This window comes from Hippoglossus hippoglossus, chromosome 22 (genome assembly GCF_009819705.1).
Source record: "Hippoglossus hippoglossus isolate fHipHip1 chromosome 22, fHipHip1.pri, whole genome shotgun sequence".
Taxonomy (NCBI): domain Eukaryota; kingdom Metazoa; phylum Chordata; class Actinopteri; order Pleuronectiformes; family Pleuronectidae; genus Hippoglossus; species Hippoglossus hippoglossus.
Genome location: NC_047172.1, coordinates 1582468 through 1726646, shown reverse-complemented (window position 1 = coordinate 1726646; position 144179 = coordinate 1582468). Strand labels below are relative to the sequence as shown.

General features: G+C 45.6%; 3 protein-coding genes across 5 annotated transcripts in view; 1 reads left to right on the top strand and 2 right to left on the bottom strand.

Annotated features, from left to right (window-relative positions):
• Nucleotides 1-38718, bottom strand: part of syne2b (spectrin repeat containing, nuclear envelope 2b) — an 88209-nt gene extending 49491 nt beyond the window's left edge. For all 3 annotated transcript variants that reach the window (XM_034577395.1, XM_034577396.1, XM_034577397.1), the window contains exons 1-44: nt 38547-38718; nt 32134-32260; nt 26223-26284; nt 23831-23926; nt 23665-23742; nt 23485-23577; nt 23101-23303; nt 22337-22536; nt 20421-20521; nt 19392-19484; nt 17904-18017; nt 17547-17684; nt 16857-17021; nt 16501-16613; nt 15948-16116; nt 15513-15609; nt 15192-15391; nt 14774-14938; nt 13975-14115; nt 13778-13879; nt 13488-13661; nt 12934-13092; nt 11188-12837; nt 8461-11007; nt 7877-8011; nt 6846-7039; nt 6518-6587; nt 6223-6323; nt 6017-6137; nt 5641-5940; nt 4444-5039; nt 4200-4355; nt 3847-3997; nt 3549-3707; nt 3196-3363; nt 3010-3111; nt 2719-2919; nt 2425-2632; nt 2199-2311; nt 1883-2085; nt 1678-1785; nt 885-1164; nt 436-765; nt 1-327 (exon numbers count right to left, since the gene is read on the bottom strand). The exon at nt 1-327 is cut by the window's left edge and continues 3 nt beyond it. In XM_034577395.1, the coding sequence (XP_034433286.1) occupies nt 1-327; nt 436-765; nt 885-1164; nt 1678-1785; nt 1883-2085; nt 2199-2311; nt 2425-2632; nt 2719-2919; nt 3010-3111; nt 3196-3363; nt 3549-3707; nt 3847-3997; nt 4200-4355; nt 4444-5039; nt 5641-5940; nt 6017-6137; nt 6223-6323; nt 6518-6587; nt 6846-7039; nt 7877-8011; nt 8461-11007; nt 11188-12837; nt 12934-13092; nt 13488-13661; nt 13778-13879; nt 13975-14115; nt 14774-14938; nt 15192-15391; nt 15513-15609; nt 15948-16116; nt 16501-16613; nt 16857-17021; nt 17547-17684; nt 17904-18017; nt 19392-19484; nt 20421-20521; nt 22337-22536; nt 23101-23303; nt 23485-23577; nt 23665-23742; nt 23831-23926; nt 26223-26284; nt 32134-32221 (10971 nt within the window). In that variant the 5' untranslated portion in view covers nt 32222-32260; nt 38547-38718. The remainder of the gene's footprint in view (nt 328-435; nt 766-884; nt 1165-1677; nt 1786-1882; nt 2086-2198; nt 2312-2424; nt 2633-2718; nt 2920-3009; nt 3112-3195; nt 3364-3548; nt 3708-3846; nt 3998-4199; nt 4356-4443; nt 5040-5640; nt 5941-6016; nt 6138-6222; nt 6324-6517; nt 6588-6845; nt 7040-7876; nt 8012-8460; nt 11008-11187; nt 12838-12933; nt 13093-13487; nt 13662-13777; nt 13880-13974; nt 14116-14773; nt 14939-15191; nt 15392-15512; nt 15610-15947; nt 16117-16500; nt 16614-16856; nt 17022-17546; nt 17685-17903; nt 18018-19391; nt 19485-20420; nt 20522-22336; nt 22537-23100; nt 23304-23484; nt 23578-23664; nt 23743-23830; nt 23927-26222; nt 26285-32133; nt 32261-38546) is intronic.
• Nucleotides 38719-42224: 3506 nt separating this feature from the next.
• Nucleotides 42225-45884, top strand: gphb5 (glycoprotein hormone subunit beta 5). Its single transcript, XM_034577535.1, has 3 exons — nt 42225-42518; nt 43309-43504; nt 45496-45884. The coding sequence occupies exons 1-3, from the start codon at nt 42496-42498 to the stop codon at nt 45685-45687; spliced, it is 411 nt and encodes a 136-aa protein (XP_034433426.1). The 5' UTR covers nt 42225-42495; the 3' UTR covers nt 45688-45884.
• A 12999-nt stretch (nt 45885-58883) lies between these two features.
• Nucleotides 58884-136176, bottom strand: kcnh5b (potassium voltage-gated channel, subfamily H (eag-related), member 5b). Its single transcript, XM_034577415.1, is given in 15 exon segments — nt 58884-60503; nt 78443-78639; nt 86662-86854; nt 88045-88104; nt 88415-88614; nt 111460-111731; nt 112428-112585; nt 119593-119985; nt 121531-121646; nt 128399-128527; nt 130470-130576; nt 131264-131283; nt 131285-131332; nt 131334-131389; nt 135959-136176. Coding segments are annotated over 15 exon segments (3111 nt in total). The 5' UTR covers nt 136032-136176; the 3' UTR covers nt 58884-59414.
• Nucleotides 136177-144179: the final 8003 nt, after the last annotated feature.

The window sequence follows — 144179 nt, the reverse complement described above, 5'->3', positions numbered from 1 at the left end:
TGAAACCTGTAACCTCTGCTCACACTGCATGTGACCACCGAGGGACAACAGCTTCTGCTTCTGCTCCTTCATCCAGGTCTGGGTGTCTTCACTTTGGGTTTTGAAAGAATCGAACTCTCTGTCGGACGCAGCTTCGGTCTCCGCCTTATGGAGAGCCTCCTCTCCGGCCTTCATCACTTTCCTCCACTGCTCCTCCCCGTGTCTGACTGCGTCCTGAACCTCTCGTCTCCTGCTGTCATCCATCGCCTGGTTGTCACACAGTCTCTGACCCTGCTGCTTCAGATCGTGGAGCTTTGACTCTCCCTCAGGTTTGGAGTTGAGAGTAGCCTGAAAACAACACACGTCTCTTTAGGTGAGCACGCCAGCTGGATCCTTCCTGAAGTTATAACCCACCACACTCTAAAACAAATGATCCACACACTCTTTTAAACTCACTTGTGCGATCTGCAGCTTTTCCTCGACCGGCATGTGTCCGCCGACAGACTGCAGGTTCTGTTCCTGGTCTCTTATCCAGGACTGGACGTTTTCACTCTGGGTTTTGAAAGCTCTCGTGTCTTTGTCCAACAGAGCTTGGGCTTCCATCTTGGTGAGAGCCTCCTCTGCCGTCTGCAGGGCGGCCGTCCACTGCTCCTCTGCTTCTCTGACCGACTGGAGGACCTGTTGTTTCCTGCTCTCGTCCAGCTCCTCCTTCTCACACAGACTCTGGCTTTGTCTTCTCAGGTTGCTCATCTTAGAGTCTCCCTCGGGTTTGGAGCTCAGGATCGTCTGGTGACACCATATGAAAAATATTTGGAAACTTGATGAATCTTAACGTCTGGGTCAGTCTGGGACTTTGGGATTAAGGACCTGTTCAAATTGTTAAATCCGACTGAATCTCCACTGACCTGTGCTTTGCACTTCATCTCCTCCGTCTGGACGTCTCTGCCGGTGGAGCTGAGGGGTTGCAGAAGGTCTCTGATCCAGGTCCTGGTGCTCTCAGCCTGGGTATCGCACCTGTCGCACTCCCCCTCCAGGTCACTCTGGGCCTTGGCCTGTTTCTGCAGCCGAGCCTCCAGGTTTCTGTAGCGTTGAATCAGGTTATCGCCGTCTTTCAGGAGGGTCTCAGCTCTGACGCCTTGTCTGCGCACTGATGCTAACAGCTCACTGAGGGTCTCCGCTCTACCACTGTCACATGGAGAGAAGTATATGAGGTATACGAGACACATCGAGGGGACGGACGGCTTTCTGTGTGTTGATCTAATTGTTCAGTTTCATTAAAACCAAGATCGCGTAAAGTGTGTGTCTCAAATTCTGAATCCCAAAAGAATGGTGAGCTCATCATCTACAGATTTATCAATACTGGAGTATTTGTAGGAAAATGCAGGCTTTGTTCCTCCAATTTAAATTTAATATGTTGTTGTATTTGGTGTTTTTACTCATATTCATATTATCATATAATTTCATGATGTGCACTGTTTTATCTGTACAATGTCGTTCCTCAGGACAAACCTTTGGGATAACTTTGGGATTGTTACGTCTGACAGTTCAGATTCATAAAATTCTATTTAGTCACATCATTAAAATGTTTTAACAACTTCACTGTATGTGTGTTATGCACAGATTTGTATTGATATCAATTTGTATATCTCATTTAACTACACGTTGAAGCTGGAGATCTGATTGTATGATTAATGTCACCTCTCATCCTGAAGCTCTTTGAGAAGTCGTCTCTGTTTGTCCGACGCCACAGACTGTTTCTCTTTGGTCTGCAGCCACTCGCGGAAGCTGTCGTGCTGCTTTTGTAAACTAGAGAACAAAACAACATGTTACTCTTACACTCTTTTCACTGCAGGAGTGATTCATGTTAATGTGAACTGGGTCTGTTGAGGATCCGTGAGTTCACCTGTTCAGGTCACTGAGCAGTGACTCCATCTGCTGCTGCCTGTTGTGGCAGTGGGTTCTGAACGTTCCCACCTCCTCCTGCTGCTCCTTCATCCAGCCGCTGAGCTCAGAGAGCTGCTGGGGAGGAATCTGCTCTCTGCCTTTCTCCAGCTGAACTTTCATCTGATCCAGACGTCGCTCTGCATCCTTGGATTTTAAGAAAGCCTGATGCACACAAGAGAAACCGTGAGGAGCCATCCATCTTTATTCATCTAGAAATCAGACCTAGATCACATAGATTCATACATGTCTAAATCATCATTAAGTCGTCCACTCACGGTGAGTCTTTGCAGAGACGTCTCCACATCTGTTTTGCTCTCAGGGTTTTCGAAACACTCGTTGACACAAAGCTGCAAATCCTGGAACCATTCCTCGAAGGACTGCCTCTCATCTGAGGAAACGTTACGACCATTTACATCAAGTAAAATGTATTAAGTGCAAATTAAAACCCAAAAGGCAAATTAAGCTTCAAGAGATGAATCACAACCGATTCAAATCACAAACCTTTGAGCACTTTGAGCAGGCCCTTGTCCCGTTCCTCTCTCTTCAGGTGAATCATGTCCTTGGTGCGGGAGATGGCTTCTCTCAGTCGGCTGCAGTCCACAGACAGAGCTTCCAGCGCCTGGGGACTGGCCACACTGGAAACCAAGCCCACCTCCTTCAACACAGCCTCGGCCTGTTGCTCCTGAGTCTCCAGATCAGTAACCAGATCCTGGTGGAGACAACATATAATGAAAATACATTTCACTTCTCTGACTGACATGTTATTTAAGCTTCTGTACGTTTCTCTATGTGTACCTGTATCTGGACCTCGACGTTTGGTCCGGAAGCATCGATCTTACTCAGAGAACACTGGACGTTCTGCACAGCTGACTGACACTCGTCGATCTTCTCAGCGAGGTGTTTCTTCACAGCTATCAGCTCCTCAAAGACGTCTGTGCAGTCGGTGAACAGCTCCTTCACCTGCTCCATCCTCTTCCTCAGCTGGGTTTCCATCACCTGCAGTGAGAGGAGGAGCAGGGTTGAAACAAACACCGTAGAAAAGGACACAAACACTGTGAAATGAGATTTTGTAATGCTCTAACTCACCTGTAGTTCCAGCGGAGCCTCCTGACTCTGCAGCATCTCTTGGATCTCCACTGACTTCTTGTGGAAATGTTCAATGTTCTCCTCATTTGCTTGGATCTCATCCTGTAAATTGAAGAGTACAATAGCTGAAGGTGTCCTTCAAAATAAAAACCAGCCTTGTGAATTTCACCTCATCAAAAATCTCACCCTCATGGCAAGAACGTCTTGCTCGTTGTAGAAGGGATGGCTCGCTGCAAACAGGGCGAGCTTCGCTCCTGCCCAGTTGTCCACCTCCCCGCCGAGCATCAGCTGCTTCTCCCACAGCTCCAGTCCCACTTTGAGGTTGTCCATGCACGCGTCCGTCTTCTCTGTGACCTGAACGAGCAGCAGACAGAAAACAACAGCATTCAGTGAAGGTTGTCTGTCTGTCAGCAGGATCACACAAAATCTTTTATTTCTCATTTATTTGAGAAATCAAACATTTTAAATTGCAAACAGAAGCTAAATATCCACATGTTCCTCTCTCATTTCTCTGGAAAGCTTCATGCACAGATTCTTACGTCCAGCCAGTTGTCCATCAGAGTGTCAGCCTCGGCTTCGTACGCAGACTCGCTGCAGTCTGGGATCGTCTTCAGTTGTGACTGCAGCTGTTTGCTAACACCTCTCATCTCCTCCATACGCTCCCTGAGACCAGTCAGCTCCTCTTTGATGTCACTGAACTGGAGAAATGTACACGTGTTAATGGGAAGTTCACCTGAACGCACAGAGAACATCAGTCTCCTTGAACAATGTGTCGGCACAATGTGTCGGCAGAAAATTGAAATGTCAGATTCAGACACAGGTATCTTGTGAACTCACCTTGGTGATACTTCTCTGCAGGTTGTCTTTGCCCATGTAGGAGGCCTGATCACCGATGGTCTGCTCCACTCTCTGCAGGGTGTTGCTCAGGTGACTCCAGCAGCTCTGAAACTTCTTCAGATTCTCCAGCAGGACGGTGTAACGCTTCTTCCTGCAAGAGGAAGAAAAGACGATTAATGTCTCAGCCTCTGTTGACCACACGTCCACTGCTTTGGGCCAAGAGGAGCATCCGTCACATGCACCTTAGCTTATTAACAGTATTGTAAGAAGAGCTTTACTTTAAGAGTCAGTTTCTCCTACAAGCTTCATTAATTGTGATTTGTGTGATTTATTGCTTCTCCTGCAAAACGCACCTGTCAGAAAAACCTTTGTGAGTCTCCTTCCACTGCGTCTCCAGCTCCTGCATGAGGTGTTCTCCTCCTCCCTGTTTCTCCTGAAGTTCACGGAGGTTCTGGAGCTCGGCATGCTGGGCCTGCAGCTGGACCTCCAGATCTGACAGGGCACGAAGCCTGGGAAAGACAATATAATACATTTAAATTCTAATTACAACCATCATTGATATAACTTAAGTTGTTGCATCAGTCACACAACACACACCTGTGGTGCACCGCAGGTATGTTGGGCTCCTTCAGGCCTTGTGTTTCAATCATATCCTGCAACGTCCTCAGCTCCGCGAGCAGCGCCCTCTTCCTCAGGCCCAGGGATTTATTCTGGGTCTCCTTGACGAGCCCCTGCTGCTGAACGGCCAACCCACTGTCAGCCTCCTCCAGCCGCCTCAGCAGAGCCGTCACCATGTCCAGGCAGGAGGCCGGGACACCATCCCTGGTGACCGTCAGCCTGGCTCCCTGCAGGAGCAGATCCAGCTGAGGCGCCTTTTCTTTCAGACTGTCGATGCTCTGCCTGATCAGAGCCAGCTTGGATCGACCGTCCTGCAGTATCGTAGAATCACTGCAGGGGGCGCCTTGGACTCCGGAGATGTCTTCATCCACAGTGCGTAGTGACATGAGGAATCGGTCGAGGGCGCGGGCGGAGGCCTCACTCTTGCGAACCTGTTGTCTGAGCTGGTCAAGGCTGGTTCTGTGGGTCTCGACCTCGCGGGACAGAGGGAAACAGTCCCTGGGGTCCAGATCGCTGGACTCAGGGTCCAGACGGGACAGCTGGTCCAGCTCACTCTGGATGTTCTCATCTAGTTCCTGTTGCAAAGGGAGACAAAGTACAGAGTGAGATAAGACGACTGAAGTGTGAGATTCCTTTTTCTGCCAAAGCTGAGAATGAACTTTTGTTCTTTCCAGAAAATTCTGCTGTTGTCTATTAGCTTCAGACTTTTCCTTCCAACACTGTTCACTTCCTACAGATTTGAGAAGCAAAAAAACCTGTGTCTGCACAGTAGTGATCAGGGGGTGGAGCCGTGGGACCAACCAATCATGAGTCAATCTCAGCCTTCAATCATGTTTTCAGCCCATTTTTATATCATCAAATAACTAAATAAAAGCAAACTTAAAAAAAGTATTTAACATATACTTTGAATTTAGTTTGATCCATGTTCTATCTGCTAACATGGAGGAGGCAGGGTTTATGACCTACACTGCAGCCAGCCACCAGGGGGCGATCAAGACGCTTTGCCTTCACTTTAGGGGAGTCGTCCACTTTTAAATACGGTTTATGGTTGTAGTACGGTTTCCTTGTTCTTAGTATACACTATAAAAGTCACTTATACTTTATCGATTGATGCATTGATAACGTTTGTGTGACAGAATAAACACAAGTGAACGATATGTGTGGCGGACATCAGACCTTAATATCTTTCAGGATGTTGGTGTTGGCCAGTGTGAAGGCGCTGATGTCTTTGGGCTGCCTCAGGTACCGGTCCAGACGGTCGGTGAAGTCCACCATGTGGTTCTCTGTGGAGTCAACCTGTCTGAGGGCGGCGCCCAGCGAGCTGCCTCTCCTCTGGAGGTTACACTGTTGCGTGCGCCACTGCTCCTGCAGCTCCGCCTTCTCCTGCTCCAGACCGGTGTTTCCACCCAACTGGGAACACTGGGAGCACAGGTTTCCATACTCGGACCACAGGGACTCCGTCTCCTGCCTCAAGAACTGCGGGAAAAAGTGGATATTAGCATGTTGTGCTGACTAAAAATATAGAACAAGAACATTCAATCATGTGTTGCACCTGTATTTCCTGCAGACGTGTGTGTAAGCCCTTCAGAGAGACGGAGTCCGAGGGGATGTCCTTCAGGCTCTGTTCGTTTTTAGAAAGCTGGGCTTGTATGGTCCTCTTACAATTCTCATATCTGTCAAATTTAAAACAAGTAAAAACATCAAGCTAGACACTGAGAATCCAAATAGTATGATGTACGTTGTGTTATCAAGGCGTACCTCTCTAAAGCCTCCTTCTTGCTGACGTCCTCCTCTATGGACGTCTGCTTCTCAACCTCCCTCCTTTCCACACTGACCGTCTGCACTGTCACCTGGGAGACCTGAAAAACACGAGTAACTTGTTATCTCTTCATTCAAACTGCTTCCAGGTATAAATGTTTATAACAAGAAAATGTGAAACGCTTGTTCCTGGAACATTGGTCTGAAAACATTCACTGGAAAAAACACGATTTTAGAGGAGCTCTAATTGGGTTGAGTCTTGGGAATGTGAGGTTTCAAAGGGGGTGAGTCATACCTCAGCTGAGACTTGAGGTATCTCGTGCTCCTCTTGTGTGGTCACGTCCTCACTGAAGGCAACAGGGATCCTGTGAAGAGGAAACGAGGACGGTGATTTCTGCTTTTCCTTCAAAACATTTTAATCTCAATTGCGGAAAAGCCGCAAGTGGAAGGTGAAAGTCTGACGTTTGAAGTTTCAAGGACGTAAATGGACAAAATGTCTGTTTGTATAAAAGGCAACGTAGAAACCCACACACTCATCTTAATCTTAAAACATTCAGGTCATATTAACAATCTGCCATCACCGCCTGCTCTTCAGAAAAACATATTTGACTCTGATAACGCACCTCGGATCAGGGAGTGGTGCGTCTTGGTCTCCGCTGAACTGGTGCTGGATGGCCGCCAGCCTCTTCTCACACTCCCTCAGCTGCGTCTGGGCGAGGCGGTGAGCGTCCTCCGGGCTCAGGGTGTCGCACAACTCCTTCAGGGCCTGGAGGTGCTGCCCCGCCTGGGCAAAGCTGCCATCCACTGCAAAACAAGCCTGTTGAGAACAGGGAGCATGGTTATTACTGCTTTTACAGCCAGAGGATTAACATTCCATCCATGCACAACGTCACAATATCATTTTTTACACTGGTGCACAATCTAATCGAATCACATTTTTTATTTATATTTTTATTATGACAGCTTGACAGATGTAGTCCAATGCAAAAGCCGACCCCAACAAATTGAACTGCACAAAAAGTGAAAGAATGCTGTTTTTATTTTAATTCTTATTGTTCTCATATAACTACGAAAAAGTTTCTTGCCCACACCCAAGATACTAAATCGTGTTGTAAGTTATTCTCGACAAACGCCAACAAAAACAGCAGTCTCTTAAAGAGGAACCAGTACAAAGTCACCAAGTCTCACCGTCACGCTCCTCGGAGGCAAACAAAGAAGGAGCAGGAAAGAAAGGTTAGGCAAGTAGAGCAGGTAAGTTTGCAGAATACCTATCCACCGAATCACACCTCCACCTTAGTTCTAGTAAATCAACTACCTGGATTTCTTTGTCTAATCGGGAGCTTAAGTGCATCTCACACTGACCAGCAGCTGAGTTAAAGTCTCTCCTTGTTACTTCAAACCGTATTTGTGGCAAAAAGCCTGAGATCTCAGCTCTCACGGCCTTGGAGACATCATGAAACAAATTCAAAATAAAACATGGGACATGTTAGGACACAGTTGTCAAAACAAGGTTTTTGTACATTTAAGCTTTAAAGACATGAATGAGATCGAATATGACACATTTGTACCTTGAACAACACGAGGAAGCCTCATTGTAACTAACACATGTGAACACACACAAACATTTCACGCATTAACAGAGTGTGTGTCCCACCTCCCACTGAGATCTGACGGACTGGGTGAAGAACTCCATGTCTCTGAGCTGTGGGGGGGTACAGAAGGCCTCCATGCCCTTGGCTGCTCTCAGGAACTCCTCCAGCAACTCTGGGTCCAAGGTCTTCAGGGTCTCCTGAAGGAGAAAGGCATATCAGGCAGTTGCAAAATGGCTCCTTGCAAACTGGTCGATTTAAAATGTTATATTTTTCATTGACACATCTGATGAGAGGAATATATGCATTTATTTAAAGTTATTAAATCATCAAACTTCTCCTGTGTATTTGCAGATTTCTGTCCAACCAGCCACTGAGTTGAAAGCAACAAACGCAGCTTCCATGAACTGGGTTCATCGTTTAAACTACAGATCCTATAGACTGTATATAAAGATGGACGACATGTCTCCACTCCCACTATCCAGAAATGTAGCCAAATATCCCAGTAACCTACTTTTTCTTTTGGTCCATCCCACCCACTAACATGGAGGAGGCAGTTTTTTTTTAGTCTATGGGAGTGCTGTGTATCAGAGCAGCACTAATGAAGACCAATATAGAATCAGGAGGAAACATCAGAAATTAGATTTACCTCTTTCACTGACACTTGTTCGGCTGATATGCGTTTGTCTCTGAAGACGTTGATGGCTTCCAGGATGTGCTCCTGCAGGCAGTGCTTAGCCTCCTCAAAGCCGTTTCTGGCCAAAGCCTGGGCCTTGGCGTAAGCCTCTGTGTAAGCCTGTGGAGGTGCCTGGGCCAGCGCCGGGGGTTTGATGAGGTCAGGTGACTCCGCCTGGGACTGAGGTAGCACATTGACCTGAGAGAGCACAATGGTTTGGGACTGTTGTGTTTTGGGCTGTGGAGGAAGTGGTTGGATCTGAGGTCTGGCCTGTGGGGGTGATTGAACCTTGGAATGTGTGCTAGGTTGGGCCTTGGGTAACGGTGGTGACTGAGCCTGAAGTTGGGGCTGTGGTGGCGGCTGTGCCTGAGGTATGGGCTGTGGCATAGATTGGGACGTGAGTTGTGTTGGTGACTGGACCTTTGTTTGAGATGGTGATTGAGTTTCAGGTTGTGGTGCTGTTTGGGCCTGTGACTTGGACTGTGGAGGGGATCCATCCTTGGGGGTGGTTGGTAACTGTACTGTGGGTTGTGGTGGCAACTGGGGCTCAGGTACAGGTTGTGGCAGTGATCCAGTCTTAGGTTGGCTTTGTGAATGAACCTTCGGTTGAGTTGGTATTTGAGTCTCAGGTTGTGGTGCTGTTTGGGGCTGTGACTTGGCCTGTGGAGGGGATCCATCCTTGGGGGTGGTTGGTAACTGAACTGTGGGTTGTGGTGGCAACTGGACCTCAGGTACAGATTGTGGCAGTGATCCAGTCTTAGTTTGAGTTGTGGATTGAGCCTCTGGTTGTGGGGCTAACTGGTCAAGAGGCTTCGGCTGTGAAGGCATTTCACCTTTTGGTTGAGCTGCTGACTGAATTTTCAGCTGTGGTTGGAGCTGGGTCTGATGTTTGGGTTGTGGAGGAGGTGGCTGAGTCTGAGCTTGGGGCTTTGCTTGTACCGGTGGCTGTGTGTGAATGAGTGTTTGGGCTGAAGCCTGCAGCTTTGTTTGGACCTGGGGCTGTGAAGGAAACTGAGGATGGGTTGGATGTGGCACTTGTGATTGTTGAGGTATTTGAATTTGTGTCTGAGGATGATGCTGAGATTCAGGCTGATGCGGGACCTGTGAACATTGCTGAGAGGGAGACGGTGGATAAGGCTGGTGCTGGCGAACAGAAGTTTGCAGCTGTACTTGGCCTTGTGTCTGAACAATATTATAAGATCTCATCTGTTGTTGCATGGGACTTTGGGGCCTCATCTGGGGTTGTGTTTGAGCCAAGGCTTGGTGTTGTATTTGTGGCTGTCTTTCAGGATGAGTATATGATTGCCCCATGTGAGAATACCCAGGGGTCCTTATCTGAGGTCCTTGCTGGGGCCCAGTTTGGATCCACTGTGGTGGAACCTGAACTGTTGAATAGGCCTGAGCCTGTGAAGCTTGATCTGTTTGCTGAATGTATGATGGAGGAGTGGGATGTCTCTGCTGGTTAAAGGCTTGATTTTGTAGTTCGTGTTTGTGTGTCCACTGCTGGGATGGAGATTGTGCCTGGGGGTAACCCTGTGGAAACAACTGAGGTTGAGCCTGAGGATGCTGGACAGATATTGGAGATGAGGCTCTGACTTGAGTCCAAGCCTGAAGCTGGCCCTGCAGGATTTGTCCTGGGAGCTGGACTGGTGGTTGAGCATGTGTAGAATACTGAGTCATAGGCTGAGAATGAACCTGAGGCTGGACAACATGTTGAGTCTGGGTTTGATGTTGAGTCAAAGATTCAGCCTGACTTGGCCAGGCCATCGACTGAATATGGGTTTTACCCTGGCCATGGGTTTGAGGATGGGCCATTGACTGAGGATGAGTTTGAGGATGGGCCATGGACTGAGGATGGGCTATTGACTGAGGATGAGTTTGAGGATGGGCCAGTGACTGAGGATGGGCTTGAGGATGGGCCATGGACTGAGGATGGGGTTGAGGATGGGCCATGGACTGAGGATGGGCTTGAGGATGGGCCATGGACTGGGGATGGGCTTGAAGATGGGCCTTTGGCTGAGGATGGGCTTGAGGATGGGCCTTTGGCTGAGGATGGGTTTGAGGATGGGCCAGTGACTGAGGATGGCCTTGAGGATGGGCCAGTGACTGAGGATGAGTTTGAGGATGGGCCATGGACTGAGGATGGGGTTGAGGATGGGCCTTTGGCTGGGGATGGGGTTGAGGATGGGCCAGTGACTGAGGATGGGCTTGAGGATGGGCCAGTGACTGAGGATGAGTTTGAGGATGGGCCATGGACTGAGGATGGGCTTGAGGATGGGCCTTTGGCTGAGGATGGGGTTGAGGATGGGCCAGTGACTGAGGATGAGTTTGAGGATGGGCCAGTGACTGAGGATGAGTTTGAGGATGGGCCTTTGGCTGGGGATGAGTTTGAGGATGGGCCAGTGACTGAGGATGGGCTTGAGGATGGGCCATTGACTGAGGATGAGTTTGAGGATGGGCCAGTGACTGAGGATGGGCTTGAGGATGGGCCATGGACTGAGGATGGGGTTGAGGATGGGCCTTTGGCTGGGGATGGGCTTGAGGATGGGCCTTTGGCTGAGGATGGGGTTGAGGATGGGCCAGTGACTGAGGATGGGCTTGAGGATGGGCCAGTGACTGAGGATGGGCTTGAGGATGGGCCAGTGACTGAGGATGGGCTTGAGGATGGGCCTTTGGCTGAGGATGGGCTTGAGGATGGACCATGGACTGAGGATGGGCTTGAGGATGGGCCAGTGACTGAGGATGGACTTGAGGATGGGCCGTTGACTGGGCATGGATTTGAGCATCACGAATTGCTTGAGTGTGCATTTGAGGCTGGGCCTGTGTAGGTGGTCTAGGGGAGGGGGGCCTGACAGGGGCCCAAGACTGTGGATGAGTACGAAGTTGAACGTGGAATGGCACAGGAGGCTGCATTTGGCCCTGTACTGGAGCCTGCATAGGGGAAGCAGATCTGACTGGAGCCCATGTTTGCACTTGAGCTACAGGTGCACCATGGATACCGAACAGAGGTTCAGCTGGGATACATGTTTGGGACGGAGCCTGAGACTGAAGCTGTAGCTGTGTCTGTGTCTGTGGTTGGATCAATAACTGTGTCTTCACCGGGCCTTGGGGCGGTGGAATGACTTGTGTCTGTGACTGAACTTGGCTCATTCTGGTTTGAGACATGGTGTCTGGTGGGTGCTGGGTGTCCGTTGTAGTTTGGGACACACTTGTTGACTGTACTTGGACTATTGTCTGAGATGTAGACTGAACCATAGTTTGGGGTTGTACCTTAGATTGTGGGAGAGGTTGAGCAACAGCTACAATCTTGGATTTAGCCTTGGCATCGAAATCTGGTTGTGTCTGTTTTAAGGTAGGCTGTGGTTGTTGTGGTTGTTTTAGCTTTTCCTGTTGTTGCTGATCTTGACGTTGTTCTGGCTGCCGCTGAAAAAGAATCTGAGGTTGCGGTGCTTTCTCTTTCTGCTGTTGCTGCGACTGATTAGGAGCCTTTGCATTTGCCTCAGGTTGAGACTTGGGACTTCCTGTTTGCTGAGGAACAATTTCTACTGATGGCATTTGTTTTTCTGACTTTGGCTGTGAACCTTGAGTTTGGTCCTGAGCAGAATCCTTGTCTGGGGGTTTATGCTCCCCTGAGACTGGTTTCTGTAGCCAGGGCCGGTTCTGCATGGCCTGAGTCTTCCTGCTTTTAATCTCAGTGGCGCTTATAGGGGGCTTCTGTACATGTGGCTTCTGTACATGTGGCTGTTTGTTGGGCTCCAGCACCTGTTTGACTTGTGTTTCGACTTGTACACAAGTTACCACCTGCTGCTGAACTTGATATTGATGTTTTTCTATCTGTTCCTGCTTCTGCTGCTGTTGTTGTGTTGGCCGCTGCTCCTGCTGTTCCACTTTTTGTGTTTGCTGCTGCTTGAGTTCTTGCTGTTGAATTTCTTTTTCCTTTTGTCTGTTAAGCTCTTCATCTTGCTGCTGCTGCTGCGACATGAACCGTTGTTCCTGAGACTGCTGCTGTTTTGGCAAAACAGTCGTCGACCACGCTTCAGCTCGGCCCTCTGGCGGCGACTTTGTCCTGGTCTGCATCAAAGCTTGTGCATATGTGTATGGCATTGGAGGAGAAGTCGTCTTTACCTCTTTGTATTCCTGCACCACTATCTTTGGAATAAAGGTTTCATGAGACTGACGAGAAACTACGTTTGTCTCCGGCTGCTGGGTTGGTTGTCTGGTGTCCGACTGTCTCAGATGTTGAGGCTTATCTTTCGCCTGGATGAAGACTTTTGATGGAGGAGTTCCTTCTGGGGGGCTCCTGCTTCTGTCTCTTCTGGCTCCCAGGCTGCTCAGCATGCCAACAGCCTCCTGGAATTGAAATCACACATTGGAAAACCTGACATTGTCGTAATATTATGTTAATATTTTCTTTCACATAAATTTTCTTGCAAAAAGTCCACTGGCCTGAGACTGAGCAACAGCCGCCCGCACTCTGTCCTGCATAGCGGAGGCATGGAGGTACCGGATGGGAGAGCTCTTCTGATTGGTCATCACCACCACCTGCAGGTCCTGTTCCTCCGTCACGACCTGACCCTCCAGCTGCAGACCACGGGAAATCAGGGCCTGGAGGAACAAAAGGTTACTAACAGTTTGAATATTTTGCAAGGTACAGTTGCTAATTTTGAAAAAGATAATTTGTTTTAATATATATATTTCTTCTCTTCTTTTTCTATTTTCTTCTAACACAAGGTTCAGTTTCTTTTAAGATGGAAGTGATTTACATTATTTGTGTTTTATTTTATCTTCACTTCAAAGGGTCGTTATAAGTTCGTTCATTACCAAACCTACAAGTTCCAGTCAAGAGTTGTCTGGGTCAGTTAATTTAAATCACATGAGCATGAGTGTGTATCATTTCCTCTTGGTAGCTGCCTCATTAAAACGAACCTACATGTGTATGTCATAAAGAGGTTAGAGAAACATCAGGGTGTCTTATGAAGGACATGTCTCAGATCTCTTACCCTGGCTCTTGGGTCCTGGCCCCGCTGCTGTCGCTGTGCGGCCCTCAGCAGCTGGTAAAGCTCCCTGGCCTCCGTCTCCCAGTGCAGGAGCTCCGCCAGACGACTGTCCAGACCCGACACACTGTGCTGCAGCTCCACGCACACCTGCTCCGTCTCCAACAGGGTCTGGATCACCTGGCGACATTTCAACAAACAGACTTTTAGTCAGTACATATGTAGTTAAAGAGATTAAACAGACGTATGCTACAAAAGACACCTGAATGAAGGTGTTAGAAAGAAATCATTCATACGTCAGGTAAAGCAAACTTCAGCTTCTGTATCTGATCTGCTGGACATTCTAGGGAGGGGGCGAGAGCCTCCAGATCCACTTCTTTTAGCCTCCTCGTGATGAACTGAAGGGAAGAGAGCAAACAGTTCATTCTAGAGAGATACTGTCGTCATTCCCAGTAAACAACAGTGTGTATAAGGAGCAATGATTGGCTCCTACCTGTATTCTTTTTCTGTAGGTGCGCAAAGGGCCCGCCATCGCCTCCAGAGGCTCTTTGAGAATCAGAGTGGCTTCTCTGATCAGAGCCTGCGGGTCCTGGGTTCTGGTCTGGACGTCGGCGCTGGGCTCAGAGACGTTGTCCTATTTTAACAGAAAGAAAACCCCAAAAACTCAATAATGTGACAGACAAAATGGGATTTCTTGCTTTTACCATATTAGCCAATCGGCCGTATTTGGTGTTTTAATGTAACTTTTAATCCTTGGTCATTGTTATTGGTATTTTAATGACACTTGTCTCCCTCATAATACCACATTGTTCTAAAGGAATAGTTTCTCTGACTGAGCCATTGATGAAAGTTGTTTTAATAACTCATTGTTATGAAAAGCCATGAGGCCTCGCATTGAAAATAACCTCCACAAGAAAAGCAGAGGTGGAGCAGCACTTTCAAACTTGAGGTCACTCCCTTAAATGAACAATGGCACAATTACACCTTTAATTCCAGAGCCATGAGACATCGAGTTATCTAGATCCTGCTGTCAGTGCTCGCTAGAACAGATAAACACAGAAGAAACTAGGCCAACACAGAGAAGGAAATAGACAAACAGTGTAATATAAAGAGTGGAACACAGCACAAGCTTTATCACATATATCCTCTGCAGCACTTTCATTTTAGAGAAAAATGTATTAAGTTAATTGACAACTGACCTGAAAAGCAAGTGCGTGATTCATTCATTCGACAGCAAAACAAAGTGAGTCACTGCTTCTCACTAACCAGGTTTCCCCTGTTCGCTAACTTACAAAAGTGTTTTTCTTCACGAACTCGGCCCAGTGCATGTTGAGCCGGCGCAGCTCCTCCGCCAGACTCCTGCTGGTCTGAGGGTCTGTGGACTCGATCAGGAGGTTGCCCACCTCGTTCAAGTGGGCCTGTCGGGAGCCCCACTCGGCCATAGTTTCAGACGACACCTGGAAATCACAAATACATCAATTTCAATATCGAGGTTTGTATGAAAAGAGTGTTTTTCTCTATTTTATTTGATTTCCAAATGTGTGTCCTAAAGCAGAACGACGCTGGAGGCAGAAATAATCTCATTGGTTGAGTTGTAGTGGGTGGAGCTAGCTGTCGAACCATCTTGTTGAATAAACACAACTTTAATCAAGAGAAAACAAGGATTGGCATCACTGCACATGTTCTACGAGGTCTTTATATGCACGGTACCGCTGGTCTGTGGCCCGGGCTCAGTGCTGCAGAGCTCTGCTCAAGCCAAGCCTGCAGGGAGCTGAGGCAGTCGCTGTACGAGTCCCAGGCGGACAGGACCCGGCCCATGGTGCTCTTGACTGTGGTCACCTCCTCCAGGACCAGGGCGGTGTCCTCCTCCAGCTGCTTCACCTGCTGACTGACGTGGTTATAATCTGCAGCTGAGGAGCAGAAAGAAGAACAAACACCCAGTTAATCAAACATCCATGAACTGGTCTGATCTTCAGTGGAATCAGTCAGATCCTCCGATGAAGGATATGAGCAAAGTCACAGGAAACTCACCAAGAGCAGATTTGCTTGAATATTTCTCAGAAATCTGCTTCAGTTTATGAAGAGCTGCTTCCAACAGAGAAGTTAGCTCCTGTCTGCTTATCAGCTCCTGAGTTCAAATAAAGATTTATTCACACAAAGTAGAAACAACATTCGTGGATAATTAGGTGAAAAACTGACAGATGAACTTTATTATTCTTGGTCCAAATGATTATCATATAGTGAGTTTGTCATTTTGTTGTGGTGTCCGAATGTTTATTTTACCCTAAATATGCCTAGAAAATAAAAAGTCAGGGGATCATCAAAGTCATGTGGATCAAACCTCTGGAATCAACATCTGCATTAAACTGCATTTAATCAATTCTAACTGAAATGATGTGAAGCTCCAACATGGCTCCAGACCACGTTTTGTTTTGAAGATGCTGAATCTGAACGCTCACGACTCACATGCCATTCCTGCAGCAACACCCGGACGGCCTCCGGAGAAATGAAGGGTCTCTTCCAGACAAGGAGCTTGGTCCTGATCTGACCCAACAGATGCAGAACGGTGTGGCGGTGCTCCCGGTACTCCAGCTTGATCCCGTGGTACTTAGCAGTGACTCTCACACTGGTGAACCTGGTGAGAACATCCACGTGCAGAGGTTAAAATCATGTGTTTAGGCTTAAATACTGAAAGATGAGGAAGAAGAAAGGAGACCAACGTTTAACAAGGTGAACGTATTATTCTAGAACTTGAAATGATCAAATGTGCAAAATGAGTTTGTGGAAATGAAGCAACATATAAGCTTGTCACAACAGTATCAAGTATCTTGTGTTGTGTTAATATGTATTTTTTGTTCGTAAAATTGATTTGAGCTCGTCTAATTTATCATTGGCTGATAAAAATCTGCCTTTTACAGACATCTATCTGTATTTACACAACAATCTGCGTTTGCATCTTAGGAATCATTGCCAAAAGATGTTTAATATGTATATATATCATAACAGACAGAATCCTCACCTCCTCTTCAGCTCGTCGGTCTTGTCTGCGGGAACCATCAAGTTTCCGTACTCGTCCAGGTTCTGGAAGGACTGGAAGGTCTTGAGCTGCTGCGGCATCTCCTCCAGACAAACCTGCAGCGACATTCAGCCGTGAGATCGTTCACATCTACATGTTCATCACAGTCTACATTGTTCAACGCATTCTCTGAACAGGGAGTGAGGACGGATGCTGAACTGCAGTGGTTATTCAGCTGACTTTGTTTTTATCCTCCACAGTGAAAACCTGGCCTGAGGAACCTTGGGTTTGTTAAGTCACTCTCACTGTTTATCTCACTTCCTGAAGTCACACATTAAAGGGTTGAAGCTCATATTCACTTTGAGCAGCTCCTGTTTCTCTCGGGCTTCGTCGGCAGCGCGGCCGTGGTCCTGAGGGTCGCCCTGCTCCTCGGCCAGAGCCCCCTCCGCCTTCAGCAGCCAGCGGGCCACCGCGTCCAGGGGGGGGGGGAGACTCATGTCCAGCTCCATTCTATATTCACGAAGCTGAAAAACACAGAGAGAGAGAGAGAGAAGTGAAAATGTGTCATTCAAACTGCATACAACATACATTTATACTGTATCTATAAGAATATAATGAGAGAGAGAAACAGAGAAAGACAGACAGATGGATAGAAGGATAGATGGATGGATGGATAGATGGATAGATGGAGAGATGGAGAGATAGATAGATAGATAGATAGATAGATAGATAGATAGATAGATAGATAGACGGATAGATGGATAGATAGATAGAGAGATGGATGGATGGATGGATGGATGGATGGATGGATGGATGGATAGATGGATGGATAGAAGGATAGAATGATAGATAGATAGATAGATAGATAGATAGAAGGATGGATAGATGGATGGATAGAAGGATAGATAGATAGATGGATAGATGGATAGAAGGATAGATGGATAGATGGATGGATGGATGGATGATGGATGGATGGATGGATGATGGATGGATGGATGGATGGATAGATGGATAGATGGATAGATGGATAGATAGCGAGTGGCACTGACCTTCTCAGTGAGGGTGTCCCACGCCTCTCTCAGGGCCCGCTGCTCATCACTGAGCTTCGGGGTCCGTCTCATCGCCGTCAGCAGAGGCATGATGGGCCGGCGCTGCTCATTGAACGACACCAGAAACGTCTGAAACACCTGAGGGACGGAAAGTAACATCGTCAGCTCGACTCAAACCTGGAGTTTGTTTGTTTCGCTCTGATGCAGCTGCAGAAGGACGCCGATGTAAATCAAAGCAGCAGCATCAAAGCTCTTGATAGAGTTATGGAATGTTTTATCAGCATTTGTAATTGCACATGTATTTCACGTTGGTTATTGACAGAGTTGTGACATCATATATCTCGACAGGAGACGTACGTGGTATCTCTCTGAGTAGCTCTCGCCCTCTGTGGAGTCCCACCCCTCCAGGAGCTCGTCGTAGGCCTGAACCAACCAGCACGTCACTTCCTGTGCCTTGCGATCAGGTGTTGCCTGGCAACGCAGACAAACACAGTTATTGACTGAAGACGTGACAGCCCAAACAAAACCAAACAATGGCTGCAGTGAAACATCTGTTCTACTCTGTCCAGAGCTAAGACTCTTTATTTGGAGCTAAAATGATTTGATCAAATCTGGTTATAGTTAGAAAATGCAATAAAAACAATTAAGCAAAAATGAATTTCCACAAGGCACCGACCCCAGTCACGAGCTACGTCCCAGAAAACAACATTTCTTGTGTTTGGAGCCGGTCTGTGCAGAGCGGAGCGACACACACGAAAAGGCTGTTTCGGTAACAAAGTTGTTTTACACTCATGTTCAACCGCGACTTTTAGTCTCGTCCTACTTTCTGTCAATCCAGATTGAGGTGATGTCGACTACGTGCACATTCCGTGTAGAAGCATTAAAGGTGAAGACATTTCCTGCTGTGCCTGATCCTTTCTGTGCCGTCCACGGTGCAAACCGTGTTGCACAATCACTGCAGGATAAACAGTGAGCGTGGCTCAAAACCTCAAGTGTCTCCTGCAGCTACATAAGAACATTCTGATGTCTTGTCAGAAACCCGAGCCGACAGGTGTTTTGGTCACAGTGACGGATCCGTCAGGAGTCCTGCGACAGGCCGAACCTGCAGGAAGGATGTATCTGCACTGCCGTCGCCCCATGAGAGCTTTCTTCATGTCATGGGAGGCTCAGGGACACACCCTCCCTGTGGGTTTGGATTTCTTCCCAGACAACAGGGCAAACTAGTTCAATTGTGCATGATCGGTCCTGCTCTAATCACCATGTGATTTGAAAGTAATCTTGGCTTTCGGCAGGCGGAGCTTTTTTATTGAAGTAGCTGCCGTGCCGTCGCAATACACAACTTTCCTGGCGCTTCTTCAAGGAATTTGATTGTCACAAATAAAATCTTCAGTTTTTTGTCGGTGTGACAAAGTATCGTTGTGGCTGAATTTCACCGCGTGACGCATCAGAGCTGAGGCTGCTGGTTTCAAAACAAGCAGGCAACACGGCTCCTGAACAAAAACATTGTTATCTTGAATCATGAGGCCGTGACAGGGGGGTGTGGCACCGGCAGAGAGGAGATGCAGAAAAACATGTTGAGGAACAGATGGATCTGCTGCTTTAAACTTACTAGAAGTGTTGTTGACTTTTTATTTGTTAATTAATTAATTTCCTTTCTTTTTTTTATAGTTTTGTATCGATGTCTTTCTGTAATATAGACCAAAAAAGACAGAAATGTCAGTATTGCCAAGATATTTATGACTTCACAGTAAATTCTCTGCTGATATGAATCATCATTTATTATAACGTGACACTGGGTCTCAGAATGTGAGTAGATGGGTGAAACTTGAGGAGATGAAGCGCTACCTGTCGCAGAGGAGACGCAGAAATAGCAGGAGTGTAGTGAACAGGCAGGTTGATAGGAGAAGGAACTTTGGGAGGAGTATTCAGATATTGTGTCTGCGAGGAAAGAAGAGACAGGGAAGAGAAACCAGAGGAAACAACATGAGGCCGAGAAAATAGATCCCAAACACAAAGTCACTGTGGAGAGAGAAAGATGAAGAAGGGATGAAGGGAAAGTGTAGGAGAGAACTAAAGTAAACACAGACACAGGACTTTTAAATATTAGGTACGTTCATGATAATCATATTCAATACATCAACACTAAAGGAGCTCTCCAGGCTGCAACTCCTCTCATTATGTGTGACTCATCAGTTACAGACCTGTTTCTGACTATATTTTGGAAAAGTTGCAAAACAAAAGCAAGAGTCTAAATGTAAGTGAAAGTGCACCAGGGGGAGAAGAGCATCACAGACATCACAGACAAGGAGTCTGTTAAAAAAACAATCATTTGACTGTTCTACTGAGAAAAAACCTCCCTGCAACTAGTTTATATCTTTAAAACGACTCTTTGATAAAAAAGGATTCATGCTCCACGTGTGTGAGAGATGATGAACATGTTTAACATTTCATCTTTCACTCAAACACTGACTTTGACAACAGTGAAAATTCATCAGTCAGACTGTGTAAAGAACAAGAAACCGCTCGACAGGCCTCTAGTGTCAGAGTGGAAATCTGCTTAGAATATAAAGTATGTATAACATGTAACACGTATTATTTATAACAACTTCACAGAGAAAGAAAGTTGTGGAATCGAAGTTTTAGATGCGACTGAGGAATGTGAAAAATCGAAACCTTCCAAACAGCGAGTCCTTGTTTCCTGAGCAGAAGTGAATCACCTCCTAGTTGTTGACACTACACAGCTCGGTGGTTAAACAGCTGGAAACACAAACACTACCACCGCCTGTTGCACTGACATGAAAACTCTCTGTGAGCCTCAGATTAAACTGCTGAGCTGCTTAATGTGTGTGTAGGAAATGAAGCGGTGGCACCGACCTGCATCTCCTCCTCGGCCAGCGGCAGGTCCCTGGAGTACTGCAGGAACTGGGCCACGTAGGTCATGATGGACTTCTCATCTGGGTCTCGAACGTCCACATCTGCATCCACATCACACTCCTCCATGATCAGCCTCACACTAACATGCGCCTGTCAAAGCTGCTGACTAACGCACGAGCACGCTCCTGAAGCTGCAGAACTGGAATCTGAGGAATGGAGGTGTAACTCCTCCGTCTTTAAAGGGACGATCAAAGTCTGCTAACGAATTAACAAGCAGGGCGAAGTGGAACAGGCGAGGGTTTTATACGAGTCTGAGGCAAACACACAGCGAGGGAGTCAGCAGACTGTCAGGCCGTCATCTCACTTGCCCTCGAGCTGGCTGGGCTCGGCTCAGCTGCGCTCAGCACAAAGGATTCACATGGCACCGCATCAATTAATGCAAGAATGCCACCGAGAGCAGGCAGAGGAGTCGTGTTTTGGAAAAAGAAAAGTAGGTGCAACTGTATGAAAACGGATTGTGGGAGGACGGCATCATAACAAGTGAACCAAATACATGTGAGTTCAAATGTTTCCGCATCAACATAAACTTGATGAATTCCTCTGCAGAAAGTTAAACAAATTCTGTTTTGACACGTGTGCAACCACCAAAGAAACATTTTCACATCATGTTCATTAGAATGGTTTTGAAAACAAAGGGCTCTATTTAATATTAAAATCTAAATGCTCCCTCACTGCTGATATGAACGTGTTCTGGGTTATTATCCATATGAAGCAAAGTAAACCAGCTTTTACATGGGCCTGGTATTCTCGTTATGGACACATGGAAGAAACTAAAATATGTGTAAAGTGTAATATCCATAAAACATACAGTTTGCATTTAGTTTAAATAGAATAATAATGTTGTGATGTACACGTGCTATATTGAAATATAAGGCATGTTTTTTTATATTAGTAAAGTAATGAGATTCCGACTGTGCCACAGTTGCGTCATTCTGTAATTTGATTGTGGACAAAAATATATCTTTGAGATAAGAGGAATTTGCCTCTTTTTTTTTCGGTGCACATGTTTTCCCTCGAGACAATTTGTGAGAAAATGACCATGGTCCTGTATTTTTGATTTTCTGGGATTGTGGATGTTTATTTCACGGTTTCGGTCTCAGCTTCAGAAAGTTTCCTCCAGAGCGAATATGTACGAATCTCAAGGTGACAAGACTCGACCTAAAAACATGGAGCATCGACCTCATCACAGTTTAACAGTATTCTTTCACTCGTGTATAAAAAGTAAATCCATTTCTCTGAGTACTGATGATACTGTGTGAAATGTTTGAATTATTCTCCGCAGTGTGATATGTTATTGAACACGTTCAAAAATGTGTGCGAGTGGGAACAAGTACTAAGTCATACAGCGTTATTAATTCCAGGCCAAGAGTGATACTCCCACAATATTACAACGTGGACCTGGTGCGTTACATTTGTATGAATCCACCTTTAACAGCCTGTTGCACTAATCACACCTGCACATCCGGGTCAACACCCCCGCACTGGTGGTACGGACCAGTCAGAGAACTTTTAAAACTTTGATCATTGTCCGTTCACTAAACATCATGAATGTTGAGTGACAGAAAGACGGAGGCAACAAAGGGTCACGGCGAGAATCTCTTTTGAGGATGACGTTTGCCTTTCTTCGCGATACACAGTACTTTGTGTAGTACTTACACAAAGTTACAACAACAACAAACATGTACTTATACATATTCAGTGAGAGGCCGGACCGTGTTTGCACAAAAATGTGTCGGAAAAAAAGCCGGTGGGGTTCTGGTTCAGAAAAGTGTGACCCGACACTCTACTATTATCAGCTCCTCTGTCACATGGTTGTTTTTGAACTGGTTGATTCTAAATCGAGTCCAGTGACTCACCATCAGGCTCCAGCAGTCTGGGGATCCTCAGCTCCCTCTCTGCGACGCGGAACGCCTCCTCCAGGTTCTGCCTGTTGCTCCTGGTCCTGGCCCGGGACAGATCCACCAGGTCGGGCCGCAGAGCGTAGAGGATGGCCAGGAACACCACCCCGCTCCTCCAGCTCGACTTGAAGTCCTTCACGTTGAGTGAGCAGCCGGCTCTGAGGGAAACAAACCATTCTGTCATTAAAATAAAGGTCAATCAAAGAACTCTTTAGTGTAACTTGATCCCTTTGATGCTGGGAGATAAATTAAAGCTAAAAATACGACATGCAAACAATTATTTATTTGAGTTTATGTCAGTTGTGTGTTGTATAGCAACCCTACACAACACATTTAAACAACAGACTGTATAAATAGATGCCATCTTGCACCGATGAGGTCATTTGGAGTAGAGCTGCAGTATCGAGGTTTCGCTGATTCATTTCCGTCGACCAATCATGAGTCAGGCTCAGCTGTCAATCATTACATGGCCTCAACCAATCATCGCTCAGTCTCCTCACAGAAAACACGGAGGCCTGACTATGCATCAGTGCGATAAGAACTCTACCCCAAATAAACGTATTTAACCTGTATTTTCCCTTTTGAGTTTAGTCCATGTCCCATCCGCTAACACGGAGGAGGCAGGCGTCATGGCCTATACTGCAGCCAGCCACAAGGGGTGGGGGGGGGCCGATCCGGACACTTGTTTATTGACAGTCTGTGATTTAAATTCGACTTCTCACCTGTGACACTGCTCCCGGACCCAGAGCATCAGGGCCTTCTTGGCACTGACCCGGAAGCGGGTGTGCAGCGGCGACGCTCGGGGGGGAACCGGGCTGCTGCTGGCCGAGCGGCTCGACAGCGTGGAGCGCGAGTCCAGACTGGCCAGCGACTCCATGGAGCCCTGACGCGAGTCGAAGGAAAGGCTGCTGGCCAACTCCTCGATCTAAGAACCCCCCACATCAGCAAAACATGTAGTTATGAGATATTGATTTAAAAGATTAACCAAGGAAATGGAAATTCAACATTTCTGAGACAGAAGCTCTTTGATTCACAGTCGGAGCTTTTTAATCCGACAGGAGAGGAGAAAAAACTGAATCTACGAACCTGAAAACTACTAAACTCACGTGATACTGCAGAATGATCGTCCATATGAGGCCCAGGATGATGGACGGTCTTCCATCGATGATGTCAGGAATGTTTATGTTGACTAGTTTGATCTGGAGACAAAACAGGAAACTTTTCACACTCTCACAAAGTCTCTGTGGGACACCTCACATGTAATTTAACGAGAGTCTGTCGTGTACCGATTTCTTCTTCAGGAAGGAGAGGGCTTTCTCGATGTTGCTCCTGTGCTGAAACATTCCTCTTCCTCTCTCCCGAGTCTGTGAAACAAACCAGAAAGTGAGTCCAGGTTTCTGCCGCTGGTGGGAAACACGATGAAGACGAAGGTAGAGCGGAGGCTGGACTCACGATGCGCTGACCGCTCATCACCTCCAGCAGGTCCAGCAGTTTGGAGCCGTCGCGGAAGTCGCTGAACAGATCCAGGATCATACATGGTGGCCTCCGCTGTCACGCACGCGCGCACACACACACACACACACACACACACACACACACACACACACACACACACGTCAAACTTGGAAACCCAAACTCAAAAACCCGAAAACAAGGCGACTTGTTGGTCTCTGAGAATCTGACATTTTGGAGATGAGAAAAATCTCCAGAAAATCATGATAATAGTCGTTTTACAACATTCGTCTGAAAGGTCGTAAAATCTGTTTTGCCACCGTGGGAAAACAGATTTTCCCGGCTTCAGGAAGCTACGATGAATGACTCACGTATTCAAACAAGATATTATTCATAAATGAGATCAACTAAGTGTTATCATCCCTGTTTTAATCAGGAAGCTGTTGCAGAAACTACCTCACAAAGCTCATTAGGCTCAGAATCACATTTAACTCTTCATTTCAGGGACATTATTGCACACACGTCTTAAACGTCCAATTGATAATAGTAATAAGTTATCAAAACGCTGCGTTTACAAAAAGATGAACCGTTTTCTCCTCATTCAGTTTATTGAGCGAGTCCAACACTGAGCCCAGAGCTGGACGTCTGTGGGAGGGTGGGGGAGACGTGGGGGAGACGTGTGGGAGACGTGGGGGAGACGTGGGGGAGGGTGGGGGGCAGTGTCCGTCTGTTGCTGTCTGTCTGTCTGTGAACCTTGCTCTGCTCTGCTCTGCTATATTTAATTTCCCCAGCTCCGCCCCCTCCGGGGCCCTGACCTCCAGCGCCGGCGCTCTGCAGCTGACTCACGTTGGGTAACGGACGCTGCTTTTGCCAAAATCCTGTCCACATGGTTTCTATTTTAAACTCGAGTCCACTAATGGTGACTAAAGGTTTTATAGAGAATCACAGCTCCGATACGATTACTGTTGTTTTTCAGAAGAATTCAACTCTGTCAGCTGATCGTGAAATGAATTTATAACAAGTCACGTCTCAACACGGTGAACGGCGTCCAGGCTCTGATGCTTTTATGTTCTTCTGTTTGATTTATCATCCGAATGAACTATTTACACTGTTGAAGTAACTGAGCTGAATTATCATTCCTTGAAGTACTTTACATTTTTATGTGAAATGAAGGAAACAGCTGTAAAGGCCTGATGTTCACTTCTAATTAAAAAAGTTGCACTGATGCAGGATCCAGGACATGAGGATGTTGGGTCACATTGTATTTTTTCCTAAAGGTTTGTGCCTTATTGTTTGTGTATATTTTATGTATATGTATTTTTTGTATTTTACAAGTTTTTCTTTAACCTTTGAATAAACCAAAACAAAGACTTTCTGTCAGGAAAATGTCAATTAATATTAGTATAGGACAAATATTTATGGTCATTCCTTGATTTTGCATGTTTGTATTATACCCTTTGAGTATTATTTAAATCCTTTAAATACAAACTACTGTCTCGTTGTAAATCTTCTTATCTTTATCATCAATACCACAAATATTAGAAAACAAAAGTAATAAAAACATGTTTTGAATCACTGGGTTACTGGGCCACAGTCGGGGGGGTTACATGAGGTGAGAAGTAATTACTGATGCATTTGACACATGGAGGGAATGTGGGTGTTTGTGAGCGAAGCTGCTGAAGCATCACGTCCTCACATGTTGCTGCTCACCTGTGTTTGTTATGAAGCTGCAGCTCAGCTCAGGGAAACTGGGTCATTTCAGTCGAGATGGAGAGAATATGAAACTAACTGTGTTCTGGGATGTGAAGCTGAATGAAGCGTAGACATAAAAGTTCTTTACACTAAAAAGAATAAATATTAAAGACTGTTGAAGTTAAAGCCCCAAAGGTTGCCTGTGTACAGAAAGATGACATAACAGCGAACGAACATGGAGTCAAATCATCTTGGTCGCCCCCTGGTGGCTGGCTGCAGTCATTAAACCCACGTCTCCTCCATGTTCACAGCTGGGACACGGGCCATTTAAGTAGGCAGATTCCACGCTTCTGTCACTTCAGGTCGTTCTTATCACACTGATGTTTGTTGTGTTCATGTTGCTGATAAATTTGGTTTTAATTAGTTATTTGATGATATCAAAACGGGGCTGAAACATCTTGATTGACAGCTTGGACTGACCTGAGTGTGTGGAAGGGCGGAACATAAATAACGTCAAAGTGCAAGATGGCGTATCCAGGATATTTAAGTTTCGTTTGTGATGCGTTGTACATTTTTGTCTTTGTTTTTCATCCGGATTAGACTTGTGATATATTAGATTAGTTAGGGTTAGGGTTATGCCACATGAAGGGATTTGTCTAATCAGAGAGGTCAGAGGTCAGAGGTCAGGGACAGGACTCACCTTTGCCAGCTGAGCGTTGACCCAGTTCGTGAAGGTCCTCTTCTGAATCTGTTCTTGTTCCACTGCAGAAGAAGAACAGGAGACACAGGATGTCAGGTTTAACTTTGATTTACACATTGAAACTGTGGACGCTACGGTCATGATGCTCGCTGTGAAATATTCATACACTGAATGCAACTGCAGAGTTTCTACAATTCCCTAGATTTCTAAAACCCTTTCGATCCCTCTGGAGGTGAAACTCTCCTCTAGAGGGCGACGTGACAAGACAACCATCAAATTCAGCTTCCAGGCCGAGTTTCCACGAGTCAGAAATCCCACTGATCCGACCACACTTTGTGTCAGAGCCTCAGCAGAAGAGTTTTCACCTGTTGTGAAATATGTGAAGCATTAACAAGTCAGATAACTTTGCCCTTTAAAGGCAGGTTGTTGCACCAAGGTTCAGCAAATCACCTCCAGGTAGAATGATCACAAACAGAGACGCCTGAACAAGCCTCCGGTTCAATAATGAAAGCCAAAGAAAATAGAGCAGTTCAGCGTAAACAGAGCAGTGAGCATGAAATCGAAACCACTTATAACTACTTAGATTCACTTTTAAATAAAAATACTAGTTTTTCTGATGAAATAGATGCAGAAAGTACAAATATGTATGAAAGAGAGTTATCGTCAACATGCATCCAGACATATAAGTAGACAGAACATATACGTATGGGACTTATTAAGTACACAACACAGTCAAAAGGCACAGTTTGGGCAGTGAAGTGAATATCTTCGGTTTGTGGACAAAACTAAATATGCAATGAGGCCAACATGGAGTCCAGGAAACACAGATCAACATGTTTACTTCGATCAAACAACTAATTGATTAGTCAAGAAAATAATCGATAGTTCTGTGATGATCTGTCCATTAGTTTGTGTGTAACCTTGCTAACAAACAGACAAACGTGAAAACACAACCTCACTAATCACTACAGACACGACAGCTTTCAGCTTTCAGCTTTACAGACTGAGGCTGCAGACCGGACTCACCACTGAAGAGCTCAAGGAAGTCGTTCAGCTCAGTGACCATGTGAAGAGTCTCACATATGATCCAGTCCTCGTCGTCCATCGTCCTCACAAAGTCAACTCAACCGCCCACTGAGCATCTTAGAGATTTTTAAAGATCAATCTCGTATCACGGCTGTCAGATTCAGTCTCTAGCACTTATTTCAAGTTAATTTAGTTTTAGTCTGAAATCGTTGTTCAACCTTGTACAGTTAGAAAACTAATGATTTCTGAGTTTTTATCTGACAACAATGATAAATTGAATTACCGACCGCTCATCTTGCTCATTTCCCTCTTTACTGATTAACTACAGCAGCTGGAAGCTACTGGTCCTTCCTGGTCCGTGCTGAGCTCTGACTCCTGCGTTAACAGACCGACCGACTATTTTCTGCTGTAATGTGTTTAACAGCAGGCCTCAGTTCAGTTACAGTCTAATCTTAATCAAGCTCCTGCAATAGCATCTTAATATAATTAATCCCTGAGCTGTTTCAACACATGAACAGAAACACTGCTGATCACTGAACCAGGAAGAAATGACGAGAAACCTAAAGTTTATAAAAGTCCTTTAAGCTGAAGAAACCTGAGCTGTGACACACTTGAGGGTTTGCCAGAAGAATTATTTTAAATTTGGTCGAGGTAACCACAGAGTGTCAAAGTCCCAGAGCGTCAAAGTCCCAGAGCGTCAAAGTCCCAGAGCATTAAAGTCCCAGAGCGTCAAAGTCCCAGAGCGTCAAAGTCCCAGAGCATTAAAGTCCCAGAGCGTCAAAGTCCCAGAGCATTAAAGTCACAGAGCGTCAAAGTCACAGAGCGTCAAAGTCCCAGAGCATTAAAGTCACAGAGCGTCAAAGTCACAGAGCGTCAAAGTCACAGAGCGTCAAAGTCACAGAGCGTCAAAGTCCCAGAGCATCAAAGTCACAGAGCGTCAAAGTCCCAGAGCATTAAAGTCACAGAGCGTCAAAGTCACAGAGCGTCAAAGTCACAGAGCGTCAAAGTCACAGAGCGTCAAAGTCCCAGAGCATCAAAGTCCCAGAGCGTCAAAGTCCCAGAGCGTCAAAGTCCCAGAGCGTCAAAGTCACAGAGCTTCCACTTCAGTGTTCGTCCAGATCGTGGACATTGAATTTCTTTCCAACAACTATTAAATCATTTTCCTGAAGATCTTCTGAAACATCAGGTTCTACATGTCAAACTCTCATTCATGGTCATAGTCTGGAATTAGGTGACCACATGTTAACTGCACAGTTTCTGGACCAAACTTATTCAACATCGTGATGACACATGACGTCATGATGTCCAACATTTGCATAATGCCCACCTAGCGGCCCGTCGGACACGCCCCCTTACAGAGAGAGCGGACATTTCCTACACATACTGGAAGCTGTCGACCAATCACAACAGAGTGAGCCAGCTGGCCAATCGGAGCAGACTTAGCCTTAAAGAGACAGGAGCTAAAACCAAGTGTTTGAGACAGAGGCTGAAAAGAGGAGCTGCAGCGATGGACAGTCTGAGGAAGGTGATGTGTTTACTGAAGATTACAGCATGTACACATTTTACAGTAACAACACAAATACTATGAAATGTCGCACTGTATGAGCAAAGTGAATACAAATACAAACATAAGATAAAAACACAAAACCTAAACACAAAAGGTTTGTAAAGAGGCAATTTTAGCATTTACAGCAATAATGTGAGATTCCCACCTGACTGGGGCCTGGTTGTTATTTCCACAGTTGTTCTATGTTTTTCCATTCATTCATTTCAGTTACAGTTTCTGGATAAAGTTAAACATTTACTTTTGTGTTTTCTATTAACTTCTCGTGTCACTATGAGCTCCACAGGCAGCTTTACACAAACATGCTACAGTCGGACAGACACGTTATGACATCGATCCTCCTCCTGTCGCCTCATTCCTGAACTTTCACGCAGGGAAACACTTTGCTCCTATCAGGCCCGAACCTGCACTGGCCCTAAAAACAAACTTTCATTCACAGGAGAGAAAAGCTTGTGTTTGAGTTTTGATTTACTGATAAAACACTGACAAGCTGGAAAATCATGATTCAGCAGAACTTAATCATTACATTATTAAAGGTTATGATGAGATTCTAGATTCATACACTTGACAACAGATGTGGGGACTTTCCCTTCTTGGTGTATATAACCTATATCACTGTAAATCTGTTATACCGCAGCAGTGCACCTGGAATATCTAATACGCTGATGATTACATAATTATACACTACATTCTACACAGTACTTGTACATGTCACGACCACAGAGATAAATAAAGTAAACTCACCCGTGATGGGATCACTCATGATGACTGATACCAGCTCTGCTGCACATCAACTTAAACCACACAGCTAAACACTTCACAGACCTGGCTGCAGATCCATGACTGAAATAAGAGGTGTTCAGAAAAATTAAACTGATATGACAATAAGTTTTTCGTGTCTAAGCAGCAAACACTCCAGACTCGCAGGCTGCAGGGAAGCTGGTACGCTCAGCTGCTGGGCTCCGCCTCTCCACAGTGTGACTCACACCGGGCTGCAGGCCTGCCGAAACAAGACCTGCACCGAGCTGGTGCTGCTGCAGCCGCCCGGGTTCTTCATGCTGGAAAATGTGTCTCAATTTCTAATGTCAACAGCTTTAAAATTTGGATTTCTTATGTAATTTACTCCTCCCTGTGAGAGAAACTGGAAACAACACTAGGAAAACTGAGAGAGATGCTGAGACGCCAAGACGTGATGCTGAGGTGTGTGGCGACGCCGTGTCAACAATTATCCTGATAGAGAACTCATTGTTTGTCTTCCAGATGTTTCAACATTGCGTCGAAGGTGTTTAAGCCGTAGACGGAATATAAGTCGGACGTTTCCTCACAAAGTATCTTGTGTACGAGCGCTGCCATCTTGAGTCTGCACAGCAGGGATTGGACGACGGAGCTGTCGTGTCCAGGTCCCGCTGACACATGCGCTCGACCAATTACGAGTGAGTCTCAGCTGTCAATCGGGACTTTTCACCCCATTTTCATAGCATCAAATTACAACAATCAAGGGAAAATGAGTTTAACATGCAGTTTGGTCCATGTCCCATCTACCAACATGGAGAGGGCAGGGTTTATGACCTTTATACTGCAGCCAGCCACCAGGGGGCGTCAAGTCGTCCATCTTTATTTACAGGAAATGGTTCGGTAAGTGTCTTTTCTAATCCTGCTGATAAAAACACGGAATAAACCGACGTCTATATATAATATGAGTTATTTTGAGTCACATTCTTTCATCATTACCACTTGTTTAAAAAAACCCTCCCCAGTCCTCCTCTCTCACTCACTGGCTCGTCACGGGGGCGTTAGTCTTACATCACCCACTCTGGAAAGTGAACCAGAGGGAAATGACATAATTGGAAAAAGTCATCATAAAAGGTGCTGTGTTCTAAAAAGGAGAGAGAACTTTAATAGAAGTGAGGTAGATGAGAGGAAACAGCAGAGATCATATCTGTGAGATGATGTAGTAAGAGATGCTGCCAACTGCTCATGATACAACTATGACCATGAGAAGATGGAGGTTCAGAGATTCTGATCCACGCTGCTGGTGTCAGACTCTAACTGTGACATGACCTCAGTCATCAGATAATAAACTTTAACAATATAATCTGTAATATAATTAGAACCTTCCTGCAAACATCAAACTGTCGACACTGTGTCTGCAACAAGGAAGAAGAAAAACACCATCTAGAAACAACTTGTGTTTGAAGACCATATTTGGAGCTTTTTCTTCAGGATCACACAGGAATAGAAACCTCGTCATGACAACTTAACATTATTTGAATTATAAATGTTATTATAATTATTCATTTAATTAATTGTTTAGTCTATAAAATGTCTTTAAATCTCTGACTCAAAGGTTCTCACGTTACAAAGCTACAGAACAGAAAAGGGAAAAAAAACATTTTCAAATTTTATGACCAGAAATCATTTTTATCTTTGACTCAGAATAGATAAATAATTTTTGTAAAAACATTTCAGAAACCCTGAACTGAAACTCATGATCTTCCAGATACGGTGACGCGCTGAGGGACGTTGGTGTAAAACCAGTGTGAAATATTGAGAACTGATTATTTCCGTGGTACAGGCGGAGAGGACACAATCAGACGATCAACACAAAGCTCAGACGTCCTCTGGGAGACAGTGAGTGGTTGAGCGAGCCGCCCTCGTTATCCCCCCCCCCCCGTTTCTCTCACCCTGAGGACGGATCTTTTACTTTATGACTCATGAGTCGGAGAGAGACGCGCTTCAGTGTTAACGGATTAAAACGAGCAGGAACTTGAAGAAGAAACGAGGAAGGAGCCGTCAGCGGAGTGAGACGAGGTCGTCGAACTTCTCCCTGAGTGAGACTCTGAGGCTTAATAGTTATGACGTTACCACGGTAACGGTGATAATACACTGACACAAAGACGCGGGGGGGATTTCCTCTTACAGAACATGACCTCAGCCTTCAGGTGGAGCGGAAACAAGAAGCCTTCACATGGTTTGAAGGCTCACTGAAGTAAATCATCAAACTATAATACACAGTGACAGCAGTAATATCAGAAACTGGAGTATTCAATGCACAAAGAATAGCTGAAAATTACACATCTAGAGTAAAGGCATCAATAAAAACTAGAAGACTCAGTAGATACCTCACCTGACGGTTCTCTGGAATTCAATCAATCTGCATCAAAGTGCAGAGACTCATAAACATCAGTTCTCTAAATATGCCTGATTCTTTTTATTCATGTTAAAGAAAGTGCAAAACATTTCCTGGATCTGCTCAAAACCAATCTGGGTTCTTTCTTGTCCCATAACCTTCCACCAAGTTTCAAGAAAGTTCAGACTGACCCTGCAGGAGCATGTGGACGTTGTCGATGTCCAGGGGGATGGACCCCCTCTCCACCAGGCCATCTCCAGAGTGGAAGTCTGACGACATGTTTCCTCACCCGCAGCCTCCCGGCAGCATGGCACCAGTCTGAGGGAGAGAAAGCATCAGTGTTAATGTGACGCGGTGGAGCTGGGGGGGGGGGTGAAGACCTGTGACTCTGGTGAATAAATACACAACAACAACAATTAAAGGCTTCGAGCTGCTTATCAAGACACGTTACATGCTTCTTAGATATTTACTTTAAAACTTGAATCATTGTATTTGCTTTGAATTCAACGAGTTTGTTTTATCCTGTTCAACCTCTTCTTTATATTTAATTCTACTTTATTATTATTGCTTTTTATCGTACATGTTTTTAACAGCTTTACTGTTGAAGCACTTTGTAGTTTCTGGATGAAGAGTGGCTGTGTTTCATCTTGTTCAGTGTCGCCCCCCCCCGGGGTACGAGTAAGTGCACTGAGAAAAAAATGTGTGACATTTAAACGCCTGTCAAAACAAATCACACGGGGAGAAATAAAAATGAAGGTGCCTTTGATTTGACCAGCTCGTCTTTGTCTGTCGATCACAAACTGGACGGCTCAGGACAACAGGTGAGTCTGAAGTCTGAGGGAGGCTAAAATAAAACAAGAGCTCTGCAGCAGGTCAGAGGAAATGTCACATCAGGTCAAACAGTTTGTTTTAATGCGTCTCACTCAGATGGAATCAGACAGATTCATGTTTCATCGGCCTCCTGACGCCTGCAGCAGCATTTAACAAGGGAAGGAATGAAGTTCCAAGTTCAAGTGTAAAAGGCTTAAATAACTAAACTCTGTCAGATACAAGATAACGGCCCCGGAAGCGCTTTCTTTCAACGGCCTGCGACCTGCACGACTGGTTCTCACAACAAACAAAGCTTCCAGCTGAGCACGAAATGTTGGACAGGGGAAACGCTGGTGTCTGAGTTTCCTGAATATGTGACACAGGAACGTCAGGTGTGTTTACAGATGATATGTAAACATAGCTCAGGTTGATCACGTGTTCCCTTCAATGGGTCTTTATAAAATATTTAGATTGAAGTAATGAGGTGTAGGATTCATAGTTTCTTCAAGTATTTTGCTCTGAACCCAGCACAGCACGGACTGTTTCACACAAACCAGTAAACAAGCTTCTGAGAACTGGTTTGGTTTGATATAAATCCTCGATAGATCCCCGCTGACGAGCAGCAGACTTCAACAACTTCACAAACCATCGAACTACAGCAGCTTCATCACTATTTTTCGGTCCCCTGGAAACTTTTCCGGTGTCGTTTTCAGTATTTGCAGCGTGTGTCTGCATTTGCATGTGTTGGGACTTTTTGCATCTGTCTTTAAATGAATGAAGTTATTTTCTATTTGCAAGTGTTTTCTTAACTTCTTAGTGTTGATCTTTCTCTCTGCCTCAGTATTAAAGAGACAGGAGGTAAAACCAAGTGTTTGAGACAGAGGCTGAAAGGAGGAGCTGCAGCGAAGGACAGTCTGAGGAAAGTGATGTTTTCTGAACGTTAGCATGAAAACATTTCACAGTAATAACACTAATTAAAATGATCGACCTGGATATGAGGTTGTCTCCTTTAAAAGCTCCCAAAAAGTCTTTAAAGCCTTTTTATGAGCAGATAAACTTTAACTTGACAGGAAATGAGATATCAGAAAATATACAACTGTGAGACAAGATATGTGAATTTAAATGAATCACATTACCAGCAAACTACTTAATAAGACTAATACTAATAATGACATTAAATCAAATAGTTTGATGCATGAGGCTTTGAAACACACTGAAACACATTTGGATTCAGTTTAGATTCAGTTTAGATTCAGTTTAGATTCTTGAAGGTTACTGATGTTCAACACAATCGTCCTGCAGCAATTTCTAAATACACGAGCGACCAACTGAACCACTGCCCTCCAGTGTTAATGTGGGCACATGGATACGCACTAAAATAACACTACACTAAAAAGCATGACAGTGTGTGTGTGTGTGTGTGTGGGGGGGGGGGGGGTTGAACCACTATAGCATGGCATTCAAAATATCCCAAGGCTTCATGTCAGCTGCTGAATTAGAGCGAGGGGAGAGGGGGAGGGAGGAAGAGTCAGTGGAAGAACAACCAGGACGAAGAGCCAGGTCCAATGAGGAAGAGGAAGAGAAAAAATAAAGAATAAAATAAAAATAAACGTTTCCTCGTCTACGAATAATAAAAACAAACTCCCCAAGGTTGTTAATGTGTCTAATAAGTTAACAGGTTACAAATATACAGAGTGACTGTATCATAGTACCGTCCAATGGGAGCAGAGCAGAGGCCAATGGGTGACGTCATGGTTGATTGAATGTCGGGAAGGAAAAGTAAAAGAAACTCTCAGTGATGCATGACACGTTGTTTTTAGTGAATTTCATTTGTTGCCATCAGGTTTAGACCCACAGATGTTGAAGCTTTGTTAAAACCAAAGTGAAAAGGAAAAGGAAAGAGTGAGGAGGACGAGTCAGGCGCCACAGACGAAGAGAAGAGGAAGAAGAAATACAGCAGAAGAGACGAGGAGGGGATGAACTTCAAGGAGAAAAGAGTCCGAAAACGAAGGAGAGAAAGAAAGTTACGAATAATGATATGAAAACTGAGGCAGAGGAGACAGAAGGAAGAGGAGACAGAAGACAGAGGAGACAGAAGGTAGAGGAGACAGAAGGAAGAGGAGACAGAAGGAAGAGGAGACAGAAGACAGAGGAGACAGAAGGAAGAGAAGACAGAAGGAAGAGGAGACAGAAGGAAGAGGAGACAGAAGACAGAGGAGACAGAAGGAAGAGAAGACAGAAGGAAGAGGAGACAGAAGGAAGAGGAGACAGAAGACAGAGGAGACAGAAGGAAGAGGAGACAGAAGACAGAGGAGACAGAAGACAGAGGAGACAGAAGGAAGAGGAGACAGAAGGAAGAGGAGACAGAAGGAAGAGAAGACAGAAGGAAGAGGAGACAGAAGGAAGAGGACACAGAAGGAAGAGGAGACAGAAGACAGAGGAGACAGAAGGAAGAGGAGACAGAAGACAGAGGAGACAGAAGACAGAAGAGACAGAAGGAAGAGGAGACAGAAGGAAGAGGAGACAGAAGACAGAGGAGACAGAAGGAAGAGGAGACAGAAGGAAGAGAAGACAGAAGGAAGAGGAGACAGAAGGAAGAGGACACAGAAGGAAGAGGAGACAGAAGACAGAGGAGACAGAAGGAAGAGGAGACAGAAGACAGAGGAGACAGAAGACAGAAGAGACAGAAGGAAGAGGAGACAGAAGGAAGAGGAGACAGAAGACAGAGGAGACAGAAGGAAGAGGAGACAGAAGGAAGAGGACACAGAAGGAAGAGGAGACAGAAGACAGAGGAGACAGAAGGAAGAGAAGACAGAAGGAAGAGGAGACAGAAGACAGAGGAGACAGAAGGAAGAGGAGACAGAAGCAGGAAGCTTGTGACAGTTTCCCCGAGTGAAAGTCACGAGTCTCTCCGGTCAGCTCTAATTGTAGAAACGAGGCAGAGGGCAGTGTTGTGGAAAAAGCACAGGGAGGGGGGGGGGGGGGGGCCATCGGGAGGCGACAACACCAGCTTCAGATGCTTCTACATGTATTTCTGTGGGTATTGATTGATTATCATCTACAGCACTAACCTGTGCGCACATGAGCGGAACCCGAGTCAGAGAAGCAACGTGAGAAGATTCTCTCAATCATGACTCAAAGGTATTTCCTTATGTCCTCAAACACATTAACTATATGTTGAATATTTAGTGTCTGAGCAGGAGCAGATATCTTGAAAAGACCAAACAACCAGATTAATACAGGAAATGATAAATCTCATTTATAGTCAAGGTTAAAAGCCTGAATGGAAACAGACGCATTCTTCTGTCTGTTCTCTTCCGTCCTTCATTTCATCAAGACACTTAAAGGTCACAAGGAGGACATTTCAGTGGAACTCTTTGAAGAAAGTCTTCGGCTGCATTTGAAGACGCGATTGTCCCGATTGGGAGGCTCCTCCTACTGTGGCCAACAAATGCGTCTGTAGCGAAACAATTATGACAATTGAGTCATAAACTAAATAAAAATAATAATACTCTTCTCAGACTTCATTGTTCCAACAGCGTCCGTCCACCCTCGAGTTTGTCAACGTCTGAAGAATATATTTTCAAATGTAAAAGTACTCAACCAAACAGCGAACTACAAACTACAACTTCGACTTTAATCAACCAGAGAGCTTTGTCGTCCGTAGCTCTGTTGCTAGGTGACGGCTGTAAGGGGGGGGGGGGGGGGGGGGGGGACGGGCTGAAGACCAGACCGACTTGTTTCGGTTCGGTCAACACAGTCTGCGACGGATACAGCCAACGTCCACAGCGTGGACCGCGTCCCCCGAAGGATGCCATGTTTATTGTTGTTAGAAACTCTCAACTCTCCGCTGCCCCCTTGTGGATTTATTGCCTAACAACCGGGCCAATGTAAAGGACGCATGGAGGTGTGAGTCAGCTACACACAAACAAACAGGTGAAAACATGACCTCGGTGTATTGGAATGTGACAAACACAAGCTGGATCTGATTTGAAGTCGTGGGACAAACCCTCTAAAGAAACACCGGTGAAAACCACATCGACCACATTCCCTGCAGCGTCACGTCCGACAGCAGCAACAACAACAAGCGTCCTCCTCCCTGGCGTCGATGCCGTGACTCTCTCTGCAGCAGCCACACGTTCTCATTAGCCCTGTGAATGATTCCAGGCGGCTCTTTGTGCTCTTTGTGGGCGTCTGGGCAGTAAATCACTCGGTTGTTGCTGCACCTGTCCCAGGGAGCGTTCACAGACACACCCTGATACGCTAATAAAACAAGGTGGAGACTGAAAACACCACACAAACACAGAACTGGGACAAAGACCCCTGCACACTTTCACTGCGGTGCTTTTCACAACATGATGCACGGACATCTCCCGTCAGTTCTCACCACTGACCCTCGAAGAACAGCTGAAAATAGATCATTTTAAAGCAACGAGGGTTTTTCACATTTCTTTGGAGTGATGCATCAAATCTCAGCAGACAATGTAAACAAGGTCACTGCCACGCGGGCGTTAGTCTCAGCACCTTTCCAGTTTTTCCTGAATGGTCAGGAATCAAACCTTTGACCACATTAAGCCACCAATCAAATCAGGCCACATGACCCTGCATGTGCATCCGTGCACCAAAACAGTTTGAACATTCTCCGTCTGTATCTGCTGCCCTGACCCGGCAGAGGAGAACACGCCCCCTGGGACCAGACCATGGGTTTGCCACATGCAGCCTCACAGCCAGTGGAGGTGACTGTAGTGTACTAGTACTGACATATACTATATATACTATACTGCCGGAGCAGCAGTACAAGTACCAGCTATAGAAGGAGCAGAAATAACTTAGTGCTCCTTGTAGCCTCGGCTGTAGTTAAAGTAAAAGTAGTAAGTAGTAGACAAAGTGTTGTGGAGCTGTGAGTCCTACAGATGGAACATGTTGTGGGATAAAAAACACAAAAGTGCTAATTACTAGAATAACAATACGATAATTAATAGTATTCAAACACAGTATTCTTAGTTTCATTTCTTACTACATTTCCTCACACGTCTACTTCTTGTTCTTATCTTATCCTATACAATATTATTATTTCTCTCTCTCTCTCTATAATATGTATTTATTCACCTATTTAAACTACTACTTACTTTTACATAATGTACAAACACATCATAGATCCTTGTACAATCACTGTGCCACTGTACTTTACTGAAGTATTCTCAAATATTCCTGTCTGTAGTCAAAGGTGTTTGTTATGTACATATTCTCTGTAGTTTTATTTCATTCAACTTTTTATTTTCTATTTTATTGCCTTAATTTATCTTATCTTAACTTAACAAGAAAATGGTATGAAGCCATACAATTACACCTTTTATTTCTTAAATGTTTGTCATCATACAGATATGCATGACATCAACAACTTGTATCCACTAGTTTTATGTAACTGGAGCATTTCTTTGATAGCTGCAGTAACACAGAGCTACAAAGTGCTCAGCTGTGTTACAGCAGGAATGTCAGATTGTGTGGGTGTTGTGAGGCTGTCAGGGCCCAAAAATAGCAGCAGGGGGAACACGTGTGTACGTGTGTGTGTGTCTGTGTGTGTGTGTGTGTTGAGCTGAGCCTCATCATGAGTCCTTCAGGAGGAGCAGAGGACTTTGTAATAACACAGATACCACAGGTCTGAGAACAGTGAGGCGGAGGAAACACTACGGATGATGTGGATCCACGACTGACAAAAAAGCATTTTCACACCTGCAGACGCTTTGAGTGATTCTAAACTTTGTGGAGTGGAACAGAAGTGGATTGTACTCACATGCAGCAGAGTGGTGGAGGTGCAGCTCCAGACAACAGTGGTTTCTGCTCAGAAGAAGAAGAGAGGGTCTTGCTGTGAGCCGGTTGGAGGAGGTGAAACCTGAAGCAGTTTGACAGATCTGGAGTCTGCAGGCAGAGCTGCAGGACGACCCCGGGCCACTGTCACCGGAGAAGCCAGAGCCAAACCGGGGCCAAGCAGAGAAAAGTCACTGCATCACTAAATATAGAAACCAGTCACGGCTGAAGGCACACGCCCTCCTCCTCCAGTGTGGCACCGACTGGTGGATGTGACCCGGCTGAAGGTGCCGCTGCATCAGGTGTGACCCAACATCTAGTTCAGCTCAGTGTGGAGCGGATCCAGAACCGGAGAACATCTCTGGTTCAGGACTGAAGAGACTGAAAACCTCTGAGGGTCTTATCTCCCAAACTGGGACATACTTTGGGGTTTTTCACAGTAAAGATAAATAAATTAGAAATAAAACAGATAAGTAATATGAACTTATTTACGTTCATAGGTGGTAAGTTGTAAAGTCCTATAATTAGGAACGTTTAGGCTGACACAACATTTACTGAGGATAATTTGTGCACGTGTGTTATTTTTGTGACCCGAATTTCCCATTAAAAAATAAATATGGATCCATTTAAAAATATAATAATGATATGGATAATATAAACATAGAATATAAAATAAACTGCTAATATTTAAACATAAATAAGTTGTAAATAATGTTGTAAAGTCCTATAATTAAGAATATTTAAGCTGTAAGTGGTGAAAGTTATATTAATAAATACATTTATAAATAGTCTATGGTCAAAAGTCCACACGTGTGAACAGATTAACAGCAACGTCTCATCCAAGAAGAAGAACTCTGCTGATAAACCCCGAAGACAAGTGAAAACTAAACACACGTCAGAGCTTGAAGCAGCTGCGACACAGTTTCCCACCAGGGGGCGCCGACACTGAGGTCAGAGTTCACATGGGCTCGTTCAGCAGTTGAGGAAAAGCTGCTCGGCTCCGCGTGAATTTGAATACATGCAAAAAGTCCAACTGCATCTGTTTGTTATTCACTCACAGACACAGAACGACACCATGCTTCTAAAAGGACAACAATAAAAGAAGGACTCATTAAAGTTAGTAATGTTTAAGAACTAAGAGGTTATGAGGTCATGAACAGCAGCAGAGGAACTGTGTGTGTAGCAGCTGCCTCTCACATCAGCAACATATACAAATACTATAAAAACAAGTACTTCTACTTGTGCTATTTGTTTATTTGAGCACAAATATTCATTTCAAGCGTCTCCCGGCTTCCAGGAGGTGAAAAACAAAAACCAACAACAAACATTCAGTGGTGCATGAAATGGGAAAATGAAACAGCTGCAATGATATCATGAGACGTGACTTTATCAATGCCCCAAGTGAGCACCAGAGGTCAGCACCGCGTCGTGCTCCTGCAGACCTGAGGCCGTCTGACAGGATCCTCTGAGTCTGACGAGAACTCCTGAGCTGCTCAGTGTGGCCCCTGCTCCTCGCAGGCTCTGACCTCACAGCCCATCATGTGTGTCCAGGTCGGTCACGAAGCTGCAGCTGATCTAAAATGCTGCTGCTCCAGTTGTGTTTCAGGGCCAAGATACAAATCGGACCTGCTGCCGAATGAACCCTCAGACTCCTCAGGTGGTCTGGATCAGGTCTTTCTGTCCCCAGAGTCAAACCAGTTTGAATTCTCCACCTGAGAACTGCAGGTTCGCTGTGACTCTCAGTTCTTTTGAATCACTGCTGGACTTTCCTGTCACAGACTTGTGTTAAATCACATAATCACTTATCATACGCTGCACTGTGACTCTGCACTTCTTTTTAAATGCCTCTTTTTTTGACATTTACAATTGGTCATGATGCCTTTTATATTTTCTGTAGAGCACTTTGAATTACCTTGTTGAAATAAATACATATTTAAATAAACTTGCCTTGTACTTAAAGGAACCGGCTGTTGTGGGGCTGTGACTTTTTTATTTATTTATTTTCCTGCAACTTCCCGTTCAGATGCCTCCTGTTTTCTTATGTTATTTTAAAATACAAAGAAAAGCAAATAACTATATGAATTTACTCACGTTGCAAATATACTCAAACTGAAGTCAAGTGATGATTTAGTACTTTTATTCTTTTGATTTGTTTTGGAAAATGTGCAGATTAACAGTTTATAGCACATCATGTCTATTTTAGGCCCCATGTTAATTACAGTAATTAAATAATGTAATTAGAAATATTCACGTGTCCATAAAGAAACTAAGCACTAATGCAAAGCGATGCACTTCTCCTCTCTCACTCTTTCTGTAACGTTCGACCCCATCACTTGAGGATACTTCTTTAAAAAGTGCAAGAATGCAATAAAGTTTGAGACGTTCCAGCTGAACTTCATGTGACTGTGTGAAACTGTCAAAAGCTCAAGAAGGAGCTGAGGTGAGTTGAGTTTCTGAGATTCTGGATGTTCGTGCTGCACCGAAACCTCAGAGACACCTCGTGTGGGTTCTTACTTTAATTTGTCACCATGTGCAGACGGTTCGGGGCCTGTCGCCTTTTCAGCTTCGACTCTGCACAGCAACGAGCTCCTCGGCTCAAAGTCGGGTCGGAATCATTTTGTTCTCCAGGTTCTCACACACGTTTCCTCGCTCTCTGAGGAAATGCTCGTCAGCTGAAGTGTTAAAAATCCCCCCCCGTCACCGCCCTGATGTGAGACAGAAGCCTCAGGGCGGCAGAACACTTCTATCAGTCAGGACGGGTTAAATGAAGAAGAAGGATTTCCTCACAGAAACGAACACGAAGAGATAAAAGAATATTTCATTAATAATTAAAATCCGGATTGTGGAAATCCAGCCTTTGTGTTGGATTATAATTAACTCCATCGTAATCACTAGTGTTATCCAATTACATGCACTCTGTCATTCCACACCGTGCACATTGTTCAATAATCGCCTCTCTTCCTGTATCAGGGAGGAAGAGTGTGTGCGAGGAACCTGTCCCTGACTCATCCTCCTCAATGTTCTCTAATCTAACTTTAATTGCTTGGCCCCAACTTTCAACTTCACTTTTCAAGATTCATTTCCCCGAGCTACTTGAGAGCCGTTCTGCTCCGCCGGCTCCACGCTGCCCCCGGGCCTCCGGCGGTGGTAATTTCTTGATGAGCTGCTTACTCACCCAAATCAATTCTTTCCCCTTCTCCACGTATGTCCCCGTCTCCTTCCTCCTTCTCCTGCTGCCGTTGTCTCCAACAGTCATCCTGTCCGGTGGAGCTGTGAGACATGTCCTCGCGGCCTTTGTCGTATGGAAAAACTCACTGGCAACACAACAGAACACAACGGGACATGGGGAAAATAATGAGACAAAGTGGCAGAGCAGTGTGGAGGCTTAACGGAGCTCGGGGGTGAAGTCATTACAGTCGGCATGTGAGAACAGGAGCCGGCTGCGTCTCCTGAGCTAATTGAGCCGGGATGAGTGACAGTAGACACATGTAGGCACCGGGCTGGAGTGTGTTGTTCCCCCTCTTCCGTGCGGATGACGGAGAACAAAGGGGCAGACTCTTTTCCTCATCAGCCTAATGGAGTGGGAACAAGCTGGTGGCTGAGCTGGATGGGCAGCGACAGGCAGAAGGCCCTCAGGGAGTCAGAGGTAAGCCGGGCTGTGGTGAGCTCCTTGGCTCTTGATTGGCAGAACGCAGGGCGATAAAAGGCCCTGGTTTGTGGCGTCAGCTCCATTAGCAGGTGGTTCACGTGTGAGGGGGACGACGGGTACTGTTCATGTTAAACGCCCGCACTGCTGAAGACTTCACTGAGGAGCTGATGCTGCAGATCCACACGTTACATCTGTGAGAATAAAGCTGCTTTCATCAGGTGTGTCACCGGACGTCCATACAACACGTTGAATCCTGCAGGGACAGAGAGTGACACCCGCAGATAAGATGACGCTGCAAAGGAAGAAGTGGTGAGTAAATCCAGAAAAGTTTCCACGGACCTAATCTCACCAGAATCAGGCTCTCAGGTTCTTTCTAGTAGCAGTTCTGGAGCTTTTCATCTCATCACATGCTCGTCAGCAGCAGAATATAAATATCAAGCTGTTTAAATATCTGTGTTTCTTAGTTTACGGGTGTGATGTGATTGAAAGTGATGTGATCGAAGAACAGTTTCCTCCCACAGACCATGACTTCGATCAACTCTTAAATCAGTATGTGTCAGTAACAACATGAAGATAAGATACTGCACAGTGTGATATGATAGGATATGAAGATAAGAAAAGACACAATACAATAAAATAAAATACGATATAATAATAATAATAAAAGAAAATATTCCTGAATTTATTTGAGGTTCTGAGCTATTGTTGATCTTTTATTCCTGTTATCATTACCAGTGTTATTTATGTATTTTTGTTCCATTTGTTTTCTTGTAGTTGAGCACTTTGTACTTTGTGTTGAAAAGTGCTAACTTGTATTTCTTGCACCACGTGTCCTGGTCTGGCAGCAGTTTATTTTTTAGCCTGTCCGTGTTGCTAAGGAGAGACGTGGACCTCCTGCTCTCAGTAATGATCCTGTTGAAGCTCTGCTCCTCTCCAGTGATCAGTGAGGTCAACATGAACACGTCAGAGTCAAGGCTCCTCTAATCAAACAGCAGCAGGACTCAGAGAGAAGAGTCAGATCCAGCTGAAAAACATCTGGTGTGGAGCTGTGGTTCCTTCACACCTGAGCGTGTGTTCTGTTTGAACGTGTCTCCTCCAGGAGGCCTGAGCTGCTGCTCTGGATTCTGCTCTGGATCCCTCTCCAGCCTCACTCCCTCCACACGGTGTCAGCCGTCAACCTCCGGCGCTTCGTCGGCTGCGCAGTGAGGGAGTTCACCTTCCTGGCCAAGAAACCAGGCTGCAGGGGCATGCACATCACCACAGACGCCTGCTGGGGGCGCTGCGAGACCTGGGAGGTGAGCATGCTGGGAAATACTGTACAGGCTACTGTACACAGGAGAGTGGGGGGGGGGTGAGGAGAGGAGAGGAGAGGAGAGGAGAGGAGAGGGGAGGGGAGGAGAGGAGAGGAGAGGGGAGGAGGAGAGGAGAGGAGAGGGGAGGAGAGGGGAGGAGAGGAGAGGAGAAGAGGAAAGGAGAGGAGAGGAGAGGAGAGGAGAGGAGAGGAAGAGGGGAGGAGAGGAGAGGAGAAGAGGAAAGGAGAGGAGAGGAGAGGAGAGGAGAGGAGAGGAAGAGGGGAGGAGAGGAGAGGAGAAGAGGAAAGGAGAGGAGAGGAGAGGAGAGGAGAGGAGAGGAAGAGGGGAGGAGAGGAGAGGAGAGGAGGAGAACGAAAGATCGGCCTCATGTTTGCATCATCTGACATTAGAAGTAAAAGAAATGAGGGAGGATCAGATGCTGGTTCAACCAATCAGACGGTTGCATACACAGACAGACAGACACACAGACAGACACACAGACAGACAGACAGACAGACAGACAGACAGACAGACAGACAGACAGACAGACAGACACAGAGACAGACAGACAGACAGACAGACAGACAGACAGACACAGAGACAGACAGACAGACAGACAGACAGACACAGAGACAGACAGACACACAGACAGAGACAGACAGACAGACAGACAGACAGACAGACAGACACAGAGACAGACAGACAGACAGACAGACAGACAGACAGAGATGGACCCCAGATGTTGAAGAGAACATCTCCTCTGTGTTTACATCATCAGGATCTGCTCATCGTCATGGTGATGAGAATCTGTGTGAAGTGTAGATCTTGCGTCAGATTGGAGGGAGATGGGGGGGGGGTAGAGATTGAAGTGACAGCAGCACTTTTCTTAACAATGCCTCAAGTGCATAAAACACACAACTGGATTTCATAAGTCGCCGGATTCTGATTACAAAAAAAAAAGGAAAGAGAGAGAAGCTGTGAAATCTCCAGTTTCATCTGGTGCTTTGTGACAAGAGGAATCAGGAAGCTCATGACTCTCTGCTCTATACAGCAGTGTGTGTGTGTGTGTGTGTGTGTGTGTGTGTGTGTGTGTGTGTGTGTGTGTGTGTGTGTGTGTGTGTGTGTGTGTGTGTGTGTGTGTGTGTGTGTGTGTTACTCTGGATCTCCTCAGGGGGCAGACTCATCTTTTCGTCTGCTCCCCCCCCCCTCACACAGAGGTCGGGGACGCGGCGCAGGAAGTGGGTGTCTCGCTTCAGGACAGACACTGCGAGGGGTCAGGGATCAAACCCGTGAACTTCAGGTCACAAGGTGGCCGGGTCTAATCGCAGCTACGGCCAGTGTCAGGAGTTTTATTTTCTCACTTCCTGTTAAAATCTCGTCAAACTTTGAATTCCAAGCAGCAGCAGAATGAGATTAAATTAAATTTCCGTTCATCTTATCGGCCTCACACTTCTCATGTGTGTTGTTGAGGGTTGAACAAAGTGTGGTGTGGAATCTGGTGCGATTTGGACACATGATACGTTCAATATTAATAAAAGTTGAATAAATATGCGACTGTCAAACATCATCGGTGCAGTGTTAACATTTGGCTGTTATTTACTAATAAACACGACAGTTTGCTCATAAAAACACCACAGACGGGTATAAATAACCAATTTTACAAAAGTTTTACATTTAAAGAAAGAATATAAGATAAAAACATATAATATAAATACATGTTTTGTATATTATTGACTGAATCTCAGGTTTTTGTGTTACAGGAACAGGATTTCACATATTTTCCATATTATTTCGATCCTTAAAGAAAGATTCACTCATTCTCGGATCAGAATCATCGTATCACTCTCGTATCTCTTCAGCGTGGACGAGTCAAACGCATTAAAGATGCAGCAACATGCACGAACACGTTAAATGCATTTCCGACCTCATAAAACATTCGCAGAACCTTTTTAAAGCCTGTTTTTTTTGCTCAGCTTGTGTGTTTGTGTCTGCAGAAGCCCGTCGTGGACCCCCCCTACATCGAGTCCCATCAGCGGGTGTGCACGTACAACGAGACGCGCCTGGTCACCGTGAAGCTGCCGAACTGTCAGTCCAACGTGGACCCGTCCTACACCTACCCTGTGGCCCTGAGGTGCCACTGTGGGGTGTGTGTGACCAGCACCACCGAGTGTATCACCTTCGTCTGAACCCCCGACTCCTCCGTGTTAGCAGACGGGACATGGACCAGACCAAAGACGGGATGTTTATATGAAAGATCATTTATTTTTAATGACATACTTTGATGAATCTGTAAAATGCCGACAAACGTCAAACCACATTCTTATTCTGCAACTGGAATATGATCTATGTCTCTGAAGCTTTAGATCCATTAAGCAAATACATTTTTCTTTTTTATTCGAATTTCCAACAACACAAATCATGTCGCACAAGTTCTGAAAACAATGTTGTACTTTTTCCTTTTGAAGTGTCTTATGTCTGTCTCTTTTTAAATCTATAAAAACTTTGAAAGTGTGTGATTGCTGTAATTGCTGTAATTAATGATTGGCCTTTCAAAGAATAATCAGTGTTTGATTGGTGGCTAATGATGCAGCCGCTCGTTAGTGCTTGATTAACTGACCTGAGCTCTGAGGCCAAACGTCCTGCTGGTTCGTCATCAGTGGAAAAAGAATCGGTCTTTATTAAGAGTTGTTATTGGTTTGATTCCAGAGGAGCAGAGTTCATGTAAAGCCCGAGTGGTCGCATGTCGCAGAGGAGCTGCAGGAGTTTGAGCTCAGAGGGAAACAGACTCAGAACTCAAACCTGTACGTCTCTGATTCGATCACAGTGATTCAGCTCTGAACCGCTGCACAGATCAGATTTTAGTTATGAGTGGCTTCTGATACACACTCTCCCATTAGGGCGCGTTGTTATCAGTGTATTTTCCATGTTTTCATTATCACAAGAGGAAACTTAATCCCATATTTACTGTAAATGTTGTGATATATAAAACTATATCGACAAGAACTTTGGGAAAAGTGAAGACAAACTGTTAAAACACACGATTCTTTAAAAGTCTGCAATTTGTGTTAAATTCTGTAAAATATGAAAATGATCAGATGAATTCATCTTGTAACTGATTGATGCTGAAAAGTAAGAACATTTCAGAAAATGACCCCAAAATTGACGAGTCAGCGGACGTTTCTCTAACAATTAGGTCAACTAATGACAATAAGTGGAAAGATAATCATTGTATTGATCCATCTCTTCAGGATGCAGATCTGATATCCAGACTTCCAGAAAACCAGAGGGTCAAAGAGCAGGTTTTTTAACTGAGGTCACTTCTACATCCGAACAGTGGCGTCAGGTTTAGTGAAGTAAGAGATGACGGGTTAAAGCTAAAAGTAGAATAGTTATAATAGTTATAATCTGGATATTGGAGCAGTGTTATCACAGTAACCTGGACTCCAGGACACTGAATAACCAGGTTCCTCATGTTCCACGTCAACGTCAGATCCCAAATCATAACAGAAGTAAGACTCTTTTTTAAGTGTGTTTAAATGAACTCGGTTTAAACGATACCAAAGTGGAAGTGATATCTCTCAGTTAGGATTTTTCACACATTATTCTACGTATGAAAAGACGTGTGAGGAAACATGTGCATTAGTAGATTAAAGGTGAGAGTTAAAGGGAGTTAAAGGGAGTAAAGGGAGTTAAAGGGAGTTAAAGGGAGTTAGAAGGAGTTAAAGGGAGTTAAAGGGAGTTAAAGGGAGGTCAGCAACAAGTTTCCAAATGCCTTGAAAATCGTGGGAAACCCCGACAAAGTATAAAAACAGAAAACAACTCGACTACAACTGGAGCATAGACCGTCACGTCAGCAACACATTCATTCAGTTCAGGTTCCTCTGCTGCCAATGGCCACTTTCTAAAAACATCTGGAAACTCAAACCCAACTCTCTGTGGCCCTGAACTCGTCCAGCAGGAGTAAACAAACATCTGTCTGCGTTAGCGTCAAAGCGGCTTTCAGGCTTGAAGAGGAGGTGGAGGTGAAAAGCAGAAACAGAGGAGAGGTTATCTGAGCTGCTCTCCAGAGACCTCTGTTATCCACATCCTGACAGGAGAGGCGCAGCAGTGACCCCCCGCTGTCCTAATCGCTCCTGACATTACCACTTCCTCTCCAGGCTGCAGGGGGGGGTACCAGAGAGGGAGGAGGAGGAGATCATGACACCATCAACAGAGGTTCCTCGCCTGAGGTCAGCGTCCTCCTGAGCTCAGAGGGAGACACGGTGACTCATGTCAGACGTTCGGTTCAGGTTGAAATGATCTTTTTATGTCACAGGTTATTCAGGGGTCACATGGATTGTTTGGGAAATATTCCTGGTGCATGCTGGGAAATGATTCAACTTTCCCATCCCGTGCTCGGACTCAGAACAAAAACCTCAGATCCAGTTTTCAAACGGCTCAAAGCTCCGACACTCAGCAGACGATGTTCAATGTGTCCCTAAGAATCTTCTCGTTATTTACTTGATGTTCCAGTTGTTAGTATATTTATTTATTCATAGACAACATGGCCAGAAAACATATCATTTTGTGACCTCATCAGGTTTTTCTTAGAACAAAAGCAAAAACTGTTTGAGCATATTATCAGACCTCAGCTTGTAAAATAGCAAAATTAAAAACCTCTTATGCAGCTTTCTGGAAATTATTCGAGCACTGACATGTAATTGAGATAAAACTGAATATAACTGAAACGAATTAATTTAAAGTTCATTATAAATGAGTTTTTCTCGCAGGCTGCAGGTTCAGGTCAGCGACAACGGGCTCAGTCTCCCACTTCCTCTCCCTGACCAACTGCAGGTTGGGATCGAGGGCAGGTGAGCGGATTCCCAGTCGAGCCTGAAGGGGAACTTCCCCCCCGCTGCGTCTGAAAGGGCCCGACAGGCACCGGCTGAGGTTATGAATTATACAGCTGCTCCTGCAGGGACGTGAGGGGAAGGGGGGGTGAGAGGATGACGAAGCATCGAGAGAGAGAGGGGGGGGGGGGAGAGAGAGAGAGAGAGAGAGAGAGAGAGAGAGAGAGAGAGGGGGAGAGAGAGAGAGAGGGGGGGGGGGGGAGAGAGAGAGAGAGAGAGAGAGAGAGAGAGGGGGGGGGGGAGAGAGAGAGATGATTATCACCATTATTACCACTGGAGAGGTGACGGCTAATTGGACTCACTTTTATTTCTGCCGTGTAATCATGGGAAGGAATATTGTAAAAAGTCAAATGTGAGGTTCTGCTATACTTTAATTCTGCGTTTGCGTTCCCAGAATCCTTTTACCTTTTCTTTGTCTTATTTAAAAGAAGAGAGATGTGGCCGGACCCTTCATCAACCCTCTTCATTACTGAGGAGGATGTAACGGTTCCACCATCAATCGCAGGAGAACAACACAGAGAACGATGAGCAAATAAATAAAAGATGAAACAGACTAAAAATACATTTTGCTGCAGCGGAGTGATAAACTGGTGATTTGATAAAGGAAATAAAGGTGCAGCAGAAGAACTGAATCAATCAGAGGCACAGGGGGGGAATTAGAGTTTTTTAATATATGGCTACGACTACTTCTACACTATGTTTCCTCAGCACCCCCCCGAGCTGCTGCAGAACAGACCGCCCACTGGTTAGAGCCCATCAGCCTTAAATACCACTGACATAGAAGCGTGAGGTGGCGGGGGGGTCACAGCGCGCCCCCCCCCCCCCCCCCACCACCACCTCCTCTGCAGGAGATAATAATGCCATCACAACGCTGGGAGGTCGCAGCACTGCCACTAAACTGGCAGCGTGTTATTACATAATCCCATTCAAGCAGAAATGTGTTTTATCTGCACAAAGAGACACAGAAGCTCAAACTTCAGTTTACACCAACGGAGACGGAGACAGACAAACATGTATCTCACTGAGAAACTAAGATATTAATGTTTTTAATGAGATATGAGACGAACACATGTTGTTCTGGTGGATTTATTAAATCTAATCTAATGTAAATTAAAGGTTGTTGGTTTAACTCCTGCAACATTTGCTTATCAGCTGTAATTTGAACACGGTTATCGTGTGTTAAGTGTTTGCTAAATAAATAAAACACACATAATTCAAACTGTGCAGGTCAGATCATTTAACATCAGGCTTCATGTTTAACATTATGTCCTGATGGTTTTCTATCTTTATACAAACAAACATGTAATATATCATATTGATATCTGTGGTTATGAGTTGTTTTTCTCAAAGTTATCACATATGGACGCGTGGTGGAGACTAATTGGTGGAGACTAGTTGGTGGAGACTAGTTGGTGGAGACTAATTGGTGGAGACTAGTTGGTGGAGACTAGTTGGTGGAGACTAGTTGGTGGAGACTAATTGGTGGAGACTAGTTGGTGGAGACTAATTGGTGGAGACTAGTTGGTGGAGACTAATTGGTGGAGACTAATTGGTGGAGACTAATTGGTGGAGACTAGTTGGTGGAGACTAATTGGTGGAGACTAATTGGTGGATACTAATTGGTGGAGACTAATTGGTGGAGACTAGTTGGTGGAGACTAATTGGTGGAGACTAGTTGGTGGAGACTAGTTGGTGGAGACTAATTGGTGGAGACTAGCTGGTGGAGACTAATTGGTGGAGACTTATTGGTGGAGACTAGCTGGTGGACACTAATTGGTGGAGACTAATTGGTGGAGACTAGTTGGTGGAGACTAGCTGGTGGAGACTAGTTGGTGGAGACTAATTGGTGGAGACTAGTTGGTGGAGACTAATTGGTGGAGACTAGTTGGTGGAGACTAGTTGGTGGAGACTAATTGGTGGAGACTAGTTGGTGGAGACTAGTTGGTGGAGACTAATTGGTGGAGACTAGTTGGTGGAGACTAGTTGGTGGAGACTAGTTGGTGGAGACTAATTGGTGGAGACTAGTTGGTGGAGACTAGTTGGTGGAGACTAATTGGTGGAGACTAGTTGGTGGAGACTAATTGGTGGATACTAATTGGTGGAGACTAGCTGGTGGAGACTAATTGGTGGAGACTTATTGGTGGAGACTAGCTGGTGGAGACTAGTTGGTGGAGACTAATTGGTGGAGACTAGCTGGTGGAGACTAGTTGGTGGAGACTAATTGGTGGAGACTAGTTGGTGGAGACTAATTGGTGGAGACTAATTGGTGGAGACTAGCTGGTGGAGACTAGTTGGTGGAGACTAATTGGTGGAGACTAGCTGGTGGAGACTAATTGGTGGAGACTAATTGGTGGAGACTAGCTGGTGGAGACTAATTGGTGGAGACTAATTGGTGGAGACTAGCTGGTGGAGACTAGTTGGTGGAGACTAATTGGTGGAGACTAGTTGGCGTCATGTTTTGATCCACGTCTTTGCTCTGGTTCTTCAGTGTCTTTCTTCAACGTGCAGGTCTGATGGATTCCCAGTGTTGGGAGCCTGCTCTGATGTTACTGTGTCATGGAGGATAAACGAGGTGGAGGCACTTTGTTGTCTTCCAGCTCGTCCCCTCACACAAACTGGATTTGTCTCCTCCAGACGTCTACGAGCTTGTCCCACTTTGGCTCTGATAAAGTGGGACAGACTCATATCGACCACTTGTTCTTGTTTTTGCATTTTTGATGCGAGCGAGAGGCTGGAATGTTTACGACTGTTTTTCTGGCTCCGGAAACAAACAGAGTTATTTCCACAGATGTCACCTGGAGTCCTGATGGATGAACTTTGTGCTGCGGGACGGAAACAACACAGCGATGAAACACAGGAAGCACTCGGTTCTGACACGAGGACGAAGACGAAGACATGAACTCACCTTCAGATGTGCTGCATTCAGGGACCTCTGGATTCTGGAACAACTTTGTGAGGATTGTGTTAGTTCTTTAACTCCCTTAAATTCTACAGGAAACTGCAGCCGCACACAGAGGTCAGTCAATGTGCTTTACGGAAATAAAATAAAAACTAGATATATTACAACAGCATAAAAGCAGAAATTAGATTGAGTGATGAAGTGAAGGCAGCTGAAAGAAGAGTTATTTTTAAAGCAGGTTATGATTTGATATCTATGAAAATAGATATTTTCTGGTCCTGAGCCCAGAGTGGGACCTCTGCCCCCCCGCCCCCCCGAGGACACAGGAGAGCATCTGCACATTTCCCCTCATGGACGTCGGATCAATAAAAGAATTACAGGAAGTTTTCCTGTTGATTTTTTCTGCTTCATTGCTTCTGTCTGTAGAGTGACTGTGAGCAGCATCCGTTTATCTCCCCACTTCTCTGCAGTGTATACAAAATATTAAAAACAAGTTTCTAATATTTGGATGTCAGGGTTTTAGTTCGATTTTCTGAAAACAGACAATAATGAAATCTGTGCAACGAATTTTAAATCTTCATATTTAACCTCAATATCACCTCTGAGTTGAGTTATAGTTTCTCCAACGTTTTTGAAAAGTTCAGCAGAAGAGAAATAAGCTGACAGATTTCTAATCGTTGATATTAAATGAATCTGATATGAGAACAATAAGCATGAGTAGTTAACATGACTTGTGTCACGGCTGCAGTGAAGTTAGTTTTGCATATTTGATCACAGGCCTTTTAACTTTAACTTTCAATCATAGGGACCATCGATAAATTCCACAACTATTACGTCTGTTATAATAGCTTCACTGTCATGTGACCCCCTGACTCCAAATCATATCAGATTATTATTATATCAGCTATTATTGCTACTTTAAATAAACAGGACATATCTCTTTTTTTATTAGATTTTAGTTCGTCTGATATTTTATATGAATATAAATATTTTAAAAACACAATTTGTCACCAAAGGTTTTCTAATAAACAGAGAAAAACTATTGGAGCTTAATTGACAAATCAAAATATAACTTCTGACATAAAATTCTCATTTTAAAATGCATTTTGTTTTCATATTTTCATAAAAAGCTAAGAAAAGCTTTTAATTCAGACTCTAAAAAGGAACGATTCTGGGTTCAATGAGATTCAAACTGCAGAAACTCTGAGCCTCAAGTTGTGCGAGGAAGAATTTCACACTTTTCACTTTTCACCAGCAGCAATTAAAATGTATTTTCCGAGAGTCTCTGCTGGAAACCGTTCGCTGACAGGTGTCAGTTTGGGTGAGAGCAGAAGAGCGTCTCCTCCTCTCTCTCCGGCGAGGAGGCGCTAATGGGGATAAGCATGTTCTCCATCTTGGCTCTAAAACGAGTTTCAGCTTGGACTGTCGACAGCCGAGGCTTCACGCGTCCAGGCGGAGCCGCAGGTGGAGACTTGACAGGACGATTCCTCCTCCTTTGTCTCCCTTGACTTCAGCTGGACACATTAATGGATGCAAAGGCCGGCAGAGAAAGAGCCGAAGTGACTTTAATAAAAACAAAGTGGAAGCTGAAGCTACAGAAATCACAGCAGTGGCTCCGACACTCTGGGGCTGCGACTGAATTCAGGGGACTCATCCTTCAGGGGGCCACATCCTTCAGGGGGCCACATCCTTCAGGGGACTCATCCTTCAGGGGACTCATCCTTCAGGGGGCCACATCCTTCAGGGGCCACATCCTTCAGGGGACTCATCCTTCAGGGGCCACATCCTTCAGGGGCCACATCCTTCAGGGGACTCATCCTTCAGGGGACTCATCCTTCAGGGGGCCACATCCTTCAGGGGGCCACATCCTTCAGGGGACTCATCCTTCAGGGGACTCATCCTTCAGGGGGCCACATCCTTCAGGGGCCACATCCTTCAGGGGACTCATCCTTCAGGGGACTCATCCTTCAGGGGGCCACATCCTTCAGGGGCCACATCCTTCAGGGGACTCATCCTTCAGGGGCCACATCCTTCAGGGGCCACATCCTTCAGGGGCCACATCCTTCAGGGGGCCACATCCTTCAGGGGACACATCCTTCAGGGGACTCATCCTTCAGGGGCCACATCCTTCAGGGGACTCAGCCTTCAGGGGGCCACATCCTTCAGGGGACTCAGCCTTCAGGGGACTCATCCTTCAGGGGGCCACATCCTTCAGGGGACTCATCCTTCAGGGGGCCACATCCTTCAGGGGACTCATCCTTCAGGGGACTCAGCCTTCAGGGGACTCAGCCTGCGTCCGCCGATCAGACATGAGACGATCTGGTCTGAACAGTTGCAAAGGTGTTTACCGTTCACTGTTCAGTTAAAATAAAGTCTCCTGACGTCACTGAAGCTCAGTGAATCATGGGATGTCGTCGCTGTTGTGAACGAGTCTGTGCAGAAACCCTCCTGCTGTGTTGTGCATGTGTGAAACACAGGTTCTGTCGGAGTCTTCAGACGCAGCAGTAGGTGCAATAAGAGGTGGAAAACTTTAAAAAAGGACACTTTAAAGTGACTTTTAGTTTTGTGAATTCTTGTTGTTATATTAACTTACAGACCAGGAGGGCTCACACGGACAGGAGGAGGTGCGGAGTCATCCAGAGAACCTTCTCCTCTCCTCTCCTGCTGCCGGCGGCCGATACAGATCAATACAGCTGATTGATTACTTCATGCTCCTTCAGGAAACAGAGCGTTTCTAAAAACAGACAGAGACGGACAGGAAGCCCAGACAGAGTATCCCAGACGGCTGTTTATTTTTCTGACACTACAGCTTAGGTGTGCAACTGTAAAACAATACATGAGTCAGTGTGGGATTTCAGTGCTGCTCCGAACCGTCGCTTTAACAAAACAGTAGAAACATTCCAGTAGAAAAGAGAGAAAAAGCTTTTTCCAAAGGGGCTCGTTCATTAAAATCATCCAGAGTCTGATGACCTGATCCGAAAACTCATCCCGCTCAGAAGATTCAGCAGGTCGCCTCGATTTTCTGAGATGAGTGAAACAATAAAGAATAAAAAAAAAAAACTCTATCACTACCCAGGAAATGACTTCCATCTCGTGTGTAGTGTCACCTTCGATACAATTTGCAGGAATCGAATCAAGCCAGAGGATAATTTCAATAAATGGAGCCCCTCGGCCGCGCCCCCCCCGTGAGAGGAGGATTCATGGTGTCAGTCAGACTGTACATCACCAGCATGCTGAGGGGGGGGGGGGATACAGGGGAGGAAAAGATGGAGGAGGAGGAGGGGGAGGGAGAAGGAGGGAGGAGGAGGTGTTTGAAAAGCTGGAGATAGAGAGAGAGAGAGCGAAGAGGATGAAGAAAACAAGAAAACAGAGTCGGGGGGGGGTTGTTTTACATTCAAGTGGCAAAAAGCTGAAAAAGCCTGTGCTGTAAAGTGTGTGTGTGTGTGTGTGTGTGTGTGTGTGTGTGTGTGTGTGTGTGTGTGTGTGTGTGTGTGTGTGTGTCTGTGTGTGTGTGTCGGGCTCAGATCACAGTTGATCTTCATTCTCTGGTCAAATGAATAACGAGCGACAGGGAAACTGTGAGAAACTCTGAAACTCCCGGGTGATGGTTCGAGTCCGAGCTCCTCAAACTGCTGACTGAGCCAAAATAAAATCACTTCACTGCAAATCTGAAACTGTGGAAAAATCCACCGACCTGCATTTCAAACCTCTACGACGACGCCGTGGTTCAAAGTGTCTCAGACGTGCGGAGACGCGAGGGCACCACTGGAATAAATACACTTTCATTTATTATGTGAACGTGTAATGTATTTTTGAATATAATCATTTAAACAGTTGAGTTTTCTGATTCTGTTTTCAAATGAACAATTAATGACGGAGAAACTGCTGAGCTGTGCCGACACAACAGATGTTGCTTCTGAGGTTAGAAGCAAAATTAAACTGTAAAGATGTGAAGTAATTAAAATGGAATTAAAAGCATATTTTAGTGAAACTTTACATTTCAGATATAGATACAAAACTTCAGGTTTATATTGTAATATTAAAATGATATTAAATGACTTCTATTAGCTTTTTGAAATTGATGATTTGTATTAATTACACTTTGAAAAAGTTCCATATTATTCCAGTGGTGCACGTCAGTGCTGCAGGAACATGAATTATTATTTGAAAACTATTACATTTCCAGGTTATTCCTTCTAAAACCTTTAAAGCTGAGCCTGAAGTCTGAACTGTCAAAGGAGCCGTAACTCTGCCAGCCTGATCTCACTTTTCAGATACTGTTATATATATATTTTTAAATAAATCTTTGTTATATAGGTTTATATGTTTTTAGTAAAATAGTAAAAATAAAGATCATAAATCTCTTGCTGGTCCGAGGTTCTGACTCCGAGCACAATCTGTGGCATGAAGACTTGACTTGAGAGAGAGATTTAATGCGAAAACTCAAATATAAATGTAAATATAATATAAATATAAAACATGTCTTTGTTTTTCCTTTGAAAGATTTTACTCTCATCATTTTAAGGTGGAACATTAGTTTCTTTAGCACATTAACTATCGTGCTCAGTTAGAAAGAGTCGATTCTGGGGAGGAGTCACGGAATGAGCCTGGATCTCAGTTCCTGGATTTGATGGATTCTGAAATTCCATCCATGGAAACATTTCAACCTAAATCTGAGCGATGATTAAATCTATTTGTTAATTTACATGTTTTAAGTTGCAGTCAAGGTCCAGCTCCATCTTGATATGATCTCAGACGGCTGTGATATCAGGTCATGGATCAAACAACATCTGCAGAAATCTTTAGAAGGACAAATCCATCTCAGACAATCTGCTCAGGTCCAGAGAGAAACATCAATCTCTCAGGTTTGGTGCATTCTGGGAGTTATTTGAGTCATTTACATGTTTGTTTCAGCCACTTTTCCTCCAGCGTCGTTTCCCAACAAGCTTCTAACGTCTCTGAGAGAAGAGACGGGGAAGTTACTGCAGATCGGGAACAAAAGATCTACGTCTCTCAGACGTCTGTTTAAAAGCTGATGTGAGATGAAGAATTATTCTGTGAAACTCTACGAGAGGAGAAATCACTAATAAGCAAAGTGTGAGTGTATGAAAGTGGATGTTTCTCTCAAACTAAAGACCTTGAGAACATTTTGAGAAGGAAACGATCTGAAAACATTTCAGTCTGTAACAGTTGCTGATGGCTCCACATGCACTGTTTGTATCTCTGACCCCAGACCAGCCTGAACGCAGCCTGACGCCCTCGGGTGCAGGGCAGAGGTCGACTCCTGGGTCCAGAGTCAGGACCCCTCTGGACCGGAGCAGCTCTATTTCTACATTTGAATTTCTCTAGAATATACAGTACATTATATTAGAATTATATTTACGTGTTTCAAATTTAGTCTTATTCGTTCCTTCTACTCTCATTTGTTAATTCTTGTTTTTTCTCAAGCAAAAATAAAAGTTAGTATTTCATTAAAACACAAAGTCATGAGTATTATTTCATCAGTTAATCTGGATTTTATGCAACGCGTCAGTTTAGTTGTGGATATAAATAAATTATATCTATGAAAGCAAACACTCCCTCAATCCCTCAAACACATAAAAGTTTATATTAAATATTATTATCATCCTGGTGCAGCTTTTCACATTAAATGTTAAAATGTTAAAATCCATCCGCCTCATTTCCACTGGGAGAGAATCACATGTTGCATAGCTTTGCACGATATAAGGAGATATGAATCTGCTGCTCTGCACAAGTAACCGTCCTCAAAGTCCTTCCAGTGAATTCCTCCCTGCATCAACAACTGGGGCCAAACTTTGCCTGAAACTGCTGCCGAGGTGCCCCTGGGCAAGGCACTTACCCCTGACAGGGGATGTGCTCAGTGGCCGACAGCAGAGCGAACACTAAACTCTCAGCGGTTGAGGTGTGAAAAGTGAAGCGTGAGAGTAAACAGGCTCGAGTGCAACCGGGAGAAAAATTCACATTTCAAATCAAAATGTTCTCATTTGCACAACAGAAGCCGATTTCTCTCCAAAGCAAAACCTGATTAGCATAAAGCGACAGAAAGCTTGAAAGCTAAACTCGTCTTCATCTGCTGCGATTTCACGCCAATTAAAATTACAAGGTTAATAATCCTCGTCATTTTCCAGTCCGCTGACAGCAGAGAGGGGGGGGGGGGGCAGAGCTGAGCGAGCAGACGCCAGTGGAAAGATTTGAGGGATAGAAAATTGTGTTGGATTGATTATGTTTCCTGCAGAGCTACAGGTTCTGACCAGGCTGCTCAGTGTTTGTGTTTTGAAATGATGCGTTTCGATATCGAGACACCGTGATCGAGCAGGAAGCTACTGACGCGTCGTCGTGTTTAAAGTAACAAGCGGTAACAAGTCGGTCTCAGCTGTCAATCATGTTTCACCCTGTTTATACAGCATCAAATAACTAATTTAACACTTGCATCAACTTCCCTACAATGACAGAAACATATATTTAATGTGTTCTTTGACCTTTCAGTTTGGTCCATGTCCCATTTGCTGACATGGAGGAGGCGGGGTTTGTGACCCTATACTGCAGCTGGACACCAGGGGGCGATCAGGACGGTTTGGCTTCACTTTCGGAGATGTCACGTCGTCCATTGTTATTTAGTCTATGTGTAAAACCAACTGAGACTTTGATGACGGCTACTGTACATCTGTGTTCTGCCTTATTAAATATGACTGTGTGTGTGTGTGTGTGTGTGTGTGTGTGTGTGTGTGTGTGTGTGTGCGTGCATGCGTGTGTATTGCGGGACGAGCGCTGCCGCACCGCAGGACGACGTGCGACAGCGTCTGAATTTCACAAGACCTGAAAAAAGCTCGACTTCTGACAACGATACGCTCTGATCTGCCTCCTGTGTCGTCAGGGTTTCACATCAAGAATCACTGTGCATGTGTGTGCACGTGTGTGTGTGTTTGTGTATATACACGCACACACACACACACACACAGACACATACATGTTCGCACTCCGGAGCATAAAACTACTCCTTCGCATGCAGCTTTAGAAAACTGATATCTTAAAAAGTAGAGTATTCCATTTTTTATTACTGGAGCTTTTCGCTGCGCCGCTGCAGCTCCTAATGGAATCCAGCCTCCGGTGGGACGCTCGGCGGTGCAGGGCCTGCGTGCGGCGCCGGGGCCGTGGGATTACATGTCGCTGTGCTGAGAGTGGACTTTAATGTGAACTAAACTCTGTGTTATTCCTCCAAAGACTTCCCGTCATTCCAGCTTCACCCCAAAGTGCATTCTGCCATCCCTGATTCATGCAGAGGAACGGAGGGGAAACATAAAAACCTCCTTCTTTCGCCCGACATGTAACACAGGTGTGATAATCTGGAGACACGAAGCGGCGACACCCGAGCAATGCATAGACACTGGGAGGATTCTAACCATTCAGGAGTTCACCGGACATAAAAATGAGGCCAAGGACATTTCCGTAATCAAAAATAGAAATTATTATAAAGAAGCAAGATCACTAAACAATATAAAAAAGGATTTAGCTCGAACCAGAAATCGTCCCGTGTGTAGATCTGTGTTCTCAGAGGGCGGAGAGGTGACACAGGCAAAGAAAAAAACAATGACCTTCCTCCCTTTGCACTTGTCTAGTTCTAAATGATCCATGCACCTTCGCTCGGCCAGGAAACCCTCCTCCTCGTTTCATCGGTTTAGTGCTACCAGTATGCAAACCCTGAATATCCACATAGTAAATTGAAAAATATTCATATGTACAATGAAGCTCAACAAAATGTCTCTTGAAATTCCATTTGCATGCAGTCAACTGCATAATATACAGGCAATAAGTAGGTTCAGTTGTTTCTTTGGCAGGCCAGAATCCAGCTGGACATGCATAGAGAGGTATGTACAATCAACAAAAAACAGGCCCAGGTCACCGTGGCGACTGTCACGTGACCTGGAGGTAAAAGTCCGTGTGCAAATGTTAAAGAAGCCAGTTTTATTGTCTCAGAGAATCGAGACCAGTGGCGTGAGTCACTCTGACGGAGCAGGACGAGCGTTGGACTGATAATGGTGATCGGGCACCGTGCCATGAGGTCACCGGGACTCCGGCTCGCTCCACGCCACTGGCTGAGCTCCCTTCAGAGCGCCTCATCCTTCTCCGAGTCGGGAGAAACAGGCCTGGAAACGGTGAAAATGTCCTGACGTAGTATTTTGGTTTTAGGCGTGGCGGAGGCGGGCGGCGGTCCCGTGGACGGCCGCCGCTTGTCCGACAACAACTTGATAATTTCGGCGACCTGACTCTCCAGGGCGCCCAGACGGCCTCCCAGAGTCTTGATGTCCTCCCGGAGCTCCAGCCGGGTCTCGTGCAGCGCCGCCTGCAGGGCCTGCTCCGGGATGGGACAGAAAGGGTGAGGAGACCCCGCTCCTCCAGGGAGAGGGCTGTGGAGGAGGGGGGTGACCGCCGCCGGGGTGCGTGCCTCCCCCGCCCGGTCGATCCGCAGCTCACTCTTGGTGATGCCGCTGTCGCAGGAGTCCGTCTTGCGGAGCGGGTTGTTACTGGACACCCCGCCCTCCTCTACGTCCCCACCCCCCCGTGCTTCCTGACCTTTACCCTCCTGAGACAACATCTCCACAGAAACAGCCTTCACGTTGTTGTTGAGCCCCTCCTTCCGGGCCTCCACCGGGGCCATGTTGTTTTTCAGGCGCATCCAGCCGGTGGCCCTGGGGGCCGGTTTGGCCAGAACCGGACTGCAGCTGACTTTGAGCCTGACGGTCGGTTCCCCCGCGGCAGCACTGGGCTGCAGCTCCATGATGTCACAGTTGTTCTGTTTGGCGACAGGTTCACCGGGATGGCTGTATGCCAGGGAGCTCTGCATGGGCGTGACCTGCGACACCGTCAGCACGCTGCTGCTGGGCGGGGCCCCGTTCTGCATGGAGGAGGGGGGCCGCTGGAGGCTGAGCGGCAGGGAGTGCTGCAGGCTGGAGTGGCCGAGCTGCAGGCTGTGGGGGTGCAGGTGCTGGTGCTGCTCCACCTGCAGCTGGTTCTTCTCCAGGTCCAGCTGCGAGGCGGCGGGCGCCCCCTGGCTGCGGAGCTCCTTCTGCTGCTTGAACTTCTGGAAAAGCTTCCGCACCGGATGGTCCTGCGGGATGGTGAGCTGCACCTCGTTCTTCGCCCGCTGCCGCTCCTCCTCCTCCTTCTTCACGTCACTGATCTTGCGGAAAATTATCTGTATGGAAACAAGCAGAAAGAAAAAGAACAACAGGGCTCTTATCAGAACACTTATCATTTCATATGAATACTATGAATAATAATTCCCTGTGTGGTGTCCCCCGCCAGGCGCTGCACATTAATCACTGCAGATAAATCCTTTGCCTACAACAACGAGAAGAAGAGGAAGATGTATTATTATGGAAATGTGTCCGTCTGTCTTGACTCTTTGAGAACATGTCACATTCCTCTGCAGTGCACTCAGGTGCTGCGAAGCTTCCGGAGCCGCGTGTTCGATTCTCCATCAGTGCTCCCACACCTCCCTCTGTATCACTCAGCCTGGCGCCAGCCTCTCTCCTGGCTCCTCTTACACACTAATTACATTGGGAATGACAGAAATCCCTGCCAGGCGGGCAGCCAGCCAACCCACTGCTGATTCAAGTTTTATTCTTAAAATGAAAACGCTCCCAATAGATGACAACCCGAGCAGATCTTTCAGTTAAAGACGGAAGCCAGAGGAGTCGCCCGCTCTCGCTGTCCATCCATAATCTACCCAACCGACCATTTTTACCTCCTAAACTCCCTCGTTTCATCCATCCACACGTCCTGCTCATCCAACCTCAACCTTCCATCCACACGTCCTGCTCATCCAACCTCAACCTTCCATCCACACGTCCTGCTCATCCAACCTCAACCTTCCATCCACACGTCCTGCTCATCCAACCTCAACCTCTGCCGAGCCCGAGGAGGAGACGCGTCAATCATGTCAAATCTCCGCAGCTTCCCGGAGGCATCACATGGAAGATTAACACGTATAATTAAATTAGCTACGACAAGTGCGGCGTGGTTTGAGCACAAGTGAAGGAGAGTTGCTGCTGGTGTTTGGTTTCTATTTGTTTCTCTTTCTGAAAAGAACGAGGCGTCTTCTGTGTTTGTGTGTGAATAATGAAGAAGAGCCGAAGATGCTGATGTGACAGGGATCGAAAACGATTCTCCTCAGCAGCTGCAGCCTCAGATTCCTGTTTCTGTGACGTTTCATCCGAACAAGAGAAGAAGCAGGACCGAGCTTCTGATTCCCAAACACTGGATTCTTTACCTTTCAGCAGTTCTTCATGTTGTCACTCACACACACGGTCCTCTGGATATGTATTGAATTAGTTTGCAGGGATTAAAAACTGCTTAGGATCTTACAGAAAGTCTCACAAACCCCTGAGATTACAAAACTAAGCTGCAGTGCCTTTTAACTTCTGAGTGTGTAGATTGATCTGGACCTTTTTCTGTTCGACCACCTGCAGCAGACAACTGTTTCCATTCAGGCGTCCCCGTCGCGTTCTGCTTCTGCTGCAGTTCAGTGATAAAAGCTACGCACACTAACTGATTGTCTGTGGGCGCGGGGGTTACAAGAAAAAAAAGCAAAAAGTAGTTTGAAATGTGGAGGGAAGGACATCGTGTTCTTTTACCGACAGTGAAATCAAACAAAGCTGGTTAAAAATAGGAAAAGTCGCCTTTTAAGAGGAAGAGCTGATGCTTCCTTCACCGGGGAGACAGGAACAGACACAAACAGATGAGGATCTGTCCAATTTTACACCTGGAGGTGAAATGGATTTTGGGGCGATGGGATTAAAAGTCTCATATTTGACCACATGAAGGAACCGACGTTTCAATGTCCCTACGACGCATGGAGGCTCTCTGGACGTGTTCAGGGACGCACACATGAGCAGCAGCTGTAGGCAGCGAGCAGCCATGAGACAGTGAAGACAAGAGGCTGTCCTCACGTCAGTCCTCACGTCAGTCACGACAACAGTGGACGAAGTGAAGACGAGACGGATGGAAAGGATGGAGACTTTCATGTACAGAGACAAAAGAAAAAACGAGGAGACGGAAATAAAAACAAGACAAATAACTGACATGGAAGGTTTAGACTGTAACTATTCAGACTTATGGATATAAAAATGGTTTTAATTCTAAGTTTTCACAATCTTTAACATCTCAGATTGAAGCTCGGCCCAGACACTTGAACAGAGAAGCTCTGGTTAAGATCTTCACTCTCTTTCTGAAGAATACTTTTTCTTTCCTGTGATAAACACTGTAATTTCCTCAGATCCATCACTTTAAAGACTTTGGCTGCCAGTCAGAGCTTTTAAGGCCTCTCCAGAAAATGGGTCGGCGTTGCAGTAATAGCCGGCAGCTGCAACACATCTTATATCTCTGGCCTCGTGGCATCGGACTGATTTCTTCTGACCCCATTATTCTGTCAGTCTGTCTCCCCGACAGCCGGCGCTCACGTACGGAGCCTCGTTCACGGTGTGAAGTGGCCGTCCGCTGTGACCCGCGCACGGAACGACCGGCAGTTATGAGTAATGATGCAGAACTGATCTGTCGCCGGCGTCTGCGAAGTGAGAAGTCGTGAGAGGAGGCGACGCAGACGCTGAACAGCTGTGAGGTTAACACACAACCCGGAGCTTCTGTGCGATTTATTTAACGACTTTAATTTGTTGTTTTAAAGCATAACACAATATTGTAGGCGACATTAAAGTGTTAAAGTACAAATGTGTAACACCTTCGATGACATAAAACCTGATTACTGGTTATGAAAGTAGGTCAAATCATCGGTCATTGAATTCTCAGTAAAGACTTCGTGTTAATTAAGATGTTTATTCATCTGCAGCAATGAAAGCACTTGAATTTGATTTGCTCCTCTTGATTCGTTGAGAGGCTTTTTAAAAACTCAGCTGTGGTTTGTAGACGATATCTTTAACTGATTTTTCTCTTTCATAACGTCTTTACAAACTTTGTTTTCTTTCTGTAAACGGTCTGAGGCAGATTGACCTACATGCTGTCAAGTGGTGCCAGTATTTAAACAATATTAAAAATGAATAAGAACGCTGCCGTGGAGGAGGCAGTGTTTATGACCTGTACTGCAGCCAACCACCAGGGGGCGATAACGATGCTTTGGCTTCACTGGAGCTGTCATGTCGTCCATCTTTGTTAAAAGAATGTGGTTTTAACCTTGTCAGGGGAAAGTGTGTTGTGGATAAAGTGTATTTTCATCAGTTTCTGTGACTGAACCTTTTTATCTCGTATGAAACAAACTGAACTCTGGATGTTTCCAGATCCTCAAAGGATCTGAATCACATTCATTAGATGGTTCATTTAATTAGGTTAATTAAAGTTTAATTAATTAGGTTTCTAATTGAATTAACTCACAATTCACACGCTCGTGCGTCAATATTTTCATTGCAGGTTTTTTTAATTACCTGAATTACCTGAGAAACCAAGTGATTAACTGACAGAAGAGAAAAGCAGTCGTCCTCCTGCTGGTGGAGAGTTGAAGGGTTTAACAATCTGAGTAACTGGGACCTGAGCTGGTTTATTGAGAAAAGTTTGGAAAAATGAAATAGGTATATATCTGTATTACTACGTGTATTGTATGTATCTTTATTTCTTTATTCATCTCTTCCTACATTCACTTCTGTATGTCTGTCTCCAGATGTTAATGGTTTACAGTGGGGACAGTGGGAGCGTCAGCAGCTACAAAGACTCGGCGACACTTTCAGAAGTCGTACATGTTTTTCTGACAGAAACGTTCCGTCTCGTGAATTATAAACAAGAGCATTTATTTAATTTACTTCCCTGAGGCAGAAAATAAGGATAAGTGAAGGTAATTATCCTGAAAGGAAGAACATTTATTCTGCTCCTCTCTCTCAGCTCCCGGCAGCTGGAGCTCGAAACATCGTGGCATCAAAAAAATCTCCTCTTTGTGCGTCTCGGAATTCAAAGCTCTCGTTTTTACCGACAGTTCAAATATAAACCGGATTTCAGCGTTTGACGAAGCCGGCGAATGAGAACACAACAAATCCAACATTATGTTTACGAGCCTGTTTAAATATTCAGAGCGGAGGGAGAGTGTCGGGGGGTTTATTTAGGGTTTCAGAGAACGGGGGGGGGGGGGGACGCTGGTTGGGCTGAGTAATGTCTCCATTTTAGTCAGGTCATGATATTCTGACTGGAGGGGAGGAATAAAGCAGGAAACATTACACGCTGCACATCTCACTGAGGAGGAAATACTCAGTGTGATTAAATGCAGTACAGACGGTGCAGTTTGTTATATACAGATTTGCATAATGCTGTATACGTACAGTACGGTATTCTGTCCTCTAATGTGATGCACGGCATTGTTCTGTGTTTGCCTGTTTAACGCTGACACTGCAGATACTGAACCCTGCTAATGAGGCGAAGAAATTCAACAGGGAGGAGGGAACAGATAACAAGAGGTAAAGAGGGAGGAAGTAGAGACATGATGGAGACAAAAGGAAAATGTATTCAAAGTGAATGAAGAGAGGAAGGAACCGGGAGGAGAAACAAGGAGAACAGATGAACAACAACAGAAACAATAGATCGTAGGTGAAAGAGGAAGAAAAACGTCGAAGGTGGAGAAATACACGAGGTAAAAGAAAGAGAGGGGAACTATGTCCAGTACTTTACAGTCAGGCTCAACATGACCACACCAACACATGTAACTCCTCCGGCCTGTAGGTGTCGCTGACGAGGAGCATGACACATTTTACAATTAGGATACAAAAGCTTGCATTTCGGGCATAAATGGGTTAATTTTGTAATTTTATCACATTAATACGTCATTTTAAAATCATTTAAAAACACAAAACATCGCTGGATGTTTCTACACTGGATCGGAGCAGGAGACAGATTTCTGCCTCCTTATATCAAATGTGACCCATAATGAATTTGCTGCAAAGCATTGTGGGTCATGATTACCTCCTCTCTCTGTGCACACTGTTTATTTAGCTGATGTCACTCTCCTCCATCGCTCTCACTGTACCGGGAGGAAATCTGTCTCCTTCCTCTCTTCCCACAGCTGATGGTTTGTTGTTCGTGCGGAGCTGCAGCCGGCGGCCGCTCGGCGAGCGCCCTCCTCTCACTCATTCATCACTGTAATCGTCCGGCAGGAAGCGGCTGTGTGAAAATGTGGCGGCGGCGTGCAGGAATGACGGAGGAGCCCATTAGAGAGGAGCGTGACTTGTTTGTGTAGCGGGTCACATTCAGATAAACCAGAGGAAACAGCACAGAGCGGCGGAGACGACTCGTTTCTAATCCTCATTCAGATCCACAGGACAATCTGAGATCTAAACATGTAGTTCAACTTCTTACTAAATTAATTTGAGGTTGTTTCATCGACTGAAGTTTAACCTCGAGTACGAACTTTGAACCTGAACTTTTTGTTTAACTTGAACAAGGACAAACATCAGGAAAATGAAAAAGAAAATATGAGCGTCTCTGTTTGTTAAACTTAAACTGGTCTCATCCCATGATACATTTAGTGATGACGAGTTGAGCTTTCAATCGTTTCACATGATCTTCATCGGCAGGTAGGAATTGCCAGTTGTTGATTATTCACAAACATCTGGCTCATCCAGATCTACAGTCCCACGGCACAGGTTCAGTCCTGCTGCCTCATAATGAAGGTCATGCAATGTGGTAAAAAGCTCCAGAACAACCATTAGAGAGAGGAGTTCACACCAGTAACCACTGGTGAGAGAGCAGCTGCTGAACTGGGAGGAGCTTTACACCTGATCGTTCTCTCAGGAGGTGGAGAAGACCAAACACAGACCAGAGACCAGAGACTAGAGACTAGAGACCAGAGACCAGAGATCAGAGACCAGAGACTAGAGACCAGAGACCAGAGACCAGAGACCAGAGATCAGAGACCAGAGACCAGAGATCAGAGACCAGAGACTAGAGACCAGAGACCAGAGACCAGAGACTAGAGACTAGAGACCAGAGACCAGAGATCAGAGATCAGAGACCAGAGACTAGAGACCAGAGACCAGAGATCAGAGACCAGAGACCAGAGATCAGAGACCAGAGACCAGAGACCAGAGACTAGAGACCAGAGACCAGAGACTAGAGACTAGAGACCAGAGACCAGAGACCAGACCAGAGTCACTGCAGGTTCAAAGTACCGAACGTGTCGAGCAAAGCCTGGAAACTGGTTTTCCTTCCTTTCTTAAACAGATGCGTTTCCCCTCCAGTTAATGAAATTAGAGGTTGCTGCAGTGCATGCTGGGCGATAACATTCCTCGTCATAACGCTGTAATGAAGGCCAGGTGTGTGTGTGTGTGTGTGTGTGTGTGTGTTCTTGTTTTTCCTCTGTGACTCATTACCAGGACGATGAGAATCACAAACTGCTAATTCACCTGACTCTGCAGAGGCTCTGATGCAGAAGGAGTTTATGTAATTACCAGCAGGGCGGCTGCAGGAAGTCGGAGCCAGCTCAGCACGCCGCAGCACGTCCACACATCTCGTCTGCAGCTGCCGACCGGCCGCCCGTCGAACAGCCGCAATTATGCAAAGTACTCCGAGTAATGAAACATGAGCTGACAGCGGCGGAGGCGTTTCAGTAGATGAAGACACACAAGACGTACAGCAGCAGAGCGAGAAGGTTCCACGGGATCCACGCGCAGCTGCTGGAGTTACTGGGAGTTTAGGGAATTTAAAAATCAATAAACAGCTGGAACAAGAACAGGCCGAGAAATCTGAGCTTCATCCTATCAGCTTCATACTTGGCATGTGTATTTTTAATAGGGCAGGGAAGTACAGTGTGTATTTAGGTGATATTTGTACACATTATACGTTCAATATTGGTAAAAAACTGAATTGTTGTTCGGTTGTTGGCTAAACTACATCGGTGGTCGGCAACTGGGTCAAACCTCGGGAGGAAGAAACCGCCAGATCGTTTTTGAAAATCTGTTTTTTCTTTTTCATCACATCGGACTGACACAGACGTGCTGATCTCCGTCGGGGCAACAATAGAACAGCTTTTATGTTCATCGTGTATCTTCGTGTCGTTCGTGTGAATCTGTTGCTGTGCGAAAGGTGCTAAAGTTTATTATTATCATTATGACACAGACCCGAGACCAAATCAAATCAAAACATCTAGTTTTCATTTCCGAGCTTGCAGAAATGAGATTTTTCTAATTCATTTTATTTCCTTTTACTTAATTTGACTAAACTGAATGAACGAGCGGCTGCAGGTTCCCTCAAGTCATTACCAGAACCGAAGAACACTTCAGCGCCACATTAGCCGACTTCCCATGATGCAGCGTGTCAGTTAAAACTCTCCGGAGAACCGTTGTTTCTGTCGTTTGAAGAAAAACAGACAAGATGTAAACATGCTGCGTCTTCAACACACGTTGAGATAAGTCACGGTTGGGTCTCCCACACAGAGGGTGAGCGCAGCAGGTGATTCAGTTTCTACCCCCCCCCCCCCCCCCCCCCCCCCACATGTCACAGTGTTCCCCCGAGACCCCCCCACCCCACCCCCCCTGCAGGAGTCACCATGACAGGTGGAAGTGGAGTAATAACCTCCGGAGCTGGGGTGGGAAGTTTAATCCTGGAGGCTGAGTGTGTGTGTGTGTGTGTGTGTGTGTGTGTGTGTGTGTGTGTGTGTGTGTGTGTGTGTGTGTGTGTGTGTGTGTGTGTGAGCATGCACATGATATGTGTGTGGGTGCACTCAATCCTGCACTTGATTAAATTCTTTTTGTTGAGTTGCAGTTCTTTGTTGCACACACAAACACACACACACACACATACATACGCACGCACACACACACACACACACACACACACACACACACACACACACACACACACACACTCACACACACCAGCAGCAGTCACAGAGATGGATAGATGCAGGATTGGCTCTCACAACAATAGCTGGAGTGAATAAAAAGATCTAAACTGGACCGCAGGCTCTCGTGTGTGTGTGTGTGTGTGTGTGTGTGTGTGTGTGTGTGTGTGTGTGTGTGGTGTGTGTGTGTGTGTGTGTGTGTGTGTTGGATCAGACTATTGACAGCGATCCCGCCTCATAGAGAAAATGAAATAACGATAATAGTGAGCGACGGGAAGCGGCGGTGAGGGAGGAACGTTGCAGCTCTGTTGTGGCAGAAGAAGGAGCTCCCATCATAGAGCTTCTAAAAATAGAAACAACGAGAGAGAGAGAGAGAGAGAGAGAGAGAGAGAGAGAGAGAGAGAGAGATAGAGAGAGAGAGAGAGAGACAGAGAGAGAGAGAGAGAGAGAGAGAGAGAGAGAGAGAGAGAGAGAGAGAGAGAGAGGAAGAGAGAGAGAGAGAGAGAGCTGGACACGAAACAAGACTGAGAGAAATTAAAATGTAAAAGAGACTCTGTGGTTTGTAATCAGTGTGAGGTATAAACACACCGTGTCGGTGCTAATCACTGATTATTAAAATGAGGGTTGAGAGCTCTAACACCAGGAACACGTGACACTCTGCAGAACACACACAGTCCAGTATATACACACACATACAGTGTGTAGGTCTGTATTTATTTACATCAATAAATATTCTAGTATTTACTTTAAAAATTGATCCAGAAAATCAATATAATAATATCAGTATGTCGATGTTGCGTGTCTCATCAGAATTAACTCTTCACACGTGTAACTATTGAACACGTCACATAAATTAAACTGAGGTTCTATGAATCAACTTCAAGGGAGCGAAACGAAAATACATTAAAATATGTAAAACTATGTAAAACACATGCCTGTAAACACACAGCGGAAGCTTCCGTGAAACACGATGCACGTGAAGCGACAGCACAGGACGACTTCCAGCCTTCGTCGTCCAACACAGTCATCGATGGATAAGGTCGTAAATCATTAATTTGGTAAAGAATATCACGATGTATAATATCCATGATATTATTGACAAACCGCTGCTGTAACTGTGAAATATTAAAAAATAAGAAGGAGCCAAGAAGGAAATGGGAGAAAGAAGTGAATCATCAACTCTGACACGCTGCACTTCTGCAGGACCGATCGACGAGTCTCCTCATCAACTAATTGTTTTGGCACATGAAGCGAGAGGGAATGCACGAAGACACACACTCACACACACACACACACACACTCACACACACACACACACACACACACACACACACACACACACACACACACACACGGGCCTCTACTGCCGCAGCCTCAGAAAAACGCTGCGTAAAGACCAACATGTGGACTTTACTGTGTCCACTCCTGTTAAGAGCCTGTTAGTTTTTCTCATTTCCTGCAACGAGTCCGGGGAGAGACCCTCGTCTTCCTCTAACGCTGCTCAGACTCCGACTTCTCCACCGAGACAAACACACGAGGAGGGAACAGGCCATTTTTTATTCTCTCTCTTTACTTTCAGCTATTCATTATTTACCAGACGGGGGGAGAGGAGAGGAAAATGAGACTGCGAGCATGGATGACTTGCTCTCCTCTCTGCTGCGCCTCCTCCCTGATGCTCCCGCCGACTCCCTGTGGTCGACAGCAACCTCGCTCAAACGAACACACACACACAGACAATTAATGGATCCACACACACACAGTCACACAAAGACTCTGCTCTACAGCCACATATATTTATTAAACGCTCACATTCATGCAGAGGCAGGTACAGTGTGCATGTACTGCAGCTTCACCTCATCCACTTTGAATCAGCTCTTGTTTATTAATACAAATGAACTTTGTGGTTTGAAAATATGGAATCACTGAAGTTTTCTGGTGTTCATACACTGCAGAAGAAGCTTTGATCTGAGGAGGTAGGACTCTTTACACACAGCTCGTTTCAGGAGCATGCAGCAGGAGGTGGCAGCCAAAAAAAAGATCGTAAAGGAAAAACTGCTGGACAAGCGACCAGGGAGTGGAAATGGCTCCGCTATGAACCATAAATAACTCGTTGAGATTGTTTCTAACACTTCCACAGGTTTTTCTAGTCTTTGACAAGCAGTAAATTTCCTGAACAACTGAACAAAATGTGGAAGAAGAAGCAGATCCAGGTTTCAAAGTGAAGCTAACTTCATGTCCCATCTGCTAACATGGAGGAGGAAGGGTTTTCAATCTGTACTGCATCCAGCCACCAGGGGGCGACCCGGATGGTTTGGCTTCACTCCGTATGGAAGAGGTGGAGAAAGAGGATGTGCAGCTCTGGTGTGATGGAAGAAAACCACAGTGAACTAACGGAGAAATAATGTTTTCTATGATTTACTTTGACGAGCAACAAAGAGTTCAAACCATGGGCTTCAAGTTTGAAATTGATTTGCTGAATAAAAATGAAAATCCAAAACAGAGATTGTTGAGAAACTCAGAGTCTGACGAACCCACTTGGACCCAATTACATCTGCTGAGATCTTCAGTCTGCAGCTCCTCCACATCGAGAATCTGAATTCATCACAACTGAACTCTTCCAGAGGCTCCAACCTGTTTCCATCTCTGTTCTTCTCAGTGACACTATTTAACTTAATAGATTAATAAAATACTAAGAACTTTGTGATTTCTCCAGAGTGAATTTACTGCACAATCTAATCAGATATTTAGTTTGATAAAACCAGGACACGGCTACAGAGACAACGAAGCACTGAACTGAGACACATATGAACAGCAGGTGTAAGATCAATCAGGTTTGAATCATATCTAGATACAGTTTAAAACATATTGTCATGCAAATGTTAATTGAGTCTAATCTCATATCTCTCGTTCTAACTGGAAAGGACATAAAAATAACTGTGTAAATATCAAATTAACACTTTCCAAGGACTATTGTTTTATTAAATAAATCATCATTGTAAGTTTCAAATATATAAATATCTCTCTCCCTCAGATAAACAGTCTGTAACACATGAAGCTAATTGATTTGTGACTCTGTTAAAAATGTCACTTCATTTACTCCCCTGCTCTTATTGTGTTAAGATAATGTTGTTCAGTAAATCAAACAGCACGTTTGACATCTGCAGACGTCACACGGCAACAACCACTAATCACTGTGGTCGTGTGAGAAGTGTGTGTAGTTGTGTGTCGCCGCCTGTGGACTTCCTGTTCTGTTCGCTAAGATTTGGCCCGAAGCGTCTGTTCAGCCGTCTTTCACCACGAGCCAGTTCGCTCCAGGTTACATTCTACATTTCTATTTTTAGAGCCCGGAGAAACGTCGGGGCGAAGCCCTGCTGCCAAACACGGCTGCAGCCCATTTTACACTGTGTCCACGGACGACAAGTCCCTCAAGCCCTGGGTTAATGAAGGGTGTCCCAGAATGCATTTAGCACAGGGCTCAGTGTAATAGATACAGAAATAGAGACAATAGATGCGGACATTTTATTTTCTGTCATTTAAAAAAAAGTAATGTCAACACTCTCCTGTACGTCTCCGTCCTCTGAGAGCAGAGAGGGAAGTGAGAGTGTGTGAGTGTGTGTGTGTGTGTGTGTGTGTGTGTGAGTGTGTGTGTGTGTGTGTGTGTGTGTGTGTGTGTGTGTGTGTGTGTGTGTGTGTGTGTGTGTGTGTGTGTGTGAGTGTGTGTGTGTGTGTGTGTGTGTGCGTGTGTGTGTGTGTGTGTGTGTGTGTGTGTGTGTGTGTGTGTGAGTGTGTGTGTGTGTGTGTGTGTGTGTTTTCAGAACGTGATGCAGATGTTTGTTGTTGTTTTTTTAATACGACACATCTGCAGTTCAGATGACTTTAAGATGAGTTTCCAGATGCCAACAAACAAACAAATAATAACCATAATAACAAAGATAATTCCCGGACTTGGTGCGACACACAGTCACTGAGCCGGAGGAAGATTAATTGGGCTCCGACATTCAAATCCATTACTTCCTGACTTTTCAATGCAACACAAATTGGTATCAGATATCGACCCATCATGACGTCACCTCTTGGTTTGTGAGCTGCTGTTCTCAAGCCTCACTTTGACATTTGGTACCAGCTGTTGGTGCCTTGTCGTCTCTTTGACTCTAAACAGGACCATGATGTGCAGTGAGTGTCTGCGTGGACGGGAAAAACTTTATTAACGATGGCACAGCTACGCAGTCTGATTCTGACCGCATATAAATAATGTCCTTTTCCTCCCGTCTGCTTGGTTTTAAAAGAATATGCCCGAACAGTCTCTGTACACACATTTCATTAAGTGGCACACACACGCACTGCCTCAGTGTCGGTCACATGAATAATCCAGTGCCGAGCTGGTAAAAGCCTCTCGTCTGCAGGCGTTAGCCCTGAAGTCTTTCCCTCCCAGCACACAAGCTGTCCTGAAACCCAGCACAGCAACAACATGACAACACAACAACAGACCAACACAGCTCCTGTTTACTCGTTCGTGTAGGTTTCTGAAACACTGAAGCCAAGTTCCTCCCGCTGTGGATTCAGATCCGTTTGGGAATGTGTGCGTTCAGATTTCAGCCTCCACACAACTAACTATTTACTTTACACCACGAACCTTAATGTGAGAAACTTCAGAAACTATCAAATCAACTACCTAAATTCAAAGTTAATAAAGGAAATTAGAAACACAGCTATCAGATAAGTGATAATAACTCTTAAATGAGTAGGAAACATATTAGCATTCATTCACAGTCGAGTTTGTTTCCACCTGTTTAATCTTACTCCAACGTCCACGCTCCTTTTAGCTCTGATTTTGGTCTCCACCAGCTCCTGAGAGAAACGTCTGTCTCTTTAATGCTTCACTTTTGTTTGGTGCGTTCATCTGAGCTCGTTTGCTGAAGCTTCCTGCGACTGGAAACAACGCTGCTGAAGTCGAAGCATAAACTAAATGCACAATAAAACCAAAACTCGGAGCAGCTGGAAGCGGCGAAAAAACTCTGTTGAGCTGCAGAGTCGTTTCTTCTCCGTGGCTCGTTGTCGGGATCACACAGTGCAGCAGGTGGATTCACTGCTACTATAGAAAATGTGAATCAGGTAGTTTATTGCATCCGACACTGAAACGCACAGTAATCATGACAGTGCGTTTCCTCTTTCTGTTTAAATGCTGTTGTCTTTCACTTGACCAAGGAAATGATTTGTCCTGTTGATGAATCGTCATTAGCAACAAACCAGAGTTGGAACTCGGGGATAACGGTAAATCTGCACTTTCTCCCACAGGTAATAAATCTCTCTTAGACGGGTGAGGAGGCATTCAGCAGCCGGGGGGGGAAGTGGTTAAATGACGGACCGCGTTTACAGCACTTACACAATAAGAGCTTAATAAGAGCTCTGGTCTCTGTGGTTGTGCGACTGTGAAACTCTTCCTGCTGCTGCTTCTCTTCATTCTATTGACATCTAAACCACTAAATCGGTCCCAGACACCGAGGTGATGCTCCTGAGGGTGAAGACGGAGGTCTGCTCTCGGTTGAAGCCCTGAGACGAAGGTTCGCTCACTTTATTTCCACCAACTTGAAGCTGGTGAGCACAAAAACACAGCGATTCTAAAGACAGTGAAATTCTTCTACACGTCCAAAGTCCAATCTCGAGTTTATGACTTGTTGTCGAGCGAATCCAAACACAGCTGGACCCACAAACGATGCTTCATCCATCATTTACACCACATACGGAGACAAAAGGCAAATACAGAGAAATAACTTCAGCCTCACATTCACACGAAGGCAGACACGAGGAGAACGTGGCCCTCTAGTCAAGTTTCCCTGATTCAGAAGCGTCTCAGCTTCAGTCGCCTGCTCGCTCTTTAGCTCTGTGGCCCGGGTCTGAGTGATGAGGAGCCTCGGCTCGTTTTGCCTGATGCTCTGTGTTATATTTCATAGAAGTCAACTGCGCATGAACAACCCGGCATCTTGTTTGATAAATATAGCGTCAAAGAATCTGTTTGAGATTCATCAGGTTCCTCAGACGCTCTTCAGAACTGAAACCTGTTTTTCTCACTGATGTACAAAGTTTCCTGGTTTGGTTCTTGGGAGAAGGATGAACGGGTAAAAGACAGATGGAGAGAATATGGAGAGTGTTTGTTTTATTATTGAAACATACCATGTTATAATATTAGTTATATTGAAATTCAATTTAATACCATAATATATATAAACCAAATAACATTCAAATCGACACAGACTGGGACGACAAATGGCAAAAAAGCACTGAGATAAAAAATGTCCTTGTCTGAGAATAACGACTGATAATTAATATGTATTCCTAATGATTAATGGTTATTATAATTTATATTCTGTGGGCTATTGGGATTGTTGTGGTAATGCATTGGATAAATGATTCAGAAGATCAGCTTAACGCCACAGTTTATGGTTTTAGTTCAACTACAGCCAAGTCATGAAGGACCAATGAAAATCACCAGATATTTATCATCTGGGGTTTTTGTTTCTCTGCCTCTTTGCATCCTAACGTGTCCTGTGAGGATAAAACTGCCGACGTGGCTGTAAATCACTCGGCAGCATTGAGCCGCTGTCTGAGTGTCTAGACTGGACCGGTGTGACGGACATAAACAACGCTCTCTCCACGCTTTATGAATCGAAAGAGATTGAGACGGGAACAAGGGCTCTGCTCCACCGCTGAGGACTTTTGAAAGAGAAGAGAGTCTCATCAGCATGTGCATAATTTAAACTGTGTTTCAGAGTCCAGATCTCAACTGAAGAGAAAAGCTGAACCGGCATTAAAAATACAATACAAACAGCAATAATGAAAATGCTCTGGACTGTAGATTCATACTTTTTTGGGGAACGTGTTTATCTTTTGTTGATCTCGGACGACCTATGAAACTCTTGCAGTTTTTAAAACACAACACAAACGTGGAGAAAATGGCACCAACACAACTCTGCAGCACTGAAGAGACCACGACCCCGAACAGGAGTTAACAGGTGTGAACTAGGGCTGTAACCCGTCTGCTAACATGGAGGAGACAAGCTTTAGCTGTCATGTCGTCCATCTTTATTTAACGTCCTGATTGAGACACATCAGTTCCCTCAGGACGGATCTGAACACCAGGTCTGTAAAGAGTCTGTCTCACAACAACGAGGCTCAAGGTTTATTGCAGAAACACAAAGGTGCCTCTGGGCGTCACAGTGAACGGCTCCCTGCAGACTGATGCAGAGCTGCTCCTGTTATTTATCCTCTTCTCCTCAGAACGACAGAAACACCCAGAGCAACACAAACTACCTCCTCTGTACAGTTAAATCTACACGTCTCTAAAACGGCTTCACACTGAACACTAACCTCCACGAAGGTTTGATTTATTGCAGGACTGCTGGTTAGTGTATGCTCTTGTTCTCCGCGGGGGAAACGCTGTGAAACAAATCCATTAAACCATCCTCATCTATCTGAAACGAAGGAGAAGAGGCACTCGACAGGACGGAGAGGACGTAATGGAGAACCACTGCTTCGGCCTGATGAGCGCCTGATGAGCGCCGGCCAACTCGCCGCTTGAAGAGAGACCGAACGCTCACGAATACTCTGGCGTCAAGGAAGGAAAACGGAGAAAGTCAGGATGGAATGAAGCGAGAGAATTAGAGTCAGATTGGGCCAGAGAGGGGGAGAGAGAGAGAGGGAAGTGCTGAGGGAGGCAGATTGCACGTCGGCCATTATCGGATGATTGACACGGCGAGCGAGGGCCGACACACCTCAGAGATCCTCGGGGCTCCGTCTGACTCCGGCTCAAAGCTGTTTGTCAACCGTCACGTATCCCGACAACAAAAGATCGAGCTCAGGAGACCGAGCTCCGCACGCTTCACGGTCTCGTTTCCGTGTTTACACGAGGACGCCACCGGGTCAGATTCCTGAACAGTTTCCTCTGACCTCGTTTAAAGACGTGTTCCTGACTCAGGACACGTTGAGGATGAAGCAGGTGGAGATGCAGAGTCATGATGAAGAGTGTTTGAAACAGGAGCCGTCATCTCATCGTAATGGTAGTTTTACTTTTTAACTTGTTTTGAAACTTCACTTAGCAGATTTGAACGGGAGCTGCTGCTGTGTAATCAGCCTAAATTACACACTGGAGACACAATGGAGATGAGCATCCTGTCTGTGCTAATGGAGATTTATTCCCTTCCAGAAATATAGTTTAACTGAACCTGAAGTTTGAGGTTCAGCGGCCTGTCTGCCCCCCCCCCAAAGCAACTGATTTTCTACAGTTTCTCTTTTTAATTGCTTCTTTTCTCTTTGCAGGAAATTACCTGTGATAATAAACAAGAACTATGAAATTTGATGATGATTACAGGGAGAAATTGAGACAGTTTAACTGAATCCATTTACTCTCAAAACTTAAACTGTTGTAAACACTCAAGTCCATTCACATTTATAACTATAGCAACATGCAATGGAAACTTCTCCTCTTCAACAGTCGACATGTTGGAAAGAGAGGGACCACAAATATGTTATATACTGAATTCTGACATTTACAACTATTTTTATAATTTTATAATGTTTTATTTCGTCTTGTTTTTTACTCTTTTATCATCTGTGATATTTTGTATTTCTGTATCTGTGCTCGAATGCTGCCTGATCTTCAAATCGCTTTTGATTCTTTCCTGTATCGCTTCCTTCTTTTGACTAATTCCTATTGTTTGTCTTCAATTTTTTATTTTTGAAAAGCACCTAGTGACCTTGTTTTGAAAAGTTTATTATTACTATTATTATTATTATATGGCGGCATAACTTCCATGTCACATGACCCAGTTGTTATTTGAGATGCAGCATTCGTCTCAGATCAGACTCACAGATGATAATATTCATTAATTCAGCACGAACATCCCAGGCACAATAAACTTTGAGCCAACTTTTCCAGGTCAAACCATTATTGCTTGATTTTATTCAGGATCTCAACAGAAAACATCAAATGAGCGATCAAATCAAAGTTCAATCGCAGATAAAAACTATGATCCGACGTCTTGAATCGTCCAATCAACATCATCGAGTCTGTGACGGACACGTGAGGCTGAGCGGTGAGAGCAGTGAACAGCTCAGACCCGATCGATTCACAGCTCCACTTCTACAGAAATGCACAGAAATCTGCTGCCTGCATCAAGATCATTTACTCTGGATGAGCTGAATCAATAGAATGTGTCTGTGTTCAGTATCAATATCCATTGTTACCGCGGAGATGGAGCCAATCAATGTCCATCCTGAGTCACGGGATCGAGAGACGACACCTGAGAACCGACTTTCTCTACAGGTACATGTCGACTTTAACATGTTGACCCACAACCACCGAAACACACAGCGTCCACACACACAAACACACTGTGAACAACTTCTTACGATGGTGGAACTTAAAGTAAAGAATATCTGCCGTCGCAGACTGATGTGGCAAATGGGCACAGCGGGGGGGGGGGGGTTCAAACACACGCAGAGGCTCATCAATAAATCATAATCTATAAACAATGGATTTAAAACTTGCACACAAACAAACTCAGCGTCAGTAAACTGCTGCTGAGCGTCAGGACACTTCCTGCCACGACGTCGGCAAGAACCAGCGACAGGGCGCGGGACATAATGAGGCCACCTGGATCACGTGTATAATTTATCGTGTTGAACACACGTTGAGAAAAAAGACCCATTGAGCTGTGAGAATATGAGGAAGAATAAAAATGAAACACCGTCAGGACGAGTAAACAGCCGACAGACGTGTTATGGGAGAAAAGCAGAAGAAAGGACGAGTGAAGGAAGGAGAGAGAATTGGAGGATGTGTCTCGTCCGACTCTGAATAAACCGACTTTTAATAAAGGGAGGGAAATGAAAATATAAAGAATCTACCTTCTCATTGCCGAGTTCAACCCTTCACACCCTGACTTCCCTCTTAGATTTCCCACTGGACTTCTCAGGCGTCTTTAATAAAGTGCTGCTCGTTTCCTGCACAGACAGTGTGAGTGACAGCTGGAGCGTTTCAGAGCCGGCGATGAACATGAAAAACGCTCCTGGACGAGTCGTCAGGAGGAGAAGATGATGAACGATGTCAGAGAATATCAAAGGTGGAAGGCCGAGGGCGTAAAGTGAAGTTCGACCACATGACAGCGCTCCGAAAGCCAGATGATGTGAGAGCAGCTTGAGCGACTGGTTGTGGATTAAAACCAAAACCAATGTGACACCGTGTTATGAAGCAGAACATGTCTCCTCCGACAGAATGAGAATACCAACGAGTCGGAGTACAGCTGGAGACTTACCCTCTTGCGCAGGTTGCAGGTGAGGAAGAGGTTGCGGGAGAAGGAGTTGGCGAAGGCCGTGTAAAACTCCAACACCTTGAGCAGGGCCTCCCTCTTGATGACATGGAGGTCGCAGTACGTCAGCGCTCGGACGTTAGCACACGCGTGCGCCAGCGTCGTTTCCTTCCAGAAGACGTCACCAAACACATCACCTTTACCTGCGAGGACAGCAGGACGAGACGAGGAAGATCAGAGATGAACACAACGAGAGATAATGTAAAAATAAATGCTGATATTGGACCAGCACATGACATCATATTCATAAAATAAGTCAGTTTAACGTTAGAAAAATCAAAGGAAAGAGTCGAAGAAAACTGCAGGATGACAGTGATGGACATATGTTCACTGTAAAACATTGGACAAACTGTACAAACACCGTCTGCATCTCTGCATGAGCCAAACACTTGCACTCTTATTTTAGTCCTTGGCAACCGTTTTACCTGCCCCTAGCAACCAGAGCTGCTGATTCCACCATGGACTCCGTCAGCCGCTGATATCATGAGACATTTTACAGGTAAATCTTCAGATCCAACATAATCCGAGTGCGATGAAAAGGTGAAGACGTGGTGGAGACGAGGAACAAGGGAAATACTTTGGGACTCACAGATAACTTGTGCTTGAAAAGAGTAAAATGTAAAGTGAGCGATGGTTTGAATGGGAACAAAAAAGTCAGGTTGAATTAACTGTGTTCAGAGATTCTCCAGCGAGTGGATTAGGAGACGTCCGACAGAACGAACTCCGCTGTGAGGAAAAGAAAGATCGGAACACGAAAAACCTTTTTCTCCTGAACTTTCACCACATTTCCAACAGAAGTTTCTGTCTGTCGATCGAACTCCGAGTTGTAACATGTCTCAGGTTCTCAGGTTCTCTTTGGATTTTCTGTTTGACATAAATGTTTTTGGTCTTTTCTCTCTCTGCTCAACGATGGTGGATTTTGCTGCTGCTGATATCGACGCAGTTCTGTGCTTTTTAAAGGAAAATAGGATTTAAATTAAACAGTTTTAAAATGATTTCTACGTAGAGAAGTTGTGTATTTTTCTTGCAAGAAGATAAATAAACAAAACCCTTGAGCTCGCAGCACTGACCCTGTCGAGCTTTTCTCCGCTGGCTTCAACCCAGACGCAGCCACCTGGACACTTGACTTATCAAGTGCCAGCATAAATTCCTCATGCTAATCACCCGACGCATGTTTACACTTCGTCTCCTCGGCAACGCCACCGTTTTCTTCTGATAACAATAGATTTGTTGTGTTAGGAATCAGATTAATAAGCAGGAACAACAGTTTCATATGTCATCAAAAGCAGAAAGTGATGCTGGACGGATACAGTCCGAAAAACTTGATTTCAATCATAAAGAAAAACTCAAGAAGTAGAATTGTACAATGTTAAGAACGTTTTGTACAAGTAGTAAATGATGCTTCTACATTATTTTCCCTGAAGAGATTCACTCAAAAGTCAAATCCGGGCTAATCAGGCCTCAAATCTGTGCCAAACCTCGTGTGGCAGCTGATTCAGAGAGGACGTGTCAGCCCACACTGTCCACGAGCCGTCACAACAGACGTACAGCGCTCAGTGTGGAGCGAGTGGCTCTGATCTCTGCCTCCTTCCCTCCTCCGAGCCCCTGAGGGCCCCTTTCCCTCCGAACACCCAGCAGCACCTCAGGCAGCAGGACTCGTCTGGAATGAGCTCCCTGGAGACCCGCAGCTTCTCGCCAATTAGGACGGATGTTGGACCTGGTCACACGGGCAGTGGGCAGGCGGAGGCGGCAGCGGGTGTGTGCACCAACTGCGACACGGTGGTGTTAAACATCACCGCGAGGACTGTTATGATGAAGTGGGTAGAGGTGGAAACATTGGTGCCATGACCCCTATCGCCATGTTCCACCTGAAAGTACCGCCCACATGGCTGTGCCTGACGGGGGGGGAAGGTGTGAGACGTCCTCTTAGACCCCAGCACGTTGTGGAATCGTGTTTAATTCTGTTCATGAGCTTGTTTTGGTTTGATGCCAGTGGCCGGAGAAGAGAGAATCCAGGAGCACAGCTCTGAGATCTTTAAACAGGTTATCAATCAAATCTCAGAGAATTATTCAACTGATTGAATTTAGCAAACAGAGATTTACAGAATTTATAGATTAGCAAGCATTTGCCATCAAACAGTATAAATAACATCATGAGGACATCATTAGAAAATAATGAATGTGTTTGACTCCGTTTGTTGTCGATGGTGCAGTTTTGTGTCATGAAACCTTGCTCATGGGTCGTAGAAGCGTCACACGTGTGAAAAAAAAATTTTGCCGACGAGACCAAGTGTCAGTGACACTTTCTCGTCTCGATCAACTCGCAGTTAACATCCTGACGAAATGTTTTGAACGCTCCTGAATCTTGTATCTGCCATCAGCAGAAAAAGAAATTGCCCGTGGGCGGGAGTTTGTCCTCGCGCTGCTTTATCTGTCCGAGCAGGACGTCGGTCCAGCAAGACGCATTTCAGGCTGATGCTTCCAGCTGCTGATGCTGCTCTAACCTCTGTCAGGCCATTACCCTGCAGGACTGGGTGGGTGGAGACAGTTATACAGCTGCTGACATGACATCCAGCAGCATTCAGGCTCCGTATCGGATACTACTACACATACTAATATACTAATATTGGCATGTGAAGCATTTCTAATAAATCTGCTTTTACTCTGAGGCTTCAGACCAATGTTCACGTCAGAGCTTCACCGGGAAAACGTTTATTTATTTATTTTCCATTTCTCGACTGGAGTTGATTGATGAGTTTTTCTCGGTTTGTTAACTGCAGGAAAAAAAAAACAATAAAGAGGTTTAATTAGGCTCGTTCTGTTCTCGGTGGATTCGCTCAAATGCCCCAAAACGATCAGTATATTAATCACAACCACTTATGCTAATGAGGCCATTAATTAAGATAATGAATGTATTGATTACCACGTTCGACTGTGTCTGGTCCGCTCGACACACGGACAGTATTTATATCATGAAGGAGGAGGAATTGTTTTAATGAATTGATTTATTTTAGATAAATAGGCAAATGTTTGCAGCTCGGTTCTTTCTAAATGTGATGAATGAGCGTTTTATGATCAGCTAACGGGCAAAAGTCGTTAGACAAGAGCGACAGTTGAACTTGAATCATAAAGAGGAGGACGTCAGGTTGAAGAGGAAGTAAACAAGTGCATTTCTGTTTATTTATCTGAGCTTGTGTTTTAGTACAATAGTTCAATGTGTATTATTACTGAACACCAGTGGCTCTTCTGAGGAGAAACGAGACCAAAACCATAAATTTACTCCAAACAGAACATCTTTTAATTTACTTTTTTCTTTGGATTGGTATTTGAGTCATACCGGGATGTTGTGGGGTTAATATATTCCTCCTTTAATCTGCTGCTCCCTGCTGACGTGTTGTCGCTGGGCCTCCACATATTGCTGTGTGGATTGAAGGCCAGACTAAAACCCCCTTCTCATAACCGAGCATGAATAATGGATCAAGAAATTAATCAGCTCATCGCTTTGGCGAAACAAAGACAACGAGGGCGAGGGAATGTTTCTCGGCCCGAGAGCAGAGGAGAAACCATCAATATATGACGAAGGCCAAAGGGCTGCTTGTGTTCGCTCGTCTGTTTGTTCAGCTGCTCTCTCACTCCTGAAGGTCTGAAGGTCCAGATAATAAGAGAGGAGCCGACCAGATCTGCCTATAATGACAATAAATGATAATAATAATAAACTGTCTGTATATTTGTTATTTTCACCTTTGGAACCTTTTTATCGTCTCTAAAAAAAAACACAACATGATGCCAACGTGATTTTTCTGGTAACATCTCCACTCTAACAACGAGCTCCACCAATCGGAGACATCGCCACGACACCTGAGGATTGTGGGTAGTGTAATATTTCGTAAAACGCACATGACATCCCTGTATCACAATCCCATAGCTTGTGGGGTGAGTCTACCTCGGATGGTTAAAACATTACGGCTGATAATCATAACTCTCTAAAACTGAAAAGCATCTTGCGTCTCCTTTGAATCTGGTTTAATGCGGCTGCAGAAGTTGCATCATCGCAGGTTTCCGGACGGTTTCCGAACCAATGATCAGGATCTTTTTTTTTTAAATCAGGTCAAACACCGAGACTCTGAGCTCGACTCCTCCTGCGGTCGTTGGAGAGTGAGTTCAGTCAGAGCTGGTGGACGATGGGAAATTAGGGGGTTATTAGTTACCGGAGTAATTACTGGAGCTGCCACAGTATTGCCTTGTTACTGTGGGACAGGTGTTGTGTTTACGCTCTCGTGTGTGTGTGTGTGTGTGTTTGTGTGTGTTTGCTCGTCCACGCTTGTATATGTGAGATGTCAAAGTGTGTGATACCCGAGAGAAAACTCATTTCACAGCCCGTCACCTGAAAGTAAAGAGTCATAATAAACAAACACACACTGATATTCGTATCGGCACCTTTGTTGCTCGAGTGTGTGTTATCAGTGTGTGTCAGTGTGTGTCAGTGTGTGTTTGTGCACCTGATGCCAGTGGACACTAATGAGAGCAGCCTGTAGGAGCCTCAGGAGGCCGCCTCACTGCTCAGCCCTGGGAAATCAGTGGCTTTAAAAACCAACACTAGCCCCCTTCATCCTCCTCCTCCTCCTCCTCCTCTTCATCTTTCTCCCTCCGTCCTCTTCTCACTTTGCCTCATTTCCTCAATCTTTTTAATCTTTGGAAAATTCTCTCTATCGCTTCATATTCCAAAACTCCCTCCTCTAACCTTTCCCCCCCCCCCTTGTTTTCCAATTAAACTGCTCCTTCCTCTTCATCCTACCTCCAATCCCTCCTTCCTTCATCCTTTCCTCGTCTCCTTCTCTTGCACATTACCTCTCTCTCTCTGCTGAGCCATCAGCTTCCTCACCTTTTCTTCTGCCTCCATCTGCTCCAATTTCCATTCATCCGTCTCTTTGACCCTCCCTTCGTCTCTTTTCTACATCAACCCTCTTCTCTTCCTCCTGCATCTCATCTTCCTCCTCCCTTTCTCCTACAGTATCTGTTCCCTTGTGCCTGCTCCCAGCCTCCTCTGCTGTGAGCTGAAAACAGAAGAAGATCACTGGAGCAGGTAAGAATCCCAAAAAATCTCTCATCCGCTCTAATCCTCTTGTCCTCCTCCCTTGATCTGTCCATCCCCCACAGTGCTCAGCTGGTGCAAACTGTCCACGTGTGTGTGTGTTAAGATGGAAATATTACAAAACATATACGAGACTCTCATGTGTATTTTTAAAGTCACAGTTTCTCAAACGTTTTACATGAACACACAGTTGCACATAAACCAGTTTTTTGAAGAGAACTTAAACGTCATTTAGATTAAATGCAGAAGAAAAAGGGATAAATATCCACATGTCCGTTAGCCGAGGTTAATATTCTTTAAGGTTAAAGTGCTGGGAACAAGTAGAGGAAAGGAGGAAGTTCTCTTATGTCGAGCGAACAGAGGAGCTGCGATGTAAAGATGTGAGCCTCGAGGAAACTGCAAAAACAAGTGGGAACCAACTGCCGACGTGTTGAAACAATATTCTACTGGGTGATAATAATCCTGTCCGTCTCTCCGCGGCAGCAGAAGCTGCTGATGACAACCACTGATTAATGTCCTCGACGTGATGGAGCAGTTTGATGGAGACTGTTGCCTCGTCTGACTCGGCGACTAATGAGGTTAAAGAAGAAGAAGAAGCTTCTTCGTCTCCCCCACACTGTCTCTCCCACTTTTCAGATTTCTGTCACTTCTAAACAATATTTCTTCCCTTTTCTTCTCTTGCTCAAAACATCCTCTGTTATTTCTGTTGAGTTTTATCTCTCTAATGTCTTTTTCCTCTCCTGCATCCTGGTTTCTTATTTTAACTGCTGTTGCAGCTCATCCTCACTATCTCACTATCTGCTGCAGTGGATCTGTGGCTCTAACATCACGGATCACGATCTCACAACGAGCGCCACAGCTCCGATCTGGATCGGCTGCAGTTTGTGTGGGCGCCGTCCTGAACCCACATCGTCCTCAATGTTGCAACACGGAGTTTACACAGATTAGATTTACAGATAGAAAAGAAGCTGACTGGTATTTGATTATTAAAAATATGCATCACTGGAGGTTTCCAACACATTTCCTGAACATGGATTTACTCAAAAGTATAAATATAGATAAACAAGCTGCTCAGGTAAACTGCAACTAACGTTCTGCAGGAAACCGTTTCTCCTCTCGATAGAGGAAACCAACAGGTAGAAATAGTTTTTATACATCGACAGAGTTTCTGTTGTGACGAGGAGATGATGTAGAAAAAGTTCTTGATGATTTTCTCTCTGCACGACTCTGTTGTCGAGTCAAACGTGTTTTTTAACAATCTCACATCTCACAACTTTACAGACGATGTTAACAAAACCGTTAAAACCAACAGTAAACCAGTGTCAGTTGTTTTTCTCGTCCAGGAAACGAATCAGAATCAAAGTTGTCGTGTCGTGACAACCTTGTAAATAACAACAGTTAAAAACCAAACTTTAAAACAACATCAGTGGTTGTCAGGTCGACTCATTGTGTTGTCGGTCTGTAATGACTCGTGTGTGTTTGTCTAAGTCTTAACGACTCCCATCGGCGGTGCAGGTTCGTCCTCGCTCCCGTTTCCAGTGATCATCTTTCGCTCCGGTTGTCGTGTCAGTAAACGCTCTTCAGGGGCCCGATGACGACAATGTGCACTTCACCGGCTGCTGCAGCCATTTCTCATCATCAACGCGATCTGTGTGCTTGTCTCAATAAAAAGCTGCTTCTCAGAAATCATCCCCGTTAGCGTCTTCTCCTCCTCGTGAGCGTTACCGGACGAGGCTGCAGAGGGCGGCACGTGAGGACTGTTTGTGTTCGATGCCTGAAAGTCAGACACGACGTAACACTGTCGTCATGTGACTCCACGTTCAAGTTCACACGTCCCTTTGTTCTCTGTGGAATAATTATGTTTTCAAAACTCAAGCATTATAATATCAGGTCCGACTACAGCTCTGTTCTCACATGAGAGTTTCATATGATTTCTTGGGCAAGAAGAATGATTTTTGAAGACATGCAGCAGATTCACTTTCTCCCTAAAACCCACTCACTGCTGTTTTTTATAAAAATGAAAGTACTTTCTCTTCTCCTCCTCTTCACTGTCACCTGTTCTTTCAGGCTGTGTCTGAACTCAGGGGCTGGATTTGATTGTTTCACAGCGACACGACTAGATTGTCCCATTTTCGAAATGTGTCCTTTCAGCCCCGAACAACAAAGGCTCCAACTGGAGGATCCCCCCCCCCCGACACGACCTCTCCCAGGATTCAATGCACATCGGGGACTGAACGTTTTAAAGAGGTTAAGGCACCGCAAAGCGAAGAGACGTCCGATGCTCGAGTATCAATCCATAACCCCTCTGTTAAAACACCAAGGGGCATTGAAACGTTCTCATCGTGTCCAACTGTCCTGAAGTGGGACACAGGAGAGAAGACGGAGGAGGAGGAGAGACTCTCTTTAGTTTTTTATCCTTCTCCTTCTTCCGAATAATCAAAAAGATAAGATCGAGATCTCCCAACCCGACACAAGCGTCTTTTCTACACGTTCAGCTCCCCCGCTGTTCAGATAGGAAACACGCTTGCACCCGTCTTGGTGCTCAGGGGTGTGCTGGTCTTAAAGTGAGGGCTGGTCCGCTGCAGTGCTGTGTTGAGGCCGTGGAAAGGGATGTGAAGTCAGTGGTGCAGAGTTTCACTGATACTTTAAGGGTGAATTATCAAGAAAGAGATAAGATGCTCCAAAGGTGGGAGCACAACGCTCGCACACTCCTGTTGTTACACACACACACACACACGATTCTCAAAGTGATGCACAAAACCGTTTCCTCTGCAGAGAAGAGTTCTCTCTCTCCACCTGACGTATCAACCTTTTTTACCCACTTTTAAACTAACAAAAGTTAAGTTGGACTCATGTGCTGTTTCTCAGGTCAACGACAAAGAGCCCTTGGTGTTGAAAAGCTGGTGAAAGTCCAGGACGTCTTCAAACGTCCTGTTTTGTTCAACCAACACTTAAGTTATTTACAATATACGATACGAAAAAAGCTGTAAATCCACATGTGAGTGTCACTGAAACCAAAAGTTGTATTTTAGGAGTTTCATTCTCACATCTGATAAACGACATGACCACGTACCTAAGATGGCGATGACCTCGTCGTCCTGGATGACCTCCAGCGACCCGGACACCACGAAGCACAGCGTGTCCACGCTCTCCCCGGCGTGGAATATCAGGTCGCCGGGGGCGCAGTGGATGGTCTGAAACTCCACGGCCAGCGAGCGAAGGCAGCCGTCGCTGGCCAGACGGAACGCTGGATGTTCGTTGAACACCTGAAGAAGAAGACGGATCGTATCAGTCTCTAGAGTTCGACTGTTTCCCTCCATGTCCAACGTTAGAGAGTGAGGAGGCTGAAGCTGTAATCAACGTCTCATTCGTCACTGACATTTGAAAGGAGAGTTTTTAAAGTTTAAAGTTTAGAGTTATTAAACCTTTGTGAGCATCAACGTTGTGTTTCTCTCTTTGTCTGATGGAGACGGTTTAAATTTAACATGATTTTACAGCATATTCGAATATATTTGGATGCGTATACTTTGACTTGTAATAAAGTACTTATACACGGTGATATTTCTGCTTTTACTTTTAGTTACTTCCTCCATCACTGCAATCAAATTATAGCTGAACAATAACTTTAAACACAGAAAGAATCTTTCTACAAAAAATATTATGAGTATGACTTATCTGGAACGGATTCAATAATCCTGCATTAAAAACAATTTTACGATCATAAACCTTTTTCTTCCATCTGCTATTGTTAGTTTATTACTTTAAAATCATCAAACTTAAAATATTGTGACTCGTTATTGTTCTATTTTAAATGTTACTTGTTTACTTAATTTGTTTACTTGCCCCTTAGCTTTGTCCGATTTGGTTTTTTTCAACCACAGCTACACAACCACAGCTACACAACCACAGCTACACCACCACAGCTACACAACCACAGCTACACAACCACAGCTAAACAACCACAGCTACACAACCCCAGCTACACCACCACAGCTACACAACCACAGCTACACAGCCACAGCTACACAACCACAGCTACACAACCACAGCTACACAGCCACAGCTACACAACCACAGCTACACAACCACAGCTACACAGCCACAGCTACACAACCACAGCTACACAACCACAGTGGTCCTGACAAGAATTTAGCTTTATTTTTCTATATATAAACTTTCCCATCATCTCATCATCAGTTTTAATTCTTAACTTTCATGTTATGTAGGTGATGAAGAGCAAATTATAGTAAATTTTATTTTTCACAGCATAGATGAATCTTTTAGCTTAAAACTCCACTATCGCAATTTCAGTCAATGTTTCTGGTCTTTTTCTCACATTGACAGTGACACATGGTGCATTAGAATATTATGTATTATATTATGAATAATGCAGATTATTGTTACTAATATAATCTATTTTTTAACAACAGATAAAGTGTAACAGGAGTTTATTCACCTTCCTGTTGAGATGGACACAGATGTCCGCTCGCATGTCCTTGGGACAAATGGACAAGACCTGGAGAGGAGACAAGAGGGGGGTCACACGGAAGTTTGTACAAAAATAAAACCAGAATCAAAAAACAGAATCAAATTAAATTAAATTAAAGGCAAATCCAAGTCCCACTGATGGTTTTGAGTGATATGATATAATATAATATACATGTACTATCTCAGCTGCAGTCTATGAGGGTCACAAGTTCACAACACAGTATTTTCGGGGGTAAATTGTGTAAAACCAGTTTGAGACTGGTGACTGGTTGTGAGGCTTCACCAACGTGTCACATCAGCATCTCCCGCTGGTCTCACGTGACCTCGCGACCTCTCACCTTCTCCGTGTCGATGCCCTTGGACATGGACCAGGTGGAGACGATGTAGTCCATCACCCGCTCGCTCAGGCCCGTGGGAACCTGGTAGAGCTTCAGGAAGTCCCTGACGTTGTTGAGCATCTCGTGGTAGCGGTTGGTGTTGGCGTACATCTGCTGGAAGATGGTGGTCACGTTTCCAAAGATGGTGGCGTAGAGCAGAGCTACAGGGAAAGACAGAGGGGAGGGATTCAGTATAACCATGTGGGGGCGCACACACACACACACACACACACACACACACACACACACACACACACACACATTGTGAAGATGGTAGGACATTTTCCTGGAATAAAATTCTGCTTTGTGGAAACTAATTGTTTGGATCCAATAAATAATAAATAATCAATCTGTAAAAACACTTAAGAGGCAGAACTCAGCCGCTGGACGGAAAGTCATGGATTCACTTTACAAAAATGCACAGATTAAAAATCGTAATCATGATTTATAACATCTGAAATACATCTTAATAACACACAAGACTTTCTTTGTTTGTTTAAATGCACGTAAATAAAGTAAAGTGTAAGTGTCCCACACATACACAGCAGATGCAGAAACGCCCTGGAGAACATTGTGCAGAATCATTACATCAAAATCCAAACAACAGATCATCAAACCTCAAAACTACTCGAAATACCCTTAAAACCAGCCACAAACTTCATATCGACACCAACACCCAACGTAACCCACCACGACTGCAGCTAGTGAAACAGAATCAGAGTAGAATGACAGTAGATCGCATCCCTTCACCAACAGTCACCACGTGAAACCACTTTCACTACGTCTGGATTTTGTTGGGATCTGCACCAACTTGCACACGCTCACACATCAGCCCCTTAAACATGCTCGACTTCTTTTAACCAGGTCCGTGAATCATTCTCTGAAAAATCAATGAAAATGTTAAAAGAAATCTCACAATGGTAAAGAACTTCCTGGAGCTGCACCAAACTTTAATGAGTTCCTCCACTGACTCGTACCACCTCCTTCCAGTTTCATAGTAAATCATCCAGGAGTTTGTGCGTAACCCTGGAAACCAGCAAACAAACGCAGAGGAAAACACAACCTCACTGTTGCCACACAGCAAGAAGGTTCTTGGTTTGAATCCCAGTTTCGTCGGGGGTCTTTCTGTGTCTGTTTTCTCCCGGTGCTCCAGATCAGGGGTTAGGGGTTAAAGATTTAAACTGATGCGACCTGTTCAGGGTGTCGCCCGCCGCTCGCCCAACGTCAGCTGAGATTGACCCCACGACCCTTACAGGATAAGAAGTACAGATAATAAATGTCTTGTGTTGTAAAGGGAGAAACTGTTCCAGGAAGAGGAAGACAGACATTGTTTAAGCAGCCGTTGTAATTTCCCAAAGTAGCACAGTATTGATGATTTCTATAAAACCAGTAGTTAAGATGTGTCCTGACAGGGGACAGGCTGAATTAACGACGGGTTTTACTGCGTCGAAGCAAACTTAAGGCCATCGAGCTTCGTCTTCAGCCTCTTCCTCCCCCTGCCGCTGCTTCTGTTTCCATAGAGACCTCACTCGAAATAGTTCTCCCTCTTTTAACCCCAAACTGCCTCCTCCTCCTCCGCCTCCTCCTCCTCCTCCTCCTGCTGCCAGCCAATAAATATGACAAAAGAAAGGGGAGAAGAAGAAGCAAGTTTAAATGGGATGTGATGACGGTACACAAGCGGCACAATCAGTAAGTACAGGGAGAAAGGAGGCCGACGGACAGACAGCGGCGGAGAGCGACTGCGTGTTTGAGATAAAGTGTTTTTTACGAGAAGGAGAAAAAGAAAAGCCAAAGAAAAAGAAGCAGAAAGAAGCAGACGCTGTTTTTTAATGCTCAGAGCGAACGTGTCAAGCAACAAGAGTAAATATAAGATATAGAAAATAAGAGTGAAGCAGAATACAAAGAGGAGAGAGTGTGTTTCTGTAACACACATTAAAAGACAGGAGGGAGGAGGTTTGGAGATAAACACTGTTCCACTTTAGTTCCTGCAGGTTTCAGCTGGAACTGGAATCCAAACACCAGGCTCCTAATTGGACGAGTGGACGGTCAGTGTCTCCCCAGCGCCGGAGGTTTGACCCACAAAACCACCGCCGAGGATGTGAAGAGGTTCAATTAAACTCTGTGTGAACTCAGACACCTGAAACGTGAGAGTCAGTCTCCTGACGAGTGAAGTGTGGAATCACGCAGAGAAGAAACAAACTACAAACTGAAAACTACACTTCTATTTACACAGAGCGGCCATATTTGATGGAAAATGTAAAAGTTCAGGTCTAGAGCTGAGACTTCCTCCAACCAAGTCAGGGAATACGAGAGCGTTCCGAGGAGGGAACACTGACGAGTCATTAAACAGGACCAGTCAACACAATCGAAAATGAATCGCGACACAAGAATAAAAGCAACACAAAGGTTTTCTGAGCTATAAATCAAAACCACGTGAATTGTTATTATCGTGTGTGTGAAGCTGCTCTGCTTATAGAACCTGGGGCTTTATGAGGAAACACAATTAAGAGTTAACTACAGAAAAAACTAAATAAAGAATCGGTGCACGATCCTCTGAACACAGAAATGCTCGGATCCTTAAAGTACAAACATTATTCTGCATCAGCTGTTAAAAGTCACTTTCCTGGACCCATAAGGAATCTGAACTCCTCAGTCACAGAAGTCAGGCAACAGGTCGTCGTCTCACGACTCTGTTTGACATCTCATCTGTCCCCCCTGGTTCTACGTATTTAAATGTGTCTCTGTTGTCCTGCCTCTGGTGGCCGCAGTGAGATGGGCTGCACTGGGAGGAGGATGGTGAGGACGAGGAGCAGATGAAGAGCTTTATCTCCTCAGATCTATCAGCTGACGGAGCAGCCGGAGGGACGGAGGAGCAGACGCTGTCAACGTGACGCTGATCAACTGGGGAGAAAGTTCGTCTCCAAATCGACTGTGACACTGAAAAGGAAAACATATCAGAACCATCGCTTGGTTTCAGTCGGTTGGTTCATTTTGGCCTCGACACTGATCTGAGGAATCTTTGTCCCACGTTGTTGCTGAGCGCTCGTTTCCTCCCGGAGTCAGAAGACGTTTTCAGACATGAACTCCAGAGAACATCCGCAGAATCGGGTTCACGTGTTTTTGTTTACAGCACAGTGACGTCAACTCTTATCAACATCAACTCTGTGTGTGGCTCAGTCTTTTCATCCTGAGTAGGACTGGATCCAGCACATGAAGAAACACCTGGATGATGGATCCTGAATGAGATCCGGTTCCTTCACAGGCTGAATATGAACTTTTCCCTGCACATCTGAATGAATGTTGGGATCTCAGGTAAAAAGTGACAGGGATGTTTTCTCGCTGCTCGTCCGAGGGGGGGAGGTGATTAATGGGACTCGAACAGGAAACAGCAAGTGTTGTTGTGGTGTTGTCCGACATTCAACATACTAACACAAACAACACTGTACGCACATTTCAGGGTTTCTCTATTCAGGTGTTGTTGTTTCTATACGAACCTGAATTGACACTAATAGTTTTATTCTTATTTCCACGTCTAACAGCAATTTGGTGAAAATCTGATGTCACCAGAAACTGTTGATCCTTAAAAAACACAAAGTTTGAATCTGTCAACAGTCGTATAACTTCTGTTTGATCCCTTCAGCTCCTCTTTTAGCTGAATTATATATATATATATTTAAATATAAATGGGTTCTCATTTACATATATATATATATAAATATATATCTGGAAGAGACGATTCGCCTCAGTTCACCTTTATGAGATCGTCAAAAAGAGACGGAGCTGGATGATGAAATATTTCTACAAGAGGTAAAAACAGCAAATGTCACTCAGCTGGGGTCAAACGACGCACAAGTGTTTCTCAGTGTGACAACAATAAAACTGTGTGTGTGTGTGTGTGTGTGTGTGTGTGTGTGTGTGTGTGTGTGTGTGTGTGTGTGTGTGAGAGAGAGAGAAATCAGGAGCGATCAGAGGCCGTGTACCTCATTTTCTCCTCTTGTGGGTCTGGGACGATCTGCCCGAGGAGCTCAGGATGATTTGTCACAGTGAATGAGTTTGAGCGACAGAAATCTGTCAGTCCAGCAGGACGACGCAGACACAGTGTCAGCGCCTGGAGCCCAGAAAACATTCATCACAACACTTCTACACGGGAAGACAACCAGCACACACACACACACACACACACACACACACACACACACACACACACACACACACACACAAACACACACACACACTCTCAAACCCAGATGTAAAGACAGAGGCACAGAGAACCTTCCACAAACATACATCAATAAATCTAAGTCTGAATTTGGTCTGATCAACATTAAAATAATAAGTTTGATCATTATATATCTGTGGATTCCTCAAAATGAGATTTAACTCGGCTCCAGTAGCGTCTTCAAGGCTTATTCTTGTTTTTAATGGAAACTGGAGAGTGTCCAGTCCGTCCTGTGAGGATCTCATCTCAAGGGAGGTGGCAGACATCATTCTGACCACATGATCTTCAGTCATGATTAGACCTCTATAAGCTTATATATAGCCTATATGATTTTTTGATGAAAACCATTTGAAACCACCGTCTGTAAAAACCCTGAAAACACCAGTGATAATAAACAAAAACAGCAACACAAGCTGGACGGGGACGGGACGTTCAGAAGAAGCCAGCGCCCTCTCGAGCCATCGAGCTCAGTCCATTTGCTGCCCAGTGAGCGAGGGCGGCTTCCGCAGGCTGCGTGTCAACACGCCACACGCCGACGGGCCGCCGCCGCCGCGCTCCACCAGACGAGCACTGAGAGAACCAGTCGGCAGCATCAGTCCCACAAACCCCCTGAAAAAAAGAAAAGCTGCGGTATAAATCTGTTTTCGACGAGCGCTAATTGTGCATCAAGCGTTCTCTGGGTGAGTTAAACATTCAGGCTGATTGCCTCCAAATAAATATTGACCGAAAACTCTGCTGAGGCTTCCCGGCATTAGTCAGAGCCCGACCCCCCCCCCCCCCCCCTCTCCCCTCCAGCCACAACAAGCATTTCTGTAATTGTGAATCTCTTTCGGTTAATAAGGTTGTTTTTTTCCCACAGTTTTCTCCAATGTGCCGTTGTTTACTTCTCATCAGGTCAACTTAATAGACGACTTACTGCCGTGTCAAAGCCATAATGGGTTTTAGAGAGAGAGGGTTGGGTGGCAGGTGGGGGGGGGGGGGGGGGGGGGATATTAGGCAGAGTTCAGTAACATCACATGGTCGGATATGTGTGTTCCCTATTGGTAGATGATGTTTACTAATGTGAGCAAACTTTCCAAATGAACAAGTATGAGAAGCGACAGCAGAAAGACACATTCGATTCATTAAAGTAATGAGGATTCAGTGTGTTTTCAGAAGGACGGGATGAAAGCAGGAGGAAGAGGAGAGGGATGAAGAACGTCGAACACGGCTCAGCAGCTGTATGTCCACCAACCACTGCAGTTTCCATCACACATGTTTTTTTTCCAGATTCATTGAAGGTCAGTGTGACCTTTGACCACTAAAATCTAATCAGTTAATCCTTCAGTCCAAGTTAATGCTTGTGGGAGGATTCCCTCAGTGTGCTTTGTGAGGTCACACTGACCGTTAACTTTGACCAGGTCAACATGTTCTTAGGATTTCTAGTTTGTACATAAGTGTTGTTTAAACAGCATTTCCAACATATTCAGGGCTGCAATTCACCATCAGCTACAGTCATTCAGATAAATATATATATTTTTAAAGATACAGCTAATGTGAATCATAATTATTATGAAGTTTTCCTGATGTGTGTCCCTCAACTTCAAAAGCTCAACGTAGTTTGTTTGGATGATAATTGTTTTCTGGTAATTTGCAGAAATCAGAAAAATAGACAGATGGTGAAAATCGATGCCGTGACAAATAGATTCATTCCAGCGAGTACATAAGTTTCTATGTTTCAAAGCACTGATAAAATGAAAAGCAGGATTTAAAAAAATTTAAAATCTGGCAATTGTCTTTCTTTCTCCTGTGTTATTATTTAACACCTTTTTTAATCTGTTTTTCATGTGCTTACGATGTATAACAGCAAACAGGCTTTCTGAAGGAAAGACTTGTTCAGCTCTGCTGGACGTCTGCAGGTGAACCAGGAGGAGGACAAGACGAAGGAGGAGGAGGAGGAGGAGAGGAAGAAGAGGAGGAATAGAGGAAGAGGAAGGAGAAGATGAAGGAGAAGGAGCGGGAGAGGACAAAAAAGAAGAGAAATAGGAGGACAAAGGAAAAAAGGAAGAATGAGAGGAAGTAGAAGAGGAATAGAAAAGACAAAGAAGAAGAAGAGGAGGAGGAAGAAGAGGAATAGAAAAGACAAAGAAGAAGAAGAGGAGGAGGAGAGGATGAAGACGAATAGAGGAAGACGAGAAGGAGATGAAGTAGAAGAAGACGAAGAAAAGAAAGAAGAAGAAGAGGAGGAAGAAGAGGAATAGAAAAGACAAAGGAGAAGAGGAAGAAGGAGGAGAAGAGGAGGAGAGGAAACCTTGATTACTGGCACAGACTGTATTTTAAAAAGACGAAGAGGATTATCCTTTCAGTTATTCTCCTGTTTCACTGAATAAATTCCTCAGAATAAAAACACAGCCACAAACAATAGTTATCTGCCGCTCGCTGCTCGTGTGTCTTTCATCTGGAGTCGACAAGTCGCAGTGTTGCAGTTTCACTAATGGGGCCGAATTACAACCAGCACAGATGAGACGCCTCTGAGGTTCCACCGCTGAAGGTAACAAGGCCGTCGGGGGTCGAGCCGGGCGCCTGGGGCCCCTGGGGGCCGGGCCTCTGCAGGAGTAATGAAGTCATGGAGGAGCACTCGCATCGAACCGCAAGGCGCCTGGTAAACAGCGAGATGTGTTTTTGTGAGCGAGGCAGCGCTGGGAGCAGATTCTAACCAGCGAGCCGTCTGTTGACAAGAGGGATAACTGGGTTTACTGGGTCAGAAGGTGGCGTCGGATATGGAACCAGTGAAACGAGGAGCGGAACAGGCAGCGCAGGTTTAAGGGGTCAGTCCACACCTACGTCCTCTTTATAAAGCCTTGAGTTTATTTTATTATGTCTCAATTAAAGCACTAAAATAAAAATCCAGCTCTAGTAACATGATGTTCTTATTGAATCATATTTTCCCCAAATTCAGAATCATCAGAATAAAAATACACTTTATTGATCCATGTGGGAGTTGTTCCAACCAAGAATACAGAAGAAATAGAAATAGAAAATAATATAATGTCAATAGAGCCGAGGCCCAACAGTCTCCTTATTAAAACCACAGTTTTCAAATATTTATATTTGGATCTGCACCAAAGATAAAAGACACATTTCAGTCCCCTAGAAGTGTCGGATCCACAAATCATTCTCTGAGAAATCAACGTTCTGGATCCTAAGCCGAACCTGAACTGAGTGGATTCTCTCCTGAACCCACATCCTTCCACCAAGTCTCAGACTGACCCATCCGTAGTTTCTGCATAAGTACACTAATATTTACGAGTAATTAAACAGGTGAGTTAAATTGAAATAAACTAAGAGCTTCACTTTCAGTCTCACTCTCTGAACCTCAGCCACAGGAATCCGGAGATTCAGCCGTGGAGCAAGAGGCCGAGACCTTGTGAGCTGCAGGTTGTTTAAACAGTGAGAGAGTTGCTGCTCTGTGATTGGTCCTCAGACCCCACAGTGTACAGGGCGTTAGCATCAGATGACGCCTGCAGCAGACATTGATCGATCTTCCAGCTCCCCGGTTTCGTCTGACTCTGGCTGCGCCGCTCGGGTTTGGCAGCTGGAGGAGGATCCGAGGTCACGTCGACACCAGTTAGAAGACTTGGTGTCAGGGGATCCTGCATCTGGGGCTTTATTCACACTGTCCGTGAAGTCGTTTTTTTAACTGTAGTGACGGGAGCAGCAGGTGAGACAGGTACAGAGCGACGGTGAATGTGGTTATCACAGCTTGGCCTCCATTTTCCCCGCCGTCAGCAATTAAACCGGAGGAGCACCGATCCATCATGCCTGGCACCTGCTTGATTCAATCATCCCCTCTCACCCTGCATGTGACTGCAGCCTCCACACTTTGGGCTCCGGCGCAAATTAAAAGAGGAGAAATTAAAAAATTAGAATGAAAATGGGAGCGATTGAATCCTTCAGAGACGTGTCACTGTGGGAGCGAGTGGAAGATCGGCTCCTGAATGAGCGAGCGGGGAAGAGATTTGCCACGAGGACGATTACAACTTGCGGCTTTTATGGAAATGTGGTGTGAATCCCTAACAACACAAAACCCCGGAGTGGTTTGCACAGCACACGTTAAATAGATGAAACTGATATTCATTATTTATGGAGGAGCTCTAGTGTAATGTAGTGAAATTCATCGGCGGTAATGTTTGTAGTATTCTTTTTTCTCTAAAGTCGTTCTAAAAGCATGTGGCACACGTTTAAAACACGTGCCGGTGGAAAGTGATTTCATATTCACTCACGATCTCTGGAGCTGGACGGGAGGCGTTAACCCAACTCTCACAACACACGTTCCTTCAGATGGCCGTTGGTAAGCAGAGGGATTTACTACGAGGTGAGTTCCAGTTCCCGCAGATGTGCGTTAAAAAGTGTTTTTGTGAATGTAAAAATGTTTCCTGCACCTGAAACACGTCGCTGATACCTCCGCACAGCGATGGCTCATAAGTGCCTCGTGCAGGTCTATGAAAAGCCAGGTGGAGTGAGAGCGGAGGCCAGGGCTGGACCATAATATAAATATAGATATTAAGCCCTGGTTTTAACATCAGTCCTTTTCAACAGTTAAGCTAAACATCGTGATTCCAGAAGCTAAACTCCAATTCATTTAATTGATGGAGGTTTGGATTTTCAGCCATACTGTTTTCACCATCCAAGGTAGATGTAAAATGACGTAAATTAAATATTTATCACAACCACAGAAGAACCATGATTTATTTCTAACATGCTGATGAGTGAAAGGGTTCAATGGTGAAAGTCAGAATACAAAAAGGTTAAATTCTAGAAGCAGCGCTGGACTATAGGGCCCAACTCATCCACTATAATCAGAAATGTTAATTTTAACAACCCGACCTGCGAATCATCCGGACTCGTGGGTATAGCTGCGATCCGCCCGTCTCTACAGTGTTGTACCTTTTTTTCTGTTTTCCTATATTGTTGCTGTGAATCAAATGTAATATTTTATATTTCATCTCGTAGCTCATCGACCTGGTTCCAGGATTAAACTATCTATAAGGTTTTTTCTGATGTGTGTCGTCTCTACTCGTTTATTCTGGTTCTAAGCAAAGTGTCTCCATGTTTCGTCCTCTTCTTCTGCGCAGTCATGAAAATCTTTCCTGAGGCCATCAGGTGCAGAAACGTCTGCACTGTGGCAGCACATGTTCCTTCAGCTCAAGTAATAACTAACCCCCCCCCCCTCCGGCCCCAAAAATAGGAGTCAGGGGTTTTTTGAGTCGGCGGCGTTGGCGGCGTTTCACTGTCACAGCGTGTGCTCGTGCTCTTTCTGTGGTTGCCATGTCAACAAGTTAAGCGAGGCAGGTCAGGGTGAAGCTGAGGTTTCACTTCTCTGTGCTGTTAAATGTCTGTAATAGACTTTCCTGAGGCTGTAATAGACTTTCCTGAGGCTGTCCCTCATCCATCTGCCCAGCAGATACACACCGGCAGGTCATTTTTATAATTTTTCAAAGGAGGTGCATTAGAAAACGCAGCCGATTTATTTTCTCATATCTGAGAATCGCAGTGTTTGACAGGTAAAAGATTAACAGAAGAAGTGTGATCTATGGCCTTTGGGTGCAAGTTAATTTCCTGCCGCCTTGAGTTGAACATGTTCGGTACGTAAGAGAGAACGGTTCATTATTGCTCGTCACTCAACCGTCACAGGAAATGAGTTTTTAAAGAAGCAGAAGGATCCGCCATGTTTTCTGAAGATGACAACGATGAACATTTATTCAAAAAGTTCACGATGACAAATCCTCCTCCGCTGGAATACCTTCAGAAAACCTCTTACGAAAAATTCTTCCGACATCCTGACGTTGAATCAGCAAAGGAGGAAAAATGATTGTTGCTGCATATGGGCACCATATCTGTTATCTGTTAAATAATTCAAGTTATCAGTTGCACTTTACCATGAACTTACTCGTGTTACTTTCACGAGTTAACACATGATCCTGGGGTCACCGTGGAGACGGAGATTCCTGTGGTGTTTGGTCTGAACAACATACGACTGTGGCCGGAGATTCAATCCCACGTCCTTTTTTTGTCCACATGTCGTTTGTCTTTTGTTCGGACACTGAAACCCATTTCCTCCCGGGGGTCGAGCATGTTCCACAGCAGCTCGACGGCATGAGAGTGTGATACCCAATTTAAACCTGCATTACAATGCATTGTGGGTGAAGGGACTGCAACTGGTCAGAGACGCATTGTGGCCAAACTGAACACAAGTGTGAAAGCAGTTGTGTTGTCAATCGGAAGATAATGAACCAACAAGCAGAGAGAAACCATCACTGAGGAAACGTATCTGACGTGTATTTATGGTTACAACTTGACTCTGAGGGGTAATACGAATAAAAGCCTGTAGTGACCCATTCAGGCTTTTCCATTCAGCAGCAGGTCCAACACACAAAGAAGAAAACACCAAACGGTTGTTTCTGTTTCAGTCAGCGACGGGAGACTGACGCACTGAACCTTTCACAGATAAATAATGAGTTGATATAAATACAGACAGAAGCACAGCCGGCCCCGTCGTCTGTGTTTATAACCCTTTTTGATAAAAAGCGCATTAGACTGGTGAGATTTGCTTTCTCAGGGGTTTTTTTCTCGAGGAATTGTGACGACGCTGAAGGTCGTTTCTCTTCCAGTCGTTTCTCCGGCACCTGCAGCAGCAGATCCAGTGAATAAATATCACATCACCCGAGTGTGTGTCCTTTGCTTTGCTTTAAGCATCTCGGTCACAAGATCGTTGAGCAGAGGGCTGCTTTGCTAAAAAAGACCTTGTGATGAAAACACTGCAAGGAAAGCAAGAAAACTACACTCCTGCTTTTACATTTATTATTCAGAGAGCCAAGGTGGCCAGCGTGCTCCCCTGCTCCGTGTTTAGCATTCGGTTACAGGGAACGCCGTGACTTTCTAAAGCTGCTGAGGAGAGGACGGCGTCGCCATGAAAGAGAATAAGACTGAGACTGTAAAAGGTGATGCAACCTCCAGAGGACAGAGGGACGGCTGCACAGATCAACCTCCAGGGACAGAGGACGGCTGCACAGATCAACCTCCAGAGGACAGAGGGACGGCTGCACAGATCAACCTCCAGAGGACAGAGGGACGGCTGCACAGATCAACCTCCAGAGGACAGAGGGACGGCTGCACAGATCAACCTCCAGAGGACAGAAGACGGCTGCACAGATCAACCTCCAGAGGACAGAAGGACGGCTGCACAGATCAACCTCCAGAGGACAGAGGGACGGCTGCACAGATCAACCTCCAGAGGACAGAAGGACGGCTGCACAGATCAACCTCCAGAGGACAGAGGGACGGCTGCACAGATCAACCTCCAGAGGACAGAAGGACGGCTGCACAGATCAACCTCCAGAGGACAGAAGGACGGCTGCACAGATTCATAACCGATCACGCAGCTTCGGCTCCGGGAGACAAAGTTAAAGGATCGTTAGCAGGTGACCTGAACTGAACCCCGGGGGGCAGTTGGGAAAATGTTAATGTAACAATCTCCTCAGTTGTGAGTCGTCCATCACTGAGGTGTTTAAACTGCTGAGTGTCCTGAAACGTGGACGTGTTGTAGGGGCAGCTCCCAGGAGTCACTGGGGGAACTGGGTGAATGTAAAGCAGGGAGCTGCGGAAATCAGCTCAGAAAACTTTCAGTAAAAAGTTTGAGTTTTATTAAAGAAAAGGAGACAAACTACTAAACTTTCAAACTTTCGTCCAGATACGTTCACCAGTAAACTTTACTCCACTTTTCACAGCAGCTCCACATCTATCTTATAACTTTGTCCTGATGATCACTGAGCTGTATTTGAGATGCGGTTTCCAATGATGTTAATCTCAAAAACAAATACTGTGACGAAATGTGTCAACAGACGAGATGAAACTGGCACAATAAATATTAACTGTGAGTAAATAACCAAATATCTGAAGTGGGCACCGCTCAGCCACGTGAACAGAGAGGACCCAGCCCCCCCCCCCCCCCCCCCCCCCCCCCCCCCCCCCCCCCCCCTCCACCAGCCATCAGGCAGATGTTTCCAGCTCCCTCTGACCCGGAAACACATCTGGAAATCCTTCATCCCCTCTGCAATAACCATCCTGAACTATTTAAAGTAGACGATGCATTTTAACCCTTTTACCTGTTTTTACCAGTCCCTTCTTCTGTGCCTGCTCGAATTTGATGTGTGCATATGTTTTTAATTTTAATCGTGTATATTGTTGAGCCTTGTTTTTAAGATGTTCTGTTTTTAAATGTGAATTATGTGTGTAAGCCCTGTCAAAAGGATAATTTCTGTCACTTTGGGACAGACAATAAAATATTTGTATCTATCCAAACAATAAAATATAATAAAAATAACGATATAATTAAATCTAGCAGGAACAGGCAGCTTCAACCGTTAAACATAAACTCAGTTAGCAGCGTTAACCGTCGGATCCTCACCTCAGGAGGATATTCAACCTCATTCTAACTCCTCCTGCTGGGGGACATTCGTGTTTCTAGATTCCAAGACAAGTCGTTCAATAGCTCTCGAGATATTTCAATCAAAACAACATATTTCAGACTAATGGAGCCACTAAAATCAGCAGGATTCCTCCTCTGGGAACCATGAACGTCTCAGCAGAACTTTTGTTTCAGCCTGTGTGCCTCGGTGTTGATGGATTGTATCCCGGTGCAGCTCCATCTTCATCTCGTCTGAACACGTTCTTCCTCGGCCCTCGACTGAACTCTCCTCTCGTCTCTTTTTCAAACCGACCGACCGCGAGCCGAACAGAAACCTCCACCTCCTCCGGGGAGGCGATGGAGACGTGGATCCGGTTTCTGGGGCAGACTGTTTCCAGAATCGGGGTCATCTGATAGTCACAGATGAATTCACTGATTTACTGATGAGTCAGATGAAAAGAGAGAGAGAGAGAGAGAGAGAGAGAGAGAGAGAGAGAGAGAGAGAGAGAGGATGGATTAGAGAGTGAAAAGTGACAAAAAGAGAAAGAGTAAGTACGTCTGTTTATGGATTAGTGGACTAATCTCCTTGCTGCCGTCGGAGAGGGAGGCCACACACTGTACAGCCTCAGGATCAGCTCCTGCAACGCAGAGCTCTCTCGCCCTCCCTCTCTCGCCCTCCTTCGCCATCCGAGTGTCTGTGTTTCTCTCTCTCTCTCTCTCTCTCTCTCTCTCTCTCTAGCGCTTTCTTTCCAAACTAATCAGGGCATCTCAGCTGAGGAGCGGAGAGCGACACTCCGAGCTGCTTCCTCCTCCTCCTCTCTCCTCCTCCTCCTCCTTCCTCCTCTTCCTCTTCTTCTTCTTCCTGTCACACCCCATTTCTCTTGTCCTTCCTGTTCATTCTCGCCCACTTCTCTTCTTTTCCTCCAGCTCCTTCCTCTCATCCCCTTCCTCCACCATCTCGCGGCATCATTTTCACCAACCTTCCTTCTGCCTCCATCTCCTCTCCTCCCCCTCTCCTCCCCCTCTCCTCCCTTTCCTCCCCCGCAGGCCTCACTGGAGGGTAGGATGAGTGGACTGGGGTGGAATGGTGGCTATTGGGATTGTGTGGAAGTGGCTACAGGCTCCAGAAGAGTCCGGAGCGCTTCACGCACCGGGCGGAGTTTTAAGTCGGATAAATACTTGGCTGGGGGGGCGAGAGCATCAGGGAGGAGATCCTTCCTCTGCTCCTTTCCTTCCCTGCTCCCTTTTCTTCATCTCTCGTCCTCACACCCACAATCCCTCTCTCCTCTCCCGCTGAGTCTGGTAAGTCTCTTCCGCTTAGGATACACGACCGTCAAGCCGGGCCGAATCGCCCGCATCCTTCCGCCTGGCTGCTCGCATCACTGGCGAAACCGCTCTGAGCCCAGGTAGTCCCCCCCCCCCCCCCCCCCCCCCCCCCCCCCCCCCACACGCTACCTCACTTTGCCTCGAGCCTCAAAACTGTGTCTTTCCTCAAAAGAAGTGAAACAAAGGTTTTTTCGGTCTGGGTGAGATTATCACTTATCGCTGAATGGTTTCCTGTCGGGAGGATCTTCCTGTGTCAAGTCACAATCTTCTTGAAATGATCTTTTTCATCAGTGTTTTTAAACTGGACGGTGTGATTAACTCCACCTGATGAGGCCGGCCCTCGGTCACAGCGTCAAGGTTCAATATCCCTTCGACGGATCCAAGTGACTTGAGGGGAGAAGGTAGAGTCTCTTCATTCTGCAGAAACGTGATTTGCGTGAGCGTGAAGCTGCCTCACCACCTACTCTCACATCTTTCTGTTCTGTATCATTAAAAAAACAACGCTGCCGTAGAAAGACAGCAGGGGTTGATGATTCCTTCTCTCCCTGCCAATATCTGCGATGACTTTTCACCTCAAACAAACATGGTCGGAGTCCAGAGAATGAAATGATCTCTCCTGGCTAATTAGACTGTGTGAAGAACCGACAGAACCAAGGTGAGAAAGGTGGATAACACTCTGGCAATATTTTACAGTTTACATTTGGATCTAAATCTGTACTTTTTCCGTGACCTTTTCAGTTTGCCACTTAACGCCAAGTAGAAGAAGGTCTTACACGAGCTTTATGTGATCCTCCCTCATTGTGACGAGGAGGAGAAACCAGCAAAGTGCTTCTTTACCTCTAATCTAACCACTAAACACATTTCTGAGGAACTTCAACATTCTCCCGTCAGTTCAATACTGAGGATTTTATTATTATTCAAGATTCTCCACCTCAGGAAACTCATCCAGAACAACTGCACGGCTGTCGAGATAAAATAAACATATTTTTCCATGATTTCTTTCGGGGTTTTTTATTGAGCAGGATCAGATAATGTTTGATCTGTTTCTCAGAATTTTTAAGAATCTGAGTTATGATCTATATTATGTTAATATCATGTGTTTTTTTGTGTGAGTATAATTTTTCGCTGCATTCTAATTTCTCCCTGAAGAATTTGATTAACAGGAATAAATCTCAGGGACATTTTTAAATCTGGTTTTCAGGCTGCACTCCACAGACGTTGGGAGTTAAAACAGTCCTTTCACATGTGCTGCGGCTCCGTTGCCAAGTTGAGTATATTTCATGTTATTTATAGGATGTAGTTTTTGAGTCTGTATACCAACTTGGCCTCAGATGCTCCTGGAAGACGCCGCTCTTCACTGATTGGTTTACAGCCTCCACATTGATCAGGTTGCTGTTGGTTTAACGCAGAGCTCCCGCAGGAACATGTGAATCCTGCTGATCCTAAACAAACTGCACCGTCTCTACACCTGGGAACACGTGAGGGTGGATTTTGTTTGGTTTGTAAATCAACACCATCATCATCTGGTCTCTGGACTGGAAATAAACACGGACGACTTCACAGCTCCCAAGTCAAAGCGTCTTAAACCAAACTGAAAAGGTCCAAGTACGCGTCACATCATTGTTACTCACAGATGGTTCATGTTTCTGATCAGCTTGGTTTTAATTATGTATTTGATGATATAAAAACAGGCTGAAACATCATGATTGACAGCTGAGACTGACATGGCTACCACGGCTCTGTGCCCCGATCCCCAAGGACAGACTCCACATTATCGGTACAGTCACCGAACCACAATTAAATTCCTTTCAGTGTGAGACATGAAATGACTCAGGCTCTGTGAGGAGCTGCAGGTACAAACCATCCACTGTGAATACATGCAAGCAGCATTACTGCAGAGTAGATGCAGTATCTACCTTGTGTATTATTACATGCTCCAGTACAGTGCGGTTGTGTGCATCAGATTGTGCTTCCTTGTGCCTGTGGCGTTTGTGTTGCTGACTTCAACAGCATCAGAGAAATATTAAAATGTTCTATAGACACTTCACACAATTTCCTTTATGTTTCCTGTGACTGCATCTACTTCAGTGGAAGTCTGGATTAAAATAAATAGGTTAAACCTGACGTTTATTGTGATTTGAACTGATATGAAACTTCTTATCATAATAACATTTTAGCTTTGTGTACAATCTGAGAGAAAAGTTGTTTTTTACTGTCTGCTCCTTTAATAAACTCATGATCTTATACTGGGAAGGATACTGGGAGTTTTTCATGTTTTCTATGCGAGGTTCTGTTTTTAAGGACATTTATTATGTACTTATGTTGAGTTATGATACAAAGATCTGCGTCAGACTGTAAATATTATTAATGACGACATGTTAAAATAGTTTTACAGGCGTGTGCAGCGTGAGCTCAGGCGAGTGGAGGGTGAGCGGGGTCATGAAGTGAACACGACACATAACCCAGTGCAACTTGCTGAAAATTAATTACATCTCATGAAACTGCTTTGGGAATTATCATGATGGGCTATTATGCTAATCAGCCTTTAATGGTGGTGATCAAAGTTTCATGGTTCTATACATTGTGCTATAGTGTGTCTGCGTGCAAGGGGTTGTGTGTCCATGTGTGTGTATTTGTGTGAGTTTCTACTTCGTGTATTCTTGAGAGTGGATCGTGATCACATGTTTCTAACAGGTCGGCGTGCACGAGTTCAGAGGAGCTGCGTCTCCGCTGATGGCCACGGATACAGTTAAGAGACCCATTAATCTGAAACTGTCTCGTGACGAACGGGGTGTGAGACATGTGGGAGGACAGCGGGAGGACAGACGGGCAGGGGAAGGGAAGGAGGAGGAGGAGGAGCCGTACAGATCAGCCTCTGTCACACTAATAGGAGGAAGAGTCATTCAGACGTCAGTTCTCCGGATCAGTGTGGGTCGATTATTTGAGATGACTACAAACAAACAGACAGACTGACGGACAGACGTTCAGGCTGGAGACAGGAGGACAGACGGACACGTCGTGTTGTCAGATGGAAAGTGGCAAGTGAAGCTCTTCCGTAAAAAAAACAAACAAAGACAAATAATGAATGACTTGTCTCTCTGCCCGTCTCTCCCCGACCACCTCTGCCCTCCTGGAAATCACAGCTTCCATAGTTTGTCTGTTGCAGAGCAGATTACTGATTCTGCACCGAGGACTGTACAAAACAAGACAACAGACAGATGAGTACATTACAGAACTTCCAGACCCAGAGCACGTGTTTCCCCCAAAGACTGGATGTGAATAAGAAATAATAATAATCGTGTGCAGAAGCTCGGCAGAACTTTCGAGAGAAACACGACAGGATCACGAAGCTGTATCCCGTCTGATTTGTGTCCACGGATCAAACACGTTGCTTGATTAACTCCATCCAGCTCCATTTACCGCTGTCAGATCCATCGCCTCCAAACCTGGCACGTCAGCGCTCGACTGCGATCGACCACAGGGCCAATCAGGACTCACCGGGTCTGAGCCGTTTGCCATTTCCCCTCAAGACAAGACATCTGTGTCCTGCTCGGCCTCCTGTCGCCAGCAGAGAGCATTTGTCAAGTGGGATTAACTTTGAATCAGAGGACGGACGTCGGGTTGAGGAAGAGTTTAAACAGACACGAGACCTGATGTCCGGCTTTTGATCCCCGGCGTCGTCTTTAGTTTCCACGGTTCACTCTTCTTTTAGTTTCATTTCCTCAACAGATTCTGTCTTAACGTCCGTCTCGTTGCTCGGTTGCTCAAGAAAATCTTCTGCAAATATCTGAGGCTAATAATGAAGTATCCAGGATGTCTGAAAATCTTTAAGTAGAAAGAAAATCGGAGAATTGCTTCGTTTGGGTTTCCTCTGAGTTTCCTCCGCAGCCTTTGAGTAATTAAACGCAAAGCTATGGTATCGTCTTGATCAATCAATCACTGTAAACTGCTGAGTTTGACGGATCCATTCTGCTGAGTGACAGTGAACAACAGCCTCTGACCTTCATCACTGAAGGTTAACGCTTCATTTTCACATCCATCTTCGTTACAAACAGCAAAACAAACCCCGACTTCCATCGATAACGATTATTTAGCCTTGTTTTATTCTTCTTTGATTTGTTATTGATTAATTAACATAGAATACCATGTGTGGGTTGCTGAGTTGTAAAAATCTCTCTGGCTGCTATTTGTCCTCTTGTGGAAGGACGTGATCAGTGTCCTCTGGACAAGTGCTGCAGAACATCTGGATCACAGTTGTCTCAATTTAATAACATTTACTAGCACATGACCGTTCACGTACACTGGTCATGTGGTGTAAACAGGAAGTAGATTGTCTCCTCAGCAGTTGGTTGTTTGTTTGGAAAAGTGAGAGCAGGGACGAGGTGGAACTGTTACTGACAGGAAGTGTTGGCATTTACCGCCAGTAGTCGAGTCATGTGACTGATAAGAACCAATCAGGAAGAGAACACGGACGACTGGGTCATGGTTTCCAGACTGAAGCACAACCCAAGGGGTCAACAGCGTTCCCAAACTTTTCAGTCTTGGGCCGTTGAAAACTGCAGAGTAGTGCAGACGCCAGGTGTAACCATAGCGACAGAGATAACTTTTGAATCTCACACATGAAGTGACTGTAGCCTACGACGTGTCGGTGCACGGTGACATCACAGTTGTGTGTAGATGTACAGCAGGAGAACACATTTACAACCACACACAAAAGCCGCGTGCTGAGCCCATTTGAAATATTGCCTTTACAGAAGGCGGTCCCAGAATATTTCCTCTCGGCTGCCGCCCTGCGATGTTCTGAAACTGATCTATGTTGAAACGCAGCGTCGTTCTCACAGAACCATCTGTAACGCAGAAGGATCGGAGCCCCTGTCTGCGTCGCTCTATCAGCGCTCGCTTGCTGAGATCAGGAAACTGCCCACACAGTGTGTGATGCTCGGCCACGCCAGCAAGACTATCAGTCACAGCCAGACACGACGGACAGCGAGCAGCAGATCATGTCTGTGTATTGTTTACTACCCAGCTGAGGCTGTGTGTTGTCCAGATGCCAGGAACAGACAATATGGCCGACAGCCCGGGGGGGGAGGCCCTGGTGTGGCCCCGATACTCAACTCCAGGGCAGGAACAGATTGGACCGAGACAAAAACATAAAACACGCTGTTGCTCCAAAATGAGATTCTGTCGTTTGAAGTCAACCCACAGGCGGGATCATCTGCAGAGAGAACTTGAAAATGGATTTGGAGGAGTGAGGAGGAACATTGTTGTTTCCTGCCAAACACTTTAAGGTACGATACGGACACCTTCTTAAAAATAACCACTGGCAACTCGCCTTCCATTTCCGGACTCGAGTGTAAGTTTCTCTTTGCTTTAGAAAAACTGGCCAAACTATATCCCACTGAAATAGCTTGTCAGAGAAAGTTGTCGACCAAAGTGCATGTTTAAAAATGGTTGTGTGCCAGCACAGAGGAAGAGACACTGAGACACCTAATTAAGTCTAGTTGTGTTATCGAAGCACTAATGGGACTTGATTATAGAAACTTGATCTGTAAAGACATTTGAAGATATCTGTCAAACAAGGGCTCATTAACTTTAAATTCCAATTTACATAAAGGAAATGATCTAGTGTCTCGTGGGAATATCTCTCATTTGAAATAAAGTCACACGAGTCTGCAGCAAACATTGAATTCCTGTTTCATAAATCTCAAAATCGAGCATCACTCTAGAACATTCGGGCTCAGGAGGCATTTTGGGGTTTAAGATTAAAACCTTCAGGTCAGAATTGTCCTGCGATGGTACAAGGACGTTTTCTTGTGGAGGAAGTTTGTAGTTTCTCCAGAGTACGTCTGTAGTGAGAGATGATGTGAGAACATAGCAGGAGGACTCACTCGCCAGTGGGAGGGTTGATAACTGATTGATTACCGGTTGATAACCGCCTGAATCCTGCAGAGAGCGTGTTGCTGTTGTGAACGCGTCGGAGTGGAGTTGTGCCGTGTTGTGCTCGTGTGAAACACAAACTGAGGAGAAGGTCCGGACCCAGCGCTCCAGAGTTCCTCCGCAGGTCATGTGTGAGAACAGCTTTAGTGAATAGACGGAGAGGAATCAATACTAATGTCCTGTTACTTGACGCTCTGGCCTCTGCTGAAGCTACGAGCCCAAACATATCGACTCTGTGCAGAACCTGCAGCTTTCTATCATATCAGCAATTCAATTGGATTTGTATAGTGTCGAATCATAACACATTATCTCAAGGCACTTTGGATATTTAGGTCGAAACCTTAAAAAGTATAGAGAAACACAGCAGTTCCCACAATGAGCAGCTGGAGAAGAAAGAACCAGACTCAGTGTGGGCGACATCGTCCTCCGGCCACAGCTGGGAAAGTTAAGACAATAAATAATGGTTCAAGTATTTTAAGTTCAGGTTAAGGTCAAGTTCTGATTAATAAAAGTCTGTGGGCGGGGGTGCAAACTGCAGCTTTGGACACGAAGGTGGAATCATCGACGAGGTCACCAAGGACCAGAATGCATTGCAGACACCAGGCAGTTCAAATCAAGTCTCTTTGGAACATGTGTGAAAACAACACTCTAACTGGAATAGACTGAACAATGACACTCTGCATAATATCTATAAGTGTTTGTGTAAATGATTTTTACAAAGTGTTTGTTTTGCCGACATGAAACAGAATCCATTACCCATGAGCCTCTGATGATTCTTCCTCTAAAACACACGGCTGATGATGACCATTAGAAACAGAGACGCTCGTTGTTCCACCGTCTCGCTCGTCTTTCTACGAACTCTTTCCTGGTTTTACTGAACATCACAACAGAGTGGCTGCACATCACATGGTCACATCTCATTTGCATGATGAGATAAAGCGAGTGCTGCTCACGACCGTCGAAGCAAACACAGAGTGATAAATAATGTAGAGCAGTTTACAGGCCGACGGCACCGAGCTTCAAAATAAACAATCTGATGTCGAACAGGAAACAAGACGAGCAACAGCTTCAGGTACATTTCAAACATCACTACGTACATTTGTTATCATGACTAACGCTCTTTATCTGATTATCCTGATTATCAATGCTTTTTAAACAGTGAGGTTTCGTGCTCTATTTTCTTCATTTCTACGTTTGTGTGAAATCACCATAACAAAGTCAATCAACTTGTGGATTTAATGGATCAGATCTTGAATCTTGTTCTACACGTGTGGACAGACGACATCAGACTCAACCAAAGAATTAAACGTCGGCAGAAATATTGAAAAGTTTCTGAGAGAACAGACCCTCAGTCACTTTTCACTGTTTTCCGCCACTGCACATGTTATTGTTGTTATGTCATAAGGTCATTTCTGTTTGATTTATATCAGTTTAACCTTAATATCAATAAATATAGAGTTGTGTTGTCCGGCCGGCGGAGAAGCAGCAAAAAGCTTCTGTGATAAATATGCAAATTTTGACGACAAATAAAAACACAGGCAGTCGTGGGCTCTGCTGATATTTTACAGAATCTTATATTTGATTAATCTAGTAAACAAATGCAGGATTAATTTATAATAACAGTAATGATTAGCTGCAGCCGCAAACGACATCTACCACATCTGTGTCTGATAGTCGGTGATGGGTGTTTTGAAAGAATTACCAAAAGATAAAAGTTGTGTGTGGACAAACAGCTGAAAACAAAACGAGTCTGTGGCCGCGATTTCATCTCTTCAAAATAAGACAAATGTTTTGTTAAAGTTCCTTTAGACAAAGACGTTGAATCCATATCTCTAACCCACGAGACGTATTTCCCCACTCGCTGTTAACCATTAAAAACTCATCGCTCCCTCAACTTGCTCCGATGATTCCTCAGATTAACCGTGGGGGGTGCCGTTTGCCATTAATCATGTGTGTCACATGCTGCTTTCTATTATCCTGTTCACTTATCTGCTGCTTTCATCATCAGCACGGGGTTTCCTGCTGAGTGCACACACGGAACTGTAAACGTTCCTCAGGACTTTAACTCCACTGTTCTATTAATAGAGTTCAGTCAGGACGCAGACGCAAAGTTTACTGTAACCGCTGGAGATCAGGGAGAACTAATAGATTAACGAGTTGATGATGATGAGCAGGATCAGTCCTGATTAATGGCTCAGAGAAATAATTAGGAAAATAATAATGGCTTCACTAGATGCAACAAAAACATCCCACGTACAGTTTGTTCTACAGGCCCTGATGAAATGAGAGTGGCTCACCCACTAACCCCAGGGTTGGTGGTTCGATCCCAGTGTGCATGCTGAGCTGCAGTGGTCCTTTTAGAACCAGCGGAGCCGCCTGTGAAACCAGGTCTGGTTCTTCTGTACTGTGCTTTGTGGGCATGTGTGGAAATGTTCTACACGTTGTGATCATTTCAGCTTCAGAGTCGAACTTTCAGTGAGTCAGTTCATTCTGATCTCAACACCTGTAGATCACGAGTACAGCACAGATTAGAGCCTTAACCTGTGTGCACAGTTTTGTGGGAATCCATCATCTTGTTTAAAGACCAACCAACGGACGGGGGTCACAACATAACCTCACAGACTGAGGTAATGACTCTCAGCACAAATTCAGCCGTTTCACCCAGTAAACAATGTAAAGTCTGACAGAATCATGCAAAATGATATTTCAACATCAATGAAAATGTCTGACTCTACATCCCACATCCTCAGGCCTAAAAACACAAAAGCTCCAGGAGGCCCCAGGCAGAAGGAACCTGGGGGCCCATGAGAAACGTGTGTCGTGAACGAGGCTTTAGTGCTGACACTCCCACACAACAACACACTTTGCTTCAGTCGTCAATGTACAAAACAAAAATCAACATTGGTTCCTCAGAGCAGCTGCCTCAGTAGATCTTCAAAAAAAACAGTGGAGTGATACCTCCTGATTGGAAGAGATCCATTTCACACCAAAACAACATAAACAAAGTGTTTTCCAGTAAAACCAGCAGGAATCTGTCACACAGCGAAACCAGCGGCTGCACGTTTATCTCGTACTTACATCCCACCATCATCATGGCCACCGAGAAGATCTTCTCTCCGTCCGACGTGGGCGCGATGTTCCCGAAGCCGATGGTGGTCAGGCTGGTCATGGTGAAGTACAGGGAGGTGATGTACAGCGAGTCCTTCCCGGGGCCGCCCTCCCACTGGCCCGAACCACTGGCGTTGTAGCGGTAGGGCGATCCGAGGCTGATGGCGAGCTGGTAGAGCCAGCTGTCCGTCTTGATGGTGTTGGTGGCTTCGTCGATGACCTCGTAGTCGCCGATGCTGTACCTGAGGAGAACCGGACCAGAGCGTGTTGAGAGAGAAGCTTCAGTGGTGCATCCCCCTGAGACCTGGACAAAAGGTGCAACAGACACCGACCTGTAGAAGCTCAGATCCGCTGGAGCTGTTTCTCTTTCCCTTGCATTATTAAATCGTCCCTTTATTTAATCTCATGCATCTATCACTTCCTGGAATCTGTCTGTTTGCATGAGGCTCACAGATCTGGAGACACGTTCATCTGCTTCACACTTGAAATGCATTAATCCTTCGATAATCTCCCGGAGGTGTAAAGAGAGACGGAGCTTTAAAGGAGAATGTATGAGGAGAATATTTCTGTGGTGTTTAATGGCGACGAGTATTTGTAACTAAGGAACGAATGAAGGGATTTGTGAACAGAAAGTGTAGAAGAACTATTTCTCTTCTTTTCTACAGGGTATAGACACATTTGCATATCACTGGATGTTGTTTGACTTGGAGGAAACTAAACAAAGCTTCTACTTTGCCGAGGAGCAGCAGATGCTTTGTGACGTACAGGCGGTGGGAGGGGGGGGGGGGTTGCAGGAGCAGTGTTTAGCATACGTAACCAATTAGGAACAGTTAGGAGAGCGTGTAAACTCCCAGCAGTCAGCAGGAGCCCCTGGATGGCACTGAGCTGTGAGGAAATGAGAAAACGTTCTCTAAATACCATTAAAACAAAGTGTTTACCAGATGCAGGCGAGCCAGTGGGCCACCAGTCCAAACACGCAGACCAGCAGCACCAGGACGGCAGCACCGTACTCCAGGTAGTGGTCCAGCTTCCTGGCCACTCGGCCCAGGCGCAGCAGGCGGACCACCTTCAGAGAGCTGAACAGACTGCTGATGCCCTGAGGGACGGCAGGGGGGGGGGGTGAGGAGAGATGAACGGAGGGAGACGTTCAGAGGGAGGGAGGAAGAGAGGGAGCAGAAGGGAGACAGGGAGGAGGGAGGATGGAGAGAAGAGGAAGAGAAGACAAGAAAGAGGAGAGAAAGACTGGTGAGCAAAAACATTCATGATCTTTATGGATCTGCTGAAGAACCTTTCAAGAATAAACCCGTTTAAATTCATAATATAACCAGAATAGTCATAATATTACAAGAATAAAGTTGTAACGTTACGAGAATAAAGTTGTAATATAATGATAATAAAGTATTACATTATTTATTCTGAACTATAACTTAACAAGATGCTCCACATTCCTCATTTTAATGCAGGCGACAGGCTCTGATATTCTTCTTCTGTGCTTGTCCACCTGTAAAATGACACGTCGCCTAAAATCACGACTTTTATCTTTTCATATGATGACTTTATTCTCTTGATTACAAAAAAAACACAACATCCAACAAATGGACAGGAAGAAGTAAGGACACATAACTTTATTGGTGGAGAAACAAACTAAAGGAACCAGGTGTTAATACACATCCTCAAAAACCAAATAGATTTTTTAGATCCCGTCACCACAGAACCTCTTCAACCTGTCGCCCATCGTCCCTGAGTCCTCTGTCACTGCCTCATTAACCATGTCCTCCGAAGGGCCGGCTGTTTACAGCCTGTCCTCCATCACCTGCTTCCCACACACAGGCAGCTGAGAGAGAGGCTCAACATAAATACTGGTGATGTCTTTATTTTATTTATTATGAACTAATATTTAACAGCAGAGGCAGCGGAGGCAGCGGAGGCAGCAGAAGCAGCGGAGACCCCACGGCGTCGGCACGCTCTGCACAATCCGCTTTAACACAGTTAACAAAGCCGAGCGTTGTGCCGCAGCAGGGGACAACACTGTGCAACCTGGAAGTAAATATCACAGAATAGCAACATTACAAAGAATAATAGGATAATTGTCTTATTTTGGAGCGTAGAGAGATCAGAGGAGATGAAAGTCAGCAGGGGATCGAATGATATTATGTAATGAAGCGGGAGACCGCTGAGGAAGAGGAGGAAGAGGAGGAAGAGGAGGAGGAAGAGGAGCCACGACTTAACTTCAACCTTCTTCTGCTGCATTCATTCAACCTCAGTTCCTCTTTTGAGCTTTTTCTTTGAAGCTTTTCTCTGAACATTTAAAAACTGCAGCTCTTACAGCAACATTGTGCATTTTTCACCTGAAAGCAGCAGCTGGATTAAACTGACTGTGAACGTGGAGAATGTTTCCTCACCCTGAACAACAGTTAATCTGTAATAACTGTTTATAAACCAGACTTTTATATTAATTTACAAGTTACAGGTCAGTTTTGGCAGATTAAAAACAAACCAGAACAAAGTGAAGTCGCCTGTTTAGATTGAATCGAGGAAGATTTACTGACTGAGTCTCTGCTGTGAGATTATTGGGTCAAATGCTTTAAATGTGTCTGATTGGAGGTAATTGAACAGTTAATCACTGAGGCAAACTAATCAAGACCAATTCTGTCGGGAGCTGAATTAGTGAGAAGCTGCCTGAACATCGAGCTGCATTTTATAAAAGCTTTTTATTGGATGAAATTAACTTTAATCATTCACCTCTGGCATCAACAGGATCACAACAAAACTACTGAGCAGGTTTCTATGAAACTCGGTGGAACATTGGGACCCGGAACCAAGAAGGAACCCATTAAAGTTTGGTCCCGGACATCAGGGGGGTCGATTCTCTGTTTATGCCACCGTTTGTTTTATAATGAAACTGTTTCCCTCGCTGTTTTCGTCTCGGTGCTGAATTATAATTGGTACTTTCTGCACCGAGAACAACTGAGGAGATTTCCATGAAACTTGATGGAAGGATGTCGTTAGCGTCAAAGAGGAACTCGTTAGATTTTGGTGCAGATTCCGAACAGGGGGACGGATCCGAGAAGTTCTTAAACAACATCTATGAGATTAGATTTGGTGCCGATTGATTGAATTCAAAGAGACTGTTTCTCCTGTTTTTTAATAAATATAAGGAAACAGTTTCTCTCTGTATTGATGAATACGAATATTGAGTTTTGTCTTGTTCCGTCTCTTGAGACAGACTCACTTGGTTTTGACCTGAACTGGACGAAGGTCTCGACTGAACCTTCGCCCCCGCTGCAGCTTCTGATACTTCCCCCCCCCTCTCTCTCTGATGCAGGTCTCCCTCCTGCAGCTTCAAAGGCCTCCCCCGAGACTCGGACGCTGCCCAGCTCATATGTAAATGGCTCCAAATTAAGAAGCAACAGAACCGCACAGCAGATGAAAAGAGCCCGAGTCAAGAGCATCACGCACGTAAGACCAGGACTCACAAGCACCTGAGAGTCAGAGCAGAGCTTGAAGCAGGGAGGCGGCGCGGGGACGGAAATCACGCGTCCACCGGGAAGCTCGTCTCCCGGCGTCGGCTCCGTCTCTCATTATTTTCAAAGCAGAGGACGCAGCATCGCGTGTTCCCTGACAGCATCGGGGAGCTTAACGCGTTTCCCGCGCTCGATCCGTCGAGCATTAAACATTTAAAACGTGTCAGCTTTTAGCAGAAGTGCAGCACGCTTCGATTGAGTTTTCAATTGTCACCGTGCAGGAGCCAAAGGCAAAAGCTTCCCTGAGCAGCAACAACTCAGGAGATGCTTTTATTACAGTTTGTAATCCTGCAGCGTTTGAGGATGAACAAAGTGAATCATGTGCATTTTAGATATTTAAGTAGCACAAACTGGTTTTAATAATCTCCCTGATTTCTTTTTGTCTGTTTGATTCATGAAAGATATAAAATATAAACTCTTGGTGGAGATGTCACGATATCAACTGTTAGAAATGTTAAAAAATCAAATGAGCAGCATCTTTCATCTCCTGCACGAGTTTCGGTTTTCGCTGGTTTCTCTCCTTCCCGAGGAAAGAGGGGCGGGCGAAGGAAGCGAAGAAGAAGAGGAAGAGAGGAAGTGACCAAGTAAGAAAGTGAGTCATGGGTCCCACCTGTAGGGGGAGACGTGAGCACAACTGAGAGCGCTTTAAGAAGTGCGTTAATATTTGTTTATGGTTCTTATCTCTTCATCTTCCTCCTGTTTATTCCTCCGTCACTTCTTTACAGTTTCTCTGACACTGCGACGCCTCCATCCCTCCCTCTCCCAGTGTGAATCCCACCCCTGACTGCACGCCCCCCACAGACTCCTCCCGGCTCTGTCAGCTTGGCGGTGGCGACATGCACGCCACACAGAAAGGTCATCCCGGATTAGACCTTTTTGAGCTGCTGCGGCGCCTGCAGACGCCCGCTGTGAACTCCCATCGGCCCGCGGGGCTCCTCCGTGACAGCAGGGGGGGGCTTCAGGATCCACAGGAGGTTCCTCGCTGCCTGAGTGCCAACACACACCTCCTCCACCCACACACACACACACACACACACACACACACCCTGACTCCTAACACCACCTCTGCCGCAGCCCGAGGGAGCATCAGCACGACTCCTCATGAGAGCGTTACATCACTGCTGAGTTTGCTGCTGACCTGTGTCTTCGAGTAGGTGTTGCTCTCCTTGAAATATGAGAAAAATCTCCAAAATGTCACCAGGAACAGAAACAGAGAACGATCCATAAGCTTTGAGGGAAAATAAAAACGGTTCTTATATGACTTGTTGTTCTCTTGGACACAATTTACTGAACCAACGAAGCTGCTGAACATCATCAGGATGAAGAATAATAACAGAGAATATTGAAATAATGTGCAGCCACGTCTTTAAAGAAGAGAATTCAAGGCTCTGCTCTTTTCTTGTATTTTTGTGAAAATGTTTGGATTCATTAACGATTGTTAAGTTGTTGTGTTGTGGCTTTAATTTCAGGATGGGACACATTTAATTCCTCTAATGAACAAAATGTGACTGGTTGGCTCTGCGGCTCCTCTGCCCACACCGGAGGCCCGTTTCCTTACTGCGGCTTTAATTAGAGCTCGTTTGCTGGAAAGTGTCAGAATGAGAAAAACTAATGAGCAGAGTATTTTATCACCGACTCTGACGAGACTGATATTGTCTCAGCGTGAACACATTTTCAATCTGTCTGGAAGTAAACTGGAAAATAAAAACACAATAACGTCAATGACAATGTAGAAAACGGGGAAAGCAGCTTCGCGGGATTCAACAGATATTTAATCCAGAAGAAGAAACAATCGGAATATGTTGAATCAATTAGTGGATTCAATTAATGATATTTAATGTGTAGTTTAAAAGTTTATGATGTATGTTGTGTGTCTGCTCATTTGTCCTGGAGCAATAAACTCCAAAGATAAAAACTAAATGTAGATCTATGAATTATTCCCAAAGGAAACAGGGAAGATGTTGTGTCACAGTGACCTTTGACCTCCAACATCCAACCAGTTCGTCCTCAAGAGCCCAATTAGAAGAAAATCCCATATTCCCATATTCCCAAGACACCACGTTCACAGGTTATTTATCAGGGGAACATGTCAAACATTTGAAACACTGTTTTCTGACACCATCAGTTCATTGAAGAAAAGACTTCGTGGTTGTATGGTCCTCACCAGTCATGAAGACTACACGGCTCGCGACGGTTTTCAAACCTGCATTAAAACCACAACTAAAAATACCTCCTGCCTACTTCAACCATCAGGCACAGCACCAGGGGAATCCAGTCTGTAAACAGCCCATAATAACCTCTGCTATCTTCTCTCACCCTCTGTCCTCAGCCAGCATCCATCCTCTCCTCCAACCTGCTAATTCTGGGGAAGCGGCGACAAAAAAAAACGTCAATTTAGCAAAGAGGCGAAGAGAGACTCCACTTCAGTGGCTGGAAATGTACGTGCCATTGATTTCCTCTCAGCCTGTCACCCCCCCCCCCGTCCCCGTCCCCCCCCGCTCGCTGCCGATCTCATCCAATCCATCGCTGAGCGGCGGCGAGAGGCCGGAGGACGAGAGGCACCTGAACTGAGACGCTGTGTTAAACACGATGCAGCTCTCAGCCTGATGGAGAACAGGGTCGAGAACCCACCAAGACAAACAGCGCTGCAGGTTCAACGCTGAATGTTTAACTGAGACATGTGAGGATGTCGATATAATCAAAATGATTCCAGAGAAAAATCTGAATTCCCCATCTCACTTAGCCAGCGTGTCGTCCCCAATAGGATCAACTTCATGAATCCACTGGAGACATATACACAACAATAAAAGACACCAGGCAGAGTCGTCGTAGGGAAGAAACAAATCATCAAATACTTAAAGTTATACCAGAAGAGCAAATAGCTTCAACGCACAATCTTAAAGAAAGTGGAAAGACGATTCCTGGATCTGCCTCCGAACCATTACCACACCCTTTCAGGAAAATAGGTACAATAGTTTTTGTGTAATCCTGTTGAACAACAAACAACAACTTGGCCTCTGTGGCAGAGGGAATAAAACACAAAGTATGAAGACCAAGAATCAAATGTGGGAAAGAAGTGACTTCATGATGTTACAGGAGATTTATAAACTGACTTTTCATTGGTCGTTTTCATTTAAATCTGCTTGTTACAAGCTCCTTGATCAAACCTCCCCAGTTGGTGTCTCTTTTTGTGTTGGTGGTGATGTTGTTCCAGACAAGAATAAACTGAGGGAGGTGTGGGATCAGCTTCTGGCATGAAACGGGACAAGATGTTGAAAACTCAGCTGCTGGCACTTTAAATACTGGTTTCACTATTAATACAACTCAAAGACACACACACACACACACACCCCCACAATGTGAAGTGTGTGTTCACGTGCATGTGAAGTGTGATTTCCACAAACAGAGAAAAACACGCCCACTCAGATTAAACACTCGAACGTGAACAAACGGAGAAACGTTGGAGTCCAGCATTAGCAGATATCACTTGTTGCCCCCCCCCCCCACACACACACACACACACACACACACAGTGGATGGCTCCTTCCACTCAGACTCAGGTCTAATTAATTCAGCAGGAAACCAAGTGGAAAATCCCCTCTAATGGACCCGAGGCCTTATTGATATAACTCCTGGATATCTGACGGGTGTAAACAGGCGTGAAGATGATTCCGAACCGGCCTCGTCTCATTACAGAGAACCCCCCCGAAATCTGAAAGGGCAGAATTATCCAAAGCAGTATTTTCTCAGAGTAATTAGACACCAGAGTTACTTAGGATTCACACAAAAAACCACCTAGTTACTCTGTTAGTGTCAAAGTCAAACAGCTGACGGAGCATTATTCCATCTGCCACATCAGAGAGCATCAATATCGGCTTCCGCTCTTTGTCCTGAAGAACCAGCATCAGGCTCGTTATCCTCCAGATATTTAAACATGCACACGACCTCAGAGACATCGGGGGGGGGTGACTGTTAGAGGATTTCAATAATGAATTTCAAGCTATTGCAGCAGGAGCCAACTGGGAATGAACCGTTTTCTCTCCACGTTCAGAAACTAGGATCCATCGTCTCACCCAGAATAAGTAAAAACTGTGGCCTATCACTTATCAATCTATGAGCTTAATGACTATTAGCTACAAAAAGCCCCTGGATCAAATAACCCCCGTTGGTCCAGAGCGGTTTGGTTTAGAGTTTAAGCTGCTGCTGCTGTTTCTACTCGTGAGCGGCATCAATGCAGTTCTCTCAGATGTGAAAACTTCTCTTTCACTCCCTCATCTGTATTTTTTTTTATAGTAATTTGTGTAAAACAGCTAATATTTAATAATAAAATGACGATGCAGGATTTTGTGATAATACAGGAAATATATTAACACAAAATATGGGCAACACAATGTCTGTTAATCTAGTTTAGGCGCCGACACTTCACAGGCTGTGTAAACGTTTTATCCTTGAGACACAAGACACAGGAGAGTTTCCTCCGAATGTGTTAAAATCCTCGTCACTTCCCCTTTTGAGCATTTTCACCTTCGTGCGACACTTCGTCTCACAACCGAGAAAAACGTCCAAAACGCAAACATACCTCATCCACGTTCTCGAAGGCGTTGATGATGTCGTAGGGCAGGCACGACAGCAGGTCGATGACGAACCACGTCTTCAGGTAGTTCATGCGGATGAGCTTGGGATCGGAGATGACTTCTCCACCGGGCCCCACGAAGGTGGTGTGGAAGTTGAGGACGATGTCCACCAAGAAGATGACGTCCACCACGCTGTCCAGCACCAGCCACACGATGTTGTTCTGCTTGGTCTTGAAGGAGACGTTGTAGGGCACCATGATGGCCGTGTAGAAGGTGAGGATGAGGATGACCCAGTCCCAGGTGGTCTTGAAGGTGCAGTAGTGGAGGATTATGTGCGGCGGCGTCTTCGGGGCCTCCTGCTTGTACTGAGGGAGGATGTCGGAGTTGAGCTGCAAAACCTGGAGACGGGACACAGCGGTAACATTACTCACTTTGTTTTCTTTTACCAAGAGTTAAATGAAGGTTCATTACATTTCACTTTTTATGTTCGTGTATATTAAGACAAGCAGAAATATGATGCACTTACATTTTTGCACAATAAACCCAGAAAAGTTGTTGCACTTATTGTTAAAAAACATACGAGATCTCTCACTTGGTGTTTTGGCCCCTTGCTGCATTGTGTAACTGTGTGCGACACTCTTTGCCGCATGCTTGTGTATCGTCCATAAAGTTGTTACCGTCCACGCAGACAGTCAGAGCTCATTCAGCTGCAAGTGGCATCAATGAAATTCTCTCTCTCACACAAGAACTATATGAACTGTTGCGCCTGAGAGCAAAGTTTGTAGGCGTGCACGTGCCCCCCCCGCTACCTAAATCAAAAGGGTTCTTCCCTCACTCATAACCTCATAACTCATAACCTTCCACCAAGTTTCATGCTAATCTGTCCAGCAGCTTTTGCATAATTGCATAAAGACGTCAGAAGCAGCTGTTCCAGACTGTTACATGAAGCGGATGTGAAAGTATTAAACACAGATTTCCTCCACATGAACGTCAACAAGCTTCCATTTTAAAGTTTGCGTATCATAACAGGTTCCTCACCTTTCGTTTGGGCTGAATTCAGCCTGTCTCCTTCTCTCCTCTCCTTCCTTTCTTCCTTACATTAACCCTTCTTTCCTCCTGCTTCCTTACTCAATCCATTACTTTCTCGTTCCGCTCTTCTTCACCCTCTCTCTCTCTCTCTTTGCTTGTTCCTGCTCCCTCTCTCTTTTCACTACCACTCATTCCTCCCTTCAAACCTCCCTGTTACACTTTGGCTAATACGCAGACTCCTCCCTCGATTCCTGCGACCAAACTAATTCTGATTCGAGATGACACACGGCACTTAAACCTTCATGAATAAAACAGGTGTGAGGCGGAGGCTCCTGCAGGACAACACACGAGTCTACGTCTCCCGCACCCAGAAATCCATTTTCTAAATTCCGAGCAGCAGTCACAATCATTCAGAGTGTCCACGGTTCCCTGTCTCTCTACCCAGCATGCAATTTTAATGGCCACCTGCAGTCCACGGAGCGGAGAGAGGATCGCTGGCTGTGTCAACCTGCTGCAGATCCTGGGGAGCGAGTGTGTGGAGGATGGACGTATTGAGGACGAGAGAGAAACTACAGCGTTGTTGCCTCCACATATTCATCCATGAGTCTGTGCTGCTGCTTTAACGTTGATGAATGTGGCTCATGTTTTATATGATGCTCCATTTGTGCAGAAATAATCAAAGAGCAGAGAGTTGCTGTATTTTTCATTCTGTGAGCGTGGAGGAGTCTGAAGTGTCTGTTAACTACAAACAAAATCAATTTAAGGCCTTTTCAAACAGAACTTCAACAGCAAGACCGAGTCTGATGACGTTGTGAAGCAGTGAGGGATCATGGGAGTTGTTCTTTTGTGTGTGTGTGTGTGTGTGTGTGTGCCTGTGTGTGTGTGTGTGTGCGTGTGCGTGTGCTTCTGCTCACCTCTGCCAGTCTGGACTGCTTGTGGCTGACCTCGTGTTTGCTGATGGGCGCCAGCTGCTGCAGCGTGTTGCGGTTGTTGGTGAGCGCCCGTGTCAGCCGCGCGAACTTGGTCCATCCTGCAGAGATCAGACATCAATCAGGGATCAGGGCACAGTCATGGAAACTGAAACGGCTCATTGCAGAGCTGGTAGCTCGTATATTAACAGTGACGTGAATGCAGCAGCAGCCCTGAGACACGAAGCTCCAAGCGTCCTCCAAACACGAGTGAAAATCCAGCGGCTGCAGGGTTTGAGCCCCGCGGACGTCCAGCGAGCTGCGACCTCTACGAGGAAGCTGAAGGACAGACTCTCCTCCTGGGGATCAACGGCAGTGAAATCCCTGAAAACTCAGCATATGTGTTTTTAATAAATGTGATGAAAACCACAGTCTGAGCAGGAGTTGTGTTTTTTCTAACCGTGTCTCAGTTTGTGTTTACGGCCTTCACCAGTTGCATACTAATGTCATAGTGAGTCAGCTGGGCTCACTGGTAGTTTTCTGTTTGGTCCCGCTTCACACGAGGAAGAGAAAAGAGGGAAACGATTCTGAAACAACCATAAAACGATCAAGGTGTTTTCGCTTCACGCGGCTCTGGCTTATAAAATCAACTCTAAATGACCGAGGAGCATTAAATCCAAGAAATAGGAAACTCGCCAACAGCTTGATTGAGCCTTAATTGGGGCCATTTGGTTTTAAGGGCGTCTCGGCTGCGACAAGAATCAAATCACTTTATACAACAATTATCCTTTTAATTATTTCTGCATCTGATTTTTAATCACGTTGTTAAATCCTGTTATTTGTAGGATGTATTTCATATTGTCAGCATTTCAGTATCTGACGTTTTCACACGTACTATAAGTGAAATTTTCCTTCTCATTGCTATTGATGAATATACAATATTATATATAAAACTATTAAATATTTGTTTTAAAAGACATATAAATGTATTGTTCATTAAAGACATACTTTCTTCAGAAGGCAAGTTCCTGAATTCACTTGAGCTGCCTTGTTCTTTATCTCCATTATTATTGTTACCATTATTATTGATGTACTTTCTTATTTAAACCTATTTTACCTCGCTTCCTTTTTGTGCAGCACTTTTCAACATAAAGTATAAATAGTTATTCTTATTGTTATTATTATGCAGAAGGAAGGTGGAACGACCTTAATGAGAAGAGACGGTGTTCTGTTCTTCTTCCCTGTTTTTGGTTCCATATCCTCATCAGATTAAAACCTGAAATGCAGAGGATGAAGCTTCACTGTTCCTGTGTTTCAGCTGGAAGATGGTAAATCAAAGTAAATCCAAACCCTCCTGTCCCGCGTCATATTGTCGTTTCCTGACCACGCTGCCGCTGAATGGGACCGGGTGTGATTCCCTGGGCCGGGCGCTCTGACTGCTCTGCTCTAAAAATAAAATCAAATGTTGTAAAGGGCAGAGAGCAGCTCAACAGAGGCACACGGGCGTCGCACATCGTGATCGACCCCTTTGAAGGGACCATTACGAATAGAACGTGGACTTTGAAATAGCTTTTAACCCTCGGGCCGCCTGGAACCCCCCCCCCACCCCCCACCCCCCCGCCCAGGGCCCTTTTCATTCCCTGTTCAAATGGAGGCAAATTCAACTCTTGACTCTGCAACACGGCACCGACGACCCACGTTGGATGAATATCACCACATCGTGTGTTCAGGGTTTCCTCCGAGCGCTCGACTCCCCTCGAGTTGTGTAACTTATTGTGCGTCTTGATCTTCAGAGTCCTTTTATGTGATGTCCTATACGATAACACTGACAGTGTGCAGCCACAGATAATAAGCCTCGGTGCTCTGAGCCAAACTGGAGGGTTTTTTTTCCTCCCCCTTCCCGGAGGAAAAGTGCTGCGCTCGTGCTTCTGCAACTCGCAGTGGACTCTGTATCGCAAACAGCCGAGAGTCACGAGCGCCCCAGAGATCCACTGTCAGTTAACTCGCTTCCTCTCAAATACTGACAAGCTTTGAAAGATAAACAAGAGCGATTCCTCAATTACATTTTCTTACACCGCTGATTTTATTGAACAGCTGTAGTTACTGTGGTCCCCTTATGTCATGGGCTGCGGGTAGTTACAGCATAATTAGCAGTTTTTTTAAAAACACGAGTAAAGGAGACGAGGAGTTAACCATCACGTTCGACGCCACCAAAACTCAGGCGCTCGCTCATCTCGCCAAATGACACATTTCCATCGCAGCCAATCAGAGCCCGGAGCTGATAAAAACTCATTAAGTCATTTGACCCTGGAGGGAATGAAGATTTCATCCATTCTCCAGCCGAGGGTTCATGATTTCTGATAAGTTTGGTTCATAATTAGTTATTTGATGATGTGAAAACAGTGTGAAACTGAGACCGACTCATCAACGGACATCGAAGACTACAAATGACGTCAAAAATACAAATCTGGAGCCTGTTGTTTGTGCAGCAGGGGAAGTGGAGACGTGTCGTCCATCTTTGTTTACAGTCTTCGAGGAGCAGTGGGGTCGTGGCTGGACGACCAGTGTGAGCACATTCTCCTCCAGGGCTTTTCCTTGTTATGTGGTATTATTCCTTTTACCTAAGCAAAGGTTTCGAGTGCTATTTCTATACTGGCCGTACACTGGTTGCATAATTCACTCTACAGCATGCATGCATTATACAGGAGTACAATGCCACAGTGTGTTCAGGAATAATAAAACCCAGGACCGCTTTCATCACGAGGTTAAAATGGAGGAATGTTGACAGAGCGGCGCCGCGCACCCCGACACACGAGGACCGAACGCAGCTCGCGTACAAACTGCAGGACGAGTAAACACGGGGCCTTTTCCCCACAGTTAATAACAATGCTCCTGCTGCCGCTCCCCCGAAGAACGCATCGCTGCGTGTTCATCAGACTGGAGCACAAAGGAACTGGAAGTTTAAAAAAAAAAAAAAGAGCAAAAGGGCTGAGCTAAAAATAGCAGCAGGAGAAGAAGTGGTACCAGCACGGAGGATTCTGGACGGGGATTTTCATCTGCAGCTCGACTCCGAGGACGAACTGTAGAAGACGGAGGTTTGTCCTTTGGTCAGCAGACGGACAAACATCGGACTCCTCTGGTCTTTAGTTGGGGGCATTTGGTTTTAAGGGCGTCTCTGCTGCGATGGAGAGAATCAAACTATTTAATATCACAATGATCCTGTGACTTATTGATCCTTAGTTATCACTGCATCGGGGTTTTAATCGCATTGTTTAAACCTGTAAAAATGTATTTGATACTGATAAACTCACAATCCAGAGTGTGTGTGTGTGTGTGTGTGTGTGTGTGTGTGTGTGTGTGTGTGTGTGTGTGTGTGTGTGTGTGTGTGTGTGTGTGTGGTTGTTATCACATGGACACAGATGAATTAACTCCAGAGGTTCATTAACATGTCACACAAAAGGCTGATTTACTGTCTGCGTTAAACAGCTGCAGTTCACACCTCACACGTTTTATTATTTATGATCATCCGCTTTATTTCTGTGGAAGCTGTTTGTGTCCGGCTCACGTTGATTATATGTGATGTAATATTCTTAGTGTTCCACCCGATACATCTGGATATTTATTAAATAATAATAATAATAAATAATTGTATTTGAGCCTCTCGTCCACAAACAGCTTCAGTAAAGTCACTAAAACAAAGATGGCGCAGGTTTTCAAAGGAAACGATGACGTCACAGTTTATTTGTTGCTTTGTGCAATGAGCAGAAACAACAACTACAAACTGTTTTCTCTACGTTTGGTTTGCACCGATGTTCCTTCGTGCTTCTTTCAGGGTTCGTAGTCGTATTCTCATCTTGTCCTTTAATGCTTATTATCAACCCACTGTTTATTGACAAAGGCAAACTACAACTGTACGGAGCAAACGTGGTGGAGAGAAGGTGTGAGAGGTGCCTGAGGCCCCGTGTTCCTGCCTCACTCGTCCTGATCGGACGTCCACCTGGACCGATGTGCTGCCTGAGGCTGAGGTCACCACATCTGTGAAGCGTTTACAGATGCTGACGAAGCAAACGCTGAAGAAAACCACCACACAGCTTTCACTTCTCTGCCCACGACTCCTGTTCAGCTTTTACAACCGCTGGTGACAGACGCAGCAAATGATTCGCTGCGAGTGCACGTGGTGTCGGATCGTCTGAAAGATTTAATCCAGACAAATAATTTACAGGAACGTCGCCTCAAGTCGGAAAGATGGGGACATTTAACAACCGGCTCTAATAGAAGCTTTTAATGTGAACTTGTCACATGTTACCTTTGCACATTTCTCTCTCGCACGTTGTCATGATTAACGTTTTAAATTATTTATACGTCTGTCACACCTCATCCCACCTTTTTCTTTGCTCTTTATTATCACGCAGATATTGTAAAGTCGTGTCAGAGCCGTGTTTAAATGCTCTGAAACATTTAATACAACACATGTTGTTTACAGCTTCCGTGTTATTTTCAGAGCACATGAACACGTCGAAGATGGAACGACGACTTCACACCTCGGGAACTGGGACGTGAACAAAGAGTCGACTTCAAATACTGAAAAACATCAGTGAAAAGAAACATGTTGAATCCACACAAGTGTAAATCGTGTCCTGTGCTCGCCTGGTGACACATGTCACTATCACAGGAAGAGGAGGAGGAGGAGGATTTGGTGAAAATAAGAAAAACAAGGCAGGATTATGATTTTAGAATTTGAGGATCTTCAGCAGACGAGCATCTCTCCTCTCACGGGGCTGATGCTGACGTGCCGTGGCGTGCTGAGCCGCCGGAGCAGCAGCCAGGGATGGAGCCCAGAGCGAGTGCTGGTCCGGGGTGCGAGCGAACTCAGCTGCCATGCAGGGCCTGCAGCGATGAATCCCCCCCCCACCCCCCCCCCCCCCCCCCACAAACGGCCTCTCGGAGCCGTCTAATCAGCGGGCGGGTGGCAGAGCAGCTCACAGTGCGCTGCTCTGTGACACTGTACTGAAACACACTGTAGTGACGGGGCCAGTCAAACCCCCCCCCCCCCCCCCAACCCAAACAAAGTGCAGCCTTGTTGCCAAGGAGATTCTGTTTTAACGAAGTCTGGCCGATCCAGATTATGTGAATATCTACAGTACAAAGCCGACTGTTTAACAGTGCAGTTAACTTTTGGTTTTCCAAGCACAGCGAATGCCTCAGCAGTCACACGGGGGGGGGGGGGGGGGGGGGGGGGGGGGGGGGGGGGGGGGGGGGGGGGGGGGGGGGGGGGGGGGGGGGGGGGGGGGGGGGGGGGGGGGGGGGCTCCTGAATCTGTGGGGGGGGTTTGTGAATCTGTCACAAACATCCCGACTCTCTGTGTTTTCAGCAGAGGAGGAACTGTGTCACCGTCAAACTCAAAGAAGCTGAGCCGAGGAGGAGAATCTTCATTATCAGCTCCTCACAGGAGTTTGTGAGTTCGGAGGTTCGACTGGATGATGTAATATTAGACCCACTTACATCTTCAGATACTGACGGGAAATATCTGTCTGTAGTTTTCCTTGCTGCTCATTTTCCTTAATTTTCTTTATTCTCGTAATATTATGACTTTTATTTTATTACATAACAAGATTTTCTGTGATTGGATGAGATTTTCACAACAGACTCAAGTTAAAATGATGGCAAAGCATGAAAAAGATGCATTAAAAAGGAAATCTTGTTGTTTTACAGATTATTTGAACACCTTTCAAAATGAGGAATCATTTTTTTTGGAAAGGTTCGACTGCAGCTTCAGACGTCGACTCGCTGATGAGACAGTATCAGCTCCGCTCAAGCACTGATTGCATGTTCAACCTTTGTAATTCATGTGTCGCTGATGAATGAATAAACACCACATGACAACTCTGGGCAGGTCTGTGGGGGGTGGGGGGGGGCATCCATCATGGCATGTGTGCACGTGTTTACATCTGTGTGTGTGTGTGTGTGTGTGTGTGTGTGTGTGGTGTGTGTGTGTGGCAGTAGGGTGGGGGTTCCTTGTCAAAGGGCAAACACGCCCACTCAGCGACGCCCAGAGCGACTCTGAGGGCAGGAAGCTGACACTGTGCATCAGTCAGGGAGCGGAGGACGCCGCCGCCGCCCACATCTCCCATGATCCCCGGCAACCTCCTCAAACTCAACCCGACAGCTCGACACGTTCCCACAGAACCTGCCTCGTTCTCATCCGTCCGCTAAAAGAGGTTTGTAGGAAGCAAAGGTGTCGAGAGACTGGGACGGACAGGACATGGGAGAAAGTAAAGGAAACAAAAAAGGAGATGGACGGGAGAATCAATGAGGAGGAAATAAAGGAGAGGACGAGAAGGAGAAGAAGGTGGAAGAAGTGAGAGTGAGAGAAAGAGAGGAGTACGGGACAGAAGATAAACAACAAGTACGAATCTGTGAAAACATGAAACATGAAACGAAGGATGAAAAGGTGAACGAGGGGATGAAGGAGGAAGAAAAAGACAAACGCACAACAAAACAGCACGAGGACAAGAAGAGAAGAGGAGAAAGACAAGTGGAGGAAGAAAACAACAGGGAGAAGATGAAGAAGGTGAAGAGGAAGGTGAGGGAGGAACTCAAACCAAAGGAAATAAAGGGAGGAGAGGAAGAGAAAGATGCTGCAGGAGGATGAAGAAACATTCCACACTGAGGCATCACCTCTTCTGCTCTTTACCGTCCAACAACAAACCACGAAAATAATCATCACAACGGTGACGATCTGAGGCCGAGGACAACAACACACAACTCAGAGAATCAGCTTCTCAAACCCAGCAGGTGCTTCACGTCCACACGTCTCCTCACTTCCACTGACAATCATCCCACAGCAGCAGCCGTCCTCCTGAGAGACACTCACCTTTAGTGGCCTCGTCTTCGATGGGCTGCTTGAAGAGGGTGATGTCCTTGAAGGTGCAGAGGAACAGAACCACCTTGTCGTTCTCGTTCCTGATGGGAGCCACTTGCATGTAGAACCACACTGGACTTCCTGCAAAGACGTCAGGAAAGAAGTCTTTATATTAGGGTCAATTATGGCAGAATCGAAAGTCTTATTTTAAAGTTCAATTCCTTTTTCCTAACTTTATAAGCACACAGCGAACTCAAACCATGCAGAGTTTCATACAACAATTCTGCTCAATTAATTCTTCGACCACATTTTGAGATGAAATATTGAAACGTGGAAATGATCTGTTCTGAACACACAGTTTTATTCAGCCTCGCGATGATCCTGGTAAAGAACAGTTTGATCCTGCAGCTCTCGGTGTTTAAACTCCCCGTGTTCAAACTGAAGCAAGTGGATGTTGGAGTCATCACAGGGAACTCACTGTTCCTCCCCCGACCGACTTCCCGACTTTATTACCTCGACGCACTTTCTCGAGTCATCATCCGTCTCGTTTATACCCGGCCCTCCGCACGAGCCCCGCTCTCCTGATTTGTCAGTAAATTTGTGCCATTTTAAAATTGATCTTTTGGGTTCTCGCTGTTTTTCTGGCTCGTGCTCGTCCCTCTTGCGTTTAGCTCTGCTGGCAGATCACTCGTCAGAGACTGGGACATTTAATTGGGACTTTTTCTGTCTGCACCCTTCGTCCGTTCTGCCCCGACACGGTGGACAGAAGCATCCGTACTCTTCTACCCACTTCCACCTGTCGATTTCCACCTGTATTTCTCTATATTTCCGTTTATATTAGGTCGTTATACATTTTACAACTTATTTTACAAAGTTAACTGTGGATTAAATTGTTCGTCTTTACACGTGACGTCATTCTGCCACACGATGGCTGATGATTGGTCGATGTAATAAGCTGCAGATCATGTCTCTAATGGTATTGGTTGCAAAAAGTTGATGCATTACTTCACTGTATTTCTAACATATGAGATTGTGTCCATAGTCCAATTAAAGGCTGAGATTTATTAAATATGCATGACATCATATGATGGGGAATCAGTTTTCTGATCAATACAAGCTTAATTATTAATAATAATTATTATAAAAATAACCCAAGGCTGCTTTACAGAGTAAGACAAATATATTGATTGATTAAATTGTTTCTTATTGTGAAGATATCTTGGAAAACGTGTTTATGACAATATCTTTCTTTGCCTCTGACCTCATCATGAAGTTTGGTGAAAACTGATCCATGTGTTGTTAAAGTATTTTGTACACAATCACACACACACACACACTTCCAGGGTAACGATGTGTTATCCTGTCTCTCAACACTGAGATTCTCTGTTTCTGTCTCAGCGCTGAAGACACCTGCTCCTTCTCAGATCTGATCCAACATCTCACAAATACATAAATCCACTCATTAATCAGTGTATTTGTCCTGGATTAGAACCAGTGAGACCACGGGGGATGTGTTTTTAATCGTTTCCCGAAAACTGTGCAGCTCGAAAGGCTCCGAGGGACAAAACAATAAAAGATCCTGTCGACCAATCACAAGCGTTCGGCTCAGTTCACACCAAACACATCGATGTGTCTCCACACGATCAGATCGCACGTCCTCGCCCCCGGTGCAAATTAACATGTCGCCACATCGTCTGTTCACAAAGACAAATGTGAGGCTGCCAGTCGGACTGTGACAGACTGTGTGTGTGTGTGTGTGTTGTGGTGTGTGTGTGTGTCTGTGTGTGTGTGTGAGAGAATGGGGCTGAGCCAATCAATGCTAAATCAGAGAATGTGAAAGTGAGTAGAAATACTGTCGTTATGAAACTGGAGCAGGTCAGAGGACAAGTTCCCTCTGATCAGAAAGTGGACACGTGTCTCAGATCATCTCTGAATGTCAACATCCAACATGTCATCACTTATTTTAGAGACGTTAGACTTTTATAGACAAATGCTGAATCCACTAATCCAACATGAGCAGCATGACGTCCTTCTGTGTGCTGTCCTAAGACAGACAGAAGACAGACGACGGGTCGGCACTCACTGTTCTTCCTGTAGAGCAGGACTTCGAAGCAGTCGGACTCGTAGTTGTCGAACGTCTGCCGGACTTTGTCGATGCTCTTCTTGTCCGTCAGCTCTCCGTACATAAAACTGGAAGAGGAAACGAGGCGGCGTGAGACACAGACGCCATCGATCCTGACCCGACCATTTGACCTCTGACCCCCACCCCCCCGCTCTAGTACATCACATACGTTTCAATCTACACCGTAAAGTGGCCGTTAAGTTTCACGTTTGCTTCTCGCAGAGTGAATCGATGCGGCTGCAGCACAGACTGAGGTCCACACGTCTGCTGCATGACACGAGAGCGGCTCTCGAACAGCAGACGAGGTGAGGAATCACGTGAACAACTCGCGGCGTGGTTTGAAACGATCACTTTCGCCCGGCGAGAGAAGCAGAGAGCCACGAAAAAAAGTCACTTTTTAAATCTTTCTCTCTGGCGCGTTTCACGTTTTAATAATGGAATGAAAGTGAATAAAAGGGCGAACGCAGTGATTTTTGCAGGATAAATGGGGAACATGGTTTTAGTTTTGAAAACAGTGACTCATGGTTGCTCTTGTGTAAAAATATATTGTTTTTTATAAGTTCCACTTTGACTGGAACATTTAAACCATTAAAACACACGAAGGAGCTAAATAAGAAATATGCAATCAGCAGGAGAGTGTGTGCAAAGGATACAAAGAGGAAATATTCAGCCACAAGATGAGAGCTGTTACATTATCGCTCCATTACCAAACTGTATGTAACAGAGAAAACAACGATAACTGCACATCCACGTACCTGCATGTGCTGCTCTTCTCGCATGACCTCAGCCCTGTGGAAGCCAGACAGCTTGCAGAATCCGTCATTTGCTGTAAACTACGGGCCACTCCACGATCTGGGCGTTGTCCCAGAGGAAGCTGGTCTCTGGTGGACGCAGAGGACAGAGGGAACATCAGCACCAAATAAGAAGAGACAGATAAAAGGCCGCGGAGCTTCTCGGTTTCAGGGAACAAAGCGAGGCCTGGTTTCCACTCGGGTACAGTCAGGACTCGGTAGTGATGCAATACAGAGAGCAAGAAGAGGAAATACTGGGAACGTGGCCGAATGAAACTTAAACAATAAACCGCCAGAAAGAGGAGGATGGATTACAGCGAGAAACTAGAGTGACACTCGAGCTCGAACCTCCACCAAGACCCAACAGTAAATTCAATCACGCTGCAAGAACCCTGAATTGTTCTGGGAGTAGTTTCTCATCCTTCCTCCAAGTGTCATGGTTTCTGCGTAGTCTCATTATCTTATCACACCAGTGCCGTGTCCATTCTAGGGCCGGGTTGCTCGTCTGCTTCAGGTGTTTGTCGGAGGGAATGGGACCAGTGGGCACCAGGTGGGCCCCCACAGAGGACCTGCTCCGTGGTCACTTTAGTAAGTTGTCCACGGTTTTGTCTACCAGTCCTTTCAGCTGAGGGTCGTTCCACTGGGTAGAGATTGAGTTCTGCTGCTGGGAAACTAACCAACCAACCATCAAACAAACCAAACCATCAGGATGGTGATGGAAACACAACCTCCTTGGTAATAACCAGTAGACTCCTAATGGAACCACATTTAAATTCACTAGATTCTGATCTGCACCAAATATCACACACTCAAGCTCTTAAATATGCCGGATTTATTTCACCAAGATCCATGAATTGTTGAAAAACATTTTATCTCACAATGTTAAAGAAAGTGGAAAAGAAATCTGGATCTGCCCCCCGATCCAGAACCACACCAGAATTTAATGGAAGTGAGAGAGAAATTGTTCTAATATCATTTATAAAGCTCTTTTCCAGCTTCATATTTTAGCAGCATATCCCAAATATAAAAGATTACAGCATTATGAAGTTAATTAGCATCTGAGACACAAGAACTTTCGGTTTCCATGGTTTCCTCATACGACCAAATCAGGATGAATAATGGAATTAAGATCTGTGAGGATCCAAAGATGATGATTTGACACTGTACATTTCATAATAAAGACCAAAAAAGAAAGAAAGAAGAATTGTGATATGATTTTCAACAAGACAAAACACAAACATGGACATGAAGACAGCATTATATGGATTTAAAAATCCTTTTCCCACAAACACAAAACACAGGAAGTCGCCCAAGCGGCTGCAGCTACAGCTGACGGGTCGAAGTCCCTCCTGCTGCCGATGACGATCAGCACAATGCAAAGTTACGCAGTTTGTAATTAATGAGCTACAACATTGGCTAAACTGTCGTTAATGTCCTTCAGCAGCTGCCAAGCCTGCTCGTAACTCTGGTGAATCATTCATCACTCAGAGAACCTCCTGTTTGCCAGAGAAACCGTTGGCAGGTAAATCTGGAAACAGACAGATACAGTAAGAGCCCGTGCACAGTTTCCCACAGTGCACTCTGTTCACAGGAGGGAGGAGGAAACACGTGCAACAGCTTTTAGAGGTTCACGTTCCTGTGATGAAGCACAGAGGAACAGATGAAGGTGTGTCAGCAGCTCTTTCTGGTGATGAGTGAAATCGTCCAGCTGCAGCTGCATCGATTTCACTGCTCTGAGATCTGACATAAAAAATAGTAGCTATAATAAAACGTTCTCGCTGGAGTCAGGAAAAAAATCCTCTGTTGTATCAGCAGCGTCGCTGGAAGATTAATTCAAAGTCCGTCCAACAATCACGTCCAACCATAACACTTACCCTAACACTAACCATAACCCTGACCTTAACCATAACCCTGACCTTAACCATAACCCCAACCCTTTCACAGTTTTACTATATTTAACCAAAACAACACAACCAAGCACCAGAGGCTCGAGTGTGTTTGCTCATCTGCCCCGTCACCGTTTCACAATGATCCAAAACAAATTGCACTTCTTTTAATAACATTGAATATCTCTGGCAGAGCGATTTGCCTCCATCTCGCTCGCTTGTGTTTTCAGTCCACGCAGAACTCACAGTTTCATATTACCTTTCACTCTTTCCTCTGTGTCACTCACATTTTACAGCAATAACACACATTTAAATGATCAACCTGAATATGAGCAGCATAAGTTTCCTTTCACTGATTTAAATCCCTGGAACAAATATTCTGTTTTACTTTGAAAAGACACTTTCAACTGAATTCTCCTTTGACGTCAATCTTCTCTTCCAGTGAAACTCTAAGTGTTTTGGAGCTGGCCGAGTTCCCCTCTTCTTCACTGGTTAACACAAATCCCAGGAGACTGCAGAGCACTGGGGGGGTGGGGGGGGGGGGGTGTTGAGGTGTGTGAGGGCCACACCGTTAACGAACAACAACAACAACAACAACAACCACAGTATCAACCTCATCTTTCTCTGCCTCTCGCTCCAACACTTCGGCACAGAAAGGAACTTTAGCTCCTTAAAGTGACCTCCTCCATGTTTCCAGCCCAAAGCCGGATGCTAACTGTGTAACCTTTAAAGTAAAGAGCTGACTAAGAGTGAACACAACACTCTCACACTCGCACAACAAGAAACAGAAGCATCTTGACCTTTTCCACTTCTCCTCGTAATCAATTACCTAGAAAAAGCAAAGTTCGACCGGCGGGGCCGGAGAAGCCCCTGATGCAGGAGTGCAGGGCATCATGGGAGTTCAGGTCTCGATCCAAAACCCACAGATGAAACTGTTTCAGCTTCTGATTTAATCAACATGAGACGTTTTCTTTAACAAACTGGTGAGTTCAGATCAAAACCCACGTTCCACGGCTGCATCCGGAGAAACAAACACATTCCAGCCATATTCTGAAAATATTGATCTCATCTGGAGCCACAGAAAAACCAAATACATAACTCAGACTATGTGCAAGGAACCGTACGCTGATTATTGCAGATCAAGCATTTTGTGCAAAACAGCAATTGTTACGGAGTTATAAAAAAAAAACGATTTGTCAGCGAATCAACGGAAAAATTATCTGCAACGTTTATAATAATTCAATAATCATTTCAGTTACTTTTCAAGTAAACGTCCAAAACTAATTTTCTGTTTTGAATCTTTTGCAAACTGAGAAAAATGTTGGTGTCGAACTCCGAGAAACTGAGATGAGGTTTTGTGTCTGATTAGTTTTTCACTTTTGTATTTTAATTCTCATGCATTCATTCATTTGTTCATATAGTTTCTACATATGTTGTTGTTGTTGTTGTTTGTTTGTTTGGTTTTTTTTGGAATATCAGACTCTAGTTACTTTTCAAATTGATTTTAATATGTTATTGTTGATTTACATTTCAGCTCTTTTCTCTCTTAAAGACACATTTCTATAGATGTTCTCTCTCCTTGTTCTGACCTTATTATTATATTACCGTCTATTTTAATCATTTTAAAATGTTTTATTGTATCTTGCTGTCTCTCTTTGCTCATATTTCACATGTTTTATTTCTGTATTTTGTGCTCTGTTGCTTTCCAACTGATTGTTTGCCTTAAACTGTCTTGGGAGGTGCTATACAAATAAAGCTTATTATTATTATTATTATCACTGTATCTGATGTATTGATTTCTGGCAGCACCGTAACGTGTAAATAAACACGTAGGAAGAAGAAGACAGCTGAATACAAACGTCCTGATCCGAGTCTCACAACAACCACTGCACCAAAGCCTCCTCAGTCCGAGCTGAGGGCCCCGGAGCCCGTTCCTGGACCAGGACCTTATCTCCACCCATCACCCTGACTTCCACTCCGACCAGCTCCTCCACTGGCTTCTCTCCCCGGGAGGTGAAGGGAGAGGAATCGGTCACATCGGAGGAGGAGGCGCGCGTTTCTCAGGCCGGTGCCAAGTCCAGGCGCAGTTTATGGCGCATATGGAGAAAGAAGAGGAAACACAACCCAACTGCAGCTGTGGCCACATTCAGAAGATGAAGAGCTGCGACCACGACCTGTCTCCTTCCTCCCAACAACACGCAGCTCCTGTTACATAATGAAACATCACGACTCGCTCCTCGTGAAGTCAGGTCCCTAAAAACACCGACAACCACCGGAGGATCCCCGCCCAGCTCCCGGTTTACCGGCCGAGCGGCGGTCCGGGTTCGATCCTCACAAACAGGCGAGTTAAAGACCAAGATCAACTTTTAATATTCAGCCAGTGACGCTGCGTAAAAGCCCGAGTCCCCAGTGACGCGGGCTCAGAAGCACCGAGACAGGATTTCAGCTCGAGAAGTCAAACCCAGGACGATGCAGTGGGAATCAAACGGTGCGTGAGCAGAGTCCCAGGGGAAAAGATCAATTCTCTTTAAATGTAAAACAGAAATGTGCGTGTGTCCCCGTGGAATCGGTCCCTTTAACGTTACTTATTACGATGGATCACATCACGGAGACTTGGGCAGCGGGTCAACTCCGCCACTGCCAATAACTGCGGGAATAAAAGTGAATTCATGCGGGTTCGTCCTCCGTGGTTAACGCACAGAATAATCCCAGCGGAGTGCGGGTCCGAGCCGTGAAACCGAACCCGAGCCCCGCTCCGACGCGCCGGACTCACCGCTCGAACGCCGGACAATGTTCTCCAGGAAAGTGTTCTGCGGTGCCACCAGCCCTCTCTTTCCCCCGGGCATCCTGCTCCGGGCGGGCGTAGCTGGTGTCGGTGAGGGTCGGTGTGCGCGCGGCTCGGGGGTCGGTACTGACTCTCAGTCGGACCGGTGGAGCAGCTCATTGTAACCGTGCGCTCTGGCGGCTCCGGGCGCACTGAGCCACTGAGGCGGCTGCGTCCCGCTGCCCGCCCGCCTCTCCAGGACGCATGCGTGTGTGCAGCTGAGGGCTCGGTCCTCAACACAGGGAAGAGCCGCGTGTTACCGGAACTGTTCTGTAGACACGAGAGGATCCGCGTCTCCAAACACAACTAGACAACATGTTGTGTAGCCTGACAAAAACATTCTGATCGTTTCCTCGAGCGAATTCTAATCGATTCTCTTTCTGCTGATAATAATGATCATAAACATCACAACATAGAAACCACCAGATATTAGATTAACAAAGTGTTTTCACATGTTAATCAACTGTTTACTAAATGTTTCATACATTTATAATATATAAATAGTTCATAATAAGTAACACATCTTATAGCTGTGATTCATTAAACATCACTTAAATTAATACATGAATTAATATGTTTCTCACTTTCTAATGAGGTGTTTGAAATGAATAATAATTGATAAAGTCACTGTCTATAAATCAGACAGATTAGAACATTGAAACGTTACTGAAACCAATGAAATGTTCTTCAGGGTGTTGTTGAACACAGTAAGAACAGTGTCACCCCTTCTATCAGGGACGCTCATTAGCTTGTATGGAGGGTTAATGGGGCCCCTGGGAGCCGAGGAGCCCACCTGATCCTCTATGGGCCCCTGGGAGCCGAGGAGCCCAGAGAGGAGCACCTGATCCTCCCTGGGCCCCTAGGAGCCGAGGAGCCCACCTGATCCTCCCTGGGCCCCTGGGAGCCGAGGAGCCCACCTGATCCTCTATGGGCCCCTGGGAGCCGAGGAGCCCACCTGATTCTCTCTGGGCCCCTGGGAGCCGAGGAGCCCACCTGATCCTCTATGGGCCCCTGGGAGCCGAGGAGCCCAGAGAGGAGCACCTGATCCTCCCTGGGCCCCTAGGAGCCGAGGAGCCCACCTGATCCTCCCTGGGCCCCTGGGAGCCGAGGAGCCCACCTGATTCTCTCTGGGCCCCTGGGAGCCGAGGAGCCCACCTGATTCTCTCTGGGCCCCTGGGAGCCGAGGAGCCCACCTGATCCTCTCTGGGCCCCTGGGAGCCGAGGAGCCCACCTGATTCTCTCTGGGCCCCTGGGAGCCGAGGAGCCCAGAGAGGAGCACCTGATCCACACCACAGTTTACTGACAGCTCCGACTCCTCATCTGAAGTATCGACTGCACGAAGCTGCAGCTTGAAATAGTCTCGAGCATTAGAGTTGTTTGCATTAGCTTGTTTATTTCCTCCTGTGATGTCCGAAGCTTTAAAGGCCTGATGGCTCAGGTTTCAGGAGGAACTGTTTTATAAGTGCAGGACTTACAATAAGAAAAACGATCGGATTACACTGATGCAACTGGAGATAATGCAACTTGATTTAAAGACAGTGAAAACTGCAACATACGACATGAAGACAAAAGTCATGAATACTAAATACTAACTGTCCCCTCGTGTGTTTGCTTCCTGATCTGACTCCACTGTGGACAGATCGTTTGTCTGAGTCAACCACGAAGATCCTAATTCTGTTCGGAGTGATGGCGCCACGCAGCGATGATCAAAGTCACAAATCTCTCGTCTCGTCCTCGACACTCGTTAACCCACTGATCCAACTCCGTCGAGTCGCCTGTCAACACTCTACAGCTGCGCCTGTGTTGTCAGTAAACGTGCAAAGTGCCAACCGCTCCCGCGGGATGCCCTTAATTGGCCCACTTGCATCATGGGGTATCAAACATGTGACAGCACACAGGTGGGACTGCTGCCGTCTGCTGCGCCTCGCTTGTGCCTCGTCTTTCTCTCTCTCTCTCCCTCTCTCTCTCTCTCTCTCTCTCTCTCTGTCTCTCTCTCTCTCTCTCTCTCTCTCTCCCTCTCTCTCTCTCTCTCTCTCTCTCTCACTCCCTCTCTCTCTCTCTCCTGTCTCTCACCTCTCTCTCTCTCTCTCTCCCCCTCTCTCTCTCTCTCTCTCTCTCTCTCTCCCCCTCTCTCTCCCCCTCTCTCTCTCTCTCTCTCTCCCTCTCTCTCTCTCTCTCTCTCCCTCTCTCTCTCCCTCTCTCTCTCTCTCTCCCTCTCTCTCTCTCTCTCTCTCTCTCTCTCTCTCTCTCGTCTCAATAAATCAGTGAATTTGGTTTTAACTTGAAACAGGACGTTAACGAGCTGCAACAGGAAGTGATGTGTTGGATGTTGAAGGGGTTGATGAGTACGACAGTTTGACAGATGACGTGAGGCTTTTTGTGTTTCGGAATCGTGTGACCGATGATAAACAAGAACTCGTGATTGTTGTCACCCGAGGCTAGCTCTTGGCCCGCCTCCTAAAAAACTTCTAAAACGACTTCTTCGATCATGTGATGTTAGTGTCACAGTGCAGCTCTCGGGTCGTGCAGATGCTTTAGAGAAAGACAGGAATGGAAAATGTTCTCCAAACTCTGCTGAACTTCTTTATGCAGAACAATATATACGACAGTAGTGAAGTTATGAGCCGGGAACAAATATAATTTTGTGGAGAAACAGTTGTGTGTTTGCCGCCTCCTGCTCCTCCTCTGATTTACAAACCCCCGGATCCTGACTCGTGCACTGATGACATATATTTTATGCTCATTTAATAGTTTTGTCATTAATAAGTGAAAATGACGAGTCAGCGTTTGTGTTGGTGCGCGAGCTGCACCACGGATCTCAAACCGCCGAGTCTCTGTGGGAGGAGTTGAGCTGCGTTGAGGCGGCACAACCACAGACTGAGCTCCATCACTTGGGTCCATCCCGCAGCTCGTGCTCTGGCTGCGTTTGCATCTTGAAGGACGAGTGGTCGAGAGCCAAACACGAGAATAAGTTAAGTTGTTCATTTTGGTGATTTATGAATTCAATCTTTAGCTTCGTGAGACTTTCTCTGCATAAAACCAGAGTTTGAGTCATAAACCCCAAAGTAAATTAAAAGCAGAACATCAGCTGAGTAAACTCCACCTTTGAGTTTTAGCATCTCGTCGCTAAACGTGTCTCGGACCGACCTCGTTGGACAGAGAAGAGTCTCCACAGGGATTTAATGACTGTAATCATTCTAATTAAACCGCATGACTAACCCCCAATTATGCCCAATCAGCATTCAGCAGGCGGGCATCCTTGTTCATGTGGAACCGGCGCTCGCGGCCAGCGGCCACACGAAGGCCGATGAGCCTGACAAACGTTTTTCTGGATGCGACGGCTCCGGAGCAAATCATCTCACTGACACAAAAAAAAAAAAAAAGCTGCAGCAGTTAGAGCACAAGCGACAACGGGCGATTCCTGTGTCAGCAGCTCCTAATCCGAGCGGTCGTTACTTCTAGCTCCGCTGCTCGAGGAGCAGAAACGAGCGAATGTCACACGGTGGAGATCAAAACGCTTCTGCCTCATCTGTGCAGGGAAAGAGAGAAGAGATGGGGGTCGAGGTATCGAACCTCCGCAGCGCCGATCAATGCCATTCCTGCACATCTGGACGGAGACATAGCTGCATCCCTCCTTATTGATCCGACAACTAAATAGTCCAGCTCCCATCGGTGCTGTCTCACTCTCACCGGCCTGAAAATAAAGGGAGGAGGTTGAATACACACACACACACACACACACACACACACACACACACACACACACACACACACACACACCCAGGTCAGGCTTCTGTCGTCCTGTCCCAGTTCAAAGGTCAAAGTTGAATAATAATGTGTTGTTGCAGAGGATCGTGTTGAGCGGCGGCGGTGAGGTTTAGAGATCAGAGCTTTAAAAGGATTTCATCCAGACGTGTCTCTGTTGTGTTTGTGTCAGGGGACCAGCAGGAGCCTAAATTACTGTAATGGTCAATAACCAAGGCTCCATTACACTCAGTGGGAAAAGGCTCTTATCAGGGTCACACTAACCCACCACACAAACCATCACCGTCCTCTCAGCGTCGTGAATTCACCTTTAACGTCCCGATAGGTGCAGATTACACATATTTAAACAGACTCTCAAGATGTGGAGATGTTAGTTCTGAGTCCAGTAGTTTATTTGATTCAACAAAACTTTAATAAGGGATAAGAACCATGTGAGCACAATATAAGATTAAATAATAAAGACGTAAAAGATGCTTTATAATCAATTTCTTTGGCGTTTGTCTTTTAGTAGAATTACTCAAAAACTGCTGAACGGATTTCCATGAGATTTTGTGAAGGGATGTGAGAAGAACTTATTAAATTCTGGAGCAGCTGCAGATCAATCGGCCCTGAATCCTGTCCATCACCTCCAGATTCTGCAGATTCACATCTTTTCACCAGGTTACGTGGAGATGTGTTGTGTTGTTTGTGGGTTCTCGTGCTAACAGACCAACAAACAGAAACACAACCTGTAAATGTGATGACTCAGTGGAGGTGACAAACTCATTTCTCGGAGACGTCCTCCTCGGCTCCTCTGGGGACCAGGAGCTGGATCAGGACACAGGAATCATCTAGAATCAGTGAAGCTTCCTCTCATAGAACATGTACGTCACTTGTCTCTGCTCCGTGAGTAAACCCATCAGTGGGACTTCCTGCTCCGCTGCCTCGAGCTTAATGGCAGTGTGGTGTCACCTGGTGGGCGCAGGAACCGCTTGCTGTGGCGTTTAGCGAAGCTTCTTCCGCTGCACTTTCACTGCACACTTTCTTTTTGTTGGGTTCGGTCTTCGTCTTGAGGACAGAGTGGAAGCTTTCAGACGAGACGCCTGAAGACGCCGGTGATCACTTTGTCTCTTTGCCAATCACAACCACGCTGCTGCAGTTTGTGTGTCTGTGCCGATCAACTCCTCGTCCATCCCAGTGTTACAGCTTGATTAGGCTTATTCTGGATCAGTTACTGTGGAGCTTTCTGTTAGTCCCCCCCCCCCCCCCCCCTGTTCATCCTACACGGCAGCAGTCGCTCGTAAAGAGTCAAAGGCCTCGGGAAGCCGGATGTAAACACCTGAGGCACATTAGAGGATCGTCAACAAGAGGAAGCAGAAGTTCTCTCTCTGAAAGATGAATTCTAATTTCACTTTTCATAGATATTTACGACCATTTGATCCCTTGATCAAATGGTCATAAATATAGCAGAAACATGTAATAACTGCTCCGTGATATGATATCGTGAAACCTAACGACCCTTTTCTGTATATTCACGATTGTTATCATGACTATTTTAGCACCACTGTCAAGTTTGACTCCTTTACAGTAACGCTCGTGATCCTCAGAGGAAGAACGGTTTGGATTCTCACCCTCGAGCCAAATTTGCCAACATGTGCAAAAGAAATAAACTATAACGAGCACGTTGCCTTGGAATTCACAAATCAAATTGATGCCACCCTGAGGATTGTCCACATCGATTTTATTTTTCATTTTTCTCAGATTTTAGTTTGACTGCAGGCCGTCTGTGGAGACGTTAGAGACGAGTGTTACATCGAACAAGATGAAGGCTTACACAATAAAGTGCAGACGCCTCGAGGCGAAAACCTTCTGATTTACATGATATCCTTTAGTCCGAGATTTCTGCAAAATGTATTGACGAGCCGCGTCACAGGACTTTGTGTGAGTCACCGTCCTGCCTCGTCTCCTCAGCGACAAACTGAAGGACCGTCGTATTTTAAGATACTGTCCCTGTTCCTGCTTAAATTAGAGTTGAAGACGACGCACAGACACAAACACGCTGATGAATAAAGGACAGAGGAAGTAGAAAGGTCTGTTTTTATGTTTGTCGGTCGGTAACAACACAAACTGCCAACGAACTAATCTTCAGTCTGGAGGAAAAGTTTTTCTGGAGGACGCACAGTGAGTCACCTCGTCACCCACAGTGGGTTATTAATGGCTTCAGTTTCCATATCAACTGGGAGGAGAAAGTGACAGGAAGGAAGGTGCGTCGCAGGGAGGTGAAGGAGGAGAATGGACTGTGCACGTTAAATATACAAACACATGATGTGACGAGATGCACGAGGTAAAGATGTGTGATATTAGGTTCAGATGAGATCATGTGACATGAACATGATAAACGAGGAGGGAAGATGACGCGATTAGAAGCAGAAACAATAAAGATCTCTGAGTGGAGCTCGTACCTCTCGTCCCCTCAGGAAAACACATTTAAATCTTTATTTCCATCTGCACCAGGTTACACAAACTCATAAATATCACTGCGCGTTCATGTGGCGTCGGAATAATCTGCAGAACTAGCTCCTGTCTGGGAAATTCCACGTAAACGCTCAATCCTCAAGTCAGAACCACTGAGAAACTGTTCGTACACAACTCGCTGACGTCATCACTCATAAACCAAACTGACTCGATTTCACTATCGGCTCTAAACAGCAGCTTCTAAAATAAACTTCCATAAACAAGTTTTTATTCAATGCAAACGTTTTGGGGATCAAGCGCTCGACTCCGTCACCTCGGTCAGGGAGCTGGAGGATGAGGAGGGTGAGGAGGAGGAGGAGGGTGAGGAGGATGAGGAGGATGAAGAGGATGAGGAGGATGAAGAGGGTGAGGAGGAGGAGGAGGGTGAGGAGGGTGAAGAGGATGAGGAGGATGAAGAGGGTGAGGAGGAGGAGGAGGGTGAGGAGGGAGAAGAGGATGAGGAGGGTGAGGAGGGAGAGGAGGATGAAGAGGAGGAGGAGGGTGAGGAGGGTGAGGAGGCAGAGCGAGGGTGAGGAGGGTGAAGAGGATGAGGAGGATGAGGAGGATGAGGAGGATGAGGAGGGTGAGGAGGATGAGGAGGATGAAGAGGATGAAGAGGGTGAGGAGGAGGAGGAGGGTGAGGAGGGAGAAGAGGATGAGGAGGGTGAGGAGGGAGAGGAGGATGAGGAGGATGAAGAGGGTGAGGAGGAGGAGGAGGGTGAGGAGGGTGAGGAGGCAGAGCGAGGGTGAGGAGGGTGAAGAGGATGAGGAGGATGAGGAGGATGAGGAGGGTGAGGAGGGTGAGGAGGATGAGGAGGGTGAGGAGGATGAGGAGGGTGAGGAGGGTGAGGAAGATGAGGAGGGAGAGGAGGGTGAGGAGGATGAGGAGGATGAGGAGGATGAGGAGGGAGAGGAGGGAGAGGAGGGTGAGGAGGGAGAGGAGGATGAGGAGGATGAGGGTGAGGAGGATGAGGAGGGTGAGGAGGGTGAGGAGGATGAGGAGGGTGAGGAGGCAGAGCGAGGATGAGGAGGATGAGGAGGGTGAGGAGGGAGAGGAGGGTGAGGAGGGTGAGGAGGATGAGGGTGAGGAGGATGAGGAGGGTGAGGAGGGAGAGGAGGATGAGGAGGATGAGGAGGATGAGGGTGAGGAGGATGAGGAGGGTGAGGAGGGTGAGGAGGGTGAGGAGGATGAGGAGGGTGAGGAGGCAGAGCGAGGGTGAGGAGGATGAGGAGGGTGAGGAGGGTGAGGAGGATGAGGGTGAGGAGGGAGAGGAGGGTGAGGAGGGAGAGGAGGATGAGGAGGATGAGGGTGAGGAGGATGAGGAGGGTGAGGAGGATGAGGAGGGTGAGGAGGCAGAGCGAGGGTGAGGAGGATGAGGAGGGTGAGGAGGCAGAGCGAGGGTGAGGAGGGTGAGGAGGGTGAGGAGGCAGAGCGAGGATGAGGAGGATGAGGAGGGTGAGGAGGGTGAGGAGGCAGAGCGAGGATGAGGAGGGTGAGGAGGGTGAGGAGGGTGAGGAGGCAGAGCGAGGGTGAGGAGGGTGAGGAGGGTGAGGAGGCAGAGCGAGGATGAGGAGGGTGAGGAGGGAGAGGAGGATGAGGAGGGTGAGGAGGATGAGGAGGGTGAGGAGGGTGAGGAGGGTGAGGAGGATGAGGAGGGTGAGGAGGGAGAGGAGGATGAGGAGGATGAGGAGGGTGAGGAGGGAGAGGAGGGAGAGGAGGATGAGGAGGGTGAGGAGGGAGAGGAGCATGAGGAGGATGAGGAGGGTGAGGAGGGAGAGGAGGGTGAGGAGGGAGAGGAGGGTGAGGAGGGTGAGGAGGGTGAGGAGGATGAGGAGGGTGAGGAGGGTGAGGAGGGAGAGGAGGGTGAGGAGGGAGAGGAGGGTGAGGAGGATGAGGAGGGAGAGGAGGGTG

Coding starts and splice junctions, on each gene's coding strand:
- gphb5 (XM_034577535.1), top strand. CDS start 42,496: ATGACGCTGCAAAGGAAGAAGTG. Junction 42,519..43,308: donor ACGCTGCAAAGGAAGAAGTG/GTGAGTAAATCC, acceptor TGTCTCCTCCAG/GAGGCCTGAGCTGCTGCTCT. Junction 43,505..45,495: donor GGCGCTGCGAGACCTGGGAG/GTGAGCATGCTG, acceptor TTGTGTCTGCAG/AAGCCCGTCGTGGACCCCCC.